At 39.1% G+C, this 144,179-nt stretch overlaps 1 protein-coding gene and 2 long non-coding RNA genes across 3 annotated transcripts; all 3 read right to left on the reverse strand.

Moving 5' to 3' along the window:
* Positions 1–4,070: 4,070 nt before the first annotated feature.
* LOC121073795 lies at positions 4,071–72,485 on the reverse strand. Its single transcript, XR_005821940.1, has 3 exons — positions 72,412–72,485; positions 7,357–7,443; positions 4,071–6,194 (listed from the first exon to the last, which is right to left on the reverse strand). It is a non-coding gene; the product is annotated as an uncharacterized LOC121073795 (long non-coding RNA).
* A 6,845-nt stretch (positions 72,486–79,330) lies between these two features.
* On the reverse strand, positions 79,331–83,197 carry LOC121073796. The gene is made up of 3 exons (XR_005821941.1): positions 83,050–83,197; positions 81,146–81,253; positions 79,331–80,940 (listed from the first exon to the last, which is right to left on the reverse strand). It is a non-coding gene; the product is annotated as an uncharacterized LOC121073796 (long non-coding RNA).
* A 12,551-nt stretch (positions 83,198–95,748) lies between these two features.
* On the reverse strand, positions 95,749–99,336 carry LOC121073797 (proline-rich protein 36-like). The gene is made up of 5 exons (XM_040565166.1): positions 99,254–99,336; positions 98,830–98,958; positions 96,940–98,667; positions 96,708–96,777; positions 95,749–96,528 (listed from the first exon to the last, which is right to left on the reverse strand). Exons 3-5 carry the CDS (start codon positions 98,386–98,388, stop codon positions 96,335–96,337), a joined length of 1,713 nt encoding a protein of 570 aa, XP_040421100.1. The 5' UTR covers positions 98,389–98,667; positions 98,830–98,958; positions 99,254–99,336; the 3' UTR covers positions 95,749–96,334.
* Positions 99,337–144,179: the final 44,843 nt, after the last annotated feature.

The raw sequence follows: 144,179 nt of genomic DNA on the forward strand, positions 1-144,179 counted from the left end.
TCTTAACTGATTCCAAAACCCCTTGGGAAGAAAGATGTAACAGACTCTCTGAACTACAACAAAAAAGTAAAGAGATAGCGTGTCTTTATGAAGCAAACAAACCACCACCACCATCAACAACAACAACAACAAAACCAAACAGGAGCCACAAGAAAATTAGAAAGAGCTTGTTTCTTTTCCTTTGTTTCATGACTCAGGTAGGAAAGCAGTCAACTACGAAAACAAGATCATCATAATACCATATGCTATATGCTGTTGAACTTAATAATTTAAATATCTTTACCTTTACTCAGTTAAGAAGGTTAATTCCTAAAACTTTTTATTTAATAAAATTCTTTGACAGTCATCGTGATATTTGGTCCACTGACATAAAATCTGTTCCTGAACAGTTAGTTATTTTGCTAACTTGACCTTTTCTATTGTGAAACATTTTGGATATGATTTCATTTATAGTAGTGGCTACACCACAAGGTGATATTTCAATTGAATATGACATATTTACTATGTCTCCTTCTGTCTAGGATACATTTTATGGACACAATGCAAAAATTAATTTAAAATGTATAATAAAAACAAAACTGAGCAACTTTGTCACTGAGATGTATTAAATTGCTTTAGACAGTGCCTATTAAAGAAAAATAGAATGTTACAAAATCCTGTATTATGTATTTTTTCCTGATAAATTTTAATGAGTTGAACGATCAAATTCTTCAGAATAAGTACGCTGTTGAAATGGAGTGAGGAAGCTAGGGAATGCTTGACATCTGTTCAACAGCTATGTGCTCATGCGCGTCTCTGGGTATGTTCTCCTGTGTCTATGTAGCTTTCATTGACAGCAGAAGGATTGACAAAGAATAAAAAGTAGATATAATATGAATGGAATTATGGAAACATATTTACATATATAATTCATTCCTTGAGCAGTACTTTTAATGGTGTCTCCAAAAAACTTAAGACATACAAGACCAGGTTAAAATCAACAAGGTAGTGTACTATAAAGGGAATCAGGTATTGGACTAAACTGAAATCCAAAATGGCTATAGTTTTAACATAAGTATGAGATGACATGTAAATTGAGCAAGGCCTGAATGTAATGAAAAATGCAAGAAAATTAGTAGAAATTATGGTAATAATTTTTTTTAATGTTCAGAAGTGTATTTGTCATAACTGCTGTCTTTTAAATTTCCATTTCGTTTATTCAGAACAAAAACTTATTTATGCATCAAAATGCATATGTCCTAGTTTTAGTAAACTGAAGAAATTTGCAGTTTTGTATTCAAAATAACATTCTGATATTTTGACAACAATATGCTGTGACTTTTGAAAGGCACAATGAGATTTCAACATGGAGAAAAAGCTCCTGAAAATATTACTTCTCCCTAAGAAATATTTGTGAAGTGAAACACAGTCATATTTGTAAAGTCGTAACACAAATCCTAGCCATTGGCTATATTTATGCTACATTATTCATTTGCAGACTATACCAAGGGATACAGGTTGTCATTAGCAAGATCTCTTGCCTTCAGGATTTACATTAAAGTTTTTTATGGCAAGAAATTTCGATCAAGTGAATACAGAAAAGGTAACAAGAATAAATCTCACCCTGCACAATGGATCTTGCATAGCATTGCATCACAACTTCACTTTTAACCTCAATTGCATTGTATGCAATTCAGGTTGAAATCTAAACTGGGTATCTGTTGACTTCAACACTTTTCTAAGTATTTGAAATTAAATCAGAATTACAGCTATAACAGAATAATTCATGAATACTAGTCCATTTTAATGTAGTAAAAACTTAAAAAAAAAAAAAAAAAAAAAAAAAAGCTTTAACCCAGAATACAACCCAGAATACAATTTAGCTTAATTAAGAGTTAAACAAAAGAAGCTATGTAAGAGAATATCTGGGAAATACTATTTATATTACTAATAATAGAACAGGTTAAATTTTAGGAAGGTGGGAGTCAAAGGAAAGAAATGTAATAATGGGAAAACAGATAAAGAAATGAAGGGAGGCATAGGATGTGTCATTATCCTTATGAGAGTAGCTGTGATGATTTTCAGGGTTTTTGTCTTATTGTCAGCTTCTACTTTTTCCTCCCTCTAGAGCATTTCATTCATTTCTATGGACTACTTTATTTTGATTATGAAGTTTTTGCATTACATTATTGTTAAACTCTTATATTAAAAAAAAAAAAAAAAAAAAAGGAGATTGGGAGATTGATTTTATCTATGCATCTCTGCCTGATATCAAGTCTTGTTGATAACATGATGGATGACAACCTGGGCTCTTTTCACACTCAGTCAAATACAGTGGAAGAACTCATTTTAACAGGGACACAACCAAATCTGTTCTTGGTTCACAGGACTTCAGACTTCATCTCTATTGAAAATCATTTGAAGACACGTTAACATAATCTAGTAGAACTAGGGTTCTATAAAAGGCAAGAAAATACAGTGAAATATACCCAGTCACTCACTGAAATCATGAGTACTTTACATACCGAACAAAATGTATCCATTTAACAGTAGTCCTGTGATGCCTTTTCACTCCTCTGCCAGTTCAGAGTGGCAGTTCTGGAGTTCAGAGGCATTTCTAATCCTATATCATAATAATGAAGCTAATCAACACTGAATCCCTGCGGAAACCCTGAAGAAGCCCTGGACTTCTGATGTCTACGTTTATATCAAATATGTGCAGAATGATTAAAATGAAAACCAATAGATACTAGTAGAAAATAAGTTATATTGCTTGAATGCATGACTTCATAATTCAACCATGTTTTCAATATGTATACGTATATTTGTGTACTTTTCAATAACAAAAAGGACAAAACCCTCAGGGTTTTTAGAAGTGCAGCTTTTAAATGTTTGACAGGTCAAACTCTTCTTTTAATTTCCAGCAAGACATGTTAACAATACTTGCACGGAGGAAAAAATGAAATGAGGACGGAATTGCAATTCTGACACACACACACACACACACACACACACACACACACACAAAAAAACACAAAGAATTCAAACAATATTGATGTCAGTGCTGAGAAAAGCCTTACTGTTCTTACTCCAGTTGTGTTGTTTTGTATGTTGAGCTCTCATGAAAGAATTACCTTAGCATAGCATAAAGATGGTGTAATAACTCTCCTGAGAGAAAATGATTTTGATTACCAACTGCTGGCAACCAAGGCATAATCTGAAAGTTTTTTAACATCACAGAACCCAGTATGTCTTCTGTTGATAGAGTTTTATACTTTGAAAGATGACAGAAAGTGATATTTTGCATCATTTTTTAGTTTTAGTTACACAAACATATGAATAACATGTAACTCACAAATTCAGCAAAGCATTGTTTTTCCAAAACAATGAATATTTTAACAACTATATTAAGAAAAGGAATAAGTTATTCACACGAATATTAACAAAGTGTAGCTGAAACACCTAGATTGGTGCAAATAATTCAATTCAATAAAAAATGAGGGTACAACTGTAAAAGCAACATGTTGTAAAATGCCAACACATTTACTAAAGCTGTATTAATCAAATGTTCTATTTTTATAGCCCTGACAGTGAATAATCACCACTAATGTTTTACTCATCTAAAATACTTTACCCTGAAGTCTTTAAGCTGCTGAGATGGAAGCTGCTCTTCATAATAGAAGTTCATGACCTTGCGCGGGAAAAATCTTTCACTACACTCACTAAAGTGTAATGCCATTAAAAATGTGTTTAATACATTGATTTCAATTACATGGTAGTTTTATATAAGATAGAGTGTAGTTACATGGTGAAAGAGTTATTTTTTGTAAGTAACTCCACAGAATTGGAAAGATGTTTATATGACAGATGCCTTTATTATTTTCCATTTGATGTTTTTTGTTTGTTTTTAATAACTATTAGAATTCAGGTTTTATTCCCAAGATTATAATTACAGTGGTGTTTTTTTTTAATTTATAATTGTTATTCTTTTTTTTCTTTTTTCTTTTTTCTTTTTTTTTTCTTTTTTTTTTTTTTCCAGTAATATAATTCCTTTCTGGTCAAAAAGTATAATTGCAGCATAACTGTTTCGAAATTTCTGCTTGCACATTACAGAGCTGAATTTAATGTTTTGATCGCTTACAAAATTATTTATGGTAATGATAAGAGGCAAAAAAGGAAAGAAGATCTAAAACTTTTTAAATATAAGAAATTATATTCATACCCTTATTCTCAAATAATAGGAGGAGTAAGAACAACTACACTAAACAGCAGTGATTATCTTCAAACTGAATTGAAAAATATTTAACAGAACAATTAGATTGCTGTTTATCCATTGATTCTGTTTTTAGATTGACAGAAAAGGTATACTGAATCAAGAAACTATCAACAAACGGAGGCTTCCTTTGATATTGAAAAGGTCATCTTACCTACACAGTCCATTGGCTAAAAATTTTTATCAGAAGTGGCCCATCATAGAATTATGATGCCAAAATCAGAGCTGGTTTATTTGTGTGGAAGACCAAATTGAGCCTAAGTTACCATTTATAACAGGGTCAAACAAAAGAAGTTGTAGTAGAAATCTAAAGCCAACTATAATATCCTTTGTCTGGAAAATTTACCAAGATGTTCCTGGAACTGCAGAGTTTTATATTCTAGAAAAAAATGTATTCTGCAGCTTATCCAAAAGGCATCAAGATTTGATGCACTTTGATGTTGCAGTTTTCAATGAGCAGAGAAGAGAGCATTTCATTTTACTAAAAACAAAACAAAACAAAACAATGTATTTGTTGGATTTTATTTTTATTTTTCTGCTGTACAAATACCATCTGGCAGAGTGAAAGCTGAAATCTACTGGAATCTACATCCCTATTTGCTCTTTGTATCGTGTTGAGAGATACAATATTTATCGGGAATAAAAAAGTCTTCTTCAAAAAGTGTCACATCTGTTCAGCTGTCCACCTAATCTTTCACTGGCAGGTTGGCTGTCATCTGCTCTTTTAAGTTTCAGCTCATGAGCCAGATGTTTCCACAGGATAATTTTCAAAGTGAAATCATATTAATTATTTTTCCTGCTTATATTCATTTAAGTTGTGCATCAGGTCACCATAGGTTTTCCAAAATGCCATTGAAGGAAGAGCAACTCAACTTATAAGTATAGAAACATATCACATACACAGAAACAATTGTGAAATGTGGAAATGGACCTAAGCTGACAGGTGAGAGTATGTGTTTCAGCATTTAGTGGGAGAAGAGAGAATGCGAAAGGAATAAGAAGGGAGAAACAAGCAGCATGTTAAAGCAAGCCTGAAGTGCTTTTTACATTTTTTCCTAGTATGTTTTCTTAAAGAGAATGTAGTATAAGAAGGCATTGAAATAATAGTTGTCTTTCTTGAGTGTCTTTTGAAGTTTAGTTATTCATTACTACTACTATTTTTTCTTGACATACCATAAATCACTTTGTCTGTCCACTGATAGACAATACTATATAGACCTGTGTGAGAGCTAGTTTTAGCTAAATGGACACTGCTGCTGGAAACCTTTGCATTTGTGTTTAATGGCTTTTTTTTTTTTTTTTTTTTTTAAAGATTTTGCAAACACTCATTTCACCTGAAAACAGAACCTTTGAATCCTATAACATTTTTATACTGCATCACCTTTGATTTTTTTATATTTATCGATACTTGACTCTTACTACAAACAAACAAACAAACAAATAAACAAACTACTGTCTTTTAGTATCATAAAAGACACCTATTTGTATCTGTAGGTACCTAAATATCTTTGAAAAGCTTCTATCTAGAAAACTTAATTATAAGATTTCCCTTTAAATCTTTAATGGAAAATGTTTCCTCTTAACAATGTGTACAATTTTGCTTGTCTTGTTGGAGCTTTCCTCTTAGCTGCAGATCATAAATCATTGCAAAATTACTGACAGTTTTTATCACTAGCATACTGTGCCATATTCTGGGATTTAATTATATCAGCGTCCAATGGCAATACTATAAAAAGAGGTTTGTCAACATTTTCAGTAAATATCTATTTATTAAAGGTAGATGAAAAAATACGTCAGTAATTTCAAAATTGTACCTGCTTGAACAGACACAAAAGATGACAGGATTTTATTTTACTTGTCCAGGGTATGTTTTCATTTTGCTTATTTATTTCCAGTAGGAATTCAGAACAATACAGCAACTTGTGTGTATTTTTAAAAGTTCCTATAAAAACAAACAAACAAACAATCAAACAAACAAAAACAAAAACAAATACAAAAAAAAAAAACAGAAACAAAAAAAAAAACACAAAACGTCACCACTGGCAGCAAAATAAAATAAAATAAAATAAAATCTGTATTTTTCACTTATTTAACAACTAATCATAGGTATGATAAATGGCTGTTGGATAATGAAGTGTTAAATATACTCAGTGCACATAAAGAAGTGCTCCAGGGTGGGAAGGAAAGTTATCAAAAATAATTACCTGCTAGCAGTGCCTCCTGGGATTACAGTAAGTGAAATGACATCATGAATTTTAGATAAATTTTTTTGCCTTTAAGAGTGTTGTGAAAAATACAGAAGTCTTTACAGTAACATGCATAATACATACCATATTTCTTGCATGTTTGTAGATCAAGATTTTATTTATTTTGGATTTCTCCCTGGTATTTATTAATAGTTGTTGTTGTCATTCTGATGAATTTATATTGATATATACTGTAGGTGTTTCTAGTTTGGGAAATCATTATTTTAATTTAAACTGATTAAAACCCTTTAGGTATTTCTGTTGGTTCAACTTCTCTCAATGAGGCACTAGTTAGAAAAAATAAAAAACAAAAAGGGATTAAATCAGGTAGCAGAGATTGCTTTACTATTAAAATGTCAAATTAATCAGCAAGACTCACAATTTGACTGGTGGAAATGGAACTGATGGTGGTAACTAATTATTAGGTGTTGACAGGCCAGGTAAAATGTTACTTTCAACATTAGTTGTAATAAAAGGAATCATATCTTGGACATTCTTCTCCCACTTCATTCTGCAACACCGAAGTCAATGAAAAGCATTCATATATATGGCTGTTGGCTCAATATAATATCCATCGGGAGCACTCTGACTGACATTGTTTTATACATGGATATCCTCCAAATTCAACTTAACAAGAAAGATATCTCAGCATATTTGGTAGAATCACCTTTTCTACCTTCCTCAATCAATTTGTCTTATGAAAAAGAACACGACTTGCCTCACAGTTATGTGGAGAACTCTTTTTTCTTTCTTCTGAGTATGGGAAAGCTTCTTTCTCTGAACCCTAATTACATTCATGCAAAATATCAAGTCTTTGGCAAGGAAATTATGAGTCAGTATCTTTCTAAACTAACTTACCTTTAATATTCAGAAGAATTCATAGATTTCTCTTCTTGACTTTTTTTTTTTTTCTCTGTCAGCCCAGCTTCCTCTTAGGGATGTTTCCTATGCAAAACAAGCAAACAAACAAATAAACAAACAAAAAAAAACCAAAATTATATTGCCTTATTTGGAACTTACTCATATTCTGAAGATGCAGCCTCCAATACTAGAATTCTGACCCATCTGATCGTATTTTCAGTGCTGTGTTTTATTCTGAATTTATGTTGCAGCTTTCAAAAGCAGAATTCAGCAAAATTCACAACTTTTTATTATAAATGCTGAAATGTTTCATTTTCACCTATATTGGTCTTACAAGTGTTATTTTTAATTTCTTTTGCACTTACATTCACTTGTGAGTCAAAACATTAATTGGCAACACTACTGTACTATAGAGGCTTATTATATTTGAAAGAGCTATCCCATTCAGCTACAGTGTTTCATATGCTAATATAAGGAAAACTAAAACAACTTTTCAAAAAGAATGAATCATTGATAAAGATTTTACAACTAGAGTTTGAAGGCCAGGTTTCATACAGTTTTCTTTTATGGTAGTAATCAGCCTCATAAGGAAGTCTATAAAACTTAGGCAACAAAATGAGAGCACAGATGAATCCAAACCATGATAAATCACCAGGGATCAAATTGCAATGCTTATTTTAGCTGAACCAAACATGTCTGAGCTACTGAAAAATCAAATCAAGTGCTCGTGCATCTCAGGGAAAAAAACAACCAACCAACCAACCAACCAACCAACCAAAAAAACAGCACATCAAATGAAGCCCATAAAAGGTAACTAGACAGAGCAGCATCATATTCTGCTGTCAGAATACCTTTTTGGCTTCATCAAAAAACACATATTTCTTTCTTTCACAGAAAAATATCATCTTAGAAGAGGATGATATGCTATATGAAGAAAAAATCAGTTAATGACAGGACTTCATGTTACACATATTTGGCACAAGAAGCACACAAGAGTCTTCCTGACATGAGTTTGCCTCATAGGAAGAAATACACCAACAGACACTCTGACTTCAGTTCCTAATTCTGGCATTCTGTTTCAGATATAGTCCTGTTTTAGTTTAATCAATTTCCTAAAGTAAAGTGCAAGGACTTGAGATCTTGTTTTGCTCAGCATGAGAGCACTGTGAAAATAAGACAAAAGCATAATCATAGAATCATAAAATGACTTGGGTTGGAAGTGACCTTATAGATCATCTAGCTCCAATCCCCCTGCCATGATCATGAATGCCAGCAACTAGATCAGGGCATGTCGCGTTAAGGGGTGTAGCCGATTATTACAGCAACAGGTACACAGGTTCTTTGGATTGCTGGTGATAGTTACTGTCTGCAAAAGCAAGCTAGCATACATGAAATACACAGGTGCGCAGCCTGGAAATTAATGTGTTAGAAGGCGCAAGGACTCTATAGAGATTTCTAAGTTTCCTCAGAGACACACAGTATAAGCAAGTGTTCATATCTCACCCAAAGGTGTCCCAATGGGGAGGAAGAGAGGCTCAGCCGTCGACTGATCCCAGGAGTCAGGAGGTCCTCAGGATGGTGTATTCCCTTGGGATGGTATCTCCCCTGATGGTGGTATCTTCCATTGACATTCCCTCTCTCTTAGGCCAATTTATATTATTTTCTATCTTTTAGGTGGAGCTTGAGTGACTCTAGTCAAGCATATCTTAGTTATGATTGGTGATTTTCCTAGTTACTTTCACAGGGCATCCACAACTTCTCCGGGAAACCTGCTTCAGAGTCTCACCACCCTCTGAGTAAAGAATTTCCTCCTGATATCTAATCTAAATCTCAATTTATATATATATATATATATATATGTATATATATATATTAGTTTAAAACACTTTCCCTATGTACTATCACTATTTGAGTGTGTAAAAAGTCACTCTCCATCTTTCTTTATGTGGGCCTCCTTCTTAAACTTACCCTGGTGCCTTCGAGTGGCATATTTTCCTTCTGTTGTATCATCTGCACCACTCAGCTTGGTGTCATCTGAAAATGTGTTGAGGGTGCACTCCATCCCATTGTCTTTGCCATTGATAAAGGTATTGAAAAGCACTGGTCCCAAGACAGACCCCTGAAGGACACTACTAGTCACCAGCCTCTACCTGGGCATTGAGCTTTTGACTGCAATACTCTGTGCATGGCCATCCAGCCAATTCCTTATCCACTGAGTGGTCCACCCATCATATCCATATCTCTCCACTTTGGAGATAAGGATGTGTTGTGGTTTAGCCCGGCTGGCAGCCAAACACCACACAGCCGTTCGCTCACCCTCCCCCCTCCCTCTCCGGGATGGGGGAGAGAAACGGGAAAGTGAAGTCTGTGAGTTGAGATAAAGACAGTTTATTAAGACAGGGAAAAGAATAACAATAATAATAATAATAATAATAATAGTATTAATAGTAATAATGTGTACGAAATAAGTGATGCACAATGCAATTGCTCACCACCCGTTGACCGATGCCCAGCCTATCCCCGAGCAGCCGGCCCCCCCCCTCCACCCCGGCTAGCCACCCCTATATACTGTTCAGCATGACGTCAGATGGTATGGAATACCCCTTTGGCCAGTTTGGGTCAGCTGTCCTGGGTCTGTCCCCTCCCAGCTCCTGCTGCATCCCTAGCCTGCTCACTAGCAGGACAGAGCAAGAAGCTGAAAAGTCCTTGGCTTGGTGTAAGCACTGCTCTACAACAATTAAAACATCAGCATGTTATCAGCACTCTTCTCATTCTAATCCAAAACATAGCACCCTGCCAGCTACTAGGAGGAAAATTAACTCTGTCCTACCTGAAACCAGGACAGGATGTCATGTGGAACCATGTCAAAGGCCTTACAGAAGTCCAGGTAGATGACATTGGTTGGTCCTCCTTTGTCAACTGATGCCGTCACTCCACCACAGAAAGCCAATAGAGTTTTGGCATGATTTGCCCTTGCTGTCTGTCTCAGATCACCTTCTTGGTTTGCCTGTGCCTTGATATTGTTTTCAAAAGGATCTGTTCCATGATCGTTTCAGGCATAGGGGTGAGGCTTACTGGTCATCCTTTCTACCTTTTTTTTAAAAATGGGAGTGGACACCCCTTTTTCCAGTCACCAGGGACTTCACCTGACTGCCATGACGTCTCAAATATGATGGAAAGAAGCTTCGCAACTCCATCATCCAATTCACTCAGGACACTGGGCTGCATGGCATTGGGCTTCATAGAATTGTACCTGTTCAATTTCATCAGGTGGCCTCAAACCTGCTCTTCACTTACCATGGGAGAGACTTTTCTCAACCGATCCCTTTCTAGAGGTTCAGGGACTTGAGAAATGTGGGAAGCCTGATGGCCAGTGAAGACAGAGAAAGAAGTTGTTGAGTACTTCAGCCTTCTCCATGTCTGTTGTTACCACTTCTCATTTCTCATCCATCAGAGGGTACACTCTCCTTGGTCTTTCTTTTCTGACCAATGTGCCTATAGAATCCCCTTCATGTTAGCCTTTTCATCTCTTGCCAAGTTCAGTTTCAGCTTAATCAAATTATATTTTCTACATTTTTTCTAATTCCTCTATATTTATAAGTACTAATCTTAGCAGTGCTGTGTTGATAATAACAGTCAAAGATTATCCATGTGGTATTTATACAAAATCAGTATTTCAAAGGAGCCCAGATTTTTGACTGAAGATCACTCCATATAGGATGCCAGGGTTTCAAAAGAAATCAGATTCTCATTTAGGCACCTAAGCAAGAAGCTGCCTTCTAAAAGCGCTCGTCTCTCAGCAGCAAGTACTGATAGTAGACAAATGTTCAAAGAGCTCTATGACCTAAACATGAGCTCATCTCAACATGCTGGATTAGATTTTATCCCGCCTTGAAATCGGTGGGGATTTTGCCACTCAATACAAATAAATCAATCCCACAAAGAGATGGCATCCCTTTAACTGCTTGTGGATGCTGAGCTTTTTAAATGTTTCTAGCTTTGTTACTTTTATCTGAAGGTCCCCTCCCTCTCCCCCCCCCCCCCCCCCCCCCCCCCCCCCCCCCAAGTTTTATGAACAGTTTTCATTATGATTTACTGTACAGAAAAGAAAAAAAAATCCTTATCATTTAGTAAACAATTGGACAAAGGTCCATAGAAAAATATAACTATGTTAAATTCTAGGTTATTTTAGAAAGTCAGTTTGTATGTTAAATTCTACATTATTTTAGAAAGACGGTATTATAAGAATCAAGAGGTTAGCAGTGCCATCATTGTAATGGTGGACAGAAAACCATAACTTCCAAAACAGAACTTCCAAAGGCAAAACAAAAAGGCATATCAATATTTCAGGGTCATAGATGAAATATCAGCTTTACTAGAGTAACGGATCAGAAGTAGACTATTGTTTCCTTGCTATATGCAAGCAACCATAGGTACGGACCCACATACTAGAACAACAAATGTGTCCTTCAGGTTTCTTCCCACCAGAATTGAAGACTACCTAATACATTTCCACTAGGACTTAATTGTTAGAGACCACAAATTTTGGTGACGTTATTTATTTATATTGGGAATCTGTCATATATGTGGCTGTTCTTTTCTTACTGTAAGATTTGAAGGAGTTCTAATGAACCTTACACCTAATTAACAAACCAGTTTCTCCCCCGCTCAAAAGCACTTTCAGTAGGGAAAAAGCCATCTAATGCACTAGACAACTAAACTACTTATGCAAAGCTGTTCTGTGGGCACATGGCATAAATGGATCTGAGCCAGCACCCATAGCTCCATTATAATTGATATTTATTATCCTAGTACATGCTTCTTCAGTCCAGTTTCTAGACCTCTATTTTAAATCTTCAACTTGGGTGTTTTACACAAGGACTAGATTCAGACAAATGGCAATCCTGATGCCCGATTACAAAAGAAATCAATCAGATGTCATAACTGGAAAGGTACGTGAAGCAAGATAAATATAACAGGTACTACAGCACATGGAATTGCTTACAGCAGGGACACAGCTTCACTTTCATCTGTAAATCACTGGGGATTTTCCTTTTTCTACAAAACATAATTCGTTAAGGAGAAAAAATCCTATAGTTATTTAAATGTACCAGCATATTACGGTTTGAGTTTCATTTTTTTAAGATGTTATTAATTACCACTGACAACTTTCTCCCAGAAAAAGAAGTCTGTAGGGAATAGTTCCAGGACAAGAATGTTTCTTCCTACATTTATGGAAAATCAAGTATGTCTCACACTACACAACCACTCCGTACACTGTGAGTTTAAAACCCTCACAATGTAGTTAAGGAATTGTTTTCAAGCTCTGAAAATTACAAGAATGTGTAGTGGATTGAAAATAGTATTTACATTTAAAAATTTGTACAAAAGTATAACGAAATGGTGACAGAAAATACTTGGCATTAAGAAATTGCAGTCAACTGAGAAAAACCTTGTGAAATGCAAATCAAAACCTTGTCTAATGGAAATCATTACTCACATACATAGGTAAAATTAGATTAGGTCTCCTAGTTGTATCCAGTTTGGGCTCAGTCTATCTGAATTTGCTGAGTGCAGCTGTGGGAGATAGATTTTATATTCCCTTAATCCCATTTTCTGTTAACCAGTGGCACAAGCTCCAGAATTATTTTGCAATCAGTGTGCGCCAGCCTGGTCTCAGAATTTCCACAAAGCCCTTCAGTTTATCTCCAGGACCAAAAACCAAAGGGACTGAGGAACCTGGGGTCTTCCTAACAATTTCAGGATACACAGTTGAAAAGTATTGAAGTCACTACCATAAAATATGTTCCAAAAGGCAGGGCTGGGTCTTCTAATTTGTGTTGGAGAAGAAACATTTTGAGGTAAGAGATTGATTGATTGATTGACTGATTTACTGAATGGTTATTTGAAAATTCATGACTTCTATAGCTTTTAAGAAGCTGAGCAAGATATGTGCACAGGTTACTTGAGGGAAAAGTAGATGGTAATTTATATTCTCTGACATAACTGTTTTTTATATGTCAATACTTCAAAATATTAATATAATTCCAAGATCTGATTTAAGTGAAGTCATGATTTTGCCTAAGAAAATTCTTAGGAAACTTAAGGAAACAAAATAAAACTGAAAAAAAAAATAGGCTTTGTTTCTGAGAAAAAGTGATTTGTCTTTGATATGATGAGGCATGATGCTACAGTATTACACTAACAAGTGGAATCACTTCAGACCTGAGTAACAAAAGTGAGAGAGCATTTTGCAGCAACTGTCTATAAGGTGACTTTTAGGCTGATTTTTCTTTTGAACTTGATGAAAGCAATTGTGATAACTTAAGGAGTTAGTTAAGTTTATTATAACTTTTTTACACTTCAGGTATCCGTCCATGCCTGGCTCTAACATAGGACACTTTAGTCAGAAAGAAAAACACATAATTTGAGAACTTCAAGCAATCTTTTGTAACATTTTAAGTTCTCCCCAGTCTGGTAAGTAGCCGACTGTATTAATATATCACGACTTATTAATATAATTTGTTAATCTGCGTGGAAGACAGCATTTTTGCTCTGTCTCAAACATTGTTTGCAGAATTTCCTACCTAGCAACATAGACCTACCTATCTGAATGGCTAGCACATCTCTTCTTGATTGGCTGGTGGCTGAACAGACCAGAATGCATGGGCAGGACAAAAATGTCAGTATGGCACGTGCTAGGCATGTGGTACTGGGGGTCTCCCTGCCTAGTGGCAGTGGTCTTAACCAATCAGAAATAAGAACATCCATAATGTGATTGCAAGCTATCTCTTGCAATCTATAAGACACCTTTGCTTATATTTCAATACTTTTTCTATCACTCCCTCCTTGTCCTGGTTTCAGTTAGGATAGAGTTAATTTTCCTCCTAGTAACTGGTACGGTTCTATGTTTTGGATTAGGATGAGAAGAGTGTTGATAACACCCTGATGTTTTAATTGTTGCAGAGCAGTGCTTTCACTAAGCCAAGGACTTTTCAGCTTCTCACTCTGTCCTGCCAGCGGGCAGGCTAGGGGTGCGGCAGGAGCTGGGAGGGGACAGACCCAGGACAGCTGACCCAAACTGGCCAAAGGGGTATTCCATATCATCTGATGTCATACTAAACAATATATAGGGGTGGCTAGCTGGGGTGGGGGGGCCAGCTGCTCAGGGATAGGCTGGGCATCGGTCAGTGGGTGATGAGCAATTGCATTGTTTATCACTTGTTTCGTACTCACTATTATTATTATTAATTATTATTATTTTCCTGTCTTAATAAACTGTCTTTATCCCAACTCACAGGCTTCACTTTCCCGTTTCTCTCCCCCATCCCGGAGAGGGAGGGGGGAGGGTGAGTGAATGGCTGTGTGGTGTTTGGCTGCCGGCCGAGTTAAACCACAACACCCGTTCTTAGCTTTCACTTCTCTTTTGATATTTTCATACAAAAGTAATAAACTGGTGGACAGCATTTGACCTTCCTTGTGTCTTCATCTCACTATGGGTGACTCATGAATGGCCCGCTGAGCAATTGGAATGGGACAATCTGGTAATTCAGTTCAAGTTGGCACCCTATGTTTCTGAAAGGAATAAAATAAAAAGAGCATAATGATAAAAATTATTATCTTGCCATCTGCAAATCTGAATGACAGAAAAAGTGAAATCCACAACAATGAATAGTTAGGTATCTCATGGTGATATGGTTACTTTAGCCGTAGGCCAAAAGACACAGTGCACTATAAAGGAAAGATACTACCACAATTTAAGAAATATTAAACGAAGCTGTATGACTGGACTGCCTTGACAGCGCACACAGCCTGCCTGTAATAAATATACAGCAGTTGCGAAATTACTAAGGTGTTCAATCAATCATGGACATAAAGAAACCTCTAAATTTCTTCTTTTTGACTTAGCCAGATGGTCCTTCCTGAAAATAGGAAGCAAAACTGGGAGCCGTATGAACTGTAATATTTTTGTCTTGATTCCTTTATATATCATACTGTTAAAAAGGTACTCTTTTTCTTCTATGCAATAAATAGCCTTCAGTCCCCAAATCTGGGTACCTAAGAGGTCTACAAAAATATAGCACAATTTTCCAGAAAAGCAAGAGATTGTGTATACAGTGCTAAATCTAATGTCATTTGAAGAGGACCTGACAGCATTTAGATTTTTCTACTGTAGAGTTAGAACTGATAACCTAGGACAAACACAGAGACCTTGTACCACAAACTAATTCCAGCCTTCAGGTGGTTGAAAGATTTAGATTGTCAGAGCAGACCCCAAAACTTTGGAACTGACTAATAATGGAGCATCCCAGACAAATGAATATGGTACCAAAGGTAGCCTTTATTGTGGATGTTTCTAGTCACTGCTGCAGAGCCTGAGGCATCCACAGAACTAACATGAACTTTGGTTTCACAGTTATTAGGCCTACACAGCATATTTTATTTCTGAAACACCATTTTCCAGTATTTCCTCTACTGAGTCCTGTTTGTAACTTTTGAGGTGTGAGGGGATTTTACATATGTTATCTAATGTAATCCAAAAGGACATTAAAACACTGAAATGACTTCCAAAATCTGTCCCCTCCATTCTATTTAAGCAACCCCATATCCACTGCACTTATTTATTTTCCATGTAAACAACATAAGATGGTGCACCACTGTACTAGCATTTATTACTACTAATGAGACAGAATTTCTACATACCATGAAAATTTTTGTATTTTTTTTCTTTTAAATAGTCATTTAATATTTCATATACTCTAACGTGACCACCACTTATTTCCACAAGTTACTAAGATATTTTTTTTCCATTGGCTTGATTGCACACAAACTACAGTGAAACATAGTTAAGAGGAATTGGGCTGCCTGTAAACTAAGTTTTGTTTGGGGACTGAATATAATCCCTGGTAACTCAGATTTACAAAATAATTTACTATTCTCATCTGGAAGAAGCAAAATACAGAGCAAAAGCTACATTGGATCAACAATATATGACTGATTCATATTTATTTACCGCCCAGATGATTATACGGTGGAGTTAAAAAAAAAGAAGTATGGATTTAAAGTTTTTAAAAATAAATTTACATTTCTTTCCCCTAATGTAACAAATTTCTACTAAATAATTACTTGGATGTTTCACAATAATATAGGATTATTATATTTTGATATGGCTATTATGACTCTTCAGTGACAGAATAAGAAGATATTTTCAGAATAAAATGACTTACTGATAATAAACGACAGTAAGGTTAGAAGCAGTGACCATGTCAAAAAGTTCTACTGCCATCAAAAATAGAAAGAGAGAAAAACAGCAAGGAAGGAAAGAAGGAAGGAAGGAAGGAAGGAAGGAAGGAAGGAAGGAAGAAAAAGAAAGGAAGAAAAAGAAAGAAAGAAAGAAAGAAAGAAAGAAAGAAAGAAAGAAAGAAAGAAAGAAAGAAAGAAAGAAAGAAAGAAAAAGAAAGAAGGAAAGAAGGGAGGGAGTGAGGGAGGGAGGGAGGGAGGAAGGAAGGAAGGAAGGAAGGAAGGAAGGAAGGAAGTTATTTTCATTTGACCTGAAGAGGTCAGGCAGTTGTACTAGATTATCTTTGAAGGTCTCTTCCAACTGATCTGTTCTATTCTAATCTATTAAAGTTGTACAATAATGCTTTATCAGGAAAAAAAAAAAAAAAACATTGTGTGGAATGAAATACATTTCATTTTTTCTATATGTTCACTTTTTCTGTGATCAGTTTGTGGTTTTCCTAATGATAGAATGATTTGTGTTTGAAAGGAATTTAAAGATTATGTAGTTCCACCTTCACTGACAACGGCAGGGACACATTGCATTTGACCATGTTGCTCAAAGCCCCATCCAACCTAGCCTTGAAAACCACCAGGGGTGGAGCACCCACAGCTTCTCTGGGCAACTTATTCCAGTGCTTCTTCACCTTGATAGTAAAGAATGTCTTCCGTATATCTAATGTAAACATATCCTCTCTTACTTTAAAACCATTAGCCCTTGTCCACTAACTGCATTCCCTGATAGTAGGTCTCTCTTCTGCTTTCCTGTAGGCTGCCTTTAGGTACTGGAAGGCCACTGTAAGGTCTCCCTGGAGACTTCTCTTCTCCAGGCTGAAAAACCTCAGCTCCCTCAGCCTGTCTTCATAGGAGAGGCACTCTAGCCCTCTGATCAACCTTGTGAACTCCTCTGAACTTGTTCTAATACTTCCATTTCCTTCTTATATTGGAAGCCCAGAGATGAACAAAGGACTCTAGGTGGGGTCTCACGAGAGCAGAGTAGAGGGGGAGAATCTCCTACCTTGACCTGCTGGTCACACTTCTTTTGATGCAGTTCAGGATACTGTTGGCTTTCTGGGCTTCAAGCGCACATTGCTGGCTTGTGTTCAGTTTCTCACCAACCAACAATATATATATATATATTTTCCCAGTTGTTACCTTCTTTCTCTCAAATATTTGATTATATTTTAAAAAATCTTTTAATATTCTTCAGAAAGATTATACAATAAATAATTAGAAATGATTGTCCTAATCAATGTCAGTAAAATATCCACGCATTCATGGAGCTCCTCTGACAAGAACTAGAGAGATATAATTAACTGCCTAATCATATTCAGATTCTTCATTTTTGCAAGTGTGTTCATTAGAAACAATTTAAACACCTAGAGTTAAAAATAAAACTTTTAGTTCTAGGAACTCCAATAGTAAAACTAGTGGGCCCAGAATAATGACTTTATGAAATTTTAAAAAAAAAAAAAAATAAAATTTACTGCAGTGAGAAAGCAATGCTACAACATATTTTTCAACTAATCTGTGAAGACCATGGTGTGTGCTTCATGATACATCTTTTCTGTTTGGAAATCCTTCACAGAAAAAATCTAACAACAGAGTTGGAAGCAATGGCGCAATTAGAAAAATATAAATTGTTTGCTATCACAGAGATGTGGTGGGATGGATCACACAGCTGGAACACTGGAGTAGAGAACTACAAACTTTTCAGAAGAGATAGGCAGGGAAGGAGAGGTGGGGATGTTGCCCTCTATGTTAAGAAAGGGATAGATTGCAAAGAGCTGTCTCTGAGAAACAGCCATGGACAGGCTGAGCTTGTGAGTAAAATGTTAGGACTGGACCAATGCAGGACACCTTGTGGTCAGGGTCTATTACAGGCTGCTTGATCAAAGGGAGTCTTTCTTGCTTCAATTACAAGAAGCATCACACTTTCACGCTTTCATCCTGATGGAGGACTTCAACCACCTGGATGTCTGCTGGAAAAGCTACACAGCAGGCTTTGAGCAATGCAGGAGACTCCTGGAGTGTATTCAGGATAACTTCCTGGTCCAGGTATTAGACAAACCGACCAGAGGAGAAGCATTATTGGACCTGGTGCTCATCAGTGCAGATGAACTCAATAAACAGGTTAATATTGGAGGCAGTCTGGGGTGCAGTAACAACGCCCTTGTTGACTTTGTGATCTCAAGGAATATGAGCCTGTCAAAGAGCAGAGTCAGGACCCTGAACTTCCGAAGAGTGAACTTCCAGAAGTTTAAAGACCTAGTGGATGACATCCCCTGGACCACTGTCCTTAGGGACAAAGGAGCTGAGCAGAGCTGGCAACTCTTTAAGGATGTTTTTTTCTTAGAGCACAAGAACTCGTGGTGAATGGAGTTAAATCCAGTTGGAGGCCAGTCACTAGTGGAGTCCCCCAGGGCTCAGTATTAGGGCCAGTTCTCTTCAATATCTTTATCGATGATCTGGATGAGGGGATCGAGTGCACCCTCAGTAAGTTTGCAGACGACACCAAGTTAGGTGCATGTGTCAATCTGCTCGAGGGTAGGAAGGCTCTGCAGGATGATATGGATAGGCTGGACTGATGGGCTGAGGCCAGCTGTATGAAGTTGCACTTGGATGTACGCAAGTCGATGGGGCTGGATGGGATCCACCCGAGGGTACTGAGAGAACTGGCAGAGGAGCTGGCCAAGCCGCTTTCCTTCATTTATTGGCAGTCCTGGCTATCAGGAGAGGTCCCAGTCGACTGGTGGCTAGCAAATGTGACGCCCATCTATAAGAAGGGCCGGAGGGTAGACCCGGGGAACTATAGGCCTGTTAGTTTGACCTCAGTGCCAGGGAAGCTCATGGAGCAGATTATCTTGAATGTCGTCATGAGGCACTTGAAGGGCAACCAGGCGATCAGGCCCAGTCAGCATGGGTTTATGAAAGGTAGGTCTTGCTTGATGAACCTGATCTCCTTCTATGACCAAGTGACGCGCCTGGTGGATGAGGGGAAGGCTGTGGATGTGATCTACCTTGACTTCAGTAAGGCTTTTGACACCGTTTCCCACAACATTCTCCTCAAGAAACTGGCTGCTTGCAGCTTGGACTGGCGTACGCTTCGTTGGGTTAAAAACTGGCTGGATGGCCGGGCCCAAAGAGTTGTGGTGAATGGAGTCAAATCCAGTTGGAGGCCGGTTACTAGTGGAGTCCCCCAGAGCTCAGTGCTGGGGCCGGTCCTCTTTAATATCTTTATCGATGACCTGGACGAGGGGATCGAGTGCACCCTCAGTAAGTTTGCAGATGACACCAAGTTAGGTGCGTGTGTCGATCTGCTCGAGGGAAGGAAGGCTCTGCAGGAGGATCTGGATAGGCTGGACCGATGGGCTGAGGCCAACTGTATGAAGTTCAACAAGGCCAAGTGCTGGGTCCTGCACCTGGGGCACAACAACCCCAAGCAGCGCTACAGGCTGGGAGATGAGTGGTTAGGAAGCTGCCTGGCAGAGAAGGACCTGGGAGTATTGGTTGATAGTCGGCTGAATATGAGCCAGCAGTGTGCTCAGGTGGCCGAGAACGCCAACAGCATCCTGGCTTGTATAAGAAGCAGCGTGGCCAGCAGGGCTAAGGAAGTGATTTTCTCCCTGTACTTGGCTCTGGTGAGGCCACACCTTGAGTACTGTGTTCAGTTTTGGGACCCTCACTACAAGAAGGACATGGAGGTGCTCGAGAGAGTCCAGAGAACGGCAACAGAGCTGGTGAGGGGTCTGGAGAACAAGTCTTATGAGGAGCGGCTGAGGGAACTGGGATTGTTTAGCCTGGAGAAGAGAAGGCTCAGGGGAGACCTTATTGCTCTCTATACGTACATTAAAGGAGGAGGTGTGGATTGGTTTATTCTCTCATATGCCCAGTGATAGAACAAGGGGGAATGGGCTCAAGTTGCGCCAGGGGAGGTTTAGGCTGGATATTAGGAAAAAAATCTTTACCAAAAGGGTTTTTAGGCATTGGAATGGGCTGCCCAGGGAAGTGGTTGAGTCACCATCCCTGGAGGTCTTTAAAAGACGTTTAGATGTAGAGCTTAGTGATATGATTTAGTAGATGACTTGTTAGTGTTAGGTCAGAGGCTGGACTAGGTGATCTTGGAGGTCTCTTCCAACCTAGATGATTCTGTGATTCTGTGATTCTGTAACTCTCCATCCTTCCTGCTGTGTAAGAAAGTGAGCAGGGAGAGCAGAAAACTGGGATGGCTGACCAAGGACCTGCAGGTCAGACTGAGGTGCAAGAAGGAAATGCACAGAGAGTGGAAGCAGGGACGCCTGACCTGGGAAGAGTAGAGGGATGCTCCCTGGATGTGCAGGGATGAAATCAGGAAAATCAAGGTACAGATGGAATTGAGCTTGGCAAGGGATGCAAAGAATAACAGGAAGGGTTTCCATAGGCACATTGCTCAGAAAAGAAAGGCCAAGGAGAGTGTTCCCCCTCTGATGGATGAGAAGGGTGAACTGGTAACAACAGACATGGAGAAGGCTGAGGTACTCAACTTCTTTCTCTCAGTCTTCACTAGCAGGCAGGCTTCCCACGTCTCCTCTTTCCCTGAACCTGTAGATGAGGGCTAGGGAGCAAAGTCCCTCCCATAGTAAGCAAAGAGCAGGTTTGAGACCACCTGATGAACCTGAACAGGTACAAGTTTATGAGGCCTGATGTTATGCTTCACTTCTGTGCATATGAAGATCATTGAACAGACTCTCCTGGAAGCAATATCAAGGCCCATGCAGGACACGGAGTTGATCTGAAACAGCCAGCATGGCTTCACCAAGGGCAAATCATGCCAAAACTCTCTATTGGCTTTCTGTGATGGAGTGACAGCATCAGTTGACAAAGGAGGACCAACCAATGTCATCTACCTGGACTTCTGTAAGGCCTTTGACATAGTCCCACGTGACATCCTGATATGGATATGATGGCTGGGCCACACAGTGGATAAGGAACTGGCAGGATGGCCACACACAGAGTGTTGCAGTCAAAAGCTCGATGTCCAGGTAGAGGCCAGTGACTAGTAGTATCCCTCAGGGGTCTGTCTTGGGACCAGTGCTTTTCAATACCTTTATCAATGGCAAAGACAATGGGATGGAGTGCACCCTCAACACATTTTCAGATGACACCAAGCTGAGTGGTGCAGATGATATAACAGAAGGAAAATATGCCATTCAAAGGCACCAGGATAAGTTTGAGAAGTGGGCGCACATGAAACTAATGAGGTTCAACAAGTCCAAGAGAAAGGTGCTACACCTAAGTTGGGGCAATACCAGACATGAGTACCGGCTGAGGTACTTATTGAGAGCAGCCCTGCTGAGAAGGACTTGCAGGTTCTGGTGGATGAAAGGCTTGACATGAGCCAGTAGTATGCAATTACAGTTCAGAATAACAACTGCATCAACAAAGGAGTGGCCAGCAGGTCAAGGGAAGTGATTGTCCCATTCTACTCTGCCCTAGTGAGGCCACACTTGGAGCCCTGCATCCAGGTCTGGGCCCCCAGCACAAGAAGGATGTGGGACTGTTAGAGCCAGAGGGTCCAGAGGAGGGCCATGAAGATGATCAAGGGACTGGAGCATCTCTCCTGTGAAGACAGGCTGAGGGAGTTAGGGTTGTTCAGCCCGGAGAAGAGAAGGCTCTGGTGAGACCTTATTGTGGCTTCCAGTACCTAAGGGGGCCTATAGAAAAGCTGGAGAAGGACTCTTTTTCAGGGAGTGTAGTGATAAGCCAAGGAGTAATGGCTTGTTCTACTCTAAGAGAGGGTAGATTTAGAATAGGTATTTGGAAGCAATTCTTTACTCAGAAGGTGGTGAGGCACTGGAACATGTTGCCCAGAGAAGCTGTGGATGTCTCATCCCTGGAGGTGTTCAAGACCAGTTTGGATGAGGCTCTGAGCAACCTGATCTAGAGGGGTCATCGTGCCAAGGCACGGGGGGTGGGTGGAACTAGGTGATCTTTAAGGTCCCTTCCACTCCAAACAATTTTATGATTCTACGATACTACAATTATATGATCTTGTCACCACGGGGTGTACTTCACAATATGTCTTCTGTTTGGAAAGCCTTCAGAGCAAAAATCTGAGAAGTAGCTAATTGCACAGAAAGCATTCACATCGCTGCTCTTATTCAGGAAGAGTGACTTTCCTGAGCCTTCTATTCTGGTAGCAAATCATGAGCTGTATTTTTCCTAATATAAATCTGAGAAATAATTCTATTATAGCTTATCCTCTTGCTAACCAATTAAGTCTATTAACACAATACAAGTCTTGTATAATTACAATTAAAAGTGTGAACAAAGCTGAGACCACATGTTGGTGCAATGAAATGCATCTCCTTAAAAGTCAAAGTCTAAAACAATGGGATGGGATTTTCTCCTTTAGCTGAGGAAGAGGGAACATGAGACATCCAGGTCCAGAAGCCACAGAAAATGTCAGAATGGCAGAGAACATCATGGGACTTTGTACTGGGTCTGACTTGAATGGAGTTAGCTTTTCCTGCAGCGGCCCAAATAGTGCTGTGCTCTGCACTTGTGGCTAGAACAGCATTGGTATCACACCAGTGTTTTGTCTATTGCTGAGAAGTGCTGGCACAGCATTGACTCCCTCCAACCAACCCCCAGAGCCAGTAGTCTGGGGATGGGCAAGAGGTAGGGAGGAGACATCACCAGGGCAGCTGACCTAAACCAACCAAAAGATTATTCCATACCATATGATGTCACACTTAGCAATAAAAGGTGGGAAAGGGGAAAGGGGAGGAGCGGGGAGGTGTCTGTTATGAAGACATTTATTATTCTGAACAACCACTGCATGTGTTGAGGCCCTGCTTCCTAGGACACGGCTGAACATCGCTCCTTGATAGGAAGTAGAGAATAATTTTTTTCCCTTCTCTTTGTGCTTCTGAATGGCCTTTACTTGGTTGTTGTTGTTTTTTTTTCTCTTTCTTTTCCCTTTAATTAAATTATCCTTATCGCAACCCATGAGCCTTTTTTTTTTAAAAAAAAAAAAAAAACTTTCTTTCGGGCATACTTCCTTCTCCCCCTCTTATTTTGAAGAAGGGGAGTGAAAGAGTGCTTGTGGTGGAATTTAGCTGCCCAGCAGTGTAAAACCACCACAGGCTTTTATCTAAAATTATCACAAACAAATCACTGCCTCATGTTTCCTTTGAATATAATGATGATAACAATTTATATTGTGTTGATTGTACAATATGAAATCAATTGTTAAAAGCAAGTGTAGGTTATGCCAGCAGTAGTTAAGTCTACTTGGAATTCAGATCTTGCTCTGTTTCTCCAATATTCGATCAGGTTACTGCTTCACAAATAACTATCTTTTGCTCCTCAAATTCTTTTTACAACTGCACTTCCCACTTTACCACTGCATTTATAAAGAATGGAGGGCAAATAAGAGTGCTGGTTGCACATAGCCTATTAAACACATCAAAGAATTTTTGAAATCTCTTTAGGTGACTATAGTGGGCATGAGGGTCATTTTAGGCAAATTAGCAAATCAAGCAATCTGAAATTCCTCTGCAAAATAAGTTCTTCAGTTTAGGAATGATCAGAGTCAGATTATCAATTTATTCTTTCCGTTTCTATTTCACTCTTGCAATTACCAGACAATCTAGAAAGATGAACAGGGCTGTGTGTGCTAAAAGTCTTTCACACTGCTGGTTTCTTCTCTCTTTTACATTGAATTTTCATAGTTAATGCAGAATGACTATTCTACGTTTCACTTAGCAAATCAAAACCTGCTTTACTTTGAGTAGGAGTTTAAATAAATAATAAAAAAAACTGTGTTGATGGACCTTTTGATCAATAGTATTGACAATCTGCTTTCAAAATTCATTTTTATACTGTCAAAACAAATCATCTAAGAAAATAACACCATTTATTTCAGTGGAAATGAAAGTCTGTAATAGTATAAATGACATATCTCTAGATTGTTGCATGCCTTAGAAAATAGATCTGCAATAAAGCAAGTCTAATCCTTGAGAATTTACTTGTAGAAAATCCATAATACTGAAATACTGCAATACTGAAAACACTCTATCAAAACCAAACATAAGGCAAGGCCTGTCTAAAGCACACGTAGTAAAGTAAAGTGTATTTTAACAAAAATTACTTCTTTCTGAGTTGCCAGAAGGAAAAGCCTCCAGAGTATTTCTGCTTCTGGGAGGTGCAAACATGTTTTTCTTTAACTGAAAGAGATGAAAATTTTTGTTAAGCTTTTACATTTTTCAGAAACCCTTTATTCATCAATTTTCATCAATGTTATGTTTTGATTTAGAGCTTTGCATTCAACATCTTTTCAATGTCATTCAACATCAATATTTTTGTAAGCAATGGACTTGTTATATGTTTTTGATGATCTCTGCTATTGAAAATACAGACAAAATAGAGAGAATTCCCACTTTTTTTTTTATGGGAAAAGTAATAAACAATCATTTTCTTTTACTTACATCTTCTTTATTTACCATGCATTTTACCCCCTGACTGGATCTGAACTAACAAAAAGATTTGTGGAGAGAAATGGTATCTTCCTTTTTTTTTTTTTTTTTTTTTATATATATATATTTTCAGTATGTCTTCAGGAGTAAAAAACAGAAAAAAGACAACCAACCAACAAACCAAAAATAAAACCACATCTTTCACGATCCACAGCTTTTTAGAACAGAGATGAAAAATTACTTTTTTTTTTTTTTTCCATAGTCCTTTTATATTCCTGGTATATTTTTAAGTTCAAAAGGTTTATATTAATATTTATGTAGATGAGTAGTACATGGTATTTCCTTAATTTGATTAAGCAATTAAGCAAATTAAGTAAGAGACAGAAGATTTTTTTTTTTTTTTTTTTTTTTAGAATTAATTAGTAGTCAAGCAGTTTACCTCCTGAATTCGAAGGTAGTGAGGGATGCATATGAAAATTAAACTGTTGTAATAAATTTGCTGTAGATGGAATGTGTTATCAGATTATCTGTTTTCTTTATCTTAAGGAACAATGCTTACCAATGAGGAAAACATGGGAAAAATCAACTTTTAACATACAGAGTTTGTAAGGGGAAAAAAAAGAACATTGTTCAAATGTAAATTTATTATTCAGTAGAGCAAGCTAAACGTTTTTTTTTTTTTTTTTTTTTTTTTTTTTTTTTTTTTTTTTTTTAACCTAAGAATTTACTTACATACATTATGGTCAGCATAGGTTAACTGTCCAGAACCAGGTCTGATTTAGACTTCAGACATGGCTCTTCTTGTAGTGTGATTGATATGTGTTTTCCACTAGAGATGTATTTTATTAACTGAATTCCATTTCAGCTCAAACTTTTTAAATTGCAGGTCTGGAATAAAAATGGTGTAATGAGGCAGTCAATTGCACTTTCAAATAGGGTACATATATAAATACTACATTATAAAGAAAAAAAAAAAAAAAAGGTTTTGGTTGTTTTTGGTTTGGTTTGGTTTATTTAGCTATTTTTTATTTATTTTTTTAAGTCTTTCAGTGAACTTGTAGCTTTATTGCATCTATATTTATATTCAGCTAGCAAATTGTTTAAAATATATTCCTCTGTTTTGCCAGGAAGTATTTTATTCAGCGATAGAGTGGGTATCTCTTTAGCTTAGTTGCTCATATCCTAAAATGATTTAACTGGTCCTTGGGATGCTTTAAGAGCAAAAGCTTTTGATTAAAGCAGCCAAAAACATTTAATTGCTTCCAAATTCCAAGATCCTAAAATGTCTAAGGTACTAAAACAATGGAAGTTGTTGTGGTCAGTTTTTTTATACCAGCAAGGTCTTTTTTTTTTTTAATAAGCTTGGATTTTCTATGACAGATATATTTTTTTAAATATTATTTTATCTTTTTCACACCTGTAACTCATGCAGATCAATAAGGGACCGGATATAAAGAAATAGGAAATATACTTAGAAAATAGAACCACTATACAATTTAAAATGATTTGAATACAAAAGGCTATTTTTCCCCCACTATATTTTAGCTTAAATTATAAGGGCACAAAGAACAGGAAAGAAATTAAGAAAATTTTAAAAAGTCACATAAAAAAGAGAAGGGTACTGAGTAGAAGGAAAACTTTCTGTTATATATACTGATATTGGGGAGTTCCTTGCTCATAGCTGCAGTGGCAGATGTATTCTAGCTGAATAGCATAACTGCGTAAGAGTAAAAATTTATCATCTGTGTGAAATTATTGAGGAAATAAGTTTCTCTAGACATGTGTGTTTGGTATAACATATTTGCATTAATTTATTTGAAGGACTGGAGATTAGAATACTGCAATAGTGATGGATTGCTTTAATTTAAGACAAATATCAATTGTTTAAAAAGTTCCCAGACAATTTAGGTGGAAAAAATGCCTGCTGCATGTAAAGTACATAGAATAATATAACTGTCCGCTGTTGCTTTTACAATATCCTATAGAAAACTACAATTAAAATAATAGGACTATATAATTCAAGTACCAGAGACTCTAGGGACTAGAAGTATCTGGTTCTTCTATGTTCTTCTATGTATGCTTTCAAATTGTCTGATGTTGGCAAACATGACTATTTCAGATACTTTACATATTTTACATTTCATCTTTATACACCTATAGACCTATAAAATAACTTTTTTTTTTTTAATCCTGTCTCTATGTATGAAATTTTCTAATGAAGCTCTCATACTTATTAATGAGTAGAAATATCTAACCACTGAACAGTTGAGCTTTTACCAAAAATGTTTTATGTACTGTATATTGAAAAAAGTTTTATGTCTTCAATTCCTGAATTCAAAAGAGCACATATTCATACTTTCACTCATACACATAACTGTATGCGTAAATTTGAGCATATGTGTGTGGTGGGAAGATAAAATCATCTACAGAAAGTGTTTAGGATTTAGGATTTCTTTTATATTACTCAGATTATTCAAGTCACTTAAAATTAGTGTTAACTAGAAATCTACAAAGATAGCTATGAAAATAAACACACACAACGTTGTTTAGATTTCTCCTGAGAGCTGTGTTTACAATGACATATTTAATTCACCTTAGGCTTCTTGTGATAAAGCTAGACTGCAGTTTTAGGATGAGAGTTTCTGAGATTATGTCATAACAAAGTCATTATTAGACAGTTTATAAATAAATTCTTCTTTATAATAAATGCTTTACTCGGAGGGTGGTGAGGCACTGGGACAGGTTGCCCAGAGAAGCTGTAGATGCTCCCGGCAGTGTTCATGGCCAGGCTGGATGGGGCTTTTGGGCAACCTGGTCTAGTGGGGGTGTTTCTACCCATGGCAGAGGGGTTGGAAATAGGTGATATTAAAGGTCCTTTCTAACGCAAACCATTCTATGATTCTATGATTTACCATTCTGGAAAGAGTAGCTCTTGCCTCAAGGCAGTTTCAAAGGGATGTTTTTTTTTAGGTTTGCTTTACTTCATTATTATCTTAAGGAATATAAAATTGATTTAAATTTGTGCAAACATTTCCCAGGTTTGCTATTTTGGGGAGTGGCACTTGATCTCAACTCTTTCATAGAAACTAATCAAACACCTGTAAAATCTTGTTTCCCACAGTTCTTTCCCAAAGATTTTTAACTTGAATTTGCAGTTGAAGTTTCAAACTATTGATTAGAACTAGAAAACTGAAGACCTGTACAAAAACTACATGGTATTTGTAGTAACTTGACTGTCAGATTTCTTGACTGTCTGCTGAACAGGCTTCTTGCAGCACTTCTTATTTCCCACTGTCCAACTCAAATTAATTATATAAAGGCATTCTCCTCACTGACATCTGTTTAGTTCAAGTGTATTGTAAATAGTGGTGTCAAAAAACTGCTATAATTTGTTATTTTCATGAGGTACTATTCATGTCTGCTGTAGCTCAAAAGGACACGGAAAAAAAATGAAAACTACAGTAGTATTTTTCTAACCCAGTCTTATCCCAAGAGCATAATGTCAGCAGAGGCTTGATACATTTACTGATTAACAGAGGAATCATAGACATCACAGGCACAGTTCTCTAAAGGTGGCCAAGACTCCCCAAAATATTCAGAATTTTAGCTGCTAGGAAACTTGTAAGCAAATCCCCATTACCAGGACTTGAAAATATTCTTCCAGAGATCTTGGTAGGGTTAATAACAACCTATATTGATGAATGCATGGTTTGTGTTTGTTTGTTTGTTTGTTTGTTTATCTCTTAATAGGTAACTAAGTTTTGCTTCATGCTTTGTACTCATGTTGTTTCCAGAACAACATAAAATGTAGCACAACTGGAAGTTGATCACAGAACTGATGAGGTATCAGTGACTCCTGTAAGATCAATGAGTCACTCTAAATGTTCAGGTAGCTTTTAACATAGAGTTAGGACCCAAGTCTCTATTAAATTCAATACCGGGTAGTCAAACAATTCTACAGAAATTCCAAACATAAGCTGTGTTATATATTGACCAAAAACTTCAGTTTACTTTCACTGTACATATTTAAAGCTTTGCATATAGATATATGAAGAAAAAAATAAACAACCTACTATCCTAATTTTAAATCTGTATTAACATTTTTGATATAGCATAGTTAACTTCACAATATGAATCTTTTGTTTTTGGTTCTGAACACTGGATACAGGCAGAGGAAGGGCAGGAGAAGAATTTGTACTTAATCTATTTTTCTCAAGCCTATATTTTGATTAACTATGACCTCATGAAATGTCTTTTTAACATATTCAAATGGTATTAGATGTGGGGAAAAGTATATAAAAAACAGGTACACTAATCCTGTTAATAGGATGTTAACCCCTCCCTGTACTGGGGAAAACAAACAATTACAAACAATTACTAGATTACAATGGAAATAATTGCTGAAAATACCAATATAACTAAGTAACTGACTGCCTTTTTTTTTTTTTTTTTTTTTTGAGGCACTATTTAGAAAAAATAAAAAATGAAAAAGGATTAAATCAGGTAGCAGAGATTGCTTTACTATTAAAATGTCAAATGTCAAATGTCAAACTAATCAGCAAAACTCATAATTTGACAGGTGGTGACTACTAATTATTAGGTGTTGACAGGCCAGGTAAAATGTTACTTTCAGCATTAGTTCTAATAAAAAGAATCATATGTTGAACATTCTGCTACCACTTCATTCTGCAGCACCAAAGTCAATGAAAAGCATTCATATATATGGCTGTTGGCCCAATATAATATCCATCGGGAGCACTCTGACTGACATTGTTTTATACATGGGTATCCTCCAAATTCAACTTAACAAGAAAGATATCTCAGCGTATTTGGTAGAACCACCTTTTCTATCTTCCTCAATCAATTTGTCTTATGAAAAAGAATATGACTTATGTGTTATGTGGAGAACACTTTTTTCTTTCTTCTGAGTATGGGAAAGCTTCTTTCTCTGAATCCTAATTATACTCATGCAAAATATCAAGTCTTTGGCAAGGAAATTATGAGTCAGTATCTTTCTAAACTAACTTACCTTTAATATTCAGAATAATTCGTAGATTTCTCTCTCTCTCTCTTTTCTTTCTTTCTTTTTTTTTTTTTTTTTTTAATCTAGAATGTCCTAATTGAATCCCAAGTGCCATCCAACATAAGGAAAATATTCTAAGAACATAGAACATTATATGCAGGTACCCATTGAAGCAATGAGTGTTTGAAATGTCCTTCAGATATCTTTAATGGGAAAAGTTGATTCCTCTATGAGACTTCCTCTTATGAGACTTCCTCTATGAGATCTCACTCAGAAAATACAGTTCAGCACTTAAAGAATGGGAGGACACAATTGCTCGCTACCCTAAACACATTTAAGTGACTTTCTTAGAATCTTATAAAATCTTACAGCACAGTCATGGAGAGAATCCAGTTCTCTGTGTATTTACAGTTTTATCTGAAAGTCTCCTCTTCTTGCATTTCCCTGATCTTTTATTTAGTTTTTCCAAAGTATAAAAAGATATACTTAAAAGACAATAGTGTTCCCTAGAACAAAACAATCTCATCCCACATGCCTACCCTTTATGCACACTGAAAAAGTAGAATTTTGATATAAAAATCTATCAAAGTAGAAAGCTTTTTTTTTTTTTTTTTTTTTTCCCTATTCACTCAAATATTCTTCTTCAATGTGCAATTGGTTGTTGGTATTACAGGAAAGAGAGGCTTTGTGCATTCAGTTTAGGTATAAGTCTCTGCATCCTGGATGGCCTAGTACAAACAAGTCCTGCATAGACTCAGATAAAAGAGTGTTCAGAGGAAAGAATTTTATGACAAAGTCCTTTACTCCTGATTTTCCAAAGGTCCAATACCTGAATAGATTCATATTGATTTCAAAGGATGCATGGTGACTTCATTCTATGAATAAAGAAGATAAAAGTCTTAAAAAGAAAAGGTCTTGGAATTATTTCATTGTAAATGAAACATCCTGCATTTTGAACTAATCTCTTGCATTCAGGACTACTTGTTTTCAGATGTTTAGGGCAGAGGTTTGGAATACTCATTCCTCCTTGATCCATTATTTCTAATCATTTTTTCACCACAGTAAAAAGAACTAGAAAACTTAATGTAGCGTCTTCCATACAACAGCTGTATGATTATGTTATTTCATTGGACAGTTTAATAAACAGACACTTTTTTCTGGTCAAATGATCAGAAATTATTATTAACTTTCCCTTTAATGAAAAGCAAAGCAAAATAATGGGCATGACTGGGATATATTTTCTGCCCTCTAGACATATTAACTGGTGTAAATTCTATGAATCTATGAAAAATAAGATTAACAGAAGAAGAAATGAAAAAAATGGTGTGAGAATGTATTTCAAATAGAAATTAGGGGCAGGACTGCAGCCATAGAAAAAGAATACGTTAAGGGTCTGAACTTCATATCCCCTTACCAAGCAAAGTTGCAGCTAATACCATTTTATATTTTGTTGAGTAATTTAAGAAACAGGAATAACTGGGAAAGGCTGAGACTGGTAAGTGGTATAATTCAGGGCAGTTTATTCTGGCTTTTAGTCCATCTGACTCTTTAGAGTCATAAATCTAGGCCTTTTTTTTTTTTCTTTTTTTTTTTCTTTTTTTTTTTTTTTTCCAGGGGTAGAACTTCTCTCTTACACCATGGATGTCCATTCAGTAAATTCAGAAATGAACACTGAAGAGCTACCAAGTGTTATTCCCTATGTGAAATGAGGCCAATTTTCCCCTTGTTACTTTCCTGTTGCTCCAGCAGCAGAGGAAATTATGACTGCTTAATATGCAGTTCTTGTCTAAAGCTTGGTACTAGAGGCTAACACATAGAATCATAGAATCACAGAATGTTTGGGGCTGGAAGGTACATTAAAGATCATCAAGTTACAACCTCCCACTAGACTACGTTGCCCATCCAACTTGGCCTTGAACACTGTCAGGGATGGGGCATTCACAGCTTCTCTGGGCAACCTATTCCATTGCCTCACAGCCCACATATTAAATAATTTCTTCCTTATATCCAATCTAAATCTATCCTCTTTAGGTTAAAGCCATTAGCCCTTGTCCTATCACTACACTCCCTGATAGAGTCCCTCTCCAACTTATTTGCCTTTCCCCTTGTGTAATTGATAAATAAACAATAAAATTATTGTACTTTGCTTACAGATACTTCACTTCTCTGTGAGGTGATTCTAACAAGGCTGTACTATTAATTTCACTTAGTATGATGAGCTTTTCCATATGTAATTTTCTGATATTTGAATCAGTCTTTAATTTACTTAGAGATTGTGATTTATGAATTAAAATCTAATTTTGTACCACTGATAGATACCACTGATTATGTGTACTGTACATTAGAGATATGAGTTATGTTAAACTAACATGAGATGTTCACTGTATTCATCAAAATAATATCTTTGAAACAATTATCTTAAAAATTCAGAACTACAAGGGAAAAACAAAACAAAACAAAACAAAACATAGATAGACACAGTGCTGGGCCAAAACTGCAAAATATAGTTAGGAACATTTATTTGAAGAAAATTTTATCACAGTGTATTTATCACTCCTACATGGGCTTTTAAAAACGTTTGAGAATATAAAATAATGTTTTTAAGAATATTTATGGAGAATTGCTGTAATACTTATGTGAATATTTATTAAGAAGTGTGTCCAAATAACTCATGCAGCTGACTTAAATGCATTTTTGCAGTGCTATCCATCAGCAAGTAAAAGTGTCATGAACAGAAATCAGTTAAGAAGAGAGGGAATCCATAATGAAAATTTGCCATAATGGAATTGATTAGTTCAAAAACCTGATCCAAGTATCTCTACTTAAAATAAAACTGAAGAATAAGCTCTGAAGCAGAGTCTGTGAACTAAAAACTGCTCATCAGGTTTGGTGAAAACACTAACCAAATTTTCACAGTCTACCTCTTGCAGAGGTAAGTAATTCTTTTCACAAGTCATTTGAAATCTGTATCTCCAGTAATATGTCTTAAAAAGGACTGAGATGAGAAACACAGTGTGACTGAACAGCCCATAGACTTCTCCCATGCCCTGTGCAAGTACACCAGCAGACACCACTAACAACTCTGTTTTTCTGGATAGCTCTTAAAAGATGTTTCTACTAATCAACAGGATTAACATTTACAGCAGGCAACTAAAGCTAATTAACTTGCCTTTCCAGTAACATTTCATCATTAGCTGGAAAAAGCAAGAACATAAGCATTGAGTAGTCAAAGGATCTTTTCCATACTTCAAATATTGTATATGAAAGCAGGCTAATTCTTATCAAAAAACAAAGGATTTTGAGGCAAATAGGATCACAGCTTTTTACAAAAGTAAAACTTTTTGTGATAGTTTCATACACTATCAAACCCACATTTCATTGGGGTGTACCCTAATGCCTGAAAGACTTCTAGGAATAATATATATTTGAAAAAGAAAACAAAGGCATTACTTTTGTGTTTTTTAATGAAACATAAGCGAATTGTGATAATAGCATTATGGAATTAGAATTAGAATTAATTAGAATTAGAATTAGAATTAGAATTAGAATTAGAATTAGAATTAGAAGATTCTTATTCATTTACACCTGTATAGTTTTCAGCTGCATATTTGCAAGTCACGTTTACGGAATGTTGCCAATACTGCAGTAGGCTGAGGAACATTTTGGCTCAAACTCATTGTGTAAAAATCCATGAGGTGGTTTTGTATTCTACATTGTCTATTACAAAATCTAGCAATACAGTAATTGAAGAAATGAAGAAATATGTGCCTTGAAAATCCATCAGCAGGTCTTCTTAAGTTAAAAAGTACATATTTCACATCATAGCTCTGCGTATTAAAATAGAGCATTTCAACACAAAAAACATAAATGTCTGTTTGAGGCCCATTGAGCACTGTTAATTTTTCTAATGTATCACAATTACATAAACACCTGTGCTAAATAACATTGTGTTGATCATTTCTGAGAGAACTTACAGCATTCTATAGCCATCAAAACATCTAATTCCTTACTATTTTAAATCTTCAGGTTATTGTTCCTCCTCTTCTCTGCAAGACTGCTAAAGTTTCTTTATACTTATGTGCTAGGGCAAGCATATAGATTTTTCATAAAAGTTGCATATATTAGACAACATTTGAATAGTTTAGTTGGTATATGTACAAATAACTCAGCTCCTAAACTGTCTGAAGGGAATAATAATGATAATAATAATAAATCCTGATTACCTTATGATACTCTTCATGTTTTTCACCTATGTTTCAATAATGTTACTTCTATTAATTCCATGAACTTCCATTATTGGATGTGAACGCTTGAATTCTAAGATAGTTTTACCAGAGCTGGATGATGTTCTCAAATGCTGTCACATCAGCAAAACCCTGCCCAGCTTGCCCATAGGTACTCCACAGCACAACCAGGCAGCCAGTGGCTATGTTCAGTCTGTTCTGAGCTGCATTAACAATGCACAACTGCTACTCAGCCCTGTGGAGCAAATTCCATCCTGCATATTTTCAAGATAACAATATTGCACCTTAGCATTCTCCACCGAATCTATCCATAGTACTTTGCTTCCTTATGTCTTCTACAAGCACAAAACATCAGACCACCTGCATTTGACTGCTACATTTTCACACACTCTCTACTCCAATCTACATCGCTAGAAAAATTAGTATGTTCTTGAAGAGTGAAAAGAAACTATACCAAGATTTGCCAATGCACAGCCAGCTTATTATCTTCTTGAGAAACCAACTCAGATTGGTAGTTTATGCAAGACAATGTTCAATGACTTTCGCATAGTCACCTCCTTCTTCATTTCTTGTATTGGAGATATGATAGCATAGATTACAGAGTTTCATACACTCACTTCAGTGTTAAAAAAAAAAAAGGCAACATATTTTCCATTTTCAGTAACTACTATTATGAGCATCTTACTTGGAATGGCTCAGGACATTTGACACAATTCAATTCTCTGTTCTGCAGAAGGTAGGACAGTTACTGTAGAAGCATTCCAAGGTAATTTAGATAAATAAATTATATTTTGTTTGGTTACCAATCAGTAGAATTTCAAACTTTGTATTACTTTTTGGTAGATGTGCCTGATTTTCCTCATTCAGTTATAAACCTCAAGGAGGTTTTGTCAGGGGAGGTCCCAGTCAATGGGCGGGTAGCAAGTGTGACACCCATCTACAAGAAAGTCCAGGATGATCCAGGAAACTACCGGCCTGTCAGTCTGACCTCAGTGCCAGGGAATTCAGCAGATTATCTTAAATGCCATCATGCAGCACCTACAGGGTAACCAGGCAATCAGTCCCTGTCAGCATGGGTTTATCAAAGGCAGGTCCTGCTTGACTAACCTGATCTCCTTCTATGACAAGGTGACATGATCAGTGGATGAGGCTGTGGATTTGGTCTACCTAGACTTCAGTAATGTTTCTGACAATGTTTCTCACAGCATTCTCCTGAAGAAGCTGGCTTGGACAGGTGTATGTTTCCTTGGGTTAAAAACTGGCCAGATGGCCCGGCCCAGAGAGTCGTGGTGAATGGAGTTAAATCCAGCTGGAGGTCAGTCAGTAGTGGTGTCCCCCAGGGCTCAGTACTGGGGCCAGTTCTCTTCACTATTTTTATCAGTGATCTGGATGAGGGGATTGAGTGCACCCTCAGTAAGTTTGCAGACAACACCAAGTTGGGCACAAGTGTTGATCTGCTCGAGGGTAGGAGGGATCTGCAGAGGAATCTGGATAGGCTGGACTGATGGGCAGAGACCAACTCTATGAGGTTCACAAGGCCAAGTACCAGGTCCTGCACTTCAGACACAACAACACCATGCAATGCTACAGGAATCATAGAATCATAGAATATACCGAGTTGGAAGGGACCCATAAGGATCATCAAGTCCAACTCCTGGCACCGCACAGGTCTGCCCAAAAGTTTGACCATGTGACTAAGTGCACAGTCCAATCTCTTCTTAAATTCAGACAGGCTTGTGCAGTGACTACTTCACTGGGGAGCCTGTTCCAGTGTGCAACCACCCCCTCGGTGAAGAACCTCTTCCTGATGTCCAGCCTAAACTTCCCCTGCCTCAGATTCACACCGTTCCTACAGGTCCTGTCACAGGTGATAACAGAGAATAGGTCATCTGCCTCTCCACTCCCTCTCGCGAGGAAGCTGTAGACTGCGATGAGGTCCCCCCTCAGCCTCCTCTTCTCCAGGCTGAACAGGCCCAGTGACCTCAGCCGCTCCTCATACGTCTTACCCTCTAGGCCCTTCACCATCTTCGTCACCCTCCTCTGGACACTCTCCAACAGTTTAATGTCCTTTTTGTACTGTGGTGCCCAGAACTGCACACAGTACTCGAGGTGAGGCCGCACCAACACAGAGTAGAGCGGGACAATCACTTCCCTTGACCGACTAGCAATGCTGTGCTTGATGCACCCCAGGATACAGTTGGCCTTCCTGGCTGCCAGGGCACACTGCTGGCTCATATTCAGCTTGCTGTCAACAAAAACCCCCAGATCCCTCTCTGTGGGGCTGCTCTCCAGCATCTCATCGCCCAGTTTGTACGTATAGCCAGGGTTGCCCCATCCCAGGTGCAGGACCCGGCACTTGCTTTTGTTAAACTTCATGTGGTTGGTGATCGCCCAGCTCTCCAATCTGTCCATATCTCCCTGCAAGGCCTTTCCACCCTCATCCGAGTCCACAGCTCCTCCAAGTTTAGTGTCGTTGGCAAATTTGCTCAAAACACCTTCTAGTCCTACATCCAAATCATTTATAAAAACATTGAAGAGGACTGGCCCTAAAATGGAGCCTTGAGGGACCCCACTAGTGACCATCCACCAGCCAGATGTGGCCCCATTTACCACAACCCTTTGAGCCCTGCCCGTCAGCCAATTGCTCACCCATCGTATGATGTTTTTGTTTAGCTGTATGCCGGACATTTTGTCCAGTAGGATCCTATGGGAAACCATGTCAAAAGCTTTGCTGAAGTCCAAAAAGATCACATCAGCTGGTTTCCCTTGATCAACTAGATGGGTGATCTTATCATAAAAGGAAATCAAATTTGTTAGGCAGGACCTACCCCTCATGAACCCATGTTGGCTGGGACCAAGAAGGACGAGTGGCTGGAAAGCTTTATGTGAGAAAGAGACCTGGGGGTATTGGTCCATAGCTGGCTGAATATAATTAAGTGGTGTGCTCAGGTGGTCAAGAAGACCAACAGCATTCCGGCTTGTATCAAAAATGGTGTGACCAACAGGACCAGGGAAGTGATTGGCCCCCTGTACTTGGCTCTGGTAAGACTGCACCTTGAATTGTGTGTTCAGTTTTGGGCCCCTCACTACAAGAAGGACATCAAAGTGCTAGAGTGTGTCCAGAGAAGGGCAATGAAGACAGTGAAGTGTCTGGAGAACAAGTCTTTTGAGGAGCAGCTGTGGGAGCCAGGGTAGTTTAGCCTGGAGAAAAGGAGTGGAGACCTTATCATGCTCTACAATTACCTTAAAGGAGGTGGGGAGCGGGCTCTTCTCCCAAGCACCAAGTGATATGACAAGAGGAAATGATGACAAGTTGCCCCAGAGGAGTTTTAGGTTGGATATTAGGAAAACTTTCTTCACTGAAAAGGTTGTGAAGTATTAGAAAAGGCTGCCGAGTGAAGTGTTTGAGTTACCATCACTGGAGGTCTTCAAGAAACGTGCAGATTTAGGACTTAGTGGCATGGGTTAGTGGTGGACTTTAGCACTAGGTTAAAGGCTGGACTAGATGATCTTAGACATCTTTTCCAACCTGAATGATTCTATGATTCTCAACAGGTTTTGGTGAGGTTTAGTTAACTGTAGATAATATAGGTTATCTACATTAATATAGGTTACCTTGACATTGTCAATCATGATATTCAAGAAATTAAACTAAAAATAATGTGTTAAAAGTAGATGTTTCTTATGGCTTGTACATGACTTTATTAATAAAACACAAATGCTTATTTTCAAAGACTTTTCAAAATTCAGACAAACTTTAAGGGAAACAGGTAGTGTTGCCAGCCATTTTTTTCATTTTATTCTTAGAAGAGTGTTTGATAAGAGTAATTGTTTTGAATTAGTCTATGAATCTTTAGGGGCCCCCCTGAAATCTTGAAACAAATGTTTACTGTGGAACATTGCTAATTACAGGGGATTGGGCACACAAAAATACAGTAGTTAAGATAAACAATTCCTGTATCAGTGAAAAGCGTTTGCTGAAAGTGGGCATGATAGGCATGTATTGTAGAAAAGCTGAAAATTGGGGCTTCATGTATACTCATGTGGTAGCAAACTTTCTGTAAAGATCTTTTAGCAAAAGGGACCTAAGCAGGACAGGTTTTACACCTACTTTACAGTGTAAATGATGGCTCTGGATGAAGGGTATCTTTTGTTTTCAATGTTTTCCTTGTACGACTGCTTTCACTTGAACAAGTACTTTAGGAAAGATTTTGAAAATCTTCCTAGATATAGATGACCAAAGGAAAAAAAATATATTGGCTGTTTACTGCAATCTTTATGCTTCTGAATCTCCCCTTTTCATTTTAATTGCTACTATAAACAAGGAAAAAAAAAAACAAAACAAAACAGTCTGGAATGGCAAATATAATGATATTTGATCATACCATCAATCCCAGAGAATGTAGTTAGGGGGTATTAAGAAAATCTCATCATGAAACATTTGATAATGTTACCATGAGCCATGGAAAAAAACAACTTCTAGAACTGATGGAAAAATTCAGAGATAAAAATCTGTTTGATACTGAGATGAATTAATTAATTCAAGTTGATAATCAATGAGGTGACATTCCTTTCAATCCTCTCTCAATCTCTTTTATGAAATGGTAAACTTGGCACTTGGGGGAATTCTGACTGAAATGTCTGGAAAAAAAAAAAAGATTTGGTATGTAAGAAGACAAGTGCACATGCTACATCCAGCACAGACCAAGTTAGTACAAGTTTAAGGTTAGGGTATTTGTAAATTACCACCGCTTCTCAATGGATCTCTGTATTTAATATCGTGTTTGTAAAGCAGTATCATTCTATCCAGTATATAGAAATAGACAATATAATTCACTTGGAGTGTTGTATGACTTGTAGTGTGATCTATGTGCAGCATGACCAAACTATTCTATGGATACAAGAAATGGATTTGTTTTTTTTTAAAACTACTTAACTAGAAGAAAATCATGAAGATAAAATGATGTAGAGAATTTAATAGATAAATACTACCATTCAGCCCATGTAACATCTATTATATATATATTAAAAAAAAAAAAAAAAGGAGTTTCAAAGAACTATGATTTTGTAATGAAGACATTTTTAAAAATTATGGAAAAAAAAAAAAACTTTTTTGTTTCATTATTTTGCTTACGCTTTTAGCAACAGCAGTTCTGGTACACAGAAAATAGAGTCCTAGCTCAACATGTGAAGCTTTGTCAGGAATTTAACTCTAAAGCTTAGTCTGACAGTGCCTGTTTATAAACTTCCGAGTGGACTGGAATTTCAGGATCCAAAACAGAGACTGTTAAAAAATAGAGAAGCTATGTTTTTTAACTATTTCCTAATAACAAATATATTTATTTTATTTTGTGTTATTATTTGGATTTAATGACATGATTCTTATTGTGTCCTGTATACAATTTATGTTAAGTGTATGGTCTCCTGTTTTTGCCAGAAAGGTGTAATATGACTTTATTATAAAGATAAATTTTTAAAAATCCTAAAATATCTTAAACAAAAGGAAAAGAAAAGTGAAAAAGGTGAAGAAAATAAGAAGGTGATAACTGGAAAAAGTGTTGGCTTTCCTTGCTTACAAGCCTTGGATGCTAAAAACAACAGCTAAATATGATCAAGACTGTATAGTCATGCTTTTCATGAAGAGTGAAAGGTCCTTCAACATAATGTAGCTTTAGTGTATACAATGATGAACCACAAAATCTGAAATACAATAGATGCAAGTGTGCAATAATTGCCTGAGGTGCTTAGAAATTAAATTTATATTCACATTTTAAAGAAAAGGTACAGCACTGAAGAAGCTTCAAGGGTGAAGTGTAGCTGCACTACATAGAAGTTCCCTAGGCCTCCAACATTAGATGTTGATCACACTGGGGGAACCTGGTGTGCTGACTCTAAGAGGAACAATCCGGAGTGTGGAGCAGAGTGGAGACACTGTGGCCAGGCTCTGTGATAAGATGGACACTTAATTGTTCTTGCGCACACCGAGACTGATAAGCTGCACATTTGCTACCCTGAGCCAACAGCCTATCTTGTTTCTAACAAAATGCTGTCCTTTTGGTGAACTTTGCCCATTATAATATCATTATAATGCCAAAACACACCTCCAGCCCAAAGGCTACCTGCCTCCAAGGTGCAACCACCCCTCACTGAGCATGCACTCTGAATTTCTCTGAGACTATACCTTTTAAAAAAAGCAAAAAAATTTGCTCCAAAAAATACCAACAAAGGTATTCATGACTACAGTCACTCAAGCTCCACCTAAAAGATAGAAAATAATATAAATCAGCTTAAGGGAGAGAGAATGTTAGGGAAGATATCACTATGTAAGGAAAGATACCTTCTGACTTCTGGATCAATCGATGGGCTGAACCTCCCTCCCCCCACATTGGGATTCTTTTGGGTAAGATTCAAACACTTGGTTATGCCAAGTGCCTCCCCAGGAAACTTAGAAATCTCTATAGAGTCACTTTATATCTTTTAACACATCTGTAGCCAGGCAGTGTTACTCATACTTTTGGTATTTGTATGTGCTTTGAAGACAGTGAATTTATCACCGGCAATCCAAAGAACCTGTGTACCTGTTGCTTTAATAAATTGCACTACTCATTAATCTAGCCATGATAGTTCTCATTGAACGCAACCAAACTCTTTAAGTGTGGGCGTGGTAGTTCATTGAATGTGACTAGATTGAGGGTGTATTACATTATTTGTGCATCCATTATTGTGATAGTTCAGTACACTGAACGTGACCAGACTTATAATGACTAATTGGGCATCACTCCGAATTACTTTTACCTTTAATGCAACAGCAGGTGAAAACAATCAAACCAAATTTAATAAAAAGTGAAGTGGAGCTTAAAAAAGGGGAGAACTATTTAATCTTTTCAGGCTGATATGGCTGCAGTTTTTCCTAATGCTTCTCTAGGTTTTCACTGTTTGTGTGTTAAATACTATGGCTGTGTCCCATCAAAATATGATTCAATAATGCAAGGTTGTATTTGAATTCACCTATTGAATTGGTCGTATTTTCAGATATGTTATGCAAACTCTTAGCATTGCATTGACAAAATCCTAAATATTCTGTTGACGTAAGGTATGCCCTACTGTATTTTAAACATGGTTTTCCATCTATGATGTGAAAAATATATTGAGCAAGTGTTGTGGTTTAACCTGGCAGGCAGCTTAGCACCATTTAGCACAGCCATTTGCTCAGCAACCCCTCCACCCTCTGCAGTGGGATGGAGGAAAAAATTGGGAGGAAAAAAAAATGGTAAAAACTCGTGGGTTGAGATAAGGACGGTTCAATAGGACAGAAAAAGAAAGGGAAATAATAATTATAACGACTATAATAGAATGTACAAAGTAAGTGATGCACAATGCAATTGCTTACCACCCACTCATCAATGCCCATCCCATCCCTGAGAAGCCATCCCTTCCACCACAGCCAGCCACCCCATATTAATTGTTCAGAATGACATCACATGGTATGGAATATCCCTTTGGCTGGTTTGGGTCAGATGTCTGTTTCTGTCCCCCCTACCTTCAGGACAAGCTGAAAAGTCCTTGACTTAGTATAAAAACTGCTCTGCAACAACAAAAGCATTGGTGTGTAATCAGCACTATTTTCATTCTAAATCCAAAACAGCACCATACCAGCTACTAGGAGGAAAATTAACCCTCTCCCAGCTGAAACCAAGTCAGTAGGAAAGAGAAAATCACAGGGCATGCAACCTCTACCCTCTGATTATCTGTCTGATATTTCACTTTCCTTGGTTTTGACCACTGAAGTAAATGTAGACTTTTACAAACTTCTATTTACTAATAAAAAAATAAATAAATGGTACAGTACAAGCAAATGCTAAATGCCAGCTGCAAAATAATATTTTTAAGTTGTTTTGTGCAAGCCTGTTAATGTCTCGTGTATTGGCATCAAGAGACCTTATTAAGATTTGTCTCAGAAAATGTAGGCAAAGCCCACTGATAATACCTGGCAGAATGCTGGGACTGTAATAGAGGATTAGTAAGATTTATACAAAAGGCTTGTTTTCTACATGTGACTACTTACATGACAAAAAACCTCTTTTTAATATACCCAGAGAAAAAGCTAAAAGTCTGGATATATATATATAGATTGCTAAATTCACAAAATCTACTCCAAAGTGTTGTTTGTTTTTAATTCCTTTCCCCCTCAGAAATATAAGTTTTATTAATCTTTTATGGTCCGTGGCCTCTTACACTAAGGTTTCAGCTAATTGACACATTAGTTAAACAGAAACATCTTTCCTGAAGATGAACGCATGTTTTATTTCAGCTTATTCTGAAAATCTAGAGGTCTTTGAGAAAAGAAAGTTTCAAAAATACTAATTTTTCTAGACCAATGCTGGTTTGTTCATCAAGGAGATGGAAAGGCATTGAAATATCATGAAATACTGTGCAAGAGTGAAGACTGCATTTTGGCACTCAGATTTATTGCTACAATGATGGTATTGGATTTCTTTCTCATCTGTACCTAGCATAGCAACTGTCACTAGATGAGTAAGGAAGAGCTATTTCAGAACCTGGATGAACTGTGAAGAAAGACACCTTTGCTTTCAGTACATCACAATGAAAATGAGATTTGTGACACTCATGGGTCAGGAAAAAGGTGCTCCCGAACAGATGGGTAAATAAAACAAGGTGGGGAAAAAAAGATGAAAAAAAAATCTCCAGAAAGCCTTCCCCCAAAATGCCTTCAAAGAGCCTTAGGAGTTCAGAGAATCTTGCAGATTTTCGATTATGCTCATTTCTGAAATTACCCCTTTGTGGGGACTGTTAGCCCCTGCCTCACGCCCAGGTGTCCTGCCTGACCCTGAAGTTCCACCCCTGGCCTTGACAAGTGACTGGCTGGGTCTGCCTCCGGAGGTGGGCAGTGCTGTGTGCAGCCCCCTTCTTGTCAGCACCCCGGGCGTGGCAGAATGCTGAGTGTCAACGGCTCTACTCAGCATCGGGAAACAGCAATACACACAAAAATACGCCAATATATATGGGTGTATAAACATGTATAAATATTAAAACTCAAGTCTCTGGGACATGGGCCTAATCCTGTGACATAACCAAGGAGCCACTTGGTTAATCCAAACACAGCAAATGCAGAGCAGAGATGAACCTCATGGCCCTGCCCAGAAGGCCCCCGCCTGGCACCAGGCCTGAACAATCACATGTTGTCCCTGGGGCAGCCCCTGGGCTTCCTGCCCTGTTCCATGATGCTGGTAACACAGATAACGCAGATCGAACACGACTGTGTGGCCAGTCCGTGGTCTCTGTGTCAGAACGGAGACCACAGTTTAAAGACCATGATTATAATCAGGCACAGAGAAGTAGTGTAGAGGATTAAGGCCATAAAAAATGTTTGTGGTGCCAATAATTCTGGCACAGACAAGCAATTCCAGACACAATCACAACAAAAGCTGCTAATTTTAAAGTTAAACTGACTTTGCCTCACTTTAAGTATCTTGTTGGCTTACCATAAGATCTCAGATGTAAACTGCTTTTGTGAACCTGGTGGTTCAATGGAAATATTCCTGATAGGTCATAAGATGAGTCCCTGAAAAGGAACTCCAAGACACTCTGTTCCTAGCAGGGTGTAAGTTAGCAGCCCCACAAGTTCACAGGGAGGACACTTTACAGAAATGGACGTCAGCTGCATTGCATAGCCCTAAGGAGGTCTTTGACAGTTCAGAACTACCCAGGCACTCAAAAGTAAGAGGGGAGGCAGACAGGAAGGCAGCCCAATATGCTTGTGTGAAATGTGTGCGTCAGTGGGAACAGCTGGGCTAGGTAATATGTGGAAGAATATAGACATGATCATTTAGATCAGATATTGCTACCTGAAGCTTGTAAAACACGTTTTTCATTGTACAGATTCAGTTTTTGAAAACCTTGGCTACCTGTTTGAACTCAGTGACTATGTTAAGTTCAATCTTGAAGCTGTCAGTTTCTACAGCTCTTTATAATCTCCCACTACTCATTTAAACAATATGAATGCAGAGAATTTTAGATGGTGTCATCAATCTCTGTAAAATAAAAGAGAGATGGTTTTTAATTAGACTTTCCATCTGGTTATTATTATTATAAAAGCTTCTGGAGGAGGAGGGGACACAACCCTACTTTCTATCCTCTGTTTTAAAACTGTAAAATCTAAATTATCTAAATAGATAATTGTAGTCTAATAATAATAGTCTGTAATCTCTGTTTTGCTGATAGCTTCACAGCACTTGGAGTGCTGAGGGTCTGGACAGACATGGAGCTATTCAGCAGTGCAAATGTCTGTGCACATGTCTGTGCACAGGGAGGTCATACTGAATTGCTTCCTGCTAATGTATGTATCATCATCTTATCTATGGGAAGAAAAACAAACAAACAAACAAACAAACAAAAAAACTGAGTAATTTTTAAGCCAAATGACAAATGACAGCCTTAGTTGTCATAAAGCCTGTTTCCTTCTTTTACATGATGACATTTGTTACACTGTTAAGGAGGTGAAGGAAAGTATTCAGGAAGAAAATGTTTTGTCAGCTTTGTTGAATACTGTAAAGTCACATCCAGGGCCTTAAATATTGCTCGATTCAAACCTTAAGCAGGTTACATGGACATGAGAATAGAGCACTCTAACTGCAGAGGACAGTGCAGGTCTGTGGGATGTTTTCAACAGAATAATGTCCTGTCTATTAAAGAACAAATTGATTGATTGGCAATGATTTCATGTGAGATGTGAAAGGCCTGTGTGGGAAAACGTCACATGAAAAATGAAATGCTGGAAATGAATGTTCTATGAAGAGATTTACACCAAAAAACAGCACCAGTGTTTGTAGCCTGTGATCAGAAATCCAGCATCAGGGCAAGATTCTATTTTATATGACGTGTTTGTTTTATATCAATTGTTTGCTTATGAATACAGTTTTGGGGCAGAAAACAGAAAGAGAAGGGAAGGGGAAGGGGAAGGGGAAGGGGAAGGGGAAGGGGAAGGGGAAGGGGAAGGGGAAGGGGAAGGGGAAGGGGAAGGGGAAGGGGAAGGGGAAGGGGAAGGGGAAGGGGAAGGGGAGGGGAGGGAAGGGAAGGGAAGGGAAGGGAAGGGAAGGGAAGGGAAGGGAAGGGAAGGGAAGGGAAGGGAAGGGGAAGGGAAGGTAAGGGGAAGGGAAGGGAGAAGGGAAGGGAAGGGAAGGGAAGGGAAGGGAAGGGAAGGGAAGGGAAGGGAAGGGAAGCTATGGTGTCCATTAAGTCCTTCAACACTCAGGATTGCTTCCTATCTTCCCCTACGGACTTATGAAAGTTAAACTGATACAACTGTTCCCTCACAATTTTGGTGGCCACAGACAGAAAGTGACTGTTTCCCCAATTATGGGGGAGACACTATGCTATTCATACTTGTCATTGACACATAATAAACATGACAGGAACCACTGGATACTAAGGATACTAGTCTCTGTGTTATTTTGGTCTTCCACAGGAAAAACAAACAAACAGGCAACAACAACAACAAAAACCCTCACAAACTAGGGACGTAGATAAAAGCAGAGATGTTTAATGCCTTCTTTGCTTCTGTCTTTAACATCATTGATGGGTGGGCCCTGGGATCCCAGGAGCCCTGAGTTAGAGGACCGTGACTTTGGGAACAGTAAACTCCCAGCCAACTTTCAACTTATGTGGGATCTGCTGCTCCATCTGAATGCACATAAGTCTCTGAGACCTGATGGGATTCATCCCTGGGTACTCAAAGAGCTGGCTGACATTATCATGAGACCTTTCTCGAATATTTTTCAGTGGTCTTGGGAATCTGGAAAAGACCCAGTCAACTTGAAGCTGGCAAATGTTGTCCCAGTTTTCAAGAAGGGTAAGAAAGAAGATCCTGGTAATCACAGGCCTGTCTGTCTCACTTCAGAGGCTGGTAAAATTTGATTTTTTTAAGATGAACAGGAAGAAGGGAGTTCTTGAAAAATAATTGAAAGACAATGCAGTCATTGGTCACGGCCAACACAGGCTCATTAGGGGAAAGTCCTGTTTAACTAATTTAATTTCCTTTTATGACAAGGTTACCCACCAAGGAAACCAGTTGAACAAGGGAAGCTAGTTGATTTAAATTTTCTGGATCTCTGCAAAGCTTTCGGTACTGTTTCTCTCAGTATCCTTCCGGACAAAATGTCCAGCATAGAGCTAGATAAATACATAATACAATGACTGGACAATTGTCTCATGGGTCAGGCTTGAAGGGTTATAGTAAATGGGGTTACATTAGGCTGGCAGACACTCATTAGTGGGATTCTGTAGGGCTCCATTTTGGGGCCAGTTCTCTTCAATGTTTTTATAAATGATTTGGATGCAGGATTTCAATGCATACTGAGTATGTTTGCAGCCAACACTAAATTAGAAGGAGCTATTGACTCCTTTGAGGGTAGAGAGGCCTTGCAGAGAGATCTTAAAGGATTAGAGGTCTGAGCAATCACCAACTGCGTGAAGTTCAACAAGAGCAAGTGCTAGATTCCGCACTTGGGACAGGGCAATCTTGGAAAAACAGCTCGTTTAAACAGCTGGAAAAACACTCTTCAAAAGTTCAGGGTCCTAACTTTGCTCTTTGACAGGCCCATATTCCTTGAGATCATGAACTCAACCATGATGTGGTCACTGCAGCCCAGACTGACTCCAATCTTAACCTCTTTACTGAATTCATTCGCACTGATGAGCACCACATCCACTAATACTTCTCTGGTCAGTTTGCCTAATACCTGGACCAGAAAGTTATCCTCAATGCACTCCAGGAGTCTCCTGCATTGCTCACAGCCTGCTGTGTAGCTTTTCCAGGAGACATCCAGGTAGCTGAAGTCCTCCATCAGGATGAAAGCGTGAAAGTGTGATGCTTCTTGTAATTGAAGCAAGAAAGACTCCCTTTGATCAAGCAGCCTGTAATAGACTCTGACCACAAGGTGTCCTTTATTGGTCCAGTCCCTAACTTTTACCCACAAGCTCTCAGCCTGTCCATGGCTGTTTCTTGCAGACAGCTCTTCGCAATCTATCCCTTTCTTAACATACAGGGCAACATCCCCCACCCCTCCTTCCCTGACTACCTTTTCTGAAAAGCTTGTAGCCCTTGATTGTAGTGTTCTAGTGTGTGATTCTGGGGTTTCTGGTCAACAGTAAATTGAATATGAATCAACAGTGTATATTGTCAGCCAGGAGGGCCAACCATATCCTGGGGTGCCTCAAGCACAGCATTGCTATCCAGTTGAGGGAAATGTTTGTCCTGCTCTAGTCTGTGCTGTTGTAGCCCCACTTTGAGTAAAGTGTGCAGTTTGGGGCACCATGGTATAAAAAGGACATAAAACTATTAGCGTCCAGAATAGGGCAACAAAGATAGTGAAGTGTTTAGAGGGGAAAATGGATCACAAGCAGCTGAATTTGCTTGGTGCAGAGAAGTCTGAGCGTGACCTTATCGCAGCCTACAGCCTCCTCACAAAGGGGAGTTGAGGGGTAGATGCTGATCTCTTCTCTCTGGTGACCAGCAATAGGACCCGAGGCAATGGCATGAAGTTGTGTCTGGGGAGGTTCAGATTGGATGTTAGGAAAAGGTTCTTCACCAAAAGGGTGATGGGACACTGGATAGGCTCCCCAGGGCGGTGGTCATGACACTGAGCCTGCTGGAGTTCAGGAGCTGGACAAGGCTCTCAGACACATGGTTTGGGCTTTGGGTGGTTCTGTGTGGAGCCAGAAGCTGGACTCAATGATCTTTGTGCAACCCTTTCAAGTTGCCTTCACAACACCACTATTGTAAGAGAACCGGACCAGTTGTAGTTTTCTCCCTTTTCTCTGGCTTATGCCATCCTCCTGTGATTTTGTTGATGAGGGTGCAGCCACTGTCTCCTGGAAACATGCAAAAAGATATGTAACCATAGAGCAGAGCACAGCACTAACATTTTATAGCCTGCTGCAACAAAGTATATGCATCCCTAGAACTCTGCAATCTCTTTAGATGCAAGATCGTTGCCTTTATCACAAGGCAGACTCTCATATTCATGAGTCACTTGGGTGACTGCATGCTCTTTTCAGGTGAGGTGACCTCAGATGAGCAAATTACTGACTTCCCGTCATCAGGTCCCAAATCCTACAGCTACCTGAAGTTGAGGGAAAGGTCTTATCTAGAATCTAAAGACTTCACTCTTAATGCAATCAACAGCAATTTTATGCCATTGTGAGAGTTTGTGTTCGGCATTAATCCAGACAATGATGCCCCTAGAATGATCATCATAGAACAGTGTCCCACAATTAGGAACAAGGAAGAGTGGGTGAAAGAATCCAGACCCCCCAGACACAGAAGGTGGTCTATTACAAAAGGATACTATCTAAAAATTTCTACAGCTTTTTGGATGTGCATTGGAAGCACCCTTTTTCTACATTTCTATTAGGGACTGGCAACTGCAGAAAAAGTTATTTTGAAATATTTTTTGGGAGAATGCCAAAGACTTGCTCTCTGTTTTGCCTTAGAATGTGATGTGGTGTTACAGATGTTGGCAGCTGTTATATCAGGGGCCTAAATATCTAAATATCTTTTTAGCAAACCTGTGGAGGACTTACCAGAAAGTCTTAGCAATACTTATTTCCACCTAATAAAGTGTACATGGTTGTGATCAATGATCTTATGAATATTGCTTGTGAGAGAAAATGAAAACTTCAAATGAGTGCATCACAAGAATTTTAGCATCCTGTACACTGCCAAGAGTGATTTTTTTTTCTTTTTCTTTCCCAGGTAAAGAAAAGCCATCACTTAGCAAAAATACATGGTGTTAACACTCTTCTACTCCCTCAAGTTACACTCGAGGTTGTATCCCTACTGAGATAGATGTATCACAGCAATATTATTTTTTTCCTCCACCTAGTAACCACGAATTATGCAAGACACTGGAAAAGAAAGTGAATGATTTTAAGAGCAAGAGAGAAAAATGATTAATTTCTTTGAGAGTGACCAGTGAGAGTGAACAGCAAGGTGGAACAGATTAAATTTCACAGGGTCATGGCTTACTTTTCACAAAGGCTATAGCTACCATGTATCAGTTTCTGTATGATATGTCTTTATAAATATATTGAACAATATAAATGAATAATGGAAAGAGAATAATAAAATTTGAATATGGCTAAAATCAGTGCTGTCCTAATATTGATTGTTCTTTGAGGTTTCAGTAACACTGGCGATGTTCAGCATTTCATGTGATCCGCTTGTTTCCATGGATTTTATACAGAGGTATAAAAAAGAGGTAAAAGAGGTAAAAGGAGAGGGACAAGCAGGAAAAAAAAAAAAAAAAAAAAAAAGGAATTTACTTTCATTGATATGCTTTAAAAACAGTAGAGGACAAAATTACATCATAAAGATCTCATCAAATTAGGTACTGAAATGTTATTTCATGTGGCATAGGAATATGTCTGAAGAGAAGATCTGAAAAGGAAGACAGATCTAAATGCCAACTGTCTTCAGAGGTATGGATCCTGTCTGACTCTCATTTCCTTATTAGGTTTTGCTTTGTTTAGAAATTAGGAGGAAGTTTTTCACTCAGAGGGTGTTGAAGCACTGGAACAGGTTGCTCAGGGAGATTGTGGATACCCCATCCTTGAAGGCATTCAAGGCCAGGCTGGATGCAGCTCTGGGCAGCCTGCTCTAGTGGTTGGCAACCCTGCCCAGAGCAGGGGGGTTGAAACTAGATGATCTTTAAGGTCCTTTTCAGCCCAGGCTCTTCTATGATTCTACGATTCTGTGATTTAGCTAAAGAGTGTTTTTACCATTTTCTTCCATTAGACATTTTTGTGTCTTCATATGGGTGTTTAGAATTTCGCAGGCGATAATTAATTGGAGTCTTTTTATTTTTGTTCCACTGTGACAATAAATTAAGTGGTCACTGCTGAATATGTTTTCTCTTTCCCTAATTCTGCAAATCAGTGTAACCCTTATCTCCTATAAAGTTGTAATTCTCCAGAATTAATGCCTTCATTTAGTCTATGTCATATTATAGATTTTAGACAGAAACATCGTCAATCTAACTGTTCGCATAAATGTTTACAGGATATCTAAATAGTATACAAAGGTTTGAATAGAGTATTTTTTTGAGAACATGGTTATATATATTCAAAATATACTGTACGGTGACTGTGAAGCAGCTGGTTTGGCTTTCCACACTGATTCATGGGAAGCAGCTCTAAGTTATTCCATGAATGTTTTGTTGTTGCTGTTGCTGTTCTTGAATCATACAGTGTTTAACCATTTTTTTTCAGTAATGATACGCCCAATATATCTACATCTCCTTTGAGATTTTTTTTTCTTCAAGCAACCAATAAAAAATATCAAAAATAATTAGGCTATCACAAATCAGTCCCACCATTTTTGTTATTGTTTTATTTCTCTTTTTTGTTTTCCTCCACTAGTATCAAGATCCCATATTTTCACAGATTTTACCTGACCTCTTAGGTTAGAAATTTCACAATCTCTGTATTTTGTAAACAGATCAATCAGCTTCTAAAGATAAAAAATGTCTATGAAAATTTGAAAGCTTCAGAATAGTAATATAATTGTAAAAAAATGACAGTAAGTAACTCAACAGAAGCCAAATCCTGCTAAATTTGTGTACTTGGAATACAATTGTACCCTTTTTATAGTTAGTAACTATTCCATTTGTTTGAAGGCCAAAACTGAACAGTTTGACTGAAGTCAATAAGGTCACTTACGGAGGCTGAAGCACATGAGCTTAGGTACGAGTGAATCTGGATCAGAGGAAAGATCAACTTCTAGGAAGCAGGTATGTCCTCCTTGTCCATATATAGATGTTTTCTGTGAAGAAAGTTGCTTCCCTTCATTGCTTTGTCAAAAGGAACACAACACATGCCCTTTCCATATTAGGGAATGTTAGTCTTCGGAGATATCCTTGGAAATGGATGCATGCATTTCTTATATATGCAGGGAAGCCAAGTGGACTTAATGCTGTCTGAGCTTCCACAACAATCTCTATAATAGATGAAGACTAATTTATAATGCTTCCATGCTATTAAAAGGCTATGGAATATGCTTCTGCACAGGATATTGTGTGGTATGAATTTAGACATTTCTGCAAGATTATTGAAGAAAAGAAGAAGAATGGAATGTTTTGGATCTGTAGGCATTCTGCACATGGGAAAAGTAATGCAGGGGGACATGTCCAGAACTTAACATTAATTCATTCCTTGTCATCTTGTAACGAACAAGTTACTTTCTCGTAAAACCCTGATTCAGATAATGATGTGATCTTTTATACTGCTGTAATCGAAGTAAAATTTATAATTTTCTTCATATCCTGTTGTAGCTGCATCACACATGCAGAGAGGAGGCACTTTAAGGTACATTTTTCTGTTTTATGCATATGTTAAAAGCATAATTAAGAATAAAATATACTCAGCAATTTCATAGCTCTATAACTTCCCATTAAAAATAACAGGCTTTGATAGTATACAAGGTGACCTATTCCCAGTGACAGACCAACCAAATGGCACCATTGACTAGAACTATCTGGAAATGCTCTGCCAAAGCAAATATCACATTTTAAAGTTTATGTTACCACTTTGCTGCATGCCTTCCCAGTGACAGTAAAAATTCTAGTGGTGTGCAGCAAAATCTAGGCTTTCCTCCATCTACAGATGCCAGGAATCCTGAATTATGAATTACTCCAGTGTCAGCTCTCAAATTTCAGTACTTTCACCCCAATACAGGGTACCCAGCTTCTACAGTTCTGATATCATTATGAATTTGCAGTTTTGGTGTTACTGTGAGACCCACTGTGCAGCAAAATCTACGAACTTTTTAGCATGGAATACCATATCATTATAATGCAAGATGTGCACATCTTACCTGTAATATAGGTGAATATAAACAAAAGATGAATATAAACAAAAAGAAAGAATAAAGGTAAATACTGAGAACAAATTAGATCACAGTTCTCATTACTAATACTTCAGTAACAACATCAGCCTTGTGCATCTCCACCTTTCAGTTTACACTATCTAGCACCACTGATCTTCATCATCAACTGTTACAGGAAACTGCTATAAAACTGTAATCCCATTTCCAGCATTTATATGTATATATATTTTTAATGTCCAGACAAGTTTTCCTGACCCTGTTGAAGCATGGCCCGAGAAAGAAATATGCTGGCATGCTGCAGTGCAGAGGTAGTCTTGCAGACTACCGCTGCCAAACTGGGTGTGTTGTGAAAGCAAGGATTTAATGTGATTGTTAGAATGTAATCTGAACATATAACAGCTTGTCATTAACTCTTACCAATATTTTGCCATTTTTTAAAAGAGATTAGAAGCAGAAATCTGAGGCAGCTTTGGATGTGTTTATTTTTAACTCCTCTCCAGTAGAGAGACAGCCTAAGAAAAAGTACCAAAATGCTTATCTGAAAATTAAATATGAAATTAAAAACCTGATCAGTGACAAATACTTATTGGGCTTAGTGAAGGCAGGCACTCCTTATTGATAGCAAGTGAAAAATGATAGGAAAAGGGGGAAGAAAATACAATGGGAAGGGCTCAAGGGCTAGGATATGGACAGGAAGCTCACTCACCAATTATTGTCACAGGCAAAACAGACTCAAAATAGGGAGATTAATGTAATGTATTGCCTATCAGTAGCTGACTAGAACAATGAGAAACTAAAACCAAACTAAAAACACTTTCACCCAGTCCACCCTCTTCTATATCCTCTCCATGAGTGGTGCAGGGGAAGAGGGAATGGGGTCTGCGGTCAGTCTGTAATACTTTGCCTGCACCGCTCCTTTTCGGTCACTCTCTGCCACTGCTCCACGTGGAGTCCCTCCCACGCGATGCTGTCCTTCCCAAACTGATCTTGCAGGGGCTGCCCACAGGCAGCAGCTCTTCAGGAACTGCTCCAAATATGGGTTTGTACCACGAGGTCCATCTGTCAGAAGCAAACTGCTCCAGCATGGGTCCCCCATGGGCGGCAGCTCTCCCCAGGCCCCCTGCTCCTGCGTGGGCTCCTCTCCACGGGCTGCAGCTCCGGCCCAGGGCCTGCTCCTGTGGGGGCTCTCCATGGGCCGCAGCCTCCTCCAGGCCACATCCACCTGCTCCACTGGGGGCTCCTCCACGGGCTGCAGCATGGAGATCTGCTCTGCCGTGGGACCCATGGGCTGCAGGGGAACAACCTGCTTCACCATTGTCCTCTCCCCAGGCTGCAGAAGAACTTCTTCTGCGTGCCTGAAGCACCTCCTGCCTTCCTTCTGCCCAGACCTTGGTGGCTGCAGGGCTGTTTCTCACTCATCTCTCCTGGCTGCTGTTGCGCAGCAGTTTTTGTTTTCCCCTTTCTAAACTCCGCTCTCCCAGAGGCCCAACCAGCGTCACTCACTGGCTCAGCTCTGGACAGCAGCAGGTTCCTTTTGGAGCTGGCTGGAGCTGGCTCTGCTCTGACATGGGGCAGCTGCTGGGCTCTGCTCACAGAGGCCACCCCTGTAGCTCCCGTGCTACGAAACCCTTGCCACATAAACCCAATAAAGATTTCTATCCATTTGTATATAGTAGGACATGAAGCTCCCTTATATCCAGATCATCAAAACTGCATGTAATATGGGGATTTACTGATGAAAGATGAATTAGAAGATTCTACATGGTGCTAAAACATTCTTTATGAAACAAAGATGTTTATAACAAGGCAACTATGCTCCAATAAAATGAAATGTTAAATTTAGATCATGTAATGATTAATAAGTAACTGTCCTTTGGAGCTTAATAGTTTAAACAATGGTATAAAGCTGTCTAAGAGATGCTCATTCAACATATGCAAATTGGCTCTGTTAAAGTGATTGACAGACGCAGGCTCTAATAAATTGACTGAGGATGTTGTTTATTAAGCTTGTCTTATATTCTCCTCATAACTGAAGTTAAAATAATGTTTACAAAGGGCCAGAAAGTGACTTTTTTTTTTTTTCCTTCTGGATACTTCTTTTGTCTTGTGAAACATAGAACTTTTTCAGATCATTTCTCCGTCATTGTAAATCTCTCCCAAAATATACAAATTTGCTATATGGAGTCATAGAATGCTTTGGTTTGGAAGGGACCTTCAAGGCCATCTAATTCCAGCCCCCCTGCCATGGGCAAGGACACCTCCCACCACACCAGGTTGCCCAAAGCTCCATCCAGCTTGGTCTTGAACACTTCTAGGGATAGGGCATTTACAGCTTCACTGTGCAACCTGTTTCAGTGCCTCACCACCCTCTGAGTAAAGAATTTCTTCCTAATTTGTAATCTAAATCTACCCTCTTTCAGTTTAAAGCCATTACTCCTTGCCCTATCACTACACTCCTTGATAAACAGTCCCTCTCCTGCTTTCCTTGTAGGCCCCCTTTAAGTACTGGAAGGCTGCCATGAGGTCTCTCCAGAAGACTCGAGAAGCCTCTTCTCCAGGCTGACCAACCTCAACTCACTTATCCTGTCTTCATGGATGAGGTGCTCCAGCACTTTGATCATCCTCATGGCCCTCCTCTGGATTCGATCTAATAGGTATGTCTAATTCCTGTGCTGGGGGCCCCAAAGCTGAATGTGGAACTCCAGGTGGGGTCTGACAAGAGCAGAGCAGAAGAGGAGAATCACCTCCCTCAACCTTCTGGCCACACCTCTTTTGATGCAGCCCAAGATATGGTTGGCTTTCTGGCAAGCACAAATATGGTTGGCTTTTCTGGCAAGCACACATTGCTGGCTCTTGTTGAGCTTCTTGTCAACCAACGTCCCCACGTCCCTCTTCAGGCTGCTCTGAATCCATTCTATACCCAGCTTTTATTTGTTCTTGGGATTGACCTGTCCCAAATACAGGACCTGGCACTTGGCCTTGTTGAACCTCATGAAGTTCATACAGGCCCACCTTTCAAAATGGTTCTTCAAGATGGTCTCTTGATGTCATCCCTTCCATCCAGTGTGTCAACCACTTAGTGTCATCAGCAAACTTGCTGATGCAAACTTGCACTCAAGCCCACAGTCCATGTCACCAACAAAGATGTTAAATAGGGCAGGTCCCAATACTGACCCCCTAAGAAACACCTCTCATTACGTCTTCTGCTTGAGTTTGGCCAGGAGCTCCTTGTTCATCCACAAAGGCCTCCTGGTGTTTTGCCTGATTTTCTCTTTGCTGGGATGCATCTCTCCTGAATTTTAAGGAGGTGATTCTTGAATATTGACCAGCTTTCTTGGCTCCTCTTCCCTCCAGGGCTTTGTCCCATGGTATTCAAACAAACAGACCCCTGAAGAGGGCAAAGTCTGCTCCTCCTGAAGTCCAGGGTGGTGAGCTTGCTGTGCTCTCTCCTCACTGCTCTCAGGCCTAAACTCCCACATTTCATGGTCACTGCAGCCAAGGCTGCCCTTAGTTTCACATTTCCCACCAGTCCCTCCTTGCTGGTGAGAATGAGGTCCAGCATAACACCTTTCCTTGTTTGCTCCTCTATTACTTGGAGAAGGAAGTTATCATCAATGCATTCCAAGAAACTCTGGACTTCCTATGCCCTGCTGTGCGGTCCCTCCAACAGATATTGGGGCGGTTGAAGTCCCCCATGTGAATGAGGGCTTGTGAATGTGAGGCTACTTCTATCTGTAGAGGGCCTCATCTGCTCGGTCTTCCTGATCAGGTGGCCAGTAGCACTCCCCCACTATAACGTCCCCTGTCCCTGTCCTCCTTTTACTCCTGACCCATCAGCTGTCTGTCTGCTCCTCACCAACCCCAGGCAGAGCTCCATGCACTCCAGCTGCTCATTGACATTGAGGGCTATGTCCCCTCCTTGCCTCCCCTGCCTGCCCTTCCTAAAGAGCCTGTGTCTGTCCATTCCAACACTCCAGCCATGGTAGCACTTCCACTATGTCTCTGCAATGCCAAAGAGGTCATATCCCTGCAGGCATGTGTACATCTCTAACTCCTCTTGTTTTTTCCCCATGCTACATGTTTAGCCTAGAGAGATTGCAGTGGGCCCCTGATGAAGCTCCCTTACTGGCTGGTGGAATCCTTTGTACTGCTTTCAGGTGCTCTCCTGCTGACCTGTGACCCTTCTCCAGGCTCTGGACATCTATCACTGACACTGGCATCAAGCTGGGAGGAGTAGGATGGATTGAGGTTCCCCTTCCCTGGCAACTCTGTACCTCTGACTCAGAAGGGAGTCTCCACCTACTACTACCCAAAGCCTCTTCTTAGTGGGACTGGTTTGTTATGCAGGGAGGCAGACCAAGCTGTCTTACTCAGCTCCACTCCCTGCCACGGGTCTTTCCTTTTCTGTCTGTAGGGAGGTAAAGCAGTTCTGTAAAGGGCATCTCAGGCTTCAGCATAAATTTTCTTAAACCTTAGGTTATTGAACTTTCAAAAGGGAAGGACAGAGAGCAAAGATGTCATACAATTTCATTTTCAAAGTTCTTCACAAGGATTTGATCTTATTTCTAGTCTATATCTTTGAAATGCTTATGCATACACTTAAGCACACAGAAAATACTTATATCTTTCAAATAATGTAGAAATATGGTTAAACACAAAAGTAATTGCTGTCATGAGGAAAATAATTGGGATTTATCTTGGTATGAATATTCCTTTCTAGTGTTTTTGTTTTTGTTTTTGTTTTTGTTTTTTTTTAAGAAATTTGATAGATTGGGGTCTTCTATAAGAACAATTTTCTTTACGCAGCCTAAGAAAGCACACTCTTCAGTTCTTTTTGTTGTGTTGTGCCATTAGGAAGATTGTATTCAGGATCATTAGCTTTTAATTTGATGACCATAAAGTAGTTGCTAATCCCTACACATATCCTTATCAGTTCCTCACTTCTCGCATTACGGTTGGGGGGGTGGGGGGAAGTCCCCGAATGAAAGAAAGTTCATTCTTTCATGGAAAATGTTAACTTTCATTAGAGAGAAGCAGCATTCATGATTAAAGAATTAAATTTTTGGCTATCAAAACTCAATCTAACTCATTTATTATTCAGAATGTTTGACCTTAACGAAAGTATGAGAATGCTTTAGGTTCATCTCACTATGCACAAGATTTGTAGGAATATAATGGCATATACTCCTTCTAGGAAGGAAGAAAATGAACTGAATAAAGATTTGATAGTAGACTAGAATATTGATTTCAGCTGAGAATCAGCTGTGAATAACTAATCCCAGGATCAATCCAGAAATAGAGAGGGGTGTGCTCAACAGAGTGAGAATAGACAAATTAGTGACAGGAGTAATGATTCAGCTGCTACACACTTCATTGTAATCAGGACTTCTTGCATGGTTGAAAAAATAGCAACCTAGAGATCAGCACAGGAAATTTACAATTAATTGAAGATGGGTCAGAAAGGGATGCAAAAGCTCAAACTACTGAGAGGAGAAAATATAATAGCATGAACAGAATTAGTATAATATGAAAAAGGGAAAATTCAGTATAATGAAAGAAAGGAATGCAATGAGAAATATACAGTGGAACTTATAATTGGATGCTGATTTGCTGTTTTGTTCTGTGGTATACAGAAATGCTTTTTCTGATAAAATCAATAGTTTATTACAGGCAACAACTGACAGGACAGGAAAGAAAAGGGGGCAGGAACAACAGGAGATCATATCCCAGAAGTCCTGCTGCAGTAGATGGAATAAGTTTCTTTGTTTACAGGTGAGGACTACAAAGAAGTCCTCCCAGCTAAGAACATCTAATGGGATTTATACTTTACTTGCTCCCCAGCTGTACAGATTAAAAAAATGGAAAACCGTTGTTTAAACCGATTTTTTGTTTCTTTGTTTCAAATAGATGAATTCTTAGCAGCCCAGTGTCTCTGGGCTTGCTTGCTTTGAAGACAGTCTGTAGAGGTTCATGAGATTAATTCTGTAAATAGTAAAATTGTGTTGTTACCACACAGTAACTTGTATCTATTTATATGTATATGTGTGTAATATATATGCAATCAGCTGCAATAATTATAAAAAAAAAAAAAAAAGAATATGTGAGGTGGCACTTCGAAGAGACATTGGATTTAGCCTTTCAGACAGTTACTGCAACTTGTTCACTTCTATCTCCTGCTGCTAAGTCATTTTTTTTTTCCCTGTTTTGCAAACACTGACCTTTAAAAACTGTTCTTTTTTTTTTTTTTTTTTTTTTTTTTTTTTTTTTTTTATTGAGTAAACTCAGAAATGTCCTCCATTACGCTTTACTTTGAGAGCTGGAACCAACCAGGGTAGCTATGGAGAAACTACATTCAGAATTTGAAAGACAAACAAGTATTTACATTAAATAGTTTTCCTTGTTATTACGTCAGATCTTATACCAATTAACATCACATGAAAAACTTCCACTATCCTTCTGCTTAAAGGATTTTTTTAAAAGCTGAATTTTCGTAAAACAATAGGCATCTCTGATTTACTTTAAAGAGAAAATATAGTATAAATGTTTCCCAGAGATTCCCAGAAAAGATTCCCAGAAGTGAAGTTTTTTTATTTAAGCATAATTATGAGATCTATTTTGTTACTCATTCAGCAGTGTCTACTTTTTAATAACTGTGCCAGTGAAAGATCAAAATCAAAAAACAGGTAAAAGAACAAACATACCTCCTTGAAAAAAACATATCCCTCCCTCTTCCTCCTCTTCCTTTCTTTTTCTCTTTTGTCTCCGCCTCCTCTCCCTCTCCCCCCCCTCACCCAATCCCCCATTTGTAATATGAGTACCTAATTCATTGTATGTCAGCCCCATAAACTAATCATCTTGAGGACGTTCTCAAAGAGAGATTCAGAGTTTCTGGGAAGGAAGAAACTGGCCTTGGCCATTTGATTAAAGAGTTCAACAGGGCCCAGTTAAGTTAAAAGTCCTCACTCCACAGAGAATAATGAGTGATTATAAATTTGCAAATGTTGGAGAGTGATGAATCTGGTAGCTCAGTAGATGTGAGGCTTGTCCAGCTGGATGAGCTAGGCATGTCCTAGAAACAGGCAGTTACATGCACTGATCAACAGAGAAAACAGTTCCTTTAACAGAAACATGAACATCATGGACAGCCTAGTCTTGTTTGTTATATGCACACATATATAAACATATGCTACATATCCCACCAGGAGCTGAACCCTAGTCCCTGTTCTCCCCAGTTACTGGCACCTGATCACAACAGCATGTGAGCTAACTGGGTCTGCAGCCCCACTTCAACCACCAGCTGCTTCAGCAGAGAGGTAAGATGATGTATTGGCTTTTACATGGCAAGGTTTTGGTAGCAGGGGGAACTGCAGGGGTGACCTCTGTGAGAAAAGACCAGAAGCTGCCCCATATTAGATCAGAGCCAGCTCCAGCCGGCTCCAAAAACACAGGAAGGAGCAGGCCCCAGGCCGGAGCTGCAGCCCGTGGAGAGGAGCCCACGCAGGAGCAGGGGGTCTGGGGGGAGCTGCCGCCTGTGGGGGACCCGTGTCAGAGCAGTTTGCTCCTGGGGGATGGACCCCATGGGAGCCATGTGAGAGTAGTTCTTGAAGAACTGCTGCCCTGTGGGCAGCCCCCGCAGGCCAGTTTGGGAAGGACAGCATCCCGTGGGAGGGACCCCCCACATAGACGCAGGGGGCAGAGAGTGACTTGAGAAGAAGCAAGGGGACTGCAGCCCCATTCCCTTTTCCCTCTGGTGCTGCTCGGTGGGGAGGAGGTAGAGAAGAGGGTGGATGGGGTGAGGGTGTTTTTAGTTTGCTTTTAGCTTCTCACTGTTCTAGTTGGTTACTGATAAATTACATTAATCTTCCTATATTGAGTCTGTTTTGCCCAGGACAATAATTGTTGAGTGAACTCCCTGTCCTTATCTCAACCCTTGAGTCCTTCCCATCATATTTTCTCCCCCTCTTCCTTTAAGGAGGGGGAGTGAGAGAACAGCTGTGGTGGAGTTCAGATGTGTAGCAGGATAAAACCACCACATAAGGTTTAGAATTCTTTTTTGTAGTTCTCTTCATGGAAAGTCCCAGATCCAGACTGAAGATGTTTTCAAACATCACTTTGCTTCTATATCTCTGTTCTTTTCCAGTCAACTTGACTAATAACTTCTAAAATTATAAAAAATCCATTTGTAACTCAAACAAATATATATTTATTTACCAAATAGAACATTCTGTAGAGACAGAGACAGTATGCATACAGCTTTTTTAATGTCTTTATCAGAGAAGCTGCACAGATTCTTTCACTAACCTTTCCTAAAGGTCTGCACATTTCTGTTTTTTTTTGTTTGTATTTAGGATATACATGTTTGTTTATTTAGCCTTACATACTTTTAGCTGATTTCTTGGGCTATAATAGAAAACTAAAAAATTGATAAATTAAGCACATAAAGCTTGAAATCAAATGCTTTCTATCTTAATTATACCAAATAGTTTAATTATTTTTTTGCAATATAAAGAATTAGAAAGAATCACCAAACTCTTTGTCACTTAGATAATCCATGTAAAAACATTAGCCGTCATGCTTTAGGATTTTTATTTTCCTCGTCACAGATTTATGAGGACTGAAAAGTAAATGATTGGAACATAATTAGACAGCCTGTATGCAGCATGAGAAAAGCAGGGCACTTTCTTAGTGGAAGGAAACAAGATCTCCTCATGTAAGAAAAAAAAAAAGGTAGTAATTTCTTGACATGTCATGTAAATACCTTAACATATTCATCAGTCCTGCTTCTATCATCACAGATCTAGCACAAATGCAACAACAATTATGAAGACCTCAAAGACGATTCAGCATCCATGTGTTTAGAAGAAAACAGAAAAATAAACAGACCTCAGCTTTTAGCTCACCTTTGACATAATAATTTATAGTCCTTTCATTAGAACTGGGTTTAGCTTTTTTCATTTTTCCAGAACACAATCTTGATTAAAAGAATACAGATTGTAATTTATTATCTTTACTACTTTGTTTCTAATTATTTATTTTAATGTTGCAGGTTGCAAGTTTTCTATTTCTTCTTTGAGCCACATTTAAGTAGTCTTGATAATAAATCTTTTCATCTATATAGAAAACAGAGTTTAACAACACAACTACCAAATGAAAAGTGTGTGACTAAACTCTCAAGCAGTTTTCAAAGGCCCAATGTTCTTTGATTCATTCCTTTCAATCTGCTAAACAGTAGAGCCTGACAAGGAAGAAGTTTAATTCATCGTTCATAAAAGACTTGGCTTAGGATTTTAGTTATCAGAAATTAAAGTACACATCAGCTTTAAAATTGCAAGAGTTAGTAAATAAATAAATAAATATTGGAGGTCTCTTTAGTTGTTTCTATAGCAGAAAGTTCGTACTTCAACTTTTTCCTCCACAAATGGCTTTAAGGAATAATAAAGGTAAGATTTGTCTATATTCTAGCAACCAGCAAAGTTACTTGCTCTAGAAGAATAGTATTGGTCTAACCTTTATATTTCTGACTGAAATTTAGCCTCCAATTATCTAAAAGACAAATTTAGCTCATTAAGAAGATTGAAGATAGTTAGGACCAAATTATATGTGATCTCACATGTCACTGCTTTCTAATTTTCCCGTTACTTTACTGCCAGCACAGTAAAAAGAACTGCTTTAATATGAACTTCCAGTATCTTATTTTTATTAGCTCTGCAATAGTCTACACTGTTTGTATCATTATAAAATAAATATTTTTATTAGTTAGGTTGAAAAAAATATTTAATTCCTATTGCTCAAATACACAATAAAATTTTTATTTTTGCACAACTTTCTCTACTTTTTTAATTAAAAAAATCAAATTAGAGATAATCATACAATATACCATTGGGAAAGAAATACACCTACAGAAGAAAGTAGCTTTTCACTCACTTATTGTCCATTTATGGATTGAACTAAAGCCAATGAAAACATGTGCCTAGACTGCCTTCAGTGTAGTCCAGATCAGGTCTCTACAGGAACAGTGATGCCCATGCATTATAATAAATAATAATAAAAAGATAAAATAGATATAGATAAATAAACAATGATATATAGATAAAAGGAATTTTCTAAAAAATGTCGTAGTCCCTTAGTCTTTTTGTTTGACAATATAATCTACACTAAGATCCAAATAAGCATATTAAATGACTGTACAAAATTATCTTTACATTTCTGAGAGGCACGTTATTATCACTGTTGCTGTAATTTGCCATGATGAACAGATAAGTTATTCTAAAAAAGAATTTGTGTTTTGCCAATGGCAAATCAGTTCTGTTCTTCATGAACATGTACATGCATGGAAAGCCATCATTAATAATTTCAGTCATTACACTGCTGCCAAGAAAAAAATGTAGAGTCAACACAATTCTTCAGAACTAGCCTGTGCCAAATTCATAACAAGGTTGGGTAATGAAGCTTGAATAGAGTTGCTTACTCAATTGGTGGCTATTTCACTTCACTTTGAAGATTTTTAAGTCTAAAGTTGGTTTGAATGGATTAACGTTGGAATAAATGGATTAAATGGCTGATTTCAAACCAAAATATATTTTTTCCTGTGAACTAGTTGATTCTCATACCTCATAACTCATAAAGTTATCTTATAACCATAATTTTTGTCTTGAAAAGGTTCAGAGGTAAATATCCTAGATGATACTCACAAACTTAAATTGTGGTGCTTTTTTTTTTTTCAGTTCTATTTTTTTCATTTTTTTTTTTCAGTTTTTTTTCTCTTTTAAAATAGTTTACTACTGAATTTAGAAAGCCAACAAGGGAATAGAGAGAAAAGAGAAGAGAATAAAAAAAGACTGAATGAAGTGCTGTAAGAATATTTATGCTTTTCTCTAATCAACCACTGCAAGAGAACATAGACATACAGAAAAGTAGTAGAAGCAGGTAGGATTACCGTTACATTTCTGTGCGATCTTGAAAGTTGAAATTATTCATGAGCAGTCTATAGATGTGCAGCTTATATTTTATGAACTTTTTTGTTTCATATTGTCATAATGTTAGAAGAATTAAAGAAAAAAAAAAGGGAAAACCTTTCTCCATTTTCCATTTTAACATGAGGAAAAGGACAAGAAATGTTTCTACACTCAAAGTGTGGCAAAGCACTAACAGTAATTTCTTGATTTTTCACTTGCATTAATTAATTGGTTTACCAGTGCACCCAGTTTATAATTTCTTTTTCCTTAAAATAAAATAAATGTCTAGGTTTCTTCAATTGCTTCACTCTTCAAAAGTATGGTTTGACTAAGATAGATGAAAAGCTTTTAAGATTTCCATTATTTTTTTTTTAAATGAAAATACAGAAGGAAACTTACGTAACTTGTACATTAACTGCTGTGCATGGTTTTTCCCAACACAATTTTGATTCTATTAGTTTTTCTGCTATTGATTTTTCTTCATAACATATGGTAATTAAAATAACAAATGAACCAATAAAAATTATCTATTATATATAGCAGATAGGAAATGAGCGCTTCTGACTATAAATTATAAAGGGGTTGGGAGGATACTAAATTCTGTAGAAAGTTGTCGTTGCTCTCTCACTGTTATGTGTGTTGCTGATTATCATGAGATATAAAATCCTGATGCCTACCAGCTCTTCACATGAAACTTCCCACTTAGATCTTATAGATTTGAGATATCACATCATTTTAGCTATGACTATATCATAGTTTTTGACAGAATTCACCAAAAACATTGTTCTCAAATGTTATATAAAATACATCAACACAATCCTTTACCCCATCCTTGATGAAAGTTATTGACTACATTTTTTTTCCCTTGATTTTATGTCTGCCTAATAAAGAAGAAAACAAACTCAGGCAATGAACTATACTTGATGCGCAATTAACAAGATTATTCACAGCAATTAGAATGAATAAAATGAATGTATCAGAAAGCAACTATTTGGAAGTGTATGTGTAGCCCTGAAAATCATAAAGATTCCCATCATCTTTCTTGACTGTTATATTATGTAGTATGCAAATCCATTTACAGGAAGGAGGACACTACCCTCAAGGAGTTAATGAAGACATAATAAATAAGAGCTTGTGGTGATCTGAGTCTGTGGAAGGGTTTGCAGAAGCCCTGTTGTAACGAAGAGGTCATAGGCAGGACTGAACCTTTCTCATGGGGCTTGCTTTCAGATGACCCTCTAGCATCTGGCCGTTTTAAGCTACAGCCACACTGCATAATACTGTGGCAGGCCTGTCTCTGGTCTTCTCCTGCCACATATATCCCTGTAAGATTCAAGTTTTCTTCAAAGGGAAAATAAAAGCAACCCACATGAAAACAAACAAACAAAACAACAACAACAAAAAAGCACAGAAAAATAGACTTCTGAAATACTTGTCACATAAAAAAACACTATAACAAAGTTTTTATTATTATTATTATTATATATTTATCTGTAATAAAATAATGCAGCTTATCAAAAGTGCTAAAAAGTATGTGGGTATGTGGTAGATTAGACTGCTCCTCAACAATTGATTTATTTTTTTCTCCAGTAACACAGTTTATGCTTGATTGAAGAATACCATTTCAGCCTTTCAAGTCCCATTAAAATCCCTGCCAGCCACATGGCTGGTATGTGTCTTACATTATTTCTGAAACCCATGACAGGATTTTCTGATACTCCCTGGACATTTTCTCACCAAACAACATAAAGCGTAGTTAGAAAACAAGAGAAATCATGCAGTTAAATTACCTTTTGTTAGGGCTGTATACTACTTTAATGGCGTACACCTAAATAACCAAGATCTTCAGAATACACTCGTGTCTGACATGGATGTTGACATTTAGGGGGCATAATTATTACTGAAGGATTCCCAAAGATCAGTAGTCTACATTATGCTTTCTATCACTGGCCTCCCTTTTAAACCTCATCCCAATATTAGGTTAAAGAAATTAAAGCCTTTAAATTGTGTGCTACCCTTAAAAGGAAAAGGTTCATCAGTTCAATCAGTCAGTTATGACACTACATACTCAGAAAAGATATATTTGATTAATTGGGAAGCATATTTGGTAGAGAAGTAGGGCTTGCCTACAGAAATTTCACTATGTATTTAAAACTATTGTTTTCCCACCTTCTTTCCCTAGCCAACAGGTAATTTTTTTATGTCCATTTTGTGTCCATTTTTGGTCCCAAAGAAATCGTTACAGTCACAGAGAATTCTCCAGTCATAAGGCTGACTGTGGAGAGGGGTCCTATATTTCTAATGTATGAATGAAAGGGAGTTGTACCATCAACTGCAAATTTCATCAGTTTCAGAATTAACAAAACAAATAAAACAAACAACCCCAAAAGACACACCCATTCTGGAATGGCCATCTACTCATTCTGACAGTTTGTCTTCTACTAGAGTGATTTTAGAAAAGTAGAAGCCCTATTTTTATTTCACTAATTATTTTAAATCTGTTAGGGACAAACTATTTTATGAACAGTAAAGCAAACAACCATGAAATACTTGGAGCCCTCAGTGAAAATACAACTATGTTTGCTTGGTTTAACTCACTTCTTCAGATTCCTTTTTTTGACTGTTGGATATATCACTTGAAGAAGAAAAAAAAAAAAGAAAAACAAACAAAAAAAACATGTTCTTTTGATGAACACAGTCTACTTAGTTTCCGTCTGTGTGCCCTAGCAAACAAACGTTTCTTGATTTAGACGGTTCATATTCATTATATCATTGCATAGGAGTATGCACAAATCCACATTTGATAATTTTTTTTTCTGTCAGAAATTAAGAAAAAAAAAAGTTGCTAGCAGATGCCAGTACTCTGTGCCAAAAGATAAATGCACGTAAATTATAAATGATGATAAATTATGAACATGGAGATACAGAACTGTGAACATGGAGAACTGTCAAGAATACATGGAGTAAGGCTCTCTTCCAACACTGATTTTTTGTTTCATTTTTACTCTTTTAGCATAGCAGCAATCTTATAGACTTTAGTCTAATTATTGTTTTTGTCTAACTAACGTCATGCACATCAGACCAAATATGATAAGCATCATCTATATGTTGGAGTCATGTATTAGGACTGTACAGATTCAAAATACACCCTTACTAACCTACTTCAAACACACTAATAAACACTAAATATGTGTGAAAACATAAAACGAAAACAAAACCATTTTTATTTTTTTTCCCATTTGGAAGCTAATGATTCCAAGCATTAACGAAGAACACAGGGCACAACCCCTTCACTGATGAGTGACAAACAAGTGACTCAGAAAACAATTACCTCCCTCAAAACCAAGGGGTTATAGAATCATTAAGGTTGGAAAAGACCTCCAAGATCATCTGGTCCAACCATCACCCTACTACCAACATCACCCACTAAACCATGTCCCTAAGCACCACATCCAACCCTTCCTTAAACACCCCCAGGGACCGTGACTCCACCACTTCCCTGGGCAACCCGTTCCAATGCCTGACCACTCTTTCTGAGAAGAAATGTCTCCTCATTTCCAACCTAAACCTCCCCTGGCACAACTTGAGGCCATTCCCTCTAGTCCTGTCGCTGGTTATCTGCGAGAAGAGGCCAACCCCCATCTCCCCACACCTCCCTTTCAGGGAGTTGTAGAGAGCAATAAGGTCTCCCCTGAGCCTCCTCTTCTCCAGACTAAACAACCCCAGTTCCCTCAGCTGCTCCTCATAGGACTTCTGTTCTGGGCCCTCCACCAGCTTTGCAGCCCTTCTCTGGACAGGCACCAGGACCTCGATGTCCTTCTTGTAGTGAGGGGCCCAAAGCTGAACACAGTACTCGAGGTGCGGCCTCATCAGAGCAGAGTACAAGGGGATGATCACCTCCCTGGTCCTGCTGGCTACACTATTCCTGATACAAACCAGGATGCCGTTGGCCTTCTTAGCCACGTGAGCACACTGCCTTTATGTCACCTGACATAAAGAAGCAATGGGGCGCAAATGCAGGGGAAATAAAAAAATCAATTGGCAAATTGGTCCACTGAGTGTGTGAAATTTTTCAGTGTTGTACAGTTTTGGTTAAAAAAATATATATAAAAAAAAAATCACTGAGATGAAACCAATTAATGACTGATAAAAATGACAGTACCTGGCATGCACTTTTTCAAGCTATTGTCACAATTTAAAACTCATGAATGAGGAGACTGCAGTCTCCACAGCCTCACAGGAAGAAACTGGGGAAAGAAAATTCTGTTATTAAATACAAGAGGGAAATACTGTTCTCCTCAGGGTCAAAGTAAATATGAATTGGGCTGTGAAAACTCAAGTGAGCTCTAGTCGAGCAAAAAAATATATTTACTTTTTTTTTTCTGACTGATGGAATTTGCTTTTAAACTTCCTAAAGTACTTCTTTAAAACAAAACAACAACAACAAAAAAGAACATAACAAGAAAAAACTTTGAAAAGAATTGCTATTTTTTTCCTATGAAAAGTATCCAGTACATCTGCACAAGACCCTTTCAAATACTGTCTAGTCTCTAAACATATTTGTTGAAAGGGAAGTAATTTATTAAAGAAGATCATCGGCAGCTAAAATTCTCCTCACACTTTTCATCACTCTTTAGCTTTATGTTTTAGGAATGATACTAAAGTACCAGAAATAAATCAGGATTAAGACGTACAGGTTTTACGGATATTTTCCTCAAGAAGTTGAAATATTTTAGGAAAGACTGTTTCTACAGACTATTGACATAGAATTTGCTGGTAAATTAATTTAAAAAGTTAAATGACATCTCTCACATCTTGTCCTTCTTCCTGCAGCTCCACTAATTACACACAGAAAATGAGTTTACTGGAAAGTTGCCATTGTCAAGGCAACACTTCTGCCTGATGTTGAAAACTAACTCCTATGAACAGGAACAGAATAGATTTTGAATACAGTAGGTGATGGAGTCTATCATGACAATATATCCAGGAGGCAGAAGCAAGTATGTTAGAGATTACTGATGATAGTTAACAATATTCATGCAACGTGAGAGAAAACAGATATGTACCAATGGCTTGACCTCAGAATGCTAGATCATCAGCAAAGCAGGATACTGTGCTTCAGATGATTCATGTGCCCCAAAATAAACAAAACAGACTACTCCCTACCCCCAAATCATGCTATGAAACAAGTTATTGTATAACTTGCACAACTCCACTTTCTGCTAAAATATTGACACAAGCACGTCCTTTATCCTAATCAGAGTTTAAGGATTTTCCTATATGCATTCTATAAATTATAAATCGTGTCCCTCCCTAGTCTGATTTTGGAGCTTTGATAACTTATCTAAACTCAGTATAGTAAGGATAGATATTTCACAGATGTCTACCTAAAACAAAAAATGTAACACAAGCTCCTATGGTATTTATTTGTTACAATTATATAAATAAATCTCTAAATTAAAATGAGCAAAATACAACGTCAAACTACGGAGAAGTATATTTACAGAGTTATTTTTATTAAGTTCTAAAATTTAACTAACCTTTATTAGAAAACCAATATCATTTGCTGTGTTTTCTGTAGCTGCTCTACCTAACTAAATTTACTGGGAAGTTTCAAGGTAGATGAAAAAGACTCTAATGTTACAAAACGATCTTGCTATTAACTACATGTTCTGTGAACTCTGACTCATAAATAATATGTATAAATAACAAGCTGAAAACAAGCAAATGCTATAATTACATTTTCATTTTAGCATTGATGCTCATGTGAACATGAGCCAGCAGTGTGCCCAGGTGACCAAGAAGGCCAACGGCAGAGGTTGGACTAAGTGATCTTGGAGGTCTCTTCCAACCTAGATGATTCTGTGATTCTGTGATGGTTTAGTGGTGATACTGGTGGTAGGGTCTTGAAGGTCTTTTCCAGCCTTAATGATTCTATGGTTCTATGATTTAGGTAGCTACTTGAGGTAGTCAGATGACTGCAGTTCAGGCGCAAATTTCATTTCCAGAAGTTTGATTATGATGCAATGAACCCTGACTTAGGCATATATATATATATATATTGTTTTGTTTTGTTTTTCTAATAAATCTAAGCAGATATAGTAGACCCTGACAATCTTACCAAGGCTAAAATGGGAAAAAAGGAAAAAGTTTGAGGATGGTGATTCATTCTGTGAACACCTTTAAATATACTTTAAAATGTCTTGCTTTTGAGAACCAAAGTTTAATTTTTTTCTCTGTCCAGAAAACTTTTTCAGAATGGGAAAAAAAATTAAATACGAAAACAGATAATTCATTTTAATTTTAACTAACAAAAATAAAATAAAAGGCAAATTTGCAACAGCTTGACAAATAAGAAACTTCTGAAAAATATACTCTGGTTTAAAAGACTTGTGCTTTTTTATTTGGCTTCAATTGAACTTCCCCCTTATTAAACAATAATCTTTGTGGTGAATTCCAATAAAGATGAAAAAAGAAAGATTCTGAAAAGAATGCATAAATAATTCTGGTTGCCTAGCTGTGGCAATGAATTCTTGTTTGTCTTGCCACTGAAGGGTGAATGCAACCCTTTGAGCAAATGGAATTCATTATTCCAGTGACTGAGAAATGATCTACTTAAAGAACCTAATTGGTTCTACAACAGTGATTTCTTTCAAAGCACAGTTTCCGGAAGAAACAACAAAAAGACAGTTCTTTGACTAGCACAGGGTCTACAGAGTACATTTGCCTTCCGAGATGTTTCAGCTTTAAAAAGAAAATGTCACAAATACACAGGACAAAAGAACAAAGAACTAGTGTTTAAAAGGGTACAAAATTGTAGTAGGTCTTCCACTTCTTTCTTGAACAGAAAAATTGCATTTTGATAAATATTAGTGCATACTCATTACACTTGAACTACCTGTAAATAAGAAAATACTGTACTGACCACAGTTTCAACTCCTTTCAAGAGTGATTATGAATAGCCAAAAGCTACTTAAATACTTGACTATGCAAATGAAAAGTAAATCGATTTTATTTAGCAGTAAGCATTGTAGAATAGCTGAATTAATATGCACAATCTGATGAAGCAAATAGAACATTGTAATTTATTTTTAACCTAGTAAATTAAAATATTCAAAAGAGGAAGTCAGACACCGGTAGATACAGACAGTTCTCATTTACATCTCACTAGTTACACTGGAAGAATAAAAATCTTATACTGATAGTTGTATTTAAATGCAAAATCTTGTTTAAGATTCTGCATTTTGGAAAGGAGACAGGCCAGAAACAATTCTGATTGAGGTTAACGAACAGCTATCTAATTTACTTCAAAATGAGCTTCAGAACATGTTCCCACACAACATGAAATTTGCATTTAAACTGAAATCTGAAGCAAAACTTCCAGTTCTGTGCAGATTTGACAGGTGACCCAATGTCATTTTTGAATTAGAATGAGTGATATAAAGAGAGTTAATGCATTATTTATGCATCACTTGCAATGTGCATCCAGTCCCTACCCGAGATCCCAGTGCATCCAATACACAGATCAAAACAGAAATCTCACTATTCAATGCACATGCCAACACAATTGTAATAATCTCAAAGCAGCAAGAATCATTTCTATGTTCACAACCAATGCACCTCATTTTTTTTTCTGTTCAGTCATCAGAGAGTAGTTTAGATGGGTGGCAACAAGAACAGACCACACCACTAAGTGACACAAAATCTAAACATTATGTACTGAGCAGGATAGCGATTTCTATTCTAAAATTTGTGTTCTACAACACACTCACCTGCACACAACACACCAACCAAGGCCCTACCCCTTGGTCCAGTTTAGATCAGCATCACAGACACAGAAAACACTTGTCCAGGACAGTAGTGTCCCATCTGGGAAGGTGTCATACCCTAGCTGGTGGCTTGGCCATTCCACATAGTGATTCTACCTCACGTACAAACATTTAAGCAGTTTCAGAGGTCCGTGTCTGTCTTTCACCATCCCTTTTAACTTCAAGGGGCTATTGTTTCCATTGTACTTTACTTTTTGCATTAGTTTGTCAGCATAAACAGGCAATTGCTTTGCTAATTGCTTTAGTAATTGTCTTAGAGGTTTTTCTCACCCTCTGGTGTCCTCCTTGAAAATGTTACAAAACGTACAGTTTTTCCCCTATTGGTATGAATTCCCCATGAGAATAATCTAGTCAGTTAGAGGTGGGCAGATGCAAACAATGTCTTGTCTGGATGATATATTGACGCTAGAAATGTCCTTCTATTTGCCCTACATTTAAAAAGCTACTGTGCTCTAAAGTGCTCAGTCCTTTCTGAGCTCACCTCTGGACTTTGGCTTCAGACAATCAATTTAGAGACACTGCCAGAGAACTCATGAAAATAAAACAACCAGATATATTTATTCTGTAACCTCAGTCATTCCACATAAACAAACTTCTAAGCAAATTGTCTCCTAAGAGACCACTGCCTTGACGATGGATCAGCATCATGTCTAGAAACCAGTCTAGCCAAAGTAGAGAACAGATGGCCTCCAAAAACATTGCAAAGTACACAAAAAAAAAAAAAAAACAAATAACAGAAAGCTTGAAACACCAAAGATGTAGCAACAAATCCGCATTATTACCTATCTTGCAAGTGATTTTAGCCATCCAGTTGGGTCTCTGAGGTTCCCGGAGGCCTGTCATACCACATCAACGTGGTACAACAATCAGTTGAAATCACAAGAGTTTCAATATGAGACCTGAAATATACTGAAAAATGCTTGGACTAACCATCAGATTTGATATCTCACTTATTTAACTTACGCTATATATCAGCCAAAAGTAAATTAAACTTCATTTGCTTTCATATCTACTGACTGAGAATATTATTAGGAAATAATTTTCATGTTTCAATTATTCTGTGACTGACAAGCAGTGTTGCATAAGAGTTCATCATCTCTGTAGCTGCATTAATATTTTCTCAGTTTTCATCTGTTGCAATTAAATTATATCAATTCAGATAAGTTACAGAATGTACAATTACAATTTTCTTTAATCATTACTGGTTGCATTTTGAGGTAGTTCTGTATTAACCCAATCTTTTCTAGTAATTATTTGTCTAATAATTTCCTAGTAAAAGGTTTCTAAATTCTGTGATAGACTGACTTATTTGACTTGTTTTATGCTTCTTGGAAAGGGCCTGCTTTCAGCCAGCTGCTTACCTTAAATATGGTGCTTTGCAATTACATCTTCAGAGAAAGTGGTGCTTCAGTAGACAGATGAATGAATTTGTTCAGAAAAGGTATTGAAACAACAGACACAAAAACAAAAAAAAAAAAAAACACAAAAATGTGAACATCTATAGATGTCTATGTACTCTAAACATTTTGCTTATGAAAGCTTCAACTGCTATAAGTGAAATAAATATAAATCTCACCACCATTTCAATGACTACATATTTACTCTTTAAATGACTGCCAGATAAATGTTTTTAAAAAGTATGCCCCATATCCTCAGATTCCAAATTAGAATTGAGTTTTGATGTCTTGCAAAATTGCTGTTTTTACGCAATCATAGAATCATTAAGCTTGGAAAAGACCTGCAAGATCATCTGGTCCAACCATCACCCTACTACCAGTATCACCCACTAAGCCATGTTCCTAAGCACCACATCCAACCCTTCCTTAAACACCCCCAGGGACCGTGACTCCACCACTTCCCTGGGCAACCCGTTCCAATGCCTGACCACTCTTTCTGAGAAGAAATGTCTCCTCATTTCCAACCTAAACCTCACCTGGTGCAACATGAGGCCATTCCCTTTAGTCATATCACTAGTTACCCGTGAGAAGAGGCTGACCCCCAGCTCCTCACACCTTCCTTTCAGGGAGTTGGAGAAAAAATAAGGTCATCCCTGAGACTCCTCTTCTCCAGATTAAACAACCCCAGTTCCCTCAGCCGCTCCTCAAAGGACTTGTGTTCCGGGCCCTTCACCAGCTTTGCAGCCCTTCTCTGGACACGCTCGAGCACCTCAATGTCCTTCTTGTAGTGAGGGGCCCAAAGTTGAACACAGTACTCGAGGTACAGCCTCACCAGAGCAGAGTACAAGGGGATGATCACCTCCCTGGTCCTGCTGGCTACACTATTCCTTATACAAACCAGGATTCCGTTGGCCTTCTTGGCCACCTGGGCACACTGCCGGCTCCTGTTCATGCGAGCATTAATTAGCACACCCAGGTCCTCTACCGCTGCACAGCGACTCTGCCCCAAGCCTGTAGCATTGCATGGGGTTGTTGTGGCCGAAGTGCAGGACTCAGAATTTAGCCATGTTGAACCTCATCCCACTGGCCTCTGCCCATTGATTCATTCTGTCCAGGTCCCTCTGACGGGCCTCCCCACCCTCTGGCAGATCGACAATTCCCCCCAACTTGGTGTCATCTGCACACTTACTGAGGGTGCACATAATTCCCTCATTCAAGTCATCAATATTAAAGAGGATGGGCCTCAACACTGACCCCTGGGGAACACCACTGGTGACCGGTCACCAGCTGGATTTCACTCTGTTCACCACCACTCTCTGGGACCAGCCGTCCAGCCAGTTTTTAACCCAGGAAAGAGTATATTCTGTCCAAGCCATGGGCTGCCAGCTTCTCCAGGAGAATACTGTGGGAGACTGCGTCAAAGGCCTTGCTGAAGTCCAGGTAGACTACATCAACAGGCTTTGCCTCATCCACCAGGCGGGTCACCTGGTCATAGAAGGAGATGAGGTTGGTCAGGCAGGACTTGCCTTTCATGAACCCATGCTGAATGGGCCTGATCCCCTGGTTGTCCCACATATGCTGTGTGATTGCGTTCAAGATGAGCTGTTCCATCACCTTTCCTGGCACCAAGGTCAGGCTGACAGGCCTGTAGTTCCCTAGGTCCTCCTTATGACCCTTCTTATAGATGGGCGTCACATTAGCAACTCTGCAGTCATCCAGGACCTCTCCAGATGACCGTGACCACTGATAGATGATGGAAAGTGGCTCAGCAATCACATCCACCAACTCCCTAAACACGCTCAGGTGGATCCCATCTGGCCCCATGGAGTTGTGAGAGTCCAGGTGGAGCAGCAGGTCTCTAACTGTTTCCATCTGAACTGTGCGGGGGTTTTTCTTCTCCCTGTCCCAGACTTCCAGGTCAGGAGGCTGAGTATCCCAAGGATAAGTGGTCTGGCTAGTAAAGACAGATGTAAAGAAGGCATTAAGAACCTCAGCCTTTTCCTTATCCTCAGTAGTCGTGTTCCCCCCGCTGCGTCCAGTAAAGGATGGAGATTCTCCTTGGCCCTCCTTTTGCCGTTAATGTAGTTACAAAAAAATTTTTGTTATCCTTAACCATAGTGGCCAGATTGAGCTTGTACTGGGCCTTACCCTTCCTGAATTTGCCTCTGCATATGCTAGCAACTTCCTTGTACTCTCCCTGAGTTGCCTGCCCCTTCTTCCACTGGACATAAACTCTCTTTTTCTTCCAGACACACAGCAAAAGCTTCTTGTTCAGTCACGCCGGTCTTCTTCCCTGCCGGTACATCTTATGGCACACAAGGACAGCTTGCTCCTGCCCCATTAAGACTTCCTTCTTGAGGAGCATCCAGCCTTCCTGGACCCCACTGCCCTTCAGGACTGATTCCCAAGGGACCCTCCTACCAGTGTCCTGAACAGTTCAGTTTGACCTCCGAAAGTCCAGGGTAGCAGTTTTACTGACCCCTCTCCTGACTTCACCAAGAATAGAATACTCTACCATATCATGGTGACTCTGCCCAAGACATATCCTGACTACTACATCTCCCACCAGTCCTTCTCTCTTCATGAACAGAAGGTCTAGTGTTGCACCCCCTCTGGTAGGCTCACTAACCAGCTGAGTCAGGAAGCTGTCTTCCATGCATTCCAGGAATCTTCCAGACTGCTTCCTCAGGTCTGTATTGTATTTCCAGCATATGTCTCGGAAGTTGAAGTCCCCCATGAGGACAAGCATTGGCGATTGAGCGATTTTCACCAGCTGCTTACAGAATGCCTCATCTGTCCCTTCATCCTGGTTTGGCGGTCTGTAACAGACCCCCACAAGGATGTCTGTCGTGTTGGCCAACCCCCTGATCCTTATCCACAGGGACTCTACCTTATCATTCCCAACCCCAAGCTCAACAGCATCGAAAAACTCTCTAATATAGAGAGCCATGCCATGGCCCCTCCTGAGTTGCCTGTCCCTTCTGAAGAGCTTGTAGCCATCCATTGCAGCACTCCAGTTGTGGTAGTGGTCCCACCACGTTTCAGTGATGGCAACTAGGTCATAGTTTGCCTGCCACACAATGGCTTCCAGCTCCTCCTGTTTGTTTCCCATGCTGCATGCATTAGTGTAGATGCACTTCAGTTGCACTATTGCTCTCACCCCCAACCCTGGGACTGCCCCCCCAGGCTCATCTCTATGGAGCCTCATTTCCCCCCTGTTCCCCTTTGTACCTAGTTTAAAGCCCTCTAGATGATCCCTGCCAGCTCCTGGACTAGAGTCCTTTTCCCCCTTTGAGATAGGTGGGATGCATCTGCAGCCATCAGGCCAGGTGCTAAGTAAATCTCCCCGTGATCAAAAAACAAAACAAAACAAAATTCCTGCGATGGCACCAGCCTTTCAGCCATGTACTGATGAGGCAGGCCTTCCAGGTCTGCTCAGTATCCCTCCCCACCACTGAAGGGATAGAGGAAAACACCACCTGTACTTCTACTCCATCCACTAACCGCTCCAATCCCCTGAAGTCCCATTTCATAGCCTTCAGGCTTCTCTCAGCTATTTCATCACTGCCAGCCTGAATTATTACTAAGGGATAATAATGGGAGGGGAGAACAAGATCAGAAAGTTTTCTGGTAATGTCCCTGACCCAGGCCCCAGGGAGGCAGCAGACTTCCCTATGGGTAGGGGCTGGCTGACATATGGGGCCTTCTGTTCTCCTCAGAAGGGAGTCACCTACGACCATTACCCTTCTTTCCTTCTTGGTGGAGGAAGACTTGAGGTGTGGAGTTGACTTGCTTGTCCTAGACATTCTCCTGTGTGGACTTTCCCCCACATCCTCACCACTCTGTCCCTTGAGCTCCAGGGCCTCAAACCTATTGTGTAAGGGCACCTGGGGAGGTGAGGCAGGTAGGGAGAAGACTTGCCTGTGACACCAAGCAGGGATCTGTTGCCATTCCTCTCCATCTCTCAGGTCCCCTCCCTCTGCCTGACAGTGACAGGGCAGGGGTTCCATCACTATCTGGGGTGTGTCGCCCCGGTGCCTTTCTCTCAGGCATGGCAGGGAGTGACTCCACTGGTCTAACTCCTGCTCACACTCCCTGACAGTCCTTAATCTCTCCACCTCCTCCTTAAGCTCTGCCACCAGGCTGATCAGATCCTCCACCTGCTCGCACCTCATGCAGGCAGTATCTCTGCCACCCTCCATTGGCAGCAACAGGCTCAGGCACTCCCTGCAGTCAGAGACCTAACGGCCACATTTTTGGGCAGGCACTCGGTCTGGGTTGCCATGGTCTTTTTGGTGAGCTCTATGGCGAGCACTTGCCACCTGGTGGTGACCATGGCTGCATTTGGTGTCTGGGAGGCAGCTGAGGTGAGCCAGTCTCCTGAGTGAGGAGGGATCCTCGGCTCTCCCTGCTAGCCCTGCCTGCACAAACTGCCGCACCATGCCATGACTGACGCACCATGCCCTGTTTGCCCGCACTGTTCAACGTGCTCCTGGTCGCTTTCGTTCCCTAGGGGCTGCTTTTGTACAGCTGGGGGGCTTCTCCCAAGCCTCATCAGCTGCCCTAGCAAGGGCCCCTCGGGTTGTGGCGGCTCCCTCGGCTGCCTCGAGTGGCCTTGATGCAGAAAAGTGCCTGCCCGCCGTGATCCCCCGCTCAGCTGCAGCACGTGGCTGCATCAAAACCGATCACAACTTTTTCACCAAAATGAAATGTTTTATTTTATTCCCAGTGATAGGTATTTCAAATAAAACATTATTCATATAAATATAAATCATTAGTTAAAGACTTTGTCATCAGTATCCATAGCTGACTTGACATATATTGCAGGAACCTGATCACCAGAGCCTTGGATTACACAAGAACTTCCTATTCTTTACAAGTTACACAAAGAAGCATTAATGACAGTTTTATTTCCACTGTAAAGATTGTATCTTTATGTTTTACTATTCACTGCAACAGCCATTTCTAGCAAACAGCCTAATACTTAGCAAGTTTAGAAATAAAATGTTTTAGTCTTTGGAAATGTGTTTAGTGTCTAAAGATGTGTATAAATGCAGTAATCCTAGATTTAGTTCAGGTTTTGTTGCATAAATTTAAATGTTTTTTTCCAGAGTCTCTCAGTTTCCTTTTAGAGAACTGAATGTCCCAGACTTTTTAAGTGGATTTGAGATCCCTACATGATGGAAGCTCTATAAACATGGAATACTATTAATAATACACTCTTATGTAATATGCATAATAAATTTTCCACAATCCTGATACTGGTTCACACTCGTTTAGCATTTAATTGGAGCACAAGGTAAAATCACAGCACAAAATCATTAGTGGCTGATGATGGTCCAGTCCTTCTTATCAGAACTAAATTGAAGTAAACAAGTTAAAATACACTTCAGGTCCCTCTGGACACTAGATTAGTAGGAAGTCACTAAGTATCATCTGTCCATCATCAAAATCCAGGCAGCTGTGCACAATTAAGCTTTCAAAAAAACTGAAGTGAAATCACACTGCAGTACAAACACATTATGCAGTCATTAGGAAACTTGCTCTGTAAAATTGTAATATAGGAGCACTGATTAACATGCTTTGATGCATTTAAAATCTCCTTTTAATTTAATAGTATTTCACACAGTACTAAGCAGTTGTAAAAAACAAACAAACAAACAAACAAAAAAAAAAAACAAGAAGTCACAGAACCAGTCCAGCTTATCATGCTATTGAGAACCAGGGATATTCATAAAGTAACTTTCCAAAAAAAGTGCATAACCAGCTATCCAACAGTTAGTTACCATTTTAGGCACTTAAAAGACAGTCATTTGTAAAAATGTTTCAGCACTGGGGAAATTTTTTAGAAACTCTTTAATGGGTTTTGCTCCACAGACAATTTCTGTTTACATTTGCAGAAGATTTTGATTTACAAATTATGTTTTATGTCTTCCTCCTCAAGGAGTTAGCACATTTTAAGCCTCCATGGAAATAATCTTTCTGAAGTAAATAAGATATGTCAAATGTTTCCTGAATTATATACAAATTTTTATTCAAATGTTTTATTTTTTAATCAATTTTAAAAGAAATAGTAGCTGCTGGAATAGTCAGAAAAAAAAAAAGTATTATGCCTCTAAATTGGTTGCATTTCACAGAGGTCAAAATGGACCTTTTTCCTTTGTAAGTATTTAAATCAGAACTTGTTAAGATGTGACTGATTCTTTTCACCTAGCTATAATAGCTGGAAATCTTTAAAGCCTGTTGTATTTGGAAAGAGTATCAAAAACAGTTGTAATGCACGTTGCATAAAGTAATGATGACATAAGCCTCGCAGCTTTAATAAGATAGCTACATTAAGGTGGGGTGGCAGGTGTTGCTTAGGTGAAGGCTGCAAAACATTTACATTTCCACAAGTCTCAGAGAATTCTTTTGAACTTCATATTGTTCCGCAGTAGAACACAATAGTAAAACTAAAATTAAAAAAAAAGTAGTAAAAAATAATAATAATACTGTATTTATCTGTGAAACACATGGTTATAACGTTGAAATCAAATATGGACATCTAGAACACTAGAGAAAAAACAATTTTTTAATGTATTACTAATCTGCTTTCTTTAGACATATCTTTACCCTTGGTTTTACATAGTCTAATGCTTAAAGGAAAACACTACCATATTCAAAAACAGATATTACTTCTTTCTTGTTTCAAAATTTCAGACTTATTTGTAGAACTACTGCTTCATTTCAACTTACAAAATCTATTTGTTTCTGAGCATTTTATTTCATTTAATATTACAAAACATACCTGCATAAAACAAACATCCAGAGAGAATTTGTCACAGTGATTTGAAATTTAGATCTTATTTCCTTATCATTAGAAAAGTTACTTTAGTCTAAATTTCATTTTTTTTCAGAAGATATACAAATGAAAACTTAATCCAGTCTCACGAATTTCAATCCACAATACCTAACCTAAAATAAGAATACAAAGGAAAATAGTTTTGAGGAAAGGTACTGAAATTTAATCCTGTTTCACAGGTCTACAAGTTTCACTGTTGGAAACTAGGGGCTGTATATCTCTTTTTAATCACCAAAACAGTACAAAACATTTTAATGAACACAATAATTTTCATTTTCTTTAGGCTTGTGTTCAATTATCTAATGTAAAGAACAAATGGTTTTCATGGAACCATATTTGCCTTTAAGTACTTAATCTCCAAAGTGATAATGTTCCAGTGTTAATTAAATGCAGCTGAAAACAAGTACAGAAATTAAAATTATAAAAATCCTTTGTAGAGAACAGTTTGAATGGGAAAACAGTTGATGTCCATCAGTAGTGCCTATACTGTTTACAGGTGCTGATATGGTCCATGAACAGGACTAAAAGTCTTTTCAAGACACAGTTGTTTATAAATATAATCCCTGTTGTTCTGCTAAGCCCCTCTTGCTTATTAGAAGCATTAATTATCATGTGTTCTCCTAGAAATTGAAACTTACACACATATGATTATTTCTTTGTTGATCTTTGTTCTGCAAAGATATTAATTATCAGGAAATGTCACAACAAGTCCTGCTGGTAATTTAGTTTATGCAGACGTCCTTCACACACACCCCAAAAAGGACAAAAAAATTCACTTCCTCCTACCCAATCTGTTAAATTAGTCAACACTATTATAGAAAGAAAGCTTAAATATGAAGCTTTTACTGGAGGGGTTTAGTTTGGAAACTCAAACTTAAGAGAAAAAGAAAACAAAAGACTTCCTTTGCTGTCCTCTTTCACATCAGAGTGCAACTAAAGATACTTAGATCATGCAAACAATTGAAGCTGTAAACAAATTTTTAAAAGACAGAAAGCGAGTTCCTCTAGTGAGGAACTGTTGTGTTGACACACTATAATCTGGAGTTCAGTCTTATAGTGCATATAAATGGGGTTTAAGGCTTCCTCTTTTCAAGGACATTAATTGTCTTGCTAGAAAACACACTCAATCTTTAAAAAATTGCACTATTGTGCATGATGCTATCCTCAAAGTATCTGCCCTCCAGTCTGTTTACCGAAGAGACATGGAATTTAACATTTTGCACATGACCCACTTACAGCTCAGAACAGCTCCCATTTAAACCACCTAAAAACATCTGTTGATTTCTATGTAATCAGTTCAAATCCTCCGAGTTTTTATCTGTAGCCATTTTCCAGAGACACGTGAGGGCCTAGATAGACTTAGTTGAATGACATTCTTCCAATTCATGAAAAAGTAAGCATTTTAAAAATTTGATTTGAAGCTGGACTAATTTCCCAAATAATAATAATAATAAAAGAATAATAATTTTCACAGTAGGAGAAAACCCTCGAAAAATCTTCGGGAAACTGACATTCTTGTTGGTTTAATCTGAATTTCTTTCCTTTTAAGTCACTCCTGCTTCTGGAAACCTTTACTGGGGATTTTAATATTTATTCATTCCTCAGTCCTGAAAACTCTTGAGACTTCCTGATTTCAGACTGCTTCTGCAGCACTGAAAAAAAATGACATTTCCACAGCTTTTAGATTCCAGGCTTTCTGTAAAGCTCCAGAAACACTGACACCAATGTACTCACGCTAGCCCCCTATGTCATGGACCTAGATGTTTCCTAAATCTAACTTGAAGTCAGACTCAAATTCTGACCCAGGACTTCCAAACGTCAGTAATTCATTCATGACTACAAGCCCAGAAAGCTCACCATCATCAGAAGATATCAGTTCGTCATCAATCCACTTCAGTTGAATAGTGTTTCTATGAGATTCCTGTCTTCGTTTCAGGGAAATATTGGGATGTTTGATAGGTATTTCTATTTTAAAATAATAAGAATAAAATATATAAGAAGTAAATTTGTTTTGTTGAATTTTTTTCTTTAGTAATAGTAACACAAATTCTCCTTTAAACAGTTCCTCTATCCATTTTAAAGCTCAGTCACACACAGAAAAGGAAGGAAAATTTGAAGAAAGGTCAGTGATCTATTTTAGATAAATGAAGGAAATAAGACTATAAAAATGTCACTACTGTGTCAAAGCAAATGGTAAATTTGGCTTTATATTGTTCTCTTAGAACATTTATGACAATTTGTCAAGATAGTCTTGGTAAAAAATTTATAGCAAGTCCTTCAGTAAATTAAAAATCAAATACCTCCATTACTCCATTACCTCCACGTTGAGTGTGATTCTAGTAAAAACTCATTACAAATGGTTTCAATTAGAAGAATCTATTTTTCATGCTGTATATAGGTCAGTAATATGAACATTTGTTTATATTTTTTGACCTCGTTTCCACATAACAATATTATTTGTTCTACAATGGTTTCAGCAGAATAAATTCTCTTCCCTTCCAGATCATTCTCGTTTTGATTTACAACATGTCTTGTAAGTGATGGGCAAAATAAGCAGACACGACAGATACTCTATCAGTAGGAGCTGCTCTGTATGCGCATGCATTATTGTCAAAGCTGTCTTTCTTTTTTCCTTTTTTTTTTTTTAAATTGTCCTTTCTGAAAAATATCTATAAACTTTTTACATATTTAAACTGTGCCAGTTTAACCATGGCATTGTCATGTTAGGACCAATAAGAGTTAATGGAAAAGTTCATGTAGCCATTTTATTTTAATAGATTGTAACTCACACTTAGACTTTAATATAACACTTGTAACAATAGATTTGTGAAGTAAATATCATTGTTAATCTTGCTTTCTATACACAGATGCTTATCTGCAAACATGGTCATTATAATTTCAGTTTAAGTGAGACTTCAAAATGCATCAACAGTTTTCTGATCTGAATCAATGTCAACAGAACTGTAACTTTTCTCCAGAAAAGCAAAAGTAAAAAACTTCTTCAGAATGCCTATTTCCACACTTTACCAGTTAACAGAATGACATTTTTCCCTTATAGAAGCCAAACTTTGCTAAACAGTATAAAGAATTTCATACTGTTACTTCAAATATTTATTTTATTTTGTTTTTTCTACCAAATTTGTATTCAAACCACAGAAATGCAAAAGCATCAGACCCTTTGTGTGGATTCCTACTCTGTGTGCTTATTGGTGAGGTGCACTGGGCACAAACCTATGGATAACTACGGATAATTGAGATTGCTCAGGTAACACCAGAAATACAGAGAAATAGTCAAGGTATTCAAAATGCGTCGTAAGAACTAGGAAGGAAAACACCACTTTGGCGTGGAAGGAATGTACTTCTAATGACTAATACACAGCCTTGTTAGATCAATAAATAAATGAAAGTACAGTAAGTACACAATATACAAAACGTGCTGCTCCTCTGCTTCAGTACAGCAGCATATACAGTTCTTTGCCTGAGCTAGTTTTGGTTACAAAAACAAAGCCCATTTTCCTAGATATTTATGCAGCATTGTAGTAGCTCTGCAGTCTCTGCAATAGCACAGGAGCTACAAATGCCTTGCAAATTCACCACTACAACTGTGTGTATCTTGCCATTCTTCTCTCCTAGATATTTTAATGCAGAGCCCAAATCCTGAACTGAGGTTACATATTCCACACTAGAAATCCTTTCCTGGAATTTTATTTCCGGCATAGGTCATCCGTGAACTACAAACTGTATAGCCTATTTCAACTTACAGACTATTTTAACCCCCCGGAGGAGCGCCGAAGCGGGGGCGCCGGAGCCGCCATAGAGACCGGGCGGGACCGGGCTGGGCCGTGGGGCGCCGCGCGGGTCCTGGAGCGCAACGCAGCGGGGTCGGCCCGAGCCGGGAGGAGCCGGGAGGAGCCGGGTCGGCGCCACCGCCGCCGCCGAGGCCCAGCTTGATCACGAGGGCCGGAGTCGTCGCGGGGCAGGGGCAGGGGCAGGAGCAGGAGCTGGGGGCTGGCGGTGGCGCCGCCATGGAGCGCTGAGGCCTCCTTTTGGGAGAGCAGACTTCAGGCTGCTTAGGGAACTAGCTAGCAAGGTCTCCTGGGAAACTGCTTTTGAAGGTGTTGGCATCCATCAGTGCTGGTCAGTCTTTAAGCACAGGATCAGCCAATTCCAAAAATATCGTAAGTCAGGCAGGCAGGGCAGAAGGCTGGCCTGGCTGACCAGGGATCTTCTGCTGGAGCTTAGGCACAAAAAGAAAGTGTATGGCTGCTGGAAGCAGGGTCAGGCAACATAGGAGGGCTGCAGGGAAGTTGTTCGCCTTTTAGGGAGAAAATTTGTGCAGCCAAAGCCCAATTAGAGTTGAAGCTGGCCAGGTCTCTGGGAGACAATAAAAAGGCTTTCTTAAATATGTGAACAGAAAAAAAGAGGACCAGAGAAAATATAGAACTACTACTCGATGGGGGATGGTCACCTCACAAACAAGGACATAGGCAAAGCAGAGACGTTTAATGCCTTCTTCGCCTCCGTCTTCAACACCAATGTTGGGCTTCGGGACCCTCGGTGCCCTGAGCAGGAGGACCGTGACGGTGGGAATGATAAACTCCCAACTGATCCGGAACATGTGTGGGATTTGCTGCTCCACCAGGATCCATACAAGTCCATGGGTCCGGATGGGATTCATCCCAAGGTGCTCAGAGAGCTGGTTGACGTCATTGAGGGACCTCTCTCATTTATTTTTCAACAGTCTTGGGAATCTGGAGAGGTCCAAGTAGACTGGAAGCTGGCAAATGCTGTGACAATTTTCAAGAAGAGCAAGAAAGAAGACCCTGGCAACTACAGGCCTGTCTGTCTCACGCCAGTGCCTGGTAAGATTATGGAGAAGGTTATCCTGGGAGTTATTGAACCACACTTGGGGGACAATGCAGCCATTGGTCCCAGCCAGGGTGGGTTCATGAGAGGTAAGTCCTGTTTGACGAATTTAATTTCCTTTTATGATAAGATCACCCATCTGGTCGATCAAGGCAAACCAGCTGATGTGATCTTTTTGGATTTCAGTAAAGCTTTTGACACAGTTTCCCATAGAATCCTACTGGACAAAATGTCCAGCATATAGCTAGACAAAAACATCATACGACGGGTGAACAATTGGCTGACAGGCAGAGCTCAAAGGGTTGTGGTAAATGGGGCCGCATCAAGTTGGTGAACGGTCACAAGTGGGGTCCCCCAAGGCTCCATTTTAGGGCCAGTCCTCTTCAATGTTTTTATAAACAATTTGGATATAGGACTAGAAGGTATTTGGAGCAAATTTGCTGATGACACTAAACTTGGAGGAGCTGTTGATTCTGTTGAGGGTGGAAAGACCTTGCAGAGAGATCTGGACAAATTGGAGAGCTGGCCAGTCACCAACTGCATGAGGCTTAACAAGAGCAAGTGCCAGGTTCTGCACGTGGGACAGGGCAACCCTGGCTATACGTACAGACTGGGCGACGAGACTCTGGAGAGCAGCCCTGCAGAGAGGGATCTGGGGGTTTTGGTTGATAGCAAGCTGAATATGAGCCAGCAGTGTGCCCTGGCAGCCAGGAGAGCCAACCGTATCCTGGGGGGGGTGCATCAAGCACGGTATTGCTAGCCAGTCGAGGGTAGGGATTGTCCTCCTCTACTCTGCGTTGATGCGGCCTCACCTTGAGTACTGTGTGCAGTTCTGGGCACCACAGCACAAATGAATATAAAACTGTTTGAGAGTGTCCTGAGAAGGGCTACAAAAATGGTGAAGGGCCTAGAGGGTAAGACGTATGAGGAGCGGCTGAGGTCACTGGGCCTGTTCAGCCTGGAGAAGAGGAGGCTGAGGGGAGACCTCATTGTGGTCTACAGCTTCGTCATGAGGGGAGTGGAGGGGCAGGTGCCAAACTGTTCTCTTTAGTGACCAGTGATAGGACCTGTGGGAATGGTGTCAAGCTGCAGCACAGAAGGTTCAGGCTAGACATCAGGAACAGGTTCTTCACTGAGAGGCTTGACGTACGCTGGAACAGGCTCCCCAGGGAAGTAGTCACTGCACCAAGCCTTAATTAAGAATCATTTGGACTATGCTCTCAGTCATATGGTCTGAATTCTGATTTATGGGTGGACCTGTGTGGTGCCAGGAGTTGGACTCGATGATCCTTATGTGTCCCTTCCAACTCGGGATATTCTTTGATTCTATGATTCTATGAACTGTCCTACAAAAATAAAGAGGAAAAATAATTCGTATACAAATGTGGTTTAAGCAGAAAAGTAATAATGGTGTGATGGATACGTAGTAATGAGAAACAGTCACTGATTGAATTAATGCTTATGGCAATCCAGTGACTTCTATTCTACTGTAAAGTCTCATCAAGAGACCTCTGAATGTCACGATTTCTATTACTGCTCAGATCAAATTACCTTTCATTTCATTTCCTGCTGAATTCTCGTTTCCCAGGAACTAATTTTAAAATGTCTTGCTTTCTTCTTTTCTTTCCTATATTAGGCACACACTTACTCAACTTGTGGAAAAGCAGGAATTCAACCAATACAGTCTGATACCCACTGCTGTTTTCAAATTGACACAGAGGGAGATTTTTCTTTTTGTCTGCCATTGGCAACTGTGCCACTGTGTCACAGTGGATCAACTATGCTGGGATTTAGTTTCATGCTCCTGAGATAAATTTTGTCTCTTCTATGAGAAAACAGTGAGAAAAAGAAATCATCTGGCAGAATATCTGACCTACATGGCAAGCTGGATAACTAAACTCAAGTCAGGTCTTTACTGAGGCTGAATGCCAAGACCTACATTAGCTTTTCTCACCCTTGTAGATTTTCTGGTAGCTTGCAGCTGGAATTGTGTGACCATGCTGTCTTACAGTGCTGATAATCCACAAAGTTACTAATATCTTGTGCATTTTTTCAAGTTCTGGAAAAAAAAAAAAAAAAAAAAAAGACTTTCCCTGGATTTGTTACTGTTGCTTTGTTGCTTACCTTGCATTCAAGGTAATCCGTTGTCATTCAGAGGAAGAATAGTATTTCGTAGTTGAACTGCTTGATATCTTGCAACATGAAGATCTGTGAAACAATTCTTTGTTCTATCATTTAAATGAATAATTTTGTAATGTTTTCTGAAGCGATAAATGCTCAACAGGAAAAAAACAATCTTTCTTAATGAGGTCAAGCTACAGTATGTGAGGGATAGAATTATTAATTTTAATAGGAAAGAAGGAAAAGGGATTTTTTTTTTTCATTTTCAAAAAAAAAATCATTTGATAATGTCCACTGACTGAAGAAATGACAGAAAAGGAGAAAAAATTGTTAATGCAATATAGACTGTTAATGCAAAAACAAACAAACAAGCAAACAAAAGCTGCTAATGCAAATGAAGGGTTTCAAAAGTCTTTTCTATGTCCTGGTCTGTCGTTTAGGAATGGAACAGGACATAAATTAAGAAAACAGAACTGCATAGGTCTGGTTGGTGTTGGTTTTGGTTTTGTACCAGCCTGCACACTGACTCTTTGTAGAGTGGGGTTAGTCACTGCTTTGGAGATTAATTCTGAAGCAGGAGCAATGTGTGCTTTGTTTACTATTTCAAGCAGAAAATCTCAAAACAATTGAAGAATTATTTGTATATATTTCACTATAATGAAACATTAACGTTTTTTATTTTTGCTTTTTCACTGATAACAACAAACTAAAGTGTCATAGGTGTTTATAGGCATAAGCACACACTTGTGCTACAAGGGAAGAATAGTTTACAGCTTGCCCATACATTAAGGTAGACTATATTAGATTTAATTTCTTGAAGATGTCACTTTTTCTTTTCCCAGTAGTCGATCCCCAACAGTAGCAGGTTGATCCCAGCTAGCAAATAAACACGCATGCAGTTTTTCACTCCCTTGTCTTTCCCAGAGGATGGAAAAAATATATATATATACATTAAAAAAAAAAAAAGGAAATCAAGAAAACTCATGGAGATGCAGCCAATGAAACAAACCCTGCCTCTCAGAGAAATGAATAAACTACTATGATCTTCCTAAGTTTAGTAAGATTGGTATACTTTGCATATGCAAAACAAACAATTTCCAATAGATTTCTATTAAAAATTAAGGAATACGTAACATACTATTTATATAAGTTGACTAGAGGAGTGAGGGTAGATGGATTGTTTGATTTATGTTTTTTTGTTTTTGTTTTGTTTTTTGTTTTTTGCTTTTTGGCAATTGGGAATAAGACTTTTTATGTCTGCATAAAATATAAATGAACTGTAACACTGTTATAAATAATATTCTCAAAGGCCTCTCATCAAATTGCCTACAAAGTGCAATTCTTAGAAACCTGTAGATTAGTAATATATGTTTGGTTCCTATGAGCTTTCCTATTTGGTGGTAGTTTTATAACTTCCATCCTTTCTTAAAAAAAAAAAAAGCTTAATATATCTCTTTTTGAGCCTGGAAGATAGCTCAGATAGCTCTGCAAAATTTGTTAATGACATGATAGACAAAAACATTTTGGTTGAACGAGGACATCATATAATCAACATTATGTTAATGCAAGTGGGAAACTTAATAATTACAAGCTTTGGCCAAAGGTGGTATTTTGTAGGCAGAGCATGTTACAGAAAATATTTTTATGAGGGAGGAACATATTTATGGTAACAAAGGCTGGCTTGGGAAGCCAGGAAGGAAGGAAAAAAGGAAAATAATAAAGAAGATATTACTTTGCTTGAAAGTCCCTTACTGCAGCCCTGAAGCAGGTAGATAAGGAGGAGGAGAGGAAGGAAAAATAAATCATTTACTGGTCATAAGAACAACAATAATGCACTCTGTTTCTATCCAGAAAATAAAAGAAGAAAAGAGGAAAGGAAAGGAAAGGAAAAAGAAAAGAAAGAAAAGGAAAAGAAAAGAAAAGGAGAGAAAAGGAGAGAAAAGAAAACAAAAAAAGAAAAGAAATAAAGAAAAGAGAAAAAAAAGAAAAGAAAAAAGAAAAGAAAAGAAAAAAGAAAAGAAAAGAAAACAAAAGAAAAAAAAAGAAGACAAAGAAAATAAAAGAAAAAAAGAAAAGTGCTAAGAAGAAAAATCTGATTAAGTAGGAATATTACTTTACACACAATTGTACATAAATATGCCAACTTCCATGGACCAAGGAAGCCAATTATTATTAATTACCTTGTAAGTCTTATAATTTCAAAATATCCTCAACATTAATTGTTCTCTGTGTTGTTTTGAAATTATTTCAGATTTGCACTTTCACCAAAAGCTGAATGATGTTTATATCTCTTGTGTACCATTAGTTCTAGAATGATGGTGTGAATATAATATATTATTGCTTTACATCATTATTTCTCTTTTTTCCATTAAACCGGCAGCAAGAAACCATAGACCAGGAAAATAAACTAGTAAAAGAAAGTTTTATTTGGTAATTAGACTTATTTTTTTCACACTCAATTTTTGTTCCTCTGCTTTATCACCAAAATGAATCCTACATTGATACAATCTTTCCTAAAAGTGACATCTCAAAAGGTACCCTTTTTCAGAGCCATTAAATTACAACATAAGACATGTTTAACAGATCACATACCTGTAAAGAAAAATGAAAAACTCTGACCGTTATCCATATCAGTAATACTTTGGGCATAGTCCAATATAAACAACATCTGAAAAAAAAAGTAACAAAAAAAGTAACAGCCACCATCTTATCAATTTCATTTCTTGTGCTTCTCTTCTTATTTTAATGTGAATAACTAACATGTCATTAATCACTTCCTTATTAATGCAGAGGTAAAAAGTTCTCGCTTCATTTCCCCAAAATAATTAGACATGAGCAAAATTTCTGAAGGGTTAGGCAAGATTTCCCTACCAAAATTAAGTTTAGCAGAATCAGATGTGCATTTGAAATACAAAACATCAGATTCAAATGACCATTCCACCTTTTCCTTCTTTATACATCATCTGAATAAGTTGCCTTTGTAGAAAAATAAACACAGGACTGATGAATCAAAATGTCACTGTTTCAGAAGGAAATGGTAGCTGTGATATGGCTGTGACTATTTCATTACATATAGGATTTCAAGAGAAAGATTTCCATCTTTTTTTTTTTTTTTTTTTTTTTTTCTCAAGAGAAAAATTTGCCTAACTCACAAACTTTTCTGTCCATGTATACATGGGTCTCAGAAATATCATAACCTGGAGGAGTCTGAGTAAACTGCTTTAGCAGCACATGCTTTGGACTTTTTCTGAGACCAACAAGGAAGCATTTAAGGAATTGCACTTTTGCAGACAGCTATGCAGAGCAAACCCAATTCCTCCAGGAAATATTAGTCCTTCCTGGCATACTGTCCTTTCCTGTTAAAGAAAGATTAGCGTTGCTGTGTAACACAGCTATGCCTTGGGCATCAGCTCATAAAATGATGCCCAGTAATGGACTTAAACACTATTCTGTCCAAACAGAAAAAGAAAGATTGGTTACGCTCTGTTAGCACATAGAGTGCTACTGCCTGCAAGGCTTTGCCTGGGGCTGGCAGGACACAAGTCTATCTACAGTCTCAGTGTAGTGCAGGGGCAGACCACTTCACCAGCACATGGCTCTCTGCTGCCTCAGGACCAAGTTTCCTTCCCACCTCACTCCAAGCTGCTTCATTACCTTGGATGCACAATTTTTATATTGATTCTTAGATGAACTGTCATATAGGAGATCTAATTAGAAGGGATTCTCAGCTTGGTCTCCATAACTATGCAGACTGCTATGCAGAAGGAACATAAAGGTAGAATCATAGAATAATAAAACCATAGAATATCCCGAGTGACCCACAAGGATCATCGAGTCCAACTCCTGGCACCACACAGGTCCACCCATAAATCAGAATTCAGACCATATGACTGAGAGCATAGTCCAAATGATTCTTAATCTCCAACACGCTTGGTGCAGTGACTACTTCCCTGGGGAGCCTGTTCTAGTGCACAACAAGCCTCTCAGTGAAGAACCTGTTCCTAATGTCTAGCCTGAACCTTCTGTGCCGCAGCTTGACACCATTCCCGTAGGTCCTATCACTGGTCACTAAAGAGATTAGGTCGGCGCCTTCCCCTCTGCTCCCCGTTGTAAGGAATCTGTAGACCACAATGAGGTCTCCCCTCAGCTTCCTCTTTTCCAGGCTGAACAGGCCCAGTGACCTGAGCTGCTCCTCGTGTGTTTTCCCCCCTAGGCCCTTCACCAACTTTGTAGCCCTTCTCTGAAAACTCTCCAACAGTTTTATGTCCTTTTTGTGCTGTGGTACCCAGAACTGCACACAGTACTCAAGGTGAGGCCGCACCAACGCAGAGTAGAGTGGGACAATCACTTCCCTCAACTGGCTGGCAATACCGTGCTTGATGTACCCCAGGATACGGTTGGCTCTCCTGGCTGCCAGGGCACACTGCTGGCTCATATTCAGCTTGCTATCAACCAAAACCCCCAGATCCCTCTCTGCAGGGCTGCTCTCCAGAGTATCTCATCACCCAGTCTGTACGTATAGCCAGGGTTGCCCTGTCCCAGGTGCAGGACCTGGCACTTGCTCTTGTTAAGCCTCATGCAGTTGGTGATTGGCCAACTCTCCAATCTGTCCAGATCTCTCTGCAAGGCCTTTCTACCCTCAACAGAGACAACTCCTCCCACTTTAGTATTGTCTGCAAGCTTACTCAAAACACCTTCTAGTCCTACATCCAAATTTATGTAAACATTGAAAAGAACTGGCCCTAAAACGGAGCCCTGGGAGACCCCCCTGGTGACTGTCCACCAGACTGATGTAGTCTCATTTTCCATAACTTTTGATCCCTACCCATCAGCCAATTGTTCACCCGTCGTATGATGTTTTTGTCTAGCTGTATGCTGGATGTTTTGTCCAGTAGGATTCTATGGGAAACTGTATCGAAAGCTTTACTGAAATCCAAAAAGACTACATCAACTGGCTTCCCTTGGTCTACTAGATGGTGATCTTATCATAAAAGGAAATTAAATTTGTTAAGCAGGACCTACCCCTCATGAACCCATGCTGGCTATGATGTATGACTGCATTGTCCCCCAAGTGTGGTTCAATAACTCCCAGGATAACCTTCTCCATAATCTTACCAGGCACTGGCGTGAGACAGACAGGCCTGTAGTTGCCAGGGTCTTCTTTCTTGCTCTTCTTGAAAATTGTCACAGCATTTGCCAGCTTCCAGTCTACTTGGACCTCTCCAGATTCCCAAGACTGTTGAAAAATAAATGAGAGAGGTCCCTCAATGACGTCAACCAGCTCTCTGAGCACCTTGGGATGAATCCCATCCGGACCCATGGACTTGTATGGATCCTGGTGGAGCAGCAAATCCCACACATGTTCCGGATCAGTTGGGAGTTTATCATTCCCACCGTCACGGTCCTCCTGCTCAGGGCACCGAGGGTCCCGAAGCCCAACATTGGTGTTGAAGACGGAGGCGAAGAAGGCATTAAACGTCTCTGCTTTGCCTATGTCCTTGTTTGTGAGGTGACCATCCCCCATCGAGTAGTAGTTCTATATTTTCTCTGGTCCTCTTTTTTTCTGTTCACATATTTAAGAAAGCCTTTTTATTGTCTCCCAGAGACCTGGCCAGCTTCAACTCTAATTGGGCTTTGGCTGCACAAATTTTCTCCCTAAAAGGCGAACAACTTCCCTGCAGCCCTCCTATGTTGCCTGACCCTGCTTCCAGCAGCCATACACTTTCTTTTTGTGCCTAAGCTCCAGCAGAAGATCCCTGGTCAGCCAGGCCAGCCTTCTGCCCTGCCTGCCTGACTTACGATATTTTTGGAATTGGCTGATCCTGTGCTTAAAGACTGACCAGCACTGATGGATGCCAACACCTTCAAAAGCAGTTTCCCAGGAGACCTTGCTAGCTAATTCCCTGAGCAGCCTGAAGTCTGCTCTCCCCATATCCAGGACTGACGTTTTGGCGGCAGTTTTCCTCCTGTCACCAGAAATTTTAAACTCATAGATTAGAATCACAGAATCATTTATGTTGGAAAAGAATAGAATCGTAGAATCATAGAGTCATTAAGGATGCAATGAGGTCTCCCCAGAACCTTCTCTTCTCCAGGCTGAACATCCCTTGTTTCTCTCAGCCTTTTTTCACAGGAGAGGTGCTCCAGCCCCCTGATCATCTTTATAGCCCTCCTCTGGACTCGCTCTAACAGGTCCACATCTTTCTATTTCAAAGGAGGTTGTAACTGTCTATCTCAAAAGAGGTTGTTATGAGATGGTGGTCAGCCTTTTTTCCCAAGGAAGAAGTGACAGACAAGAGGATACAGCCTCAAGTTGAACCAGGGCAGGTTTAGGTTGGATATTAGGAAAAATTTCTTCACTGAAAGTGTTGTGACACTTTGGAACAGGCTGTCCATGGAAGTGGTTGAGTGACTATCCCTGGAGGTATTCAAAAAACATGTCGCTGTTGTGCTTAGGGACATGGTTTGCTGGTAGACTTGGCAGGGCTAGGTTAACCATTGGAACTGATGATCTTAGCAGTCTTTTCCAACTTAAATGATTCTGTGAAATGGTTAACTCACTCTATATACAGCAAGTTCAGGATGAAAGAAAAAAACAATAATGAAATCACGTAAAAGATCCTAATTCTGGGGTTCTAAAGCACATTTGAGTATGAATTTTACTTTATTAACACTTCATTATGTGCCTAGCTGCTTTGCTAAGTCAACAACATAAATTGACCATACAGAGTAATAAACTAAATTCAGGGCAGCCAAAAGCTGCTGAGCTTATTCCAGCAAGTAACCATGTTGACCTCATTGGAACTTGAAGAAATCAGATAGAATTCATTCTGAACATACAAGTGTCAACAGCTATTACATCATACTGTAAGTGTGGAATTGGAGTCCAGAAAATACTAGAATGTAAAAAAAGTACTTATACTCCACCCCCCCCCAAAAAAAAAAAAAAAAAAAAAAAAAGTGATTTTTAGCCAAGAATAGCTGGAAAGATAAAAAGATAAAAAAAAAAAAAAAAAGAAAAAAGATAAAAGAACCTCTGATTTTATTTGACACAGCAGCATAAAAATGCTCAAATAAAACAGTCAATGTCAGTCTGCTCCAGGCATTCTCTATGAAAGAACTTGTTCACATGAACTAGGACTGAGTATTTACTTAGAATCATAGAATAATTAAGGTTGGAAGTTCAGGTTCAAGATCATCTGGTCCAAACATCACCCTACTACTACTGTCACCCACTAAGCTATGTCCCTAATTGTCAGGTCCAACCTTTCCTTGAACACCCCCAGGGACCGTGACTCCACCACTTCCCTGGGCAACCCGTTCCAATCCCTAACTGCTCTTTCTGAGAAGAAATGTCTCCTCATTTCCAACCTAAACCTCCCCTGGCACAACTTGAGGCCATTCCCTCTAGTCCTATCACTAGTTACCTGTGAGAAGAGGTCAACACCCATCTCCCCACACCTTCCTTTCAGGTAGGTGCAGAGAGCAATAAGGTCTTACCTGAGCCTCCTCTTCTCCAGACTAAACAACCCCAGTTCCCTCAGCCACTCCTCACAGGACTTCTGTTCCAGGCCCTTCACCAGCTTCGTAGCCCTTCTCTGGACAGGCTCCAGGGCCTCGATGTCCTTCTTGTAGTGAGGGGCCCAAAGCTGAACACAGTACTTGAGGTGCGGCCTCACCAGAGCAGAGTTCAAGGGGACAATCACCTCCCCGATCCTGCTGACTGCACTGTTCCTGATACAAACCAGGACTCCGTTGGCCTTCTTGGCCACCTGGGCACACTGCCGGCTCATGTTCACAGAATCACAGAATCACAGAATCATCTAGGTATTCTGTGTGATTGCATTCAAGATGAGCTGTTCCATCACCTTTCCTGGCACCAAGGTCAGGCTGACAGGCTTGTAGTTCCCCAGGTCCTCCTTATGACCCTTCTTATAGATGGGCGTCACATTAGCAACTCTGCAGTCATCCAGGACCTCTCCAGATGACCGTGACCACTGATAGATGATGGAAAGTGGCTCAGCAATCACATCCACCAACTCCCTAAACACGCTCAGGTGGATCCCATCTGGCCCCATGGAGTTGTGAGAGTCCAGGTGGAGCAGCAGGTCTCTAACTGTTTCCATCTGAATTGTGGGAGGGTTTCTTCTTCTCCCCATCCCAGAATTCCAGGTCAGGAATTTTGCTTTTTTTTGAAAAAAAAAAAAATTTTTTTTTTTTTGCTTATGGCAAAGTTCAGCTTAAAATATTTTAAAATTACTTGAACAGCAAAATATCTTATTATGATTCCCCCCAAAAAAACGTATTGCAAAATGTACCATGCCCCAGAAAAGTAGTTAGACAGTAGAAAAATGAAACTATTACACGGCAATAAAGCCAAATAAGAAATAAATGGATTATAGGTTATGAAAAAGCCTGGAAGAAATAATATAGGTGATAATCTCATAAAAATATTATTATAGTTGTGAAGAGTGTAACAGAATATCCAGAAGTGTCTAAAACTCAAACTAATCCTCTAAATTTCAATATATATTCAATAAGGTATTAACTGGTTGAACTTCAACTACTGTATTGAATCAGCTGTGAACTCCACAGCACTCTATAAAAAATCTACAAAATCCGGATACCATTTAAGAAAACAAATTCTCCATCAAAGTGATACATCTGACAATTATGTTGGTATCGCAGACTCATATTTTTCATGAGCTCATACACTTGCAACTAGTTTCAAAATTTGAAATAAGTAAGTGCATAAAATTAATTAGTGTTGTTGGTGATCAATACTGCCTGCCTAGAGGACACACATGGAACTTAGAAAAATTATTTTTGGTTCAAAAATTTAGATAATGGAAAACATATAAAATGATAGATAAACTCTTTCAAGTTTATCGAACTCAGCAAGTTTGCTGATGACACAAAGCTGGGAGGAAATGCTGATGCTCCAGAGGGCTGTGCTGCCATTCAGAGGGACCTCAACAGGCTGGAGGGTTGGGCCGAGAGGAACCTCATGAAGTTCAACAAAGGCAAGTGCAGGATCCTGCACCTAAGGACGAATAGCCCCAAGCACCAGTACAGGCTGGGCAATGACCTGCTGGAGTGCAGCTCTGCAGAGAGGGATGTGGGAGTCCTGGTGGACAGCAGGCTGACCATGAGTCAGCAATGTGACCTTGTGGCCAAGAGGGCCAATGGTATCTGGGGGGGCATTCGGAAGAGTGTTGCCAGCGAGCCAAGGAAGGTGATGCTCCCCCTCTACTCAGTCCTGGTGAGGCCACACCTGGAGTATTGTGTTCAGTTCTGAGCTTCCCTGTAGCAAGTCCCGAGGAGGGCTACTAAGATGATGAGGGGACTGGAGCACCTGTCGTATGAGGACAGGCTGAGAAAACTGGGACTGTTTAGTCTGGACAAGAGAAGACTGAGGGGAGGGAGACCTCATTAATGTGTATAAACATCTGAGAGGAGGATGTCGAGGATGGAGCAAGTCTCTTTTCAGTTGTGCCTAGCGACATGATGAGAGGCAACGGGCACACACTGAAGCACAAGATGTTCTGGCTGAACATGAGGGGGCATTCCTTTTCTGTGAGGGTGACAGAATACTGGAATTGTGTGGATGGCAGTATTGTCTCAAGCTGGATGACTGCAGCCTGGTGCCGTATCACTGAGCAAGCATTATGTATCGTTGCAAGGTCAGAGTTTCCCCTTGCTAGTCTTAAAACAATGGCTATTTCACATCAGACCAATTTAAGCCTTTTATCCCCAACACAGTGACCCCAGCGTGGTCTGGAGACACATGTGCACTTGCACGCCCAGGGCCCTCCCAGAGCCACTCGGCCCTCCACCTACCACACTCACCGGCTCGTCCGGTTTGACCTTCGCCAGCCATCACACTGCCTCACACACCCGCGATCCCTCTAGGCACTGGCACCACAGAAATGGGGACCCACTGCCCCGGGGTCTGACCCCAGCAGCAGCACTCACAGCCTGTAGACACCCATGCACACAGAACAGAACAGAACAGAACAGAAGAGACAGCCCTCAGCTAGGAAAGAGTTCTGAACGATTTTATTCAGAAGCCCCGTCCTCGGGACCGAAGCTGCCATCTCTAGGGAGTTGCCTGGTTCTGGCAGCCTCACGCCGCTGCTCTCGGTCTCCTGTGATGCAGCTGCAGGAGAAAGCCCTGCGCAGAGCCTGAAGCGCTGTTCTGAAGAGGTTGGGCCATCGCCAGTGAGCCACAACGTGCGGGAGGGCAGTGGTGCCTGTGGGGGACAGAGAGCTGTATGTGAGGGGCTGGGCAGGTGCTGGGCACGGCCCTGCCTGCCCCCACCACCAACGCTTTCCCCAGGGAGGGGACAGCTGGGCACAGTCTGACCCTGTGCGTGGAGTGCTGCCAGCCTCCGTGCCGCGGGCTGTGATGGCTCCACACTTGGGGACATACCTGGGCCTTCCTCTGGCACTGCTTGGAAGTGCGAGGAGCGCTGTGCACTGCCTCTGGGCTCGGAGGAAACCTGCGTGGGGAGAGAAAACCACAGCCCTGTGGGCCACCATTTGGCCGTGCTCCGGGCCCCGGTGCCCCAGGCCAGGGGGATAAGTGATGAGGGGCCTCGAGGCCCACCGGCAGGGTCTGTGGCTTCCACGCCTGTGGGACGAGGAAGGTGTACCTTGCTTACCTCTTGCGGAAGGCCCCCAGCCAGGGGAGAAGGTGCTGCTTCTTCTTCCTCACATGCCGATTGGGTGAGAGGTGCTGTGCTGGCCTCCTCCACAGGGTCTGCAGCCAGGGGAGAAGCTGAAGATTTTCCATCTTCGGGCATGCAGACAGGGGTGAGATCCTCGGGCCTGGGAACTGCTGCCATAGGAGCAGCTGAAGGCCTGGCAGCTGCCTCACCAGATGGGGCAGGAGATGTGCTGGGCGGGACGTCGTCTGCTTCTGCCACAGCTTCTCTCTTGGGGCTCTCTTCCCACTCTTCCTGAACATCCTGCAGAGTGGTCTTACTCGTTGCGGTGCAAAGGTAGGGAAGGTGCTGGCCCGCGGTCCTCACTGCCATCTCCTGGCTGCCCGATGCGCTGGGTGCAGTGCCGGCAGCTGTGTCACCATCATGTGCTGCCCGGGTCCTTCGCAGTCTTGGAACCCTCACGCTGCTCGGCCAGGACACATTCCACCAGGACAACTGGCAGCCTTCCCTCTCCCCACTAGGAATGGTCCGCATTGCTGGCAAAAAGGAAGAGCGCCCATAGACATCCCAGTTGATCTTGACCCGGTCTTGCAATGTCGACGGTCTTCCCTGGGTGTTTGTGGAAGGGTCAGGCATAGCAGCAGGCAGGGGAGAAGGCGAATTAGCATCTCTGGGTGCTGATGCACGCAGAGGCTCCTTGTCCCCCTCACTGACAGGACCTGCGGCCTGTGCAGAAGCTGCTGGCTCAGCATTGGTTGGCCCTGACAGGGCAAGAGATGCGCTCTGTGCGTGGCTGACTGCCTCTCCAGCAGAATCTCTTCCAGTGTTGTGGGGTGAGCCAGGCCCCTGCTGCTGGGCTGCGTCTGGGTCCTGGTGAAGGTTCGAGGTGGCTTCCTTCTGCTGCCTCCCTCCTGATGGGTCCTTGGTAGCAGCATCTCTTTGCTCCTCCTCCTGCGTCAAGTCCCTCTGTTCCTCCCTTGATGGTCCTGCAGCGGTGCTCTCCAGCTCCTCCAGAGGCTCTGGCTCACTGTCCAGGACTGCCAGATACTGTGCCACGTCCCCAGGGTGCGGGGTCTCGCCCTGAGGGTGGCAGGCAATGCTGTCTGCCTGTGCTGCTGGGCCCGGTGCTGCTGCCAGGGAACATGGCTTGGAGGTCCCACCAGCAGCTCTTGTGCCCTCTTGAGCATGCTGATCTGTTTCTGTCTGTGCTGCCGGCATCTTTTCAGTCTTGGTGGCCGGCACCTGGGCTGTCCTTGCTGGTGTTGCCAGACTGCTGGGAGGGGCATGGTGCCTTAGTACCCTCAGCTGCACCCTGAGTCTTGGGCTCCTGGCTGCAGCATGGCTCGGGGGTAGCCCATTGTCTTGCTTGGGTCTGGCCTGCAGAGGTGCCAGAATGGATGTGAGGACTTGCAGGGCTGTCCCCCAGCTTTCGGCAGTTGCTGCCATTTGCTGTTTACTCAGGTTTCCTTGAGGACGTGGGATGACCTCGGGGAGTCTGACAGCCTTGGTGCTCGCGATGCGGTCTCTGCATGGCGCAGAAGTGGTGGAGCCTACTGCTGGCAGAGCGGGCAGCCGGGGGACATTTGCAGCTCCCACTGAATGCCAGGGTGTGGCTGTCAGTGTCACTGCCTGCCTTGGCAGAGGCAGCAAGGCTGGTAGAGGCTCTCTCCGTTCACTGGTGGCACTGCTGCGGGGCAGTGCCTGCCTCAGCTCCGGCCTGTCTGTCTGCAAGGGAAGCCAAGGAGAAAGGTCATGTTACCGTGGCCCTTTCCCACCTGCCCACCTCCAGCACCTGCCCACCTGCCCCCTCCAGCACGTGCTGCCTCCTTGTCAGCAGCTCCCAGGGCTTGGGAAGGCATCTGGCCCCATCTCCCTTGAGCTCCGTACCTGTGTGTTCTGGTTCCTAGAGGCCTGCGACCTCTCTGGGCAGGGGAGCAGTGGCAGCCTGACCCCATGGATGGATGAGGATGGGCTCTGGCTGCACGGCGGTCCTGCCTGTGGCAGGTTGGGTCGCGCCTGCGGGGAGAAGGAGGTGTGGGATGGCAGTGGCTGCGCTGCCACCAACATCCCTTGTGGTGCCGGCACACCCGGCCTCACCTCAGCGCCAGGTCCTTGGGGCAAAGAGCTGCCTGGCCCATGCGAGTCGCAGCCATCCCAGGCCTCAGCTCTGCCCTGGGGAACCCCCCAGGGCAGGAGGACCTGGGCCTGGACCGCGGACAGTCAGGGCCAGGCCTCGCGCCCCGGTGCTGTGCCCCGCCACCTGGCGCTCTCGCTGCTGTGTCGGCCCTCTCCCTCCCTCCCTATCCCACACCTGGCGGCGCTTCTGCACGCTTGGCAGCCCTTCGTCGGGCTGGGAGCGGGCCTTCGCCTCTTGCTCCTTTGGCGTCTCTCTGTCCTCTCACAGAGACAAAGAAACAGGCACCCAGGGCAGCGCTGCACTCCTGGGAGTGGGCACCATGGGGACTCGGGCCGCACAAGGCACACCGTCACCATGGGGACACTCGCCCTGTCACAATGGTCTTGTGGCCTGACGCCGCCCATGTCACAAAGCCCTGGTGCTTGCCGTGGAGCCACCTTGCTCCCGGCAGCCTCCCGTCGAGACACTAGCTCACAGCAATGTGGGGGTCAGGAGGCACCTCTGGGCTCCTCTAGTCCAGGCCCGCTCCATCATCTTGGTGGCCCTCTGCCAGACATTTCCCCAGAGGCGCCGTCGCCATCCCTCACGGGCTCACTGTTGCCTGCACTGGGGCTGTTGGAAGTGACTGGAACCATGCTGTGTCTGGCATGGGGCAGCCCCTCATCTTCTCTCACAGAGGCCACCCTGCAGCCTCCCTGTTGACCAGCCCTTGCCAAACGCACCCCGTCCAAGCGAATGCTGCAGGCCTCAGCCCTTTCTTCCTTTGGCAGCTCTCCATGCTCTCATTCAGGGCTTCAGCCAGCATGGCTTCCTGAAGGCAAATGGTGCCTGAAAATTAAGTCTTGCAATCGGTTGCCCTCGTTCTCACAGGAGACTCCAGCTTACCAGATATCTGCTGGGAATGCAACAGAGCAAAGAGGAAACAGTCTCAGAGGTTTCTATTGTCTGTGGAAGATAACTTCCTTCACTTCTTGACACAGATGGTGAGTGAGCCAATGTGGTGGTTTTACCCAGCTGGGCAGCCAAACTCCACCACAGCTGCTCTCTGCGCAGGCAGGGCGAGCAGGGAGAGTGCTCTCACTGCTGTTTTCCAACGGTGGTTGTAACCTGCTTGCGAAGAGCCCAACCATGTATCCACCTGGCAGAAAGCCATGGCCTCAGCATCCCTTGCGGCCTCTCCAGCCACAGCTAGAGATGTGGCTACCCAGACAGAGGTCTCAGGGAAACACGAGGCCTTGCAGGTCTTGGGCTGCAGGTTGTGCCCGAGTTTTCTGTCAGCGTCCGTGGGAGGTGTGCCCAGATTGAAGAACTGCTCAGCCAGGTGGTGGAGCTTCATGATGAGGTGAGTAGGCTGAGGAGCATCAGGGAGTCAGAGAGGGAATGGGTGGAAGCATACGCTACCATCTCTGAGACAGACTCATGAGCTAGCCACCACAGAAGAAACAAAGTTTTCCCTATCCCACCAAGCAGATGCTACACAAAAGACAAAATGAGGGGACGTTCCTTTTCTGTAAGGGTGACAGAGCACTGGAACAAGTTGCCCAGAGAGGCTGTGGAGTCCCCTTCTCTGGAGATATTCCAAACCCGCCTGGGTGCTCTCCTGTGCAATGTGTTGTAGGTGATCCTGCTTGGCGGAGGATTGGACTAGATGATCTTCAGAGGTCCCTTCCAACCTTGGCCATTCTGTGATTCTGCAATGCTCCAGTCCCTTGATCATCTTAGTGGCCCCCTGTTGGATTCTTTCTATGTCTCTCTTGTACTGGGGGACATACAACCGGACACACTATTCTAGATGCAGCCTCCAGCTGGTCAGGAAACAGGGCTGCTGTGGAGCAGGACCGTGCCACTGGAACTCCTCACCTGCTACCTGCTAAGCTGTTACAATATGAACTACCTCTGCCTACCCCTCGTGAACTGCTGTGATTCTGTGATACTTGATGGAAAGGTATAGAGAAGGTGGAGCTATATTTCTCTTGCAAGTGCACAGTGGTGGGACAACAGATAACGGACACAGGTTGGAACACAGGAAACACATATTATATATATTTATGAAAATTTCACAATAAGGTTAATCAAACATTGGAACAGGTTGCTTGGACAGGTTTTGGAAACTTCATCCTTGAAGATGCTCTTGGATAAACAGGATGGAAAAGGCCCTGAGCTATCTGACCGAAATCACCTCTGCTTTTAGTGACAGTTTGGGTGAGACAACTGGCATAGTTAATTCCCTTTTCATAGATCAGCTTGCGTTGGAACGGACCTTAAAGATCGTCTAGTTCCAAACCCTCTGCCATGGGCAGGGATGCCACACACTACATTAGTGTCCCTGGGACTCATCCAACCCGTAGTTCCCAAGGTGTTCCATTCTACCCTTTTTAAAAATGGGAATGATGATTCCCTTTTTCCATTCACCTGACTGTAATGACTTTTCAAATATGATGGGGAGAGGCTTGGCAACTACATCAGCCAATTCCCTCACCACTAAGGGACTAAGGAGTGTCTATTTGAGTTGTCATAGGCTGCATGCTCCACTGACTGGCCTTCAGTTCTAATAATGTAATTGGATACCTGGTGAAGAGCACTGCTGCATTTAATTAGTTTAATTCTCTGTTTTAAAAGGTTAAATATACACAATGGAACACTAAGTTTTCTAGAAAAGATTGGTCTATGTCATTTTAGAATTGTGGTACATTTTCTTTTTGTTTATTGGATGTCAACTGTGTAATAGCTAGCTTTAGTTGAAATATGCTTAAAATCTCCTCCCAAACTGAGTCACTACATGGATGTTGCAAAACATCTTTAGGGTTGTACACATTTCAACAAAAATATTCTCTAACTTATTGTGATAGATATATCAGTCATGAGCACCATGAGAATGATCAAAAACTTACTGAAACTCGGACTCTCAGACTTCACTAATGTCTGTTGAGTTGCTAAATCTTAAGGCTATGACATATTCAAAATATTGTATGTCTTGAATGTGATGATCTGTGTAATTCAATGTAGAACACAGTCTATTTTTTGTCAGCAAATGCAGCCAATTTATGTCATAAAACATTCATTGCTAAATTACCTATTGATATTTTTTTTACCTAAAAGGCATAATTAATTTATTGATTAATGTGCTGTAAATCAATACACAGGCAGATATCCTTAAATGAAGAAAAGAAAAACAAAACAAAACAAACAAAAAAAACAGTCCTATGATTTAAAGACTGTTAATTAATTGGAAAAAAATTAAAAGTCTATCATTTTTTTTCAATGCATTTCTTATTCAAGGAGAGAAAATTAATTTACCAGTCCTTGAACTGATTGTGTTCTCTGTACATTCATGTACATGTGTACAGTACAGCACAGGACTTAACTGGTTCTTAGCCTGAAAATCTTGATTGCTGCAAAGTTTTGGCTTCAGAGGAAGATTAACTATGGATCCTTTCTGTCTATAATACTCTTGATCCAGCAATTAGTTCCAATCCCTTGCCTATCAAAGACAAAAATAAAATGTAAATAGTCTCCTATTTAGACCAGGCCTGGATAAGTAAGCAATTAATCATTCAGTCTGAATAGGACTTAGTACTGAAATCCTTTCTCTGGAAATTTATCAGCAGTGGAATATATAGGAAAAAAAATAATTGCTATCTAAAAATGGTGACATCACATTTAGAGAAAGCGGGCTCTGGAGCATTCAGGCCATTTAACTTAAGGCTTGCAAGTAAAGACTACTGTCAAGGTAGGCTTGAGATCAATAGGCAAATCTATACTTGAGTTGTTATTGTCACAGAATTACAGAATGGTTGAGGTTGGAAGGGACCTCTTGCTCCAGCAGGGCTACCCAGAGCAGGTTGCCCAGGACCATGTGCAGGCAGCTTTTGAAAATCTCCAAGGAGGGAGACTTCACAAACTCTCTGGGCATCCTGTTACAGTGCTTCATCGCTCTCACTGTAAAACGTTTCCTGATGTTCAGACAGAACTCTTTGTGTTCCAGTTTGCGCCCATTGCCTCTTGTCCTTTGCTGTTTTGCAATACAGGCTTTTTCTGATGATATTGTCTTCTATTAATAACCTCTAAGTGTCTGCAGATGGCATGTTGTTTGTAGTCCTTCTGTTCTCTTTCTTTGTTTTCCATTATTCCCCCATTAGATTAAACCAATATAATTAAACAGTAGTCTACAAAATAACCTTCTCTATAGTATTCATAAACTCTCATAAAGAAGTCTGTTTCTGTCACAGAATCACAGAATCATCTAGGTTGGAAGAGACCTCCAAGATCATCTAGTCCAACCTCTGACCTAACACTAACAAGTCCTCCACTAAACCATATCACTAAGGACTACATCTAAACGTCTTTTAAAGACCTCCAGGGATGGTGACTCAACCACTTCCCTGGGCAGCCTATTCCAATGCCAATGTCACATCCAGTACTTCTCTGGAACTTACTAAGAAATGTCTTAAGTTTATATTACAGTCATTAAAGGACAGGGTGTGTGCGTGTTTAAAAAAAAAAATGCATGAGGAGTGCAAGCTAAAAGCAAGAGCAAAACAAAATGCTTTACAGCAGTTAACACACTTATTTCAATGAAGCGTCTATGGTATTATTCTCAGCAACACTTCTTTTAGGTCAGATATTCTAGACACAGAAAATAGGACAGGCTTTGCAAATCGCAATGTTTAGGACAGTTGCTTTTTTGAGTGATTTCTCCTGCAGGGAAAAAGCCAAAGAAAATAAATTCTCACAACTTAATACACTTTAGGGTGAAGTGATTCTAGTAAATGCTGAATACATCTTTGCATGATTATGTCAAAAAATGTATAAAATTTCACTCCAGGAAGAATACTGCAGAAGCCCCACTGCACCAAAACAGTAAATGTCTGTGATTGCCTGCACTGAACATTGAGTTAAAAGCAAACGAATGAAACAGGCTCAGAAGTGAAAGCAACTCACTGGAAAAATGAAAACAGCTGCTCCTGGTAGTTTAATTGTACTGTGTTTACTTCAGAAACTAAAATCTCTCTCAATGGTAGCAAAATCACTGAAGATATATGAATTGCTGGCAGAATAGCTCATAATAATAGCTCAGTGTGAAGGTTTTTTACCTAAAGTAATAATCTAGAAAGAACTACCTAAGGTTTAATTGATTATTCTGACTCAGTATACTCATTATAATCACTGCTTCAGCACAAAGTTGAAAACAATATCAACAACACAGGAGCTGAAGAGGTGATAAAAGAAGAGCAATGATAAGAAAGATAAAATTTCCTACCCGATCTGAGGAGGAGGAGAGGAATGTCAGTTCTTTGATTTATGAAGGAATTTGATGGTCCAATGACATTCCCAGGATATCCCTGTGCCCTTAGCATCATCTCCATGCTTCTTCTTCAGCCTTTCATTACTTAAAGGGGTCTTAATAAAAAGATGGAGAGTGTCTTTTTACAAGGGTAGGTAGTGATAGGACAAGAGGGAACAGCTTTAAACGAAAAGACAGAAAGATTTAGATTGGATATTATGAGGAAATTCAGGGGGTGGTCAGGCACTGGACCAATTTGCTCAGAGAATTTGTGTATGCCCCATCTCTGGAAGTGTTCAAGGCCAGGTTGGAAGGGGTTTTGAGTGACCTGGTCTAGTGGGAGGTGTCCTTGCACATGGCTGGAAGTTGGAATTAGATATCTTTGAGGTGTGTTCCAATCCAAGACATTCTATGATTCCATGTTATGAAATTAATGGAGTGATATAAAATTCCACATATTCTGCTCATAGTGCACATTTTTTCAATACCATGAGAGTTTGTGTCACTACCAAGCCTTAATAATTAACATTTTGCTGTATATGTTGGCTCCATTGAGGACTTCGTGGTACAGATTTTCTGTAATGGCCCTTTCATCCATTATGCACACTTGAGGAAAAAAAAAAAAATAGAGTTGGAAAATGTTATACTTGAAAACAGACTATTGGCAAAAGGGATTACTCTCCTAGATAAAACCTAAGAATCTACCAATAATCCAAATAATGTTTTAACAGTCAAATTAACTCAGGAAAACTTCAAAAATACAGTAGGAATAAAAAAGTTTTAATATCTTTTTTTTTTTGTTTGTTTGTTTGTTTGTTTTTTCTGGTGGTGCATTCATCCTTTCAGCATGTCTGTGGGACCTAATGATTTAGTCTTCCTCAAGTAGAATAGAAGTGAGATTAGTTGCGAACAGCTAAGGTCTTTGCTGCAAGGGCGTTCATGGCATGAGTCCTTTCTTTCTCAGTCTTGGGTGTGCAAGGAGTTATTTTGATGCATGTCCTTCGTGAAGTCTGCTGACTTCTCCCAGTCTGCTTTCTGGTACCCAGCTGAAGTTTGAAAGCTGGACATCAGCTTCCCCTAACCTCAGTCGATATCAACAGTTACAAAGTCAATGCAGAGTGACTCCATGATTTTGTCAGGATGGTTACATATGTGCATTCATATATTTGAAGAAATTAAGTGTGTTAGGTAATAAACATTTGAATAGTAGAAAAATGCTACAGGAAACAAAAAACAGAAGAGGTCAAGGTGAGCCCAAGAAGTGCTGAGACTGTCAGGTCAGTAAAAAGATTACTCAGTAATAGCAAAAGTCCTATTTACTAAGCTACAAAGAAAAGGTATGAAATTATTATTATTATTATTATTATTATCCTGCAAAATTCCAAATATGAAAAGAAGAAATAAAGTTATGGTATACATCTACTTCATAGGACACATCTAGAGATTCATTCTTCAGATGTGTTGGACAGTGTAAAAGTGATACATTAAAATAGCTGTGTTTGAGGCTTAGACAGAAAGTGACTAATAACAATGTGAATTAAAACTATTGGATAGCCATAGGGATTAGACTTGTAAGTGGGCAATCTTTCAGTGCTTAATGAAAATAAGTTAATTAAGTTTGTATAGATGACATGAAGATATCATAAAGCTAAATATTACATAATGAGGGAAGGTAAAGCCAATGCATTACATTGTTTTGTATGAGGAGAACTATTTCCATGCATTTGAAAACTGCAAAATTAGAGTCTCAAATAAAGATAAAAGAAGAAGAAAAAAAAGAAAGAAAAGTAAAGAAAAAAAGAAAAAAGAAAAAAGAAAGAAAGAAAGTATGGGAGACATTTGATAAAGGGGGAAAGATATGATCATATTGGGTCATATTAGGTGTAGGTGGGAAAGTATGGACAAGAGGAATGTTCCAGATATGCATTTTAACAGCCCCATTGAAGGACACAGTTGACCGACCAGCGATGCTGGTGGTACATTTGTGAAAATGCATTTAAGAAAGGGCAAAAATGCCAAACAGGCAGTGAGGAATGAGGGGGGAAAAAGCAGGATGAACAACCTTTCAATACCAAGCTGAGAAAAAGAAGACGAGAAGGAGGTTCTGCAGGTACTGGAGCAGGGATTTCCCTGTAGCCTGTAGAGAGGACCACAATGGAGCAGGTGTATACTCCCTGAAGGAAACAACTACAGCTTGTGGAGAGCCACCACAAAAGCAAGTCTATCCTGAAGGACTATAGCCTGTGGGAAGGACCTACAATGTAACACGGAAAAAGTGTGAGGAAGAAAGAGTGGCAGAGAGGAACTGTTATGGACTGACCACAACTCCTATTCCCTCTTCCTCTGTGCTTCTCAGTGCAGGGTGGGAGGTAGAGCAGATGGAAAGGTGTGAAGTTAAGCCTGCGAAACAGTGAGAGGCAATGGAGGAAAGGTGTTGTTTTAATGTCTGTGTTTCTCACTATCCCAAACTATTTTAATTTTCAATAATTTATTTTTCCCTAAGGCAATTTTCTGTGACAGTAACTGGTATATGATCTCTCTCCTTATCTTCAACCACCACCTTTTTCATCTTATTTTCTTCCCTGTTCTGTTGAGAAGATGAAGTGGGAAAGTGTCTGTGTGGGGATCTGGCAGCCAACCAAAGTCAACCCACCACAATGGTCTAAAAAAAGATTTTGTGGAAGATAGAGAAAGATAGCATTAATGCAATGCAGGAGGAGACCCAGGTCCTGATGATGACTAAAACTGAACTTCCAAATAGTATGAAACTGGTGTTTCTTTACTTACCAAAAGTATGTAATCAAATGTTGTTGCGTGTCCATCAAATTTCATCAAAGAAAGTCTTCATGAACTAAATGTGAAAAATAAGAATAGGCTACATCTCTCGTTGAAGTAAATTAGCCTGTTCTTGGTTTACAATAGCCAAAGGAAAGCATTATAACATCCTGACATTTGAGATTTGCAAAGGTGTCAGATAATTACCAGAACAAAGTGATTATAGACAGCAATATAACTGTGTTATTTTGAGCACAAAAAGAACAGTTTAAAATGGAAAAATATAGCAAATGGTTCATCAATTTTCATGGGGGTTGGAGAGCTTCTCATTAAAAAAAAAAAAAAAAGGCATTAACAAGATGAATGCCATGGAACATAATTTGAAAACCATTTTACCATAACAATCAACAAAAAAGAAATGTAAATATTCCCATAAAAAATAGAACACTAGTCACAGTCTAATTGGCAGAAATTCAAAGAGACTGGGGAATAGTAACATTGAAGCTATTGGGAATGACTGGGAATGCTGGGAATACATCACAGCCAGCTGCATCCGCTAATGCCGACAGCCCAGGAACAGGCAGTGGAGCTGAAAGTATTGCCTAGTTACAATGGTTAGATTATTTATTGTAAATATAGTATCTAGAGAGCAAATGGAAACCAAAATGGAATATAGTGGTTAAGGCATCATTCTAAAGTAGGTAGCCAAAAAATATAAGAAATTGCAGAGAAATTAAGGCTTAGAGGAAGAGTAGGAATAGGAATAATAAAAATAGTTTAGTCTTTTATTATGTCTATGACAGTTATGTCCTCCTACCTACTGACTAAAAGCTATTATGGTATCTTCTCACAGGAATGTTTGAGCAGTTTATCATTGCTATCATAACAATTTGCAACATAATGGGCATTTTTTTGAAAATCATACCTATTTATTACTTCACAGTTGTTAACTTATTTCTCTCTCCTGTGATTGCTGCTTCAGGAAACAAAACAAAACAAAAAAAAAAAAAAAAAAAAAAAAGAATTCAGAAAGTCCCACATATGCTGTTTTTAGCCCTCTGTCTTATTTTAAAAGTATAGGTTCAACCTGTATTACATAAGTTTTCACAAAACCTTATGCCACTTTGTCTTAGAGTGGCTTATGCTGGAGAAGAAAAAAGGAAAAATAAATCAATGTAAATTTTTTTTTTTTTCTGGAATGTTTTCCCCCACATAAATTGTTGAGTTAAGGATTCATTGATCCAGAATTATATCCATACTTTTGTGTTTAATAATCTTTTCTCCTAAATATTTCTTATAATCTTTCAATGAACCTTTCTTCTATGAGTTTCCCTAATAATTATTTTAACTAAGGTGTACAGTTGGTACTGAAGACACCTACAATGATGAACTCCAAAACATATTCAATATAACTTCCTTTCTTGGCTCTAGAACTTCTATGCTTAATTTCATTGGATTCTTCTTATTTCTTGCTTTATTAAAAAATACTGAAAAATAGGTCCTCATTTACCTTTTGTTTGAGAGTTTTTTAATGTCTTCATTATAATCCTCTTCATATCTTTTCTGAGCAAAAGAATCTCAATTTATTTAAAGTATCCATTTGCAGAATGAAATGGATTGATTTTTATATTTGCAGTCGTATTTGTTCTTCTTCTACATTCATTATTCAGTTCTTTTATGTTCCCGGGGTTTCAAAAGTTGTAGTGATACCTTCTGTCTTGTTCTCTATTCTTTTCCTAGTTCTTAACTGATACTTGCTTGCTGAACCACCACTGAGTGCTGGAGCTGACATTGTCATATATTTATTCAGTGATTGAAAGAGCATTTCTTCAGAGGGTTAATATAACTTTAGAATCTACCATATATGTAGGCAAATCTGCTTTTCAACTAATGACTTAACTCTATCAGTGCTGAACCTCATTTGCTATGTTTTTGCTCTGTCACACATCATTATGAAAGACTTATGAGACAATTCACTAAGGTTTTCATTCTTCATTGCACTAAGAATATTTGCATCACTCAACAACCTTTGCCACTTCTCTTTCCCACAGTAAACTCTATTCTTCTGTGTTGAGGACAATAAGAAGCAGATTATACATCAGTTTCATAATAATGAATTACTATTTCATACCTTCTAGTACTCCTCTTTGGACAATGCTCATATGCATTATAGTAATGTGTTTTAAACTGAAAGTTCAGCTTGAACTGAATCTTCTCACTAGTGCCCTGTCAAAGAACATCCAATGTAAGAAACCATATATTGAAATTGCATATATTGAAACATACATTTTTACTTATATTACTATGCAATTTGACTATACCAAACTTGTGCTATATCTATATTTTACATTATTTTTGATAAATGTCAATTTGATAAATTGAGGAATGATAAATTGTTACCACATTTTTCTTTGTCATCACAAAAGTACAAGTATTCTTAGTAAGTGGGTTTGGTTTGTTTGTTTATGTTTTTTTTTGTTTGTTTGTTTTCCTATTCCCACAAAGAAAATTCACTTTAAAATCTGAAAGTAGACTTTGGGTTTTTGTCCTGTATTATCATCCTTAAACTAATATTTCTATCCTTGTAGAAAGAGACAGGTTTGAAAGTCAACTCACTGCTATTTTGCACCACTTGGTAAAGTGCTGTAGTCCATTTGTAAATACAGAACTGAGATTACCCCAGCATTATATACTCCCAGCTGGCTGAAGAATAATAATGCCAGCTTTCACATAGGTAATTGGACATCTGACATTGTGCTCTGCCATCTGGACTCACTGTTGCTAGCACTGCTTGCCGAGGCGTCTGTGAAACAGGGGCTGCAATGACTATTCCTCCCTCCCTTTTTTATCAAAAGATCTGCTACAGAAGGGAACTGTAATGGTGGATTAGACAACAACACAATTATCATAGCTACACACCGCAATTGAAATAAGTTTTTTCTTGACCCATTGTCTTTAATAGACCGTCAAAATAACAGCAGCACATATACAGAACCTTTCTAGTTTCAATTCATGCTGCATATTTTTAAAAGTCACAGTTATTTTAAAATAGCATTTCTTGAATAGAAGATAAATTATTTATTTTTCTTTTATTTCATACTTATTATTTAAAAAAAGATGTTTGTAATGAGATCTACGTTTTTTCTTCTTTCCCTCTGTTAATATTGCATAGTTTTACTTCTCACACCTGCTATTAATTGTTTATTTTCTCATTTTCACATTTAAATAGACTGTAGTGACTTTTTTTTTTTTTTTTTTTTTTTTTTTAATATATACATATAATTGTTACGTTCACTTTTCAGCAGCATCATTAGCTGTCACCTGCTTTGTTTTCTCTTGGGTTCACTTGGTAATTTCTTTGGTACTTCAAAATTTCCATTTTTGGCTGCTCTAATGGTAGCTTGTACTATTGCTTCCTATTTGCTAAGATGAAGGTCATTAATAATTATGATAATTATTTGATCCTCCACTTGCTGTGAGGTTGTCTGGACCACGTGGCAGCAATAAATTCATGAGCTCGTGCTCAGGAGGCCTTTGTGGAATTTGGGCCTCATGAGAAGGGACATGCCAGGGAAGGACACCTTACAGAGCTTTCACTTGCTATTTAAATGGCCCTTAGAGATCAAAGCAACCTGGATCACTGCAATGAGAGGCTGCAGACAGAGACTGGGAGAGGGCCCATGAAGGTTCCCCAGGGTGCTTTTCAGGCTGCTGTTTGCGGCTGCTGTGTGCAGTCTTTGCAGCACTTCCCAATTTTTCTTCTTTATCTTCTGTTAACTTCTAGATAATAGGAAATGGGAGATGTTGGAAAAGTCTGACTCCTGGTTAGAGAGTGACAAGTATCCTTTAAGATATCACAGGGGAGGCAGAGAGTGCAGCACCTTCAGAAAATAGAAAACAATATTCAATCTCATGTTTAAAATTTACCCGAGGGAAAAAAAAAACCTAAATGTTTAAATTAAAAATTAAATTAAATGTTTAATTTGATGAATGAATTTGCAAATCTGTTTTATGATACCATAGCTCGGTATTCAGGGCCTTCTGCTGATGAATGATATGGTAAAAAAAAAAAAAAAAAAAAAAAAAAAAGTTATTTTCTACAGTAATTCACCAGTACTTTAACCTTAATTTTATTATGATTTGAAAAACAATTTTGATGAGTGATATCACCTTTTGTGTCATCATTACAAATAAGCAGATTTCTGTAAATAAATTTTAATGACAATTTAAAAGTATTTAATTAGTATTTAAAAGGAGATCTGAGCTGTCTGGGCATATAACTAGTGATTATATATAATTTTCTATACAATTTATGGGAAGGGGCAAACTTTTGTTGGCTATAACAATATGAATTTATTTTTAAAATACTCCTAGTGAGAGAGTAATATTCTTCTATGTTCTTTGTTTTTCAAATCTTAAAGTCAAGGTTAAAATACTTGTAACCTATTCCCTGACCAGCTACATGCAGAAGAAATCAAGACTTATAAAAGTCACACTAAATATGTTAATACAAAATAATACAAAATAAATTAATTAAATTCCTCCAAGATCTTACTCTATTGTTTAGTAACCAGATTTTCAGGGATCCAGCCTGTTTGATCTCCCACATAGCATCCTTCCGATATTTACTGTAAGGAGTAATGGGGCTACTCTTTCAGTAGTCCCTTGGTAGCAAATGAGGAAAGAAAGCACAGGAGCAAAGAAAGTTCAAAACTTTTTAGTTTCCAACTAATTTCCAAACTTTAAAGTAACGCTAAATTAACAAAAACAAATGCACACAGAGACACACAAGATATACGTTTATTTTTTTTTTTGGGACTATGGAAATGGGAAACAAGAGAGTCACACTTCCACCCTTTGTTTTCCCTGAGTGGTTACACAGCAGTCATTTCTTCATGAATGCACCAGAAGACTTCACCTGAAATCATTACATACGTGGTTCTACATCATTAGTGTAAACTAGTGCCTATTCTGTATAAAACAGACAGATACAGGCTTCTGGTTCTGGATTTAAAGAATAGAAGCGTATGGTAGCATTCATATTCATTATGAATGACAGTTTGGGAAATATAAAAGCATACAAAGCAATTGTATTTCAGATAAAGAATCTTTTTCCCCTCAACTGCATTTCTCAGTGTCATGACCAGAGGGATGCATCTGATTCTGTGCAGTGTACAATACTGAACAATTTAACTGAACATTTTCTTCTCTGTCAGGTCAGATATTTTTGCCCCAGCAAGGATGAGGCATAAAGGAAAAGCAGTGGGATTTCTGTTAACAGAGCACCCTCTCAATTGCACTACTCACTTTAAACAAGCACACCAATTGATGCAAAAGAACTATCTAAGACCAGTGAGTCATGCACTCCTGGGCATGGGATGAAAATGTTCTATCTGTATCAGAGACTGTAGTATTCTTTCTGTACAGTACATGTACAAGTACATTAAATCAGGACTATTGTACTGTGACATTTCTATTCTAAACAATTGCAAGTTAAATCAATGCATGTTTTATCATGTCTTTGAATGTCCAGAAATAGGTTGCTGCACAGTACCTCATCAAACACTTCAGTATGAAAATATTTACTCTGCAGAGCTTTGTAATTCTGCATTGGATAACTTGGACTGTGTAAAAAAATATCTCCCAATTCAGAAAAAAATGTTGTTCATATCCTACTCATGCTCCAGCATGGGAGTAATCTAGTTATCCTCTCTTAAATCAGCAGAAAACAGAAAACAGACTAAAGCTCTCCCCTGTCCTTCACAGATCCATCACTGCATCACACTTCACCGAGGAGGTCTGCAAAAGAGAGCACGTGCTTTTGACAGCAGAACGGGATTCAAAATCTGAGTGGGATGAGCAAGGATCTGGGACTTTACTATCCATTTACCTTGGTACAAGGTCAGAAGCAGGGCAGCAGTGAATTTCTTATCCTTGCTTTTGTTTTATTTAGTCCTTAAACAGAACAAAACCCATAACAAAACTAAATAAAATCATATTTCTCAAGTAAATACAAATCACTGAAATTACAGACAATGCCAAGATACCTATAAAATATATACTTTATAGTAGGTCTTACATTAATTTATTTTCTGACAGAATTTAAAAACACCACATTAACATGAATCTGAAACATAACTTTTAACAGTCAGATAACAATGATAAGTTTGGAAGAAACTACAGACTTATTCCCATGTAATACATAATGGTAGAAAAATCATATAGACATGAATATAACATTTACTTCAGTCAATGATGCAAGAGAAGGAGTATGAGAAACGCTACAATTTCAAATCAGTAAATAAATTTAACCAAAAATAATTGACCTCAGTGACTGAAAGCAGTTCTTTATGAAGGGATTTCTGGGTAAAGAGACTATTTGCATGAGGTTATTACAACGTATCCTATAAAGAATAACAACAATAAGAGCACCAAGCAGATTAATATAGGTTTCTTTGGGCTTCCTTTCCTAATGATTTTTTTAATGACTTTGTGGGTTTATTGTCAGTCAAAATTAAAATCAGTCCCAAACAGAACAGGAGACAATAATGTCATTGCAGAGGGAAGGCAGACATCATAGAGGAAGTATAAAGATGAATAATAAACACTCTCAGTATAGTTCTTCTGTACTCAGGCAGCATAAAGCCACAGCTGAAAAACTGTAGAATATATTTAGAAAATCCAGCAGAGGACAAAAAAGAGGTTGGAAACCATGAATCAGATAAATGACTGAAGAAAATGTAAAATTTATGGAAATGATTGGTATGATTTTTAGCAGTCCTCAGCTATGCTTGATGGAGGAAGGATTTTTTATTTTATTTTATATTTTTTTCTGTGTCCACATAGAACAGAAGGTAATCTAAAATGAGAAAGATACAGATAAGACATTAGGTGAAACAAAACAAAACATACAAACAAACAAACAAAAATATTTTACTAGAGAAGGTAATTAGAAAGGAAATAAATTACCTAATATCTGTAGACTCCAGCTTACTGGAGATATTGGAAGAATTCATCTTAAATCAAGTATATATTACTGATCCCAGTTTAGAGGAAAGGAATTAACTTGGTAATACCTTGAGATACTTTTCAGCCCTGCTTTTTCATAACTCTATTAGAAGAAAAAACTATAGAATAGAAAAATGATTATCATGTTTACTGGAAAGATTATTTGAAAATCACGTGCTTTCTGACTTTCATTGTGGACTAGCAGGCCTCAATTTGGGGGTCAGTACACATCAATCACAAATGCAGAGATTGTCCTACTTGAAAACAAACACACTCTCTCTGAATGTGTGTACTTGTATGAGATAGCATTTACTTTCTCTTTTCTCAAGATACTTTTTCATGTGTGTGAATACGTATGGTAATTTAGAGTATTATATATATATGCATATATATGCATATAATTTAGAGTAATTGTATATATAGATAGATATAAAAAGACCAACTACGTAGTTAAAGAGCAAAGTAGAAAGAATGAGACTGTATTTTTCACTGGTCTGAGGTTTAGACTTAATTAGATTTGACAATTGTAAAGACAGTGACCATGGCTGCAAAGACAGAAAGTCCACCTTGAGTATGGACCATTTTCCTTAAATCTTAGAGCATTGATCTGCTATGTACGTCTAGTTCAACACAATGAATTCTTAACTAAAGACATCTTCTAGCAAATGAATGCAAATGCAATTAGGTAGAAAATTAATACACTACTCTTGGATGTAGTTATTTTACATTGTTACAAACTGAAGTAGGTACAATGTCTTTTTTTTTTTTTTTTGGTTAGAACGCAAAACTTGCTTTAAGGCTTACTTTCCTTTTGTTGAATGACAGAAACATCTGCTAATATGCTGTCAGTGTATTTCAAGTCTCATTTAGCTCTCGTCTGTTGCAATCAACTGACATCTTTGCCTATTTTCACTAAAAACTGATAATTCTTGACACTGGATTTTCTAAATTAAGTATGAAAAGCCAAGATTAATTAAAATGCAATGGATCTTTACACCTGTGACTTTTGAATGATGGCAGCAACTTTGAACTGTGATTCCCCTAGTCCTTATAAAGGGTAGATATGAACAAATAGACATGTTTTAGCAAAAGCAGGATGACAGTATTCTGGCTGTTGGTCTTTCTTTTCCTTTGTTTTCTATCCAAATATATAAACTGTAGTTTTTCACTCCTCTGTGCAAAGAGTTCAAATATTTTTGTTCTCCTCTCCTCTCTCAAATATTTTTGTTCAAATATTTTGTTCTCCTCTGTCCTCACGCTGGGTGGCTGGGACCCAGAAAGAAGGAGGAGAACGGGACAGGTAAATGACTGGTTGAAGGGGTGGTGTCCAGACCAGGGGTTTGGGTATTTCAATCTTGGTCAGTCCTTTGAGAAACCAGGTATGTGGGCTGATGACCGCCTCCAACTCAGCAAGTGGGGCACAAGTGTGTTGGGGAGCAAGCTCTCTGGACTGGTTACCAGGGCTTTAAACTAGGTTTGACAGGGGAAGGGAGGGGAGTTAGAAGTAACAGAGAAGGGCTGGGGGAAGTTGTCTCTGCTGTCACTGTTGAAGATAGTAGGGAAAAAACTCTGAGTTGTCCCATAGGATTGTCTGAGGGCTCCTCAGAGATGGTAATGATCCCGATACCCCGTTCGGAATCTTCTTCTTGCATCCCTCCAGAGGTAACTGCGCCCGCTGCTTCCCTCAAGTGCCTGTACACCAATGCACGGAGCATGGGAAATAAACAGGATGAGCTTGAGATCTGTGTTCGGTCGCAGGGCCATGATCTCGTTGCGATCACAGAGACATGGTGGGACAGCTCGCATGACTGGAACGCTGTCATGGAGGGCTATGTCCTTTTTAGGAAAGACAGGCTGGGGAAGCGAGGAGGTGGGGTTGCCCTTTATTATGTGAGGGAGCAATTAGAGTGTACCCAGCTCCACCTGGGAGAGGGTGAAGGACAAGTGGAGAGCTTGTGGGTGAGAATTAAGGGGTGGGCTGGTATGGGGGACACTGTTGTGGGGATGTACTACAGGTCACCAGATAAGGAGGACATGGTCGATGAGGCCTTCTACAAGCAGCTGGTCATGATCACGGGCACTGGTTCTCATGGGGGACTTCAATTATCCAGACATCTCTTGGGTAAGCAACTCGGCCAGGCATGTGCAGTCCAAACGGTTCCTACAGTGCGTTGAAGACAATTTTCTGATGCAGGTGGTGGAGGAGCCGACGAGGCGGGGAGTGCTTCTGGACCTTGTCCTTACCAACAGGGATGGGCTTGTTAGGGATGTGAAGGTTGGGGGCAGCTTGGGATGCAGAGACCACAAGATGGTGGAGTTCAAGATGGAACTTGGTGGAAGAAGTAAGGCTAAAAGCAGGATTGCTACCCTGGACTTTCAAAAAGCCAACTTTGACCTCTTCCGGGACCTGCTTGGAAGTATCTCCTGGGCTAGGTTGCTAGAAGGCAAGAGTGCTTGTGAGAGCTGGGCTACATTTAAACAGCACTTCTTCCAAGCTCAGGATCGGTGCATCCCTAAGAGTAGGAAATCGGGGAAGGGGGGCAGGAAACCTGCATGGATGAGCAAGGAGCTAATCGATAAGATCGAAAGGAAGATGAATGTCTATGAAATGTGGAAAAAGGGCCTGTCCTCTTGGGAAGAGTATAGAAGTGTTGTCAGGGCCAGCAGGGACGTGACGAGGAAGGCTAAAGCCCACCTAGAGGTGAGGCTTGCAAAAGAGATAAAAGATAATAAGAAGGTTTTTTTTAAGTATGTAAACAGTAAAAGGAAGACTAGGGATAATGTAGGTCCCTTGCTGAACGAGGGGGGTGTCCTGGTAACGGGAGATGCCAAGAAGGCGGAGATACTGAATGCTTTCTTTGCTTCAGTCTTTGCTTCAAGGACTCCCCCCCGGGACTCCTCGACCCTGGTGGGGGGAGAAAGGGGCTGGGAAATGGAGGGCTCTCCCGTGGTTGACCCGAGGGTAGTTGGGGAACGCCTGAGTGGGCTCAACGCACACAAATCCATGGGTCCCGATGGGATGCATCTACATGTGCTAAGGGAGTTGGCAGAGGTGATCGCCGAACCGCTCTCTATCATCTTTGAAAGGTCCTGGAGAACAGGAGAGGTGCCTGAAGATTGGAGGATAGCCACTGTCACTCCGGTCTTCAAGAAGGGCAAGAAGGAGGATCCTGGAAACTACAGGCCAGTCAGTCTCACCTCTGCCCCTGGAAAGGTGTTGGAACAGCTCGTTCTGGATGTCATCTCCAAGCAATTGGAAGAGAAGAATGTTAGGAGTAGTCAGCATGGATTCACCAAGGGGAAGTCATGCTCGACCAACCTCGTTGCCTTCTATGATGACATCACCAGCTGGGTAGATGGGGGCAGATCAGTGGATGTCATCTACCTTGACTTTAGCAAGGCTTTCGATACTGTCTCCCATGACATCCTGCTAGCAAAGCTGAGAAAGTGTGGGATAGATGAGTGGACAGTAAGGTGGGTTGAGAACTGGCTGGCTGGCCGAGCTCAGAGGGTGGTGATTGGCGGTGCAGGGTCCGGCTGGAGACCTGTGACTAGCGGTGTTTCCCAGGGGTCGGTGCTGGGTCCAGTTTTGTTCAACATCTTCATCGACGACCTTGATGAGGGAATAGTGTCTGCCCTCAGCAACTACGCCGACGACAAGAAGCTGGGAGGAGTGGCTGACACACCAGAAGGTTGTGCCGCCATTCAGCGAGACCTGGACCAACTGGAGAGATGGGCAGGAATAAACCAAATGAGGTTTAATAAGAGCAAGTGTAGAGTCCTGCACCTGGGAAGGAACAACCGGACGTATCAGTACAGGCTGGGGGACGACCTGCTGGAGAGGAGCTCTGAGGAGAAGGACCTGGGGGTCCTGGTGGACGACAGGTTGACCATGAGCCGGCAGTGTGCCCTCATGGCCAAGAGGGCCAATGGGATCCTGGCGTGCATTAAAAAGAGTGTGGCCAGCAGGTCAAGGGAGGTGATCCTCCCCCTCTACTCTGCCCTGGTCAGGCCTCACCTGGAGTACTGTGTCCAGTTCTGGTCTCCCCAGTACAAAGAAGACAGGGAACAAAGATGATACAGGGCCTGGAGCATCTTCCCTGTGAGGAAAGGCTGCGAGACCTGGGTCTGTTCAGCCTGGAGAAGAGAAGACTGAGAGGGGATCTTATCAATGTGTATAAATACCTGAGGTGTGGGAGACAGAGGGATTTGGCCAACCTCTTCTCAGTGGTTTGTGGGGATAGGACAAGGGGCAATGGCCACAAGATAGAGCACAGGAAGTTCCGCACCAGCATGTGAAAGAACTTCTTCACAGTGAGGGTGACAGAGCACTGGAACAGGCTGCCTAGGGAGGTTGTGGAGTCTCCCTCTCTGGAGATATTCAAGGCATGTCTTTATGCCTACCTGGGCAGCCTGCTCTAAGGAGCCTGCTTTGGCAGGGTGGTTGGACCTGATGATCTTTCGAGGTCCCTTCCAAGCCCTTCGATTCTGTGATTCTGTGATTCTGTGATTTTCATTAAGCAAACAAAACCATAGTTTCCCCTGGAACAATTCTAGAAATTCCATGGGGATCATCAATAGTAATTGAAAAAGAAATATTTTGTTAGCACCCATGTCTTCCATCACTTTTAAGCCTAAAACAACCTAGGGAAGTAACCAGAAGTCTTTCCTTAATGATGTGCAATCAAAGCGTGTATAACCATTGGCTAGCATAGCTACAAACATGGACACCTTTTATAACTTGCAGCAGAAAAACAAAATACATAACAAAAGCCTCATGTATTTTCTAAAGTACACTTTTGATGAAGTGGATCATCAACACTGCAAGTATCCTCTCCAGTAACAATAAAGCAAAAATTGCATTTAAGGGAGCAGCTTACAGCTTTACAACAATGAATAATCCCTCTCTCTCTCTCTTTCTTCACAAAGGGAGGAAAAAAAAAAAAAAAAAGAAAAAAAAAAAAAGTGACCTACACAGAAAAATTGTCAGTTTTCAATTATTTGAGTCAAAATATACACCACTTTACAAGTTATAGTGACAGTTTGAAATTTTACTTTTGTATTCAACATGAACATTTAGAATTTGTGATCCATAGTTCAAACACTTTTAATTTTATGTTTTTGCCAGTTTAAATCATACCCAACTGAAACGTTTGTATATTTTTCTGGTTGTTAGCCTTAATAAATATATATATTTTTTTTTACAATGAAGCAAAATTATGAGATACATATGAGCACATGTATCCAGTAACATATACATGGATACAACAAAAACAACAGCCTCAGTCTTGCTCTGCTCTCTGTCTGAAAGGATGAAGTCCACTCAGGAGAATACATAGACACAAAGGGATAAGGTGGATCCCTCCAGCAGCTGCACTCAGACCCTCAGCCTGCCCAGTACCTGGGCTTCAAAGTAGCAGGGCAGGCAGTGATTTGGCTTCCCCTCATGCCATAGTCTCTCTGAACTCCTTGATGGGTTTACAGATCAGTTTTATCACAACACCTAACAGTCAATTAGTCAATTTCAGTCCAGAAGAAACAAGCTGAGATTTCTGAAAATGTAACTGGAATTTCTGCATTTGTCAAGTCTGAAATGATTTCCTATTCATATTGTTTTTCTTTTTTTATTTTTTTTTCCTTTTTTGTTGCTTTAAATGAAGACTAAAAAAGATCAAATGAAGCACCTTCTTTTATACTGTACTTAGTACAAGAAAATATTATTTACCTTTCAAAATTGTTATGTTGCCTAAATTGTGATTTTTTATGTTTATCTACCACAACAGATACTTAAATTCAATTGCATTACTTCATACATTTTCAAAAGTTTTAATTTATCCTTTACTTTAATATGCCTTTGGAAATATACAAACTATCTCAAGATGTAAATCTGACCATTCCTGAAAGAATTCATAGTAATTTCTTCTGTTTTGCTTGCCTGAATGTCCTTATTATACAAATTCTGAAAAACTCAATATTTTAGGTTTGTTCCAACTTATTAAGTAGCTTTTTTTGGTTATGTAACATTGCACTTGTTGGCACCACTCAGTCAGACACTAAACCTGAAGAAGTTACAAAATATTACTTCCCAAATATCCATAAATCACAACACCCAAAAAGTTCCCATTGCTTTGTAAAGCAGGGGAAATTTGTTTAGTAAGGCATTAATTTGCGAGATAACCTCTTCAGTGTCCTCAAACATAAGGCAGAGATCAAGAGAAAATACAAACTAGATCTGACTCCCTTGGAGAAAGAATAAAATGAGCACATGGGGAAAAATCAGGTTAATCACGGCAAAAACTGAGGCACAGTTGAAAGGAATCTTTGAGTTTAAGGAGAAATCATTGGTAAATCATTATTAAATAACAGGAGAAACATAGTATAGAGTGTTCACTGAGATCTAAATATTTAAGCAGGATTGAAGTCAAGATAGCAGCAGAGGCAACAGAAATGCCAAAATATGGAATTACTTTATTTTTAAATCACTCTTTTCTAAAATATCTAATATCTAATACTTTAATACTATAGACATAGTTACATCTATAACCTGATAAACTTTTAAATCAAGAGGAAAGATTTCAGTTTCAGGTGGGGGGAAAAAAGAGAGTGTTTAGATACATTACAAATTTTCTCATCAGCTTGATCTAATTTCATCTTGGAATACTCAAGAAAACTCAGGGAAGTATTTGTTGTTAATCTTTAGTGTTTAGCGTAAAAAAAAAAAAAAACGGCAAGGTACACATCAATGTTCTTTGTCACTTTTTTTTTTTTTCTCTCTCAAATATTTACAATCAATTAGTTTAAACAAGAACATGTTGCTCACAACTTCTATGCACACATCTCTACTCCTTACTATATCCTGACATTGTGTCCAGTATCTAACTTCATGTGGACATTTTCTACACTTCATAGGCAGACACATGAAGAAAAAAAATCCAGAATGCACAAAGCACAAGTGGAAAAAAATCCTTAAGTCAATAAGCAAGAACACCAGAATCACTTGATTAATAATAATACAATAAAATGAATACAATTAAGTCTTAAATGCATCTTCTTTTACTTGACAACAGTTAAAAATTAATATATGTGCATATGTTATTAAACTAGAAATGAATTACAAAAATACAATGTATAAACTTCAAGGATTAGTTAATGAGACATTAGGAACTTTCAAAAAATGGGATTGAGCACAAGAACTATTGTGCCCAAGTGGAAGTATTTATAGCTTTAAAAGTGTTTATCATGTATTATTTATATAACAAAGAAATTGAGTCTTTGTTGGGCTGTTGGAAGCTGAATAGAAGAAATTTCTTACCAAGAAAATAAAAATCGACAATGGGAGTTATATTTTGAAATACTAAGTTGTGAAACTTATAGCTACTCTTATGAAAGTTAAAAATTCAGGGTGACTTCACATCTTGTAATTTATTTGCCTGTGAAAGCTGTGCAAGACACCATCATATCAGGAGGTTCAGCTCCATGCTCTGACTGCAACACCTGATAGCTACAGTTTAGTGCCATCTGTTTCCATGAAAGAAGTGTGAAAAAGTCCACTAAACGGGGGGAGGAAAAGTACTCTTATAATTAAAAAGTCTAATTTTTTCTGCTTGGTTTTCTGTTGACTTTTATCACCATTCAATCACATAATAAGAAAAAAAACCTTTTTGATATCACAGTGATGACTTAGGCTAGATTTACTGCTTGAAAGCCTTTTGTATCAATCCCAGAGAGACCCTAAATGGCAATAGTTAGTGGGTAACACACTACGGTAGGACCGTAGGCAATGTCTGAAGTTAAAAAATCCAATACCTCTTTCTGCCTACTTTCAGTATGGCTATAAGATCATTGTGGATTTTAAAATAATTATTTTATCCACTACATTTATATATAGACTTTCACGTGAACTGGTAATTAATGGTTTATTAAAAATAGACAAAAAAGGGCAAACATCGTTTCTATCATTTAATTCATGAAAGTCAAACTGTATTAAATGACATAATGTATGTTTTGAGGGTGTCATTAGGAGCTTATTATGAAAGGATCACACAATGCCTAGTCTATCTGGCATTGTCTTTTAGCATAGCAGTAGTATCAATCACAACTGCCAGTAGCAACTTCAATATGAACATGGCTGGGGAACTGTCATGCCCTTGGAGGACAATTAAGCAGAGATTCGTGTTTAAATATTTGGTGGAAAAAAAAAAATAAAAAAAATTCGTAAGCAATGCATTAAACAAAGTCCTACTGCTGTATGTGCTTCTGCCAAGACAAGGCCCAAGCTGTTTCCTTGCCACAACACCGATCCTGTGCACATACGGAGCACCTTAGCCTGGCACTGGGCTCATACCCCAGCACAGCTCTGCTGTCTGGATGTGGTCTCTGGGCACTCACATTCCAGATTGATACAAGACAAAAACTTGTGGTTTCTCATCTTATCAGTGAGAGAATCTTCACTTCCTTATGTGGAGTCATGCTACTTTTGGCACTCCCGCTCCCTGACAGTTTAACTCATTCTGCAGCCAGGTCTTCTTGACCTTCATGCCACATAATTCCTCTGCAAAAAATTACCATTGGTGAGAAGTTACAATTTTAATTTCCCCTTCAACACAAATACAGAATGATAGTGTAACTTCTAGCATGAGTTCAACCACTTTCAACATCAGAAATCTCATTAGAGAACAATCAGTTTTGCAGGTGAAGCCTGAATTGTTCTAAGCAATTCATCTGCACAAACAAGCCACATCTCTATCTCATTTATGTCATATCCTCTATTATATCTCAGTCTCAGAGGGAGGGAAAAAAAAAAAAGACAAACTCTCAAGTGTGAAGGAGTTGCTCAGTTTCTACTTTTGGAGATCATGATTCATTTACTGTATTGTATGGAACATTAGTTCTGTGTATTAAACGTGTTTCATAACTGAGTGCATTATCAAATATGTCTATATTAGTTTCTTAATCAATACTAGTGCTATAAGTGGTACTAATGTCATATCAGTTTAAGCCACTGCTAGAAGGATGGAGAAAATATCTGCTTGGAGCAATGAAGAGTATTTCTAGTTGATAGTTTTCAGCCTCTGTATAAATAAATTGCCTTCATGACAGAGAAGCACTGACTGGCAGTAAGGACAATTCATATATAACTACCACCAAACCTAAGACCTGACAGGAAGACAGTACTTTTGCATTACTGATTTTCAATTTCTTTAAATATGTTTGACACTCCTTCAAAAATGCTGTCTTCCATATTATTGACTGTTATTGCATAGACCAAACATAGAAAATCCACAGCATTAATTTGGAGACCACAGATGAGTTTAACCTTAAAACTTATCCATAACTGTGTGTATTGTTGTTGAGCATAATTTCTTTCCATCTACATGGATTACCAAACTGCAGACAAATGTTTAGAATACTCTTTCACAAATTCCTAGCATGTATCTCCCATGTAAAAACAGGTAGTGCCTCCCCACTAAATGTACAGAAGTCTGTATCTCCATTGATGAACATAAATCTTCATTATAAGAAATTATGTATTTTTCTCAATAGGACTAATACATATCCCTCCATTGTTTTACAGATATATTTTCAAAAGCTGAAAGTTATGTTCTTTAAAAACAAACAAATAAACAAAACAGTCACTTAAAACTGGTGAAGTAAATAAGTTTATATAAAGTGACATGCAAGCAAAGACTACATGGTCTTGTAAGGCAAACTAAAAGAACTGTATAAAACTGAGAACTATATAATATATACTTCAAGAATATCAGTAGTGGACTTCTACTTAAAACTTCTGCATGCCTTTTAAACATCCAGAACAACGTTTAGGTTTATAATTTCTGTGCTTTTTACTTTAACCCCAGTTCTTTTTGCACACAAATTCACTTTAATGAGGAAAAGCTGAATATGATGCACTGCATTTTATCATTTACTTTAACCATGTTTGCCATGTCACAACTGATTTTCCTCTGAGAAGTTGTTTTAGACAAAAAAATTTCCTGTGTTATGTTTTTTGTTCTACATATTTTTCACCTTTGTGCACTATTATTCCTTTTAAGCCAACCCAACCAATTCCATGATGATTCAAATGCAAACACTAAGATTAATGTCACTGCACCACTTCTTTTTTTGACGTTTGACCCTTCTTCTCTACATACCTTGAAGATATTGTCTTCACATTGATATATATAATCAAGGAGGCTTAGTGAGCCCCTCCAAAATGCTTATCAGTCACAGAGTCATAGAGAGTCTTAGATCAAAGGATTGTAGAGTCCATCTCCTGGATCCGCACAGGACTACTTAAAAATCAGACCCTGTGTCTGAGAGCATTGTCCAAATGCTCCTTGAACTCCAGCAGCTTGGTGCCGTGACCTGGAGAGCCTGTCCCAGTGTCCAACCACTCCTCAGTGCAGAACCTTTTCCTAACCTCCAGCCTGACCCTCCCCATCCCAGCTCCATGTTGTTCCCTTGGGTCTTGTTGCTGTCCCCAGAGCGCAGAGCTCAGCACCTCCCCCTCTGCTCCCCTTGTGAGGGAGCTGCAGGCTGCCATGAGGTCTCCCTTCAGCCTCCTCTTCTTTAAGCTGAACAAACCTAATTACCTCAGCCAACCATGTCTTGATGTCCTAACCTCTCACCACCTTTGTTGCTCTCTTTTGGACACTCTTTAACAGTTTTATGTCCTTCTTGTATTGTGGTGACAAAAACTGCCCAGAGTACTTGATGTGAGGCCACACCAGCATGGAGTGGGACAATCAGGAAAGAACTTAATGTCTGGAACACAGAACAGTCAGGAAATTTCATCAGTCTTAATTTAGCATTGAAATTTGTAGTGCCACTCAATTCATGGTGCTAACCAGGGTTTTGTTATTTCCTCCCTCTGAAAATTAACAAACAAATGATACGGAGTAATGGCTGGCATATGACTGTTTTTGAGATAGTAGCACAACACCAAAGTAGATGCAGTTATCATCTGGGTTTCCTCTGTGTATCCAAAGGGCTGGGAATAATAATCTGCACTTTATGCAGATTTTCTTCCAAAGCATTGTAGAAATATTTTCATAAATAGTCAGTGTTAATTTCATTCCGTTATTATACTCTGATATATTAGCAAGGCCAAGTATTTAGCATTCCTAAAAGTCATCAGTAATTAATCATGGTTCAAGTGACAGTAATGAATTATCTCTTTCCTTCACTGAACCTACCAAGCAATAAACAGGCTGCAATGATCTCATGATCTTAGCACAAAGTTACAATACTCTTATTGACAGGAAGGGCATTAGAACAAGTTCATATGCTTTTGCTTCTATAATTTAGTCAACATAGATAAGATTGTACCTATTAGTTCCTTGGAGAGTTTATAAAAGTAGAATATCTAGGTTGGATGGATGGATGGATGCTCATTTTTGTTGTTGTTGGTTTTGTTTGAATATGATTATCAAATAAACAAGAAAAAATCAGGGATTTATAAGAGAAAAAACATATTCAGTCTGCATGGAGGACTGTATTCATCACATAAGTAACATCAACAGCAAAAGTTTTATTCAAATGTAATTTCTTGTTCTCTTTTACTTACTTTCAGTTCTTATGCTGTTATAGTCTTGTTCTAATACGGCTGAAAAAAACTTTGAACCAAAATTCAGAGAGTATTTTTGAGTCTTTGGATTTATTCTTAAATTACTATAATAATAATTATGTGCAATTTTCTTTCTCTTTATTCTATTGGAACAGCAAAATAGCTTCAAAAGAAATAAAGTGATTGTGGCTAAGGTGGATCTCAGTGGAAGGGAGATTTGGTAACAATACAACAGTTTTCCAAACACAATAGTGGCATGATGGCACATATTAAAATGTATAGATGTATTACACATATTTGTCTTAAATCAATTAAATAATTAAAAAATATGATATAATAGTGTATTATTTAAATGTCATTAAATGTTTTTTGTGGGCACTTTGCTTAAGAAAATTAAAGCTAATCTTCAATGATTTAATGCTATTTAGAAAGAAATTCAGAATAACTTTCTTACTTCATAGAATCATAGAATCACAGAATCATAGAATGGTTTGGGTTGGAAGGGACTTCAAAGATCAGCTAATTCAAACCTCCTGCTATGGGCAGAGACACCTCCCACTAGACCAGGTTGCTCAAAGCCCCATCCAACCTGGCTTTAGACACTTCCAGGGATGGGGCATTGCATCCACAGCTTATCTGGGAAACATGTTCCACTGCCTCACCACCCTCACAGTAGAGAACTGCTTCCTAATATCTAATTTAAATCTACATTCTTTTAGTTTAAAGTCATTACTCCTTCTCCTATCAGAACACTCCCTGAAAACGCGTGCCTCTTCTGTTTTCTTGTAGCCCCCCTTTAGGTCTTAGAATGTTGCTGTAAGGTTTCCCCAGAGCCTTCTCTTCACGCTGAACCCAGATCTGGGTTCACGCTGTTCCCCAGATCTCTCTGCCTGTCTTCATAGCAGAGGTGTTCCAGCACTCTGATCACCCTTGAAAAACTTTTTATAGTAATACACTATTTACAGTAGTGAGGCAAAACAATACAAAAGATCCAATACAATCCAAGAGATGCCAGAATTATCATGCCCTAATAAAGCAGTTGCTATTACATATAAACTATGAATTTGGAAGTAAGAGCTTGGTATAAATAAAACTAAAACCAAAATAGGTCTTATGAAGAACCTTAGAAGACTGACATATGTATGTTCTGCATGGTTTTATTTTATTTATCTATTTGTTTATTATTAAAAAGACAACTGAACAATTTTTTTTTTTCATAGGGCAATTGAATTTAACATATAGTGATTCTAAATTTATAGGTTTGCTTTTCTTAATCATCATTTGTAGACTTAAAAGTATAGGAAAAATCTCTGGATATAAGCACTTTTCCTCTCCTCACATTACTACCAAAATTAGTTCATGATCAGTGACAGAAAATACCACATATGACACAGGATTATGTACTTGTGAAGAATGATTAAACAAACACTAAACTGAATCTTAAGTAGATTTCCTTTCAGCTCTCGTTTGTTTTGTTAACAAAGGTTACAGTGATCTGTAGGGGCAGCTTTCAAGTGAAAAGCAAGCAGAAACAAGGTTTCCAGCCTGTCACAGAAGGGCTACCATCAAACTACACTTCAGCTAAATCAGAAGAAAGACCCTTAGGTAAAACAAAACAAAATGAACAACAATAACAAAAAGTCTTTTTAAGTGGTAACTATATAAAAAAGCACTATTATTTGTCAACAGCAAGTAATAGCGTTTTGATACCAGGACTTCATGAACATAAGTTTGACACAGACTAACATAAAGCCTATTAAATTCAAATGAAAAGTAGATAATGCAAAGACAACAAAGTCTAAGTTAGTATTGACCTTAAGATTGTCTCGCTTCTTACCAAAGTTTGAAAGGGACTGGTGAAAAAGAGGTCTTTGCAAGCAGTAAAGAATCACATAAAGCAGTTAAATACCTGAACAATAGCAGTTCTTCAGTAACTGCAGTTTGCTTTTCTTTCTTGTGATCTTCCCACTGCCTCTTTCTCTATCTTTCCATACTAAAATGATTTCAGTGCCTCTCTAACAGTACCATTGCTTCAGGATGTTATCTTTGGTACTTTTTATTCTAGCGGGTTTTCTGTGTTTATTTGTTTGATCCAGATCATACAAAAACTGCTACTGGGCTGAATTCAGAGCTCAAGAAAAAGGTTTCATAAACTCTTTCTTCCTGCAGTGAGCCATCAAAAGAAAACTCTAATAAAAATTGATTTTGATTCTTAAAAGTCTTAAAATTCTATGATATATAAATGTTATAAGTATTTTCTGAGAGCATTTCTATTTTTCTTCCGTATTAAGCAAATGTTTTTTTTTTTTTCTTGATAGAATGATAGATTAATTAATCAAAGGAAAAATTGTATCACAGCAGGACCTAATACCTAGGAGAATTTTCCTATTATACTAGCTTTGTACTACAAGAATATCTTTTAAAGGTACTCTCAGTTTAATGCTCAGATACATTCTTCTACAGTATGACGAACGTATAACAGCCTTTTTATGGCTTGGGGGTATTGTCAAAACCACATTTCATGGATTAAAAGCAAATTAAAGTAGAAATGTCTCTCTTCCCTTCTTCCACCCCCCCCCCCCCCCCCCCCCCTTGGAAAAAACAAAGGAAAAAAAAAAAGGGGGCAAAAAAAAGGGAAAAAAAAAAAGGATTAAAAAAAAGAGAGAATTATATTTAATATAAAAACAGAATGGTTATGAACTTGGGTGGAATTACCTCTGTTAAGTATTTTGCATGCTTTTTTTCTTATCTAAATATTTTCATAATAGAGATACAGTGATATACACCATATAATCTAATACATTCCCAGTGAAATTATAATAATTATGTAAAAAATGCATTGAAATTTTAATGAAAATCCTACTAAATGTGTTTCTTTCATAATCTAAAATATTAAGAAATATATATATATGTATGGAATTATTCTGGCTTGATTCTTAAGCACATAATTCACAGAATCGTAGAATCATGGAATGGTTTGGGTTGGAAGGGACCTTAAAAATCATCCAGTTCCAACTCCACTGCCATGGGCAAGGATGCCACCCACTAGACGCCACCCAGGTTGCTCAAAGCTCCATTCAACCTGGCCTTGAACACCTCCACAGATGGGGAATCCACAAAGTCTCTGGGCAACCTGTTCCAGTGCATCGTCACCATCTGAGTAAAGAATTTTGTCCTAATATGTCATCTAAATCTGCCAGTTTAAAACCATTCATTCTTGTCCTATCGCTATCTGCCTGTATAAAAGTCACTCTCCATATTTTTGATAAGCTCCCTTTAAGTGCCGAAAGGATGCAACGAGGTCTCCCTAGAGCCTTTTCTTCTTCAGAATTAACATCCCCAGCTCAGCTCATTATTCATAGGAGAGGTGTTCAAGCCCCCAGATCAACTTTGTGGCCCTCCTCTGGACCCTCTGGTTCTAACAGGTCTACATCCTTCTTGTGCTGGGGGCTCGAGACCTGGATGCAGTACTCCAGGTGGGTCCTCACAAGGGCAGAGCAGAGGAAGACAATCACCTCCCTCCACCTGCTGGCCACTGCTCTGCTGATGCAGCCCGGGATGCAGTTGGCCTTATGGGCTGCAAGCAAGCATTGCTTTCTCTTGTTGAGCTTTTCATCCACCAGAACCCCAAGCAGGGCTGCTCTGAATGAGTTCTTCATCCAGTCTGTACTCCTGTCTGGGATTGCCCCGACCCAGGTGCAGCACCTTGCAGTTAGATTTGTTGAACCTCTTTAGGTTCACATGGGCCCAATTCTCAAGCTTGTCCAGGCCCCTTTGGATAGCATCCCTTCCTTCTATTGTATCAACCTCACCACTCAAGTTGGTGCCACCTGCAAACTTGCTGAGGGTGCACTTGATCCCACTGTCTATGTCATTGATAAAGATATTAACCAGTACTGGTCCCAAGACAGACCCCTGAGGGTCACCACTCATCACCAGCCTCCATCTGGACATAAAGCCATTGATCACTACTCTCTGGGTATGGCCTTCAAGCCAACTCTTTATCCACTGAATGGACCACCAATCAAATCCATATCTCTCAATTTGGAGTTCAGGATGTCATGTGAGACCGCGTCAAAGGCCTTTCAGAAGTCCAGGTAGATGACACTGGTCAGTCTTCCCATGTCAATAGATGCTGTCACTCCATCATAGAAAACCACCTGATTGGTTAGGCACAATTAACCCTTGGTGAACCCATGCTGGATGTCTTCGATCACCTCCTTGTCTTGCACGTGCCTTAACATTGCTTCCAGGAGGATCTTTTCCATGATCTTGCCAGGCACAGAGGTGAGGTTCATCAGTCCGTAGTTCTCCAGGTCTTCCCTTCTACCTTTTTTAAAAATGTGAGTGATGTTTCCCCAGCTAATTCTCTCAGGACCCCGGGATAAGTAGGATAATTTTAATAATTAAATTAAAATTATTCTGTGTTTCTGTTAAGTTTTATTTGCCAACCACTGACATTTCTTCTTGACTTGGATGTACATGTATTTAAGAGGCTGGGATTTCACAGGAATTATATGATCAATTATTACTGAAAGTTATCCTTTAGAAATTAAATGGCTCACAATAGAATAGGCCGTGTTCCTTAGGCTGACATGCAGAGAAAATCCAATATTAACTAGATTTAATTTATTTATTTATTTATTTATTTACTATTAGGAATTTTTTGCTTTTAAGGTCATATTTCAACATAGACTTTTTTAGTGACATTGATTGTACAGTAGCATTTGTTCTGACCTCAAATTTACCTGTTTCTGTTCTTCATCGTCTCACAGGGAATGTCTAAATCAGCACTATCATCAAGAGAAAAAAATAAAAAAGTATACTCCCTCTAAGGACACTACATTGTTTAAATGTCTAGTGTTTCTAAAATGAGGTAGAATGTACATTTAGTAGATTGCACCACATGATCACCACTGTGACAGCACCTTGTGTAGACTCATTTGTTTCTTTACCTCCTTAGTGATCTGGTTAAGTGTACCAAAACAGTAGAAATCTCAGTGAAAAATCATTTTCATTATTGGGTTCATTTTCTACTACAGGAGTACCACGAACAGCTCATTCAGGTGAGCACCCATGTTGAAGGTTTTGGGAATGTGAAGATGTTGCAGCATCACCCAGCCCAGGGTTGAGGCCAGGGGATCAGCAATACTAAGCAGTCTAAACTTAAAATGCTATGAAATCACATAAGTGAGAATAAAGTTTGAAACACTAAAAAGAAAAGAAATCATATACTATGAACAACAGGATTACCAATCTGTATATTGAAATGTCCAAGTGTATTCTCCAGCATAGAATTTAAAGTCACATCAGCACACTTTTATGTCTTTCTCAAATACTTTGAGAAGTTACAGATCTGTTTCTGACTACTGTTTATCTGGAAATATGAAGTAATAAGTAGTTTTGTTATGTGACTGAAGTCTTCCTTGCTGCTAAACTTCTGACCCTTCCTTTCTTTTACAGACTTCAGCAATCCAAGCCAGTTCTTGCTGGTTCTATTATCTGTGTGCATGTCTTTTCTTCCCTTATCTTTAGGGTTGTCCAGTCCTTGTACTCCCTGCCTCAGTCCTGCCCTTGTGGTTGATATACAACATACAGCTGTGTTAGCTAAAATCTGCAAAATCAACATTCTTTACCTTGTTCCCTGTCTCCTTTTTTTTTTTTTTTTTTGTCCATGTCCATGACAATAATTGTTATCTCCTTTTCTTTATCTCAACTCCTGAGACCTTTTAAATTGTATTTTCTCCCCACTTCCTTTGAGGAGGGGGACTGAGAGTGGTTGTGGTGGAACTCAGCTGCCCAGCAGGGTAAAAACACCACAGCCTAGAAAATAAATAAATATAAGTACACACTGAATTTATGATGTTCCTCTATAAGACTATATGGAATATTCTCTGTCCCCTTTTAATGAAATAATTGGATATTCTACATCAATACAACTGGGACTGACACATATACAAACAATTTTAACATTTTTACTACCTACAGAACAGAGTGCCTGATTCCACTACTTTTTCAGGATGCAGCACAAATGTCATCTATCAAATGGCACAAAATCCATCAACCAAGTATTCAGAAAACAAACAATAAGAATTTGATAATCAGAAAGACTTTGCTGTGCAATGATGAGTTTCAATGTAAAATATATATATAATGTACAAATATATATGAAATAATATATCAATTGATTTCTGTAATATGTCTAAACAGTCTACCAATACAGAAAATACAAATTACATTACAGCCTGAATATTTTCAAGAAAACAAACTATTATAAAAACAATTAAAAATGCTATATTTTTGTTCCAGGAATAAGGTAAGACCACCGTCTAAAGTAGTCCAACCTATACTATTTCAACATCCCTAATTCATTTGGCATAAGGAAACAGAATCTTAAAAAAAATAATAAATAAATAAATAAATAATTTCTGATCCCTCACCACCTGTCTGCAACAAAACCTATCTGAAAACTAGCAAAGAAACAACTAAATATGGTGGGGAGAAAGGATCAATCTCCCTTTTTCTACAATTTCTTTGAAGTTCTCTTTTACTTCATGAAAAAGTAAAGATAGGGAATGAGAAAATTAGGTTTGTAGTGATACCTATTTCAAGCTATTTCCAGTTTGCTTAGAAGCAGAAATATAAAGCAATCTACATATAGATCCTTGTGCACCTTTTCTGTTTTATTCCTCTCTGAAATTAGCAAATAGTGAAAATGTTGGTATTAATCATTGGTTGTAGATCACCAGAGGTCAAATGCAGCAAAGCATTCAAGAACATTGATTGGTTTGGCAATGTTGTCCAGTAAAGTCCCAGTAGTTCTAATGTCTTCTAAACAACTTCTCATTGTTTTAGCTATTATTTTGCTATTCCAAATAATAATCTTTCAATTATTATCACAGTAATTCAAAGGTTCATCCAAAGACTAAAACATACTCTGAATTTTGGCAAAGCTTTCTCAGCTAGGAATAAAAGATTGTTAAATACATTTTTAAGTACCACTTCAATTTGCATACCCAGACATTGGCATAGCTCCAGTCACTTGTTCTACCCATTTGTAATAAAGATGGATTATCATTTCCTCATATTCCACACATCCTTCAGAGTACATTTAATACAAACGAATACATCTGGACATTATAACGAATTGATTTATTATTATTATTATTATTATTATTATTATTATTATTATTATTATTATTATTTCTTTTAATTGCAAATCCCTTAAATTAGGTAAATGACTTTACCTGTGGTCATTGAAAGAAATGACAACATAGTCAAAGAAGAAATTACAACTGTGGAACTCACACTTTGGATTTAAGACACCGTTTTTATCCTACAAAAGCATCAGATCTGGTCTAGAACTGTTATAGCTTGTTAGTCAGGTGGAATCCTATGGGATTCCTACTTTCATTCACCTATATGATTATAACCAAGCTATTTTCAAAATGGCATATTCATTCATCATATACTTATAAATGATAGAGTTCCCATTTCTCAGCTTTTCTTTAATTTTTGGATGAAATCTGTGAATATACAACAGTGACAAGTAACAGGAATTTATGAATGATCTGGATGCAGAGTTTGAATGCATCCTCAGTAAGTTTTCTGACGATATTAGACAGGGAGATGTTGTTGACTCTCTGGAGGGCTGAGAGGCCTTCCAGATGGAGCACTGTGCAATCAGCAAAAGCATGAAGTTCAACATGAAGTTCAAGGTAAATATTGGGTTCTGCACCTCAGACAGCATAATGCCAGACATAGGTACAGACTGGGGGATGAGTGTCTGGAGAGCAGCTCAACAGAAAGGGATTTGGGGGTTCTGGTCAACACGTAGGTTCAACATGAGCCAGCAGTGTTGTCCTGGCAGCCAAGAGGTTAAACCACATTTTGGGGTGCATTAAACACAGCATAGCCAGACAGTCAAAAGAGATGATTCTGTCACTATATTTAGCCTCACCTTGAGTACTGTGTGCAGTTCTGGTCTCCACAATATAAAAAGGATGTTAAGGTCCTTGAAAGAATCCGGAAGTGGGCAACAAAGCTGGTAAAAGGGCAGGAAGGCATGTCCTAAGAGGAGAGGCAAAGGACACTTTATTGTACAGTTTGGAGAAAAAAAGTCTAAGTTGCTACCCCATTGCACCCTGAGGAGGGGAAGTGGAGAGGGAGGTGTCAGTCTCTTTGCCAGGGTAACCAATGACAGGACATGCAGGAATGGCACAAAGCTGTGCCAGGGGAGGTTCAGACTGGTAGTAGGAAAAATTTATTTACTGTGAGAGTGGTCAAACACTGGTACAGGCTTCCTAGGGAGGTGGTTGATGCCCCATGCCTGTTAGTGTTCAGGAGGAATTTGGATAATGCCCTCAATAGTATGCTTTATCTTTTGGGTAGCCCTGAAGTGGTCATGCAGTTGGACTCAACGATCTTTTTAAGTCCCTTCCAACTGAACTATTCTATTTAATAGAGGTCATAATATATCCTGGATCCTCACAATGTAACATATTTTCTTCAAAATCTAAATAACTTATATGCTCTCATACAGAAGCAATTATTTTATCTCGTTTTGTTTCAGTTGCTTTAGGAGAAGTTCATAAAACCCATGTAGTAATCAAAGATTTGACAGGACAAGGAACTCTACATTTCCAAACAAAAAGTAGAACCTAAAAGGAAGCCCCGACCACAGACCATTATTGAGTTCTGTCAACTGATGTCCATGGGTATGCCTTCAGCTGAGAGTTTTACATAATATTTTCTTTCCTGTTCAACGGACAGAGGTTATAGAGCTCAGCTCGATCTTTGGCTGGTTTTCAGTTTGATATTTACTCTTCTGATATAGGACAGGATATCTTCTTGATTTCTTGATTGTTCTGGTTGACCACATCTGTCTTTCTTTCTATATAGATAATGGGAGGTGTAGGGATGATGCCTGTTTTGTGTCTTGACCTACCAGCCAAACAACAAGTGGCAACAGCACAAACATAGGGACCAAGATTTTAGAAAACAGCACAGAGAATGTCTGTCCTGGAATGTACAAGCAGTTATCAACACTATTGCTTTAACCAACAGATATTAAAATAAGACAATGAAGTATATTTTTGGAGGCATACCAAAAATAGGGTCTAAGGATTTTTCAAGACTGTTATTTTAAGTTACCTTTTGGGAGTGGCCAGACGTGCTGACCTAATAATACGTTCCCTACACAAGCAGTATGAAAATGGAGATGCTAGGTTTCCTACAACTTTTGTTTCCTGATAAAGCATCAGAAAGCAGTCTGACCCAAAGGCAATGTGAAAGATAAAAGAGAATAAGGATCACCACAACAATATATACCAAAACTCCGACTCCTAGTGGCAATGTCTAGTTAGCAGAACTGCCACCCTGGACTTCAGAGGGCACACATTGTCCTGTTTAGGAGCCTGGTTGGCAGAGTCTCATGGGAGGCAGTCCTAAAGGGCAAAGAATTCTGGGAAGGCTGGACACTCTTCAAGAAGAAAATCCTAAAGGTGCGGTATCAGGCTGTCCCTGGCGTCAAAAGACAAACTGGCATGGAAGAAGAATGGCTTGGCTGAACAGAGAGCCGTGGCTAGAGCTCCGGAAGAAAAAGAGCTTTTATGACCTTTGGAAGAAGAGGCAGGCAGGCAAATCAGGAAGACTATAAAGATGTTGTGAGGCTGTGCAGAGAGAAAATTAGAAGGGCCAAAGCCTAATTTGAGCTCAATCTGGCTACTGCTGTTAAAGACAATTAAAAATGTTTTTATATATACGTAAACAGGAAAAGGAGGACTAAAGGAGAATCTCCATCTTTTATTGGATGTGGGGGGAAACATAGTGACAAGAGATGAGGAAAAGGCTGAGGTACTTAATGCCTTCTTTGCCCCAGTCTTTAGCAGCAAAACCGGTTGTTCTCCGGGTACCCAACCCCCTGAGCTGGTAGATAGGGACAGGGACCAGAATGAAGCCCTCATTATACAAGAGGAAATGGTTAGCAAGTTGCTACTCCACTTTGATGTGCACAAGTCTGGGAGGCTAGATGAGATCCACCCAAAGGTAGTGAAGGAGCTGGCAGAAGTGCTCGCCGAGCCACTTTCCATCATTTATCAGCACTCCCAACTATCAGGGGAGGTCCCAGTCGGCTGGCAGCTAACAAATGTGATGCCCATTTACAAGAAGGGTCGAAAGGAGGATCCAGGAAACTACAGGCCTGTCAGTCTGACCTTGGTGCCAGGGAAGCTCATGGAGCAGATTACCTTGAGTGTCACCATGCAGCACCTACAGGGCAAACAGGCAATCGTGCCCAGTCAGGATGGGTTTATTAAAGACAGGTCCTGCTTGATGAACCTTCTATGACAAGGTGACATGATCAGTGGATGAGGGAAGGGCTGTGGATTTGGTCTACCTGGACTTCATTAAGGCTTTTGACACTGTTTCCCACAGCATTCCCCTGAAGAAGCTGTCTGCTCAAGGCCTGGATGGGCTTACACTTCGTTGGGTTAAAAACTGGCTGGGTGGCCAGGCCCAAAGAGTGAATGGAGTTAAAACCAGTTGGAGTCTGGTCACTAGTGGTGTCCCCCAGGGTTCAGTACTGGGGACAGTTTTCTTCATTGTCTTTATCAAGGATCTAGACAAGGGGATAGAGTGCACCTTCAGTAAGCTCACAGACAAAACCAAGTTAGGCGCAAGTGTTGATCTGCTTGAGGGTAGGAGGGGTCTGCAGAGGGATCTGGGTAGGCTGGACCGATGAGCCAAGGCCAGCTCTATGAGGTTCAAGTTCTGGGTCCTGCACTTAGGGCACAACAACCCCATGCAATGCTACAGGCTGGGGGAAGAGTGGCTGGAAAGCTGCCCATCAGAAAGGGACCTGAGGGTATTGGTCGATAGCAGGCTGAATATGAGCCAGCAGTGTGCTCAGGTGGCCGAGGAGACCAACAGTATATGGCTTGGATCAGAAATGGTGTGGCCAGCAGGAGGAGGGAAGCGATTGGCCCTCTGCACTTATCTCTGGTGTGGCTGTACCTTAAATAGTGTGTTCAGTTTTGGGACCCCCAATACAAGAAGGACATCCTGGTGCTGGAGTGTGTCCAGAGAAGAGCAGTTAAGCTGGTAAAAGGCCTAGCGAACAAGTCTTATGAAGAGTGGCTGAGGGAGCTGGCGTTATTTAGCCTAGAGGAAAGGAGGATGAGGGGAAGCATCATTGTACTTTACAATTACCTTAAAGGAGGTTGTATTTAGGTGGGAATCAAGCTCTTCTCCCAAGTACCAAGTGATAAGACAAGGGGATATGGCCTCAAGTTGCACTGGAGAAGGTTTAGGTTTGATATTAGAACAAATTCCTTTACTGAAAGGGCTGTGCGGCATTGGAATAGGTTGCCCAGGGAAGTAGTTGAGTCACCATCCCTGGAGGTCCTTAGTGCTTAGGGATATGGTTTAGTGGTGGACTTGTCAGTACTAGGTTAAAGGTTGGACTACATGATCTTAGAGGTCTTTTTCAATTCTATGATTCTATTGATTCTATGTGATTCTATGTGATTCTATGTGATTCTGTGTGGTTCTGTGTGATTCTATTCTAGTGATTCTATGATTCTATTATTCTACTTGGAATAAAAACAATGGAAATATATACAACAAATATAGAAAACAAAACAAAACAGAAACAGTTAAACCTATCAGATAGACACACAAAAATCTTTATTAAGCTAATAATTTATCTGTGGTGCTGTCCACTACCTGTAGCAGAGCTATTTCCCTGAATATTTTCGTTATATTTTTTGTACTTTTTTCATTGTTATCTTTTAGATGAGAAATAGATGTGATAATCTTCTTAATGTCCACCTTTTATAGTAGTAGTGCATATATAAGATTCTGATCTATCAAAAACTTTAACTGGGTTGCTATGTCTTTCTATGGTTATGAGCAGTAGGTCCCACTAGGTCAAAAAGATAAATAAAAGTTCCATATTTTATGTGCATTCCTCTAATGGCTTTCACCTGTTTAATGTATTCTTGCTCTACAGAAAAAAAATGGTTCAAATTGTCTTCAGTAATAGAAGCAGAGAATGCAGAAATAACTAAATAATTTTTGTGTTTTACAGCTTCTGAATACTTAGATTTTGACTTAATTTTAGTAAATAAAAATATTGCTGCTGGCTGAAATTAGATAAACTATTTCAGTCCAGAATGGTGGGTATTTTTGTGGAGTTTTTTGTTTGTTTGTTTGTTTTTATTATTATTTTTTTGGCTGAATTGCAAATTTCAGATAACAGAAGCTTGGTAATGAAAATGTTGAAATAACTTTAACAACCCAAATGGCATCACTGCAATAAACTGCAGCATAAAAATTCAAATGTTCTTAGAGCTCATAAGCTTAGTTTAAATGGAGCAAATCCTTATTTAAGTATCATCTTTATACTTGTTCAGATTCAGCATATTTTACAACTAGAAATGTAAGACAATATTAAGAAAGTTGTGATTGTCAGGAGTTCTTCCCTTTCTTTAAATTAAAAACAGATTGAAAAGGATCTCAAACTCAAATAAACAAACAAAACAAAATAGAGTACACCCTCAAAGCAATAGTGGAGTAACACAGCCATCAAGTAATACATTATCGGAATTAGTTCTTTTAATAGGTTTGACTTTTTATCTCTTACAAAGTCTCCCCCATAATGAGATATAGCAGAATGAATGTGCTCACTAAGGACCAAATTTTGGTATCTCCATCATGATGAGTAACACATTATCCCATAAGAATCCTTTTGCCCTTTAGGTGGTATGAATATAACTGGAGCAACATAGAGCAGGTGGTGAACTTACCTAACTAACCTCAGAAAGGACATACTGAAAGCTACATTACCATAATACTGTGAACTTCAAATAGAGGAGTTTACTCCTTTTTGAGCAGGACACACTATTTTCATTAGGCTAAAAATACACCCAATTTATAGTCCCTTTAAATTCCTGTGCAAGTAAAGATATTCTGCTAATAAAGGAACTATTCTAGAAATTACTTTTTCTTTGCTTATTTATTTATTTTTATTATGGTGAATTTCATTTTATTTTTCTGCTCTGGCTTGGCTAATTTCACACTCCAGTAGAGTGATTTAGACTTTGACCCACTTTACTGTTTTATCTCTTTTTTTTTCTTAGCAATTTCAACAATATGCAAATCAATTCCAATTAATGTATGATATCCTAAAGGCAGCTCATGAATGCAAGGATTCAAAAATGCTGGCAATAACATTTATCTGGACTATTGCATCTCAATTTTTTATTTGTTAAAAAAGAATTGAGACAAATGGGCAAATGTAACAGTGTGGTTTTTTTGTTGTTTATTTATTTATTTATTGATTTATTTATTTTTCCCTCCTTGCTTAGATTTATCGGCATTGTACAGATCTGTACTTTCTGGTGTCTGGAGGGAGTTAATAACTTCACATTAGAAGTAAAAGCAAATGTTGAAGATTCAGATATAAAGCAAACTGTCTGCCTACCCAGGATTTTCACTGTGCTACTCTGTGGTGTCTAGATGGTATTAAGCTTATATTTAAAGGTATAAATTCAGACACTCTTATTTTTGTTCTTTTGTGTTAGATATTTATGTTTTCCAACATTTACAGCATGTGTTAGAATAGGAGGCTTGTTTAATCTGTTTTCTTTACAAAGATCTAACATTAAACTTGCAGTAGTTAAGCTGATACATAAAATATCTTACATTGTAGATGTAATACAGGCCAGAGAAGTACCCTGTGAAATTTATTTCATATAATAAAGACTTAAAATATTTGAAACTTTTAATTAATATCCTTTATCCATAGTTGAGTGATTTGACATTAACTGACATCTACCCATCTCTCTCACTCCACCTCCTCAATAGGTCAGGCTTTGGAGAAAGTGAGAGGAAAAAACTGGTGGGATGAGATAAAGACATGGAGATCACTTAATATTTACTGTCACAGGAAAAACAGACTCGATTCAGGGGAAATTAATTTAATTGATTGCAAATAAAGATATAGTAGGGTGGAGAGAAACAAAGACAAAAAATATCTTCTCCCCATACCCTTTTTTCTCCAAGGTTTACCTTCACTCCCTCATTAGCAGCTCCTCTACTTCCTCCTGCCCCAGACTTCAATGGAATGGGAAATGGGGGTTGCAGCTGGTCTACTCTCTGCCACTCCTTCTGGCTCACACTCTTCCCCTGCTCCAGAGTGGGTCCTCCACAGGCTGCAGTTTCCTTTAAGGAACATCCAACTGCTCTGCCTTGGGATTCTCCATAGGCTACAGTGTGAATACCTGCTCCTCTGTGGTCTCTGCTGCAGGCTGCAGGGGAATCTCTTATAGCACCACTTCCCCTTTTTCTTCGTTGTTTTCCTCTCTCTTACCTTAGCGTTATAGGGCAGTTTCTCACATTTTTTTTTTCTTCAGTGCTATGCAGAGTTTTGCTTTTTCTTAAACGTGTTTTTCCAGAGGTGCCACCAATGTCACCGACTGCCTCAGCTGTGCCCTGTGGTGTGGTCATTTCAGAGCCAGCTGGAACTGGCAGTGTCCGATATTGGGCAGGTCAGGTATCCTCTCACAGAAGCTGCCCTGCAGCCCCACTGTTGCTAAAGCTTTCCCAAGCATATCCAATGTAATGCATATGCTTCAATATGCAAAAATAAATGAAGACAAGTAATTTAGTTCAGACCCTTCCCAGTGTGAAGAGCTATAAATATACTGCAGCTATATTTTTTTGAGAAAAAGGACCGTTGGGGCTGGATTTATGCTATGGTACATACATTTAAGTAGATTATAGAACCATCCAAAAATCAAAATGTAAAAATTTTCAGACATATAAAAATTTTTGTTTTACAAGTTAAACATGATAAACAAACCCAAACTTTATACTCACATGTTCCAAGCTGAAATGATAAAAGGAAGTTATAAAACTCAAGTGTTTAATAGAGCTCAAATGAATTACTCATACATATAAAATACATCAAATTTCAAATATATTGAAAAAAATGTTTTATAATTGATAAAACTTTTGAATTGCTGTGATTGCTAAAACAACAGAAGTTACTTGTATAAGGTAGTAACTACTACAGCAAAGAAAGATCTGTAGTGTCATCAGCCCAGTTTATTTTGATTTATTTTTTTTCTAATCTTATTTTCAGATTTGAATATTTTTAGAATACAAAAATAATAATAATAATAATAATAATGCCATCAAACACATTGTCTTGTAAGCCTGATGAAAAATATTGATGTTTAATAAGTATTGATCTTTAATTTTTTCAAATACTTGTCTGTTTTTTTCTTCTAAAAAAAATAAAAATAAAAATTACTGAGACATCAATAATTTCTTTTTCCTAAAGACAGATCTCTGTTCTATGTCCTAGATGTGACCAACAAAGCTATCAACTCTGGAAAATGCTCTAATTCAAAATATAGAGAGGACTTAAGGGATTTCTCTAACCAAAATGAAGGCCGTATTATTGGAGTTTCTGAATAATTTTAACCTACAAATCCTTATTCTAGCCTATGACATTTCAGACTCATCTGCATCTAATCTAGCTTTCCTCATGCTTTGAGTTGTGATACTTCAAGTCATGAGAAAACCTCACTCGATAATCAAAAATTTATTCTGAAGTAAATCCCATGCAGTTTCTCTCAGTGTAAGAAGGAACTGAACCATTATTTTTAGCATATCACACTGAAGTATATGCTAGATTTAATATAAAGCTTCACATAGTTTTTTTTACTATAGTTCCTATTAATGACAAAGACATGTGGAGAGAGAATATTGTTACTTAATGTTTATGTTAGATATACACCCATTTGTAGTATTATGTCAGGGCCCTACCATACAGACCAAACCTGAAACTAAATAGGGTTTGTAGAATAGGAAAAGGAAAGGAGGGCAAAGCAACTGCATGTCTGAAACATGCACATTGTCTGCTTGTGCTAGTGAGGGAAGGAGGAGAGGGAAAGGTCACTTTTTATCTCCATCATTAAATCTACTGTATTAGCAAAACTGACACCTAGAAACCATTTCTCAAACTTTCTGATGTTTCCCCTGTTATGATTAAATTGCAGGTATGAGTGCATGTGAGCACTGCAACAATCCATTTGAGCTTAAACAATATCCCTAGATATCAGTGAGAATGTTTCCCCTTTCTTCTGAGTCTCTTAATGGAGCATGGCCTCTTTACAATAAAGGAAACACATACAAAGACATGCTAACCAACCTTACAGGAAGAAAGTCTACAGATATATGCTTAAGTATCTCTTTAAAGATAAATCTATCTTGTCAGAATAATCAACAGATCGTGAGGATTTACTGAGGTTAGTATACAACTATAAGGGTTGCTCTTTAGAGATAAATTCATCCAACAGTTAAATCATTCATAAAATATACTGAACAAATAAGAGCTGTAGTAACAGGACAGTATGTTATCTGACCTACGAAGAAAGAGAATAAAAGCTAAAAGTAGACAAGGCTAGATCAGAATTTTTGATGAAGCAGTCTTGTACATGTATACGTGGAGAAGAGTAAGTATGCTCATGTCTTTTATACTGTACTTGTGCAAGCATAAATTGGAAAAAGTGAGGATAAACCAACACAAAGTGTAAGGAATACAGAAATAAAATGACAAATAAATAAATTTAAAAGGAAAGAGTAAGAAAATGAAAGTTCCTGTTTTTTAAACTATGTCTGAAACAAACAAACAAAAAATATGCAGATTATTACCCTCATGCATATACTTTACCTTAGCATATCCTTACAGCTAATAACAGGTCATTCATCTTGGTTTTTTTGCCCAATAAGTTTTCTGGAAGGAATTTCTGGAATTTGTGAAGGAATTGTAAGTATTAATATAATAGTAGGATATCCCTGCACAGAAACTCATAAATATATACTCTAAGTATCAGTAGTACTAAGAAGTTTCTTTACAATATAAATTGGAAAGCAGCATTTAAAGGAAAATGTCCAATATTACCAATCACTATGTATGCTGGCTGCTGTAGTATATCAGGTAGTATCAGACTGAGAAAATGTATGATATCTTCTCTGAGCTTCTACTCACTACATGAGTAATGTAGGACTGCGTCTACTTGTCTTGGCTTCCAGCTAACACAGCCCAGTCTGTAGCAAGGGCTGAATTATCTGAGTAAGGTCCTTCAAATACTTTGTGAAAGGCAGGAACTGGCATATAATTTGTTTCCATTGACATTATTTCTTAAGAAACAGTAAATGTGTGCATTTCTGAATCTAGCTACCTTATCTTTATAATGTTTAGATGGATGTTTTTTGTAGCTGAGATATAGGAAAAGATATCATTCATAGATCTGGTAAGGTATGCTTTTTGCTCCGTTTTTTTTTTTTTTTTTTTTTTTTTTCAAAGTCATAATAAAATATCATTGTATTGTGAACTATTTACCTGCAAGGGAAAAAAAAATGGAATAACTGGTTTAAGTCAATCAAAATATTACTTTTAAATATATACATATATTTATAAGTACAGAAAATTCTATCTTCCCATCTTTTCATTCACTGTAAGAAACAATGAATATGTCCTTTCACAAGCTAAACTTTTTCACAGGTCTAAGGAATTATCTTGGCTATGTGGTGCCTGGATACTTGTAGATACTACTTTATATTTCCAAAGTGCTGCATAAACATTAACTACATCTTGTTAGCATAGCCAACGTAGAAAAGTTGCACTAAGATGCTTACTAGATAAAAGTATAAGATACTATTTGATTCCTATGGGAATCAGCAAGAGAGATTTTTGATCAGCTGCTTGCAAAGTAAAAGGATGAGAAAGAAACCTATGAGTAAATATAACCTTTGTTATATTTGCACAGGTATTTATCACAGATTTGACCATCAATAGCTTTCAAAACAAAGATATTCTGACCAACTTAAATATATGTATATAGATATATATAATCAATAAATGAGAGTATTGGATAGTAACTCCATTATCCACAAGGATATATAAAACTTGCTACAAGTAAGGGCTACATGTGACACCAGCTTCTAATCCAGTTTTTGTATATATCCAATTTGTGTGTATATATATATATATATATATTCCCACTTCTTAAATAATGTAATTTTGCAGATTTTATCCTTAAAAAAAAAATAAACCACATATCTACAAACTGTTTCTGGAAAGGAACTTTTTAGAACAGAGGACACAGTAGACAAGAAAGCAAATAAACCTACTGCTCATCTCTGCAAGGTCTGGACAGCTGTGAAGTTCCACTCACTGTCAGGTTCCATCAAACCCAACCAATGTTTGTGATGAGGAAAGAGAAATGTCATATTATACATACAAACTGATTTATTTATTTATTTATTTATTTATTTATTTATTTTCCCCCGCTGATTCAAAAACCACACAATATAAACCCATTGATCGAGTACTCAATTTATCTTAAGTGGTAAATGCTCAACTTCACCCCTTGGGTAAAGATAACTTTCATGGA

This window comes from Cygnus olor, chromosome 8 (genome assembly GCF_009769625.2).
Source record: "Cygnus olor isolate bCygOlo1 chromosome 8, bCygOlo1.pri.v2, whole genome shotgun sequence".
NCBI lineage: Eukaryota > Metazoa > Chordata > Aves > Anseriformes > Anatidae > Cygnus > Cygnus olor.

What these genes read in the sequence shown, in the direction of transcription:
- LOC121073797 (XM_040565166.1), bottom strand. Translation starts at nt 98,388, where the DNA reads ATGGCAGCAACTGCCGAAAGCTGGGGGACAGCCCTGCAAGTCCTCACA. An exon ending in CTGGGGGCCTTCCGCAAGAG is followed by an intron (nt 96,778 to 96,939) that starts GTAAGCAAGGTA and finishes CTCCCCACGCAG; the next exon opens with GTTTCCTCCGAGCCCAGAGG. An exon ending in AGTGCCAGAGGAAGGCCCAG is followed by an intron (nt 96,529 to 96,707) that starts GTATGTCCCCAA and finishes TGTCCCCCACAG; the next exon opens with GCACCACTGCCCTCCCGCAC.